We start from the raw sequence: 141,747 nt of genomic DNA on the forward strand, positions 1-141,747 counted from the left end.
CAAGAAGTGTTTGTGTTCAAGTGTCTTAACCATTTTAAAGGTGAATGGAAGTTTTGTATTAGTGTTTAAGAAACAAATTTATGCATCTTCATTTATTGTTAATTAATTTTGAGTTAGATGTTAACATATGTGCTCTTAATATTCGTTGAACATATTTAGGCTCAAGAGACACCTCACGTGAGGGGCGCGTTTGAAATGCAAGTCTTGCATAGCACATGTTAGGAGGCATATTAAGAGGAGATCCTGATACTAAGTATGATTTCAATAATTGATTGCTCACTTCCTAACACCTACTTTCATATAACATGGACCACATTAAAAATTTAAAAAAACAAAAACTAAAAGAAGAAACTAAAATCTTAGACAAAGGTACGAAAAGCATATGATTAAAAAATTAAGAAGACCAAACAGATTGAGACTGAGTTGATTGACAGGGAATCAAGGACGATTGATAAAGATCATATATAATTCATAAGGATATCCCAAAAGGTCCATCTGGACCCACAAGCCCAGCAACTGGTACATCGAACTTTTTGTACGTAGTTGGCTGAAAATTAAGAACTCTAGGTGAATTTTGTTTGTTATAAATAGGGGGCCCCGAGTCCCAACCCAAGCATCCTGGAGGAGAGCAGAAACAAAGCAAAATATAATTAGTAATTAAGAAGAGAATGGAAGGTGCACATGAGCTTGAGAAAGAGCTGACTGAAACAGATGTAAGGCATAAGCTGGTGGTTCCAGTGCGATGGCTTGGTGAAATGCCTCCATTTGAAGGGGGCTGTCATGAGGTCCAGTTCGGGGTCCTGGACGACAAGGGCTTCCATTTTCCGTTGTGCTGCTCCATCCGAAATGGTGGTTACCGGAAGCCGGTGCTTCAGGCCGAGGGTTGGCTCAGGTTTGTCAATTACAAGGGGCTCAAAATTGGTGACAAGATTATTTTTCGTCCTCAGGTAGATCATTTCAGAGAAAGCATATTTCAAGTTATAGCACAAAGGCAGAACATCCACGGTCACTGGGCCGATATTTGATCATATGAATAATTTATTATGAATGATTGGTATATATATATATGCCAATCTTGTTATGTAGTTGTATGTTTATGGTTTGGATGAATAAGTTAATCTATGTTGTATGGAGTTTGTATTATGTTTAATCTCTGTTTCTTTTGGATCAGGTCATCATAATATAAATAAAAGCTTTTATTTCCATATATAGCATCATGAGTTCATCATATAATGTTATTTCGTTTTATTTAAGCTTGGAGCTTGGCAATTAACAAGTCTAAATAATTGTAAGAAATTCTGTGCCCGTCACTGTTATATCAAACACTTTGACTACCCGCAACACTTTCACAAACAAACTTAGAGAAAGCCTTCATTCAATTATACTGGTTTGGCAGACAAGAAGGTGAAATTAAGTTGTACAGCTATTAAACCTCATGTTAAAATCTACCAGAAAGATTTAACAACTTTGGTTGTGAAGAATGAATTATTGGAGAAAGATTGAGAAGGAAAAGGAACCATTATGCAATGTTAAGTCAAACTCCAACATAAAGCAACCCCCTCTTTGTTAATACTTGCATTCGTTCAGAAATTCTAGATTAAAAATGAAATACAAGAATGGGACCTATGTTGAATTTCTAAAATCAAAACCTTTCAAGATGCTCTAACTTACCTGAGAAAATTGAGCAAGAAAAATAAAAATAAAAGGATATTGAGCAAATAGCTAAAGTAAGGAGTGAGGTAGTGAGAGGTGGGTGCACTGCTGCCACCTCACTCCTCATCATTTTCAGCATGACCTATATAAACTCCGGCCACCTGTTGCTTTCTTCCTAGCTTCAATTCAAGCCTTGCATACCACATGTTAGGAGGCATATTAAGAGGAGACCCCCATACTAGAGATTGGAAGTCGCTTCAAAGATTTTGGATACATTTCCAAACATTGTCAATTGACACTATCTAAAGCAGGGGCTAAGGCCACAGTTTGCCAAGCCACGACGAACCAACAGTGGCCATTGATGTATTTGTGGCTCAAAGGCAGGGGAAGAAAGAGGCCCTTTCATTGAGAAATTGCCCTTATGAAGGAACGTTCGTATATTCAGGCTTTCTAGTAGTATGATTTCATTCATTGAATGCTCGCATCCTTCAAGTTTTCTTGTAGTATGATTTCAATAATTGGCTTGACATTAATTTATTAATTCCCTTGCGTCCAAAATGTGTATGCTGCTGCTTAATACCACGAATATTTGGCAAAAAGACAATGTTGTAATGGAATTCAAAAGTAAGAAAGGTCATAAATGTAACCAAGCCCACCTTAAAGATCAATGATCGGCATATATTAATATGTTATGCTCACTGCAGTTTTTTAACATAGTGAGTTCGTCTCTTTACTTTTAAGTTCGAGTCATTTTCCTTTATAATTTAGATTAATTTAAAATAAATTAAATCGCTTATTTTTTTTAAACATTAATTAATTTATAGTTTAATTACAATCATCCAGTTGGATAATTGATGTTATCAACTTAACATCGACCGACTAATTAAAGTGGATGATATGCTCGTAGATGTTATATGACAAACACCTCTAAGTGGAGTAATTAAAATGGTCAACGCTTAGGCCCACGTCACATGTTGATGGTCTTTTTTGTTTTGTTTTTTTTGTTTATTATTCTACTTTCTGCCTAACACCTCTAAATAATCCCTAAACAGTTAAGTAAGCAGCTTGAAATTGAAATAATTAAGAGCAATTATTCATGCACCCGAGGTCTTAAGTTTGATTTCTCCTTCTGTACTTTTTTCTGTGTTATCAATAGAATTACTATCGCTTTTACTAAAAAAATATCTCAAAATTTTAAATTTAAAAAAAAAGTGATAAATAGTAATCTCTCTCGGAATATATCTTTAATGCTGAGCTCAGTTTTGCAACCAACCACATTTCTCTTCAACTATCTTAATTGGATTTGTGAAGAATGTTATTATATCATTAAACATAAGTTTCATGGATCGTGTGGTGTCCCTCTCAAGTATTAAATTAATATGGGACCAAGGTTGTGATAGAAACATTTGAAAAGAGGGCATATCATTGTCATCCACCACCACCACGTTTTACGAGGAGGAGGAGCATTTTGGGAATCGAAGCTTCGAAAAAGACTGAAAAGGATGTTGGATTATTAAAAGGCTTTTTTCTATTTTAGATTTTAATATGCAATAAATCAAATATTTGTCGGGTCCAAAGTTTGGTGACATTGACAATCAAAATTTAAAATTGTTTATTGTCACACTCAATCTATGCGGGTTTTTTTTGGAGAACTTAATATGTGAACGTTATAGAATTTGCAAATGTTAGAATCTATGAAAAGAACTTAATCTTTTTTTTTTATATATATAATAGAAGCGATGCTAGAAAAGGAGAAAAACCTACAACTTCAAATGTAAGGGTAAACATTCTTAATTATTTGAGCTATATAAATAGTTGCAAGGATAAATATTCTTATGATAAGAACAAAAAGCGCTAAGATGACCACCACAAAAATGTAACACATGAAAAAGGAAAAGGAAAAATTGTGTACAAGTCAAAGAAAGATGAAGAAGGGCAAGTGGTCAAATAGATAAACTAATCTGGTCATCATACTCGTTAGGTCATTGTCATTAATTAATAATAAGCACTCAAATAATCTGAACTGGAAGAAGATAAAAATATAATATAATAAACTAATTACACCACCATAGCTAGCCAGCAGCACTAGCACTAATTCAAACCTGAGGGCCCACATGTGACATATACATTTTTGTGGTTGAACTTTCTTTGGGTCGGAATTTAGAGGAAATTAAGCTTCTAATAAGGGCTTAATTTCAAAATGAAAGATACCATAAAGAACACTCGAGATCATAATTAAGTAATTAATTAAAACTGAAAACTCATCATTAATTCACTCATACATCATATTCTGAGTGTAGAAAAACTTTACATGAACTCATACAAGTAGCTAAACATCAAGCCACTGATCACACCCTTTGTTAAACTTTTGTGCTCTAATTCTGATTTGGGTTCCTCTGAAATCGTTGGCCTCTGAATCAAGAACGATCTTGTCGCCAGCTTTGAGCCCTTTGAAGTTGACAAACTTGAGCCATCCCTCCGACTGAAGAACCGGCTTCCGGTACCGTCCCACCCTTCGAATGGAGCAGCAAAATTCCCAAAAAAACCCGAACCCGTCTGTAACCTGAAAATGGACCTCATGGCTTCCTTGTTCAATTGGAGGCAGCACCCCAAGCCAGGAAATCGGAAGGGCAAATCTGCTCCCTACATCTGTTTCTGTAAGGTATTTCTCAAAGGGGGCCGCCATTGCTTTATTGAATATGAATCTGCTTACTGTAATTCTAGTGCATTTATATAGGAGGACGACAGGCCCAGGGGTATGTAAGGAAATATATGTTTAAAATATATAATCTATCACTGAACGTGGATCTATCCGCATGTCAACATCTGAATGATAGAATTATAAGCTATCAATGAGAATCTTCTTTCATGATAATGATTTATGGTTTGGTTTTCTCTATCATTTTAGTTTTGCTTTATGCTTTTAGTTTTAGTTTGTCTATCACTTGTCCAAGTTGACCTGGGAGATACCAAGGGAGAAGTGCTTCGCCACAACACAAATTTTAATCCCTTGCATATCATCTTTCACATTTTAAGAAATAATAATTACGTTTAGTAGAAAATTAGGACAGACGTAATTCGTATACGTGTTATAATATGGATGGACATACAACTATGATGTCGTGGGGATTCGAATTTGAGACCTCTAATTTGCAAGTCAATATCTTATTCCGCTGAACTATACTCCGTTAGCAAATTGGGTTATGGATTTAAGAGCAAACAATAGGAGTCCATTTTGGTAAAGTTAAGGTACCGGTATATAGAAAGAAAGTATGCAAATGTTATGAGATTGACAGTTTTGGTTAAAGAAACTCTTCTTGGGCATACCATATAACAACAAAAACTCTTTAGAAAATTTTGCAGACAAACATTATATATTCTATATGAGTTGACAAAAGAGGTTGAAAGTCATGGTTTGATTATTGCAGCGCTTTGTCCCCACATCACATGAACATGATATCTTTCCCTCAATAATTTGTTTCACCTGATTGGCTAAGTTATATATAATCAACTTTTCTTAACCGGAAACTGAAAGAAAAGGGAAGGAAAAGTGAAAGTTGTTGAGCTTTTAAAATGGAAAAATAATCCACCACCGACGACGTATCTGAGCTTCCAAGATTTTGGTTGTGAAAGAAGCACTGGGCAAAGTGAAGCACATCTGAGGACGTTGGATTAGTAAGAAGATTTGCATGATTTTTTCTTTTTCTTTTTTAAACTTTAGCCACTGTCAGAAATTTGAGTGATGTCAAATTTAAAAGCGTAATGGCTTTTCTTTTTCTTTTTATAATCCAACATCACTGGCCCTTAGGTTGCACTTGCAGACAGAGGGAATCTCAATCAATTAGGTGCTGCTATAGTTTCAAACCCAAGGGGCCTACTTCTGATCTCATCATGTGTTGCTTCTATATATGGTTCAACATATATTAAGCTTTTCAAGTTGTAAATTTGCAATTGCCTACCTCTATTCTATACATATAATTGACTCCCCTCTCTCTCTCTCTCTCTCTCTCTCTCTCTCTCTCTCATATACATATATATATATATATATGCTACATACATGAAAAAAATGACAAAAATATGATAGAGAAAAAAAAAAGAAAAAAAGAAAAGAAAAAGAAGAGAGAATTAAGGATAATATATACCATAAGTTTGAGGCTACAATTTAACAATAAAATAATAAAATGGTTAAGAAATATTTGAAAAAGTGCATATCCCACTCCAATTTTCTCTTTGGTTAAAGATAACAAGAAGAAAGAAAACAACAAATGAATGGAAGTTTATTAGTCAAACTCGATTTTCCTTAATGCTTGCATTATAGTGTAAGAATCTCTTTCTAGTTTTTAGAACTCTACTCATTTTGAAATACGACTAGTGATTTTTTATATTTTTTTCCATTGTCATTAATTTTTGAGTAACATGACTCTCTTCGTTCAATGTACCAAAATAACATAACTTTTAGAGATTTCTAAATTTATCTTGTGGCGGGAGAATTTGACTCATAAAATAGAAAATGTAGTTCAAGTTGACATTTTTTAAACACTTCATAAAAGAACTTTGTATTTTTTTATTTAAATTAAATTTAAAATAGAGCATGACTGAAGATCCTCTAAGCTTATATAAGAAAATTCAGAGAGAAAAAGAAAGAAAAAAGAAAAAAAAGAGCGAAAAGGTAAGTAAGAAGTGAAGTAGTAAGGTGGGTGCTGCTGACACCTCACTCCTCCATTATCGTGACCTTTTTTAGTGCTTAAACATTTGACGGCGATGCAAACTGCTATGAAGATTCTATGGGTCCCATATAACCACTGGTCACCTGCTGCTTTCTTTCTCCCAAACGTGCAATGTTTAATAAATTAAAATAACTTTTTTTAGGTAAATTAAAATAATAAAGTTGAACAATAACATAAAATTGACAAGGATATAATTTTCGGTTATTGGCATCTGGTCATAATGATGGCTAGATTCAATTCAAACGGTTGCTGGAATTCTAGAAACTTTGAAGGAGAATTGACCAAAACTTGAGTGATTAGGTAGCTTTTCTCCCAAGCAGAAAGATAATGTGTGTCTCGTTTGACTACTAATATTTTTGTGATGCAATATCAATGGAGGACTAATTAGTTCATTGGTTAAACAAGACAAGTGGTTCAATGTGTCTAACGATCTCGGTTTTATTTGCATGAGTTAGGCCTCGTTTGGTGACTGCATAATTAACAATCAATTAAGATAGATTACGCCTTTTTTTCTTTTTGTGAACATAAAAATGATGAGATTGGACAAACATATAATTAAGAAATTTCACAACTCAAAGTGAAAGAAAGTACTTCACCACTTATAACATTAATTTCACAAATTAAAAGAGCACACTTAGATAATTCGACAGAAACAACACTTGCAATAACTCAAGACAGAAAACTGAAGAGCACACTGACAATAACTCAAGACAGAAAACTCTAAAGTGGGAGCACAATCTTATCTATAGAACACAGCTAAACATCAACCCAGTGGCCATTTCTGTTGAGGTCCTTTTGTGCTCGGATTCTGATCTTGGTTCCTCTGAAATCGTCAGCCTTGGTGTCGAGAACAACCTTGTCCCCAACTTGGAGGTCTTTGGCATTGACAAACTTGAGCCAACCCGCGGATTGAAGAACAGGCTTTGGGTAACCTTCCTTGCGAATGGCGCAGCAGAATTGCCAGTAAAACCCTACCCCATCTTTGGCCTCCAACTGAACCTCAAAGCTTCCCTTTCCGAATGAAGGCAATTTTTCGAGCCATTCAGAAGGAACCGCCAGCCTTCCCTCTATATCTGTCTCAGTTAGGTATTTTTCAAGCTCAAGGTGTGCCATTTTTCTACTTGTAGATGTATATGAAATCCATGGCATTGGAAGCCTAGCTATATATAGAAATTTTCTGTGGTTCCCCTCCCTCCTCCGTACAACATCACTATCTTCAATTATCCATCATCCAATTCTCTTCTTCGTCTTCTTTTGCTATAATTATTTGTTTCTTTTGACTTTTAAGACTTTTAACTAACTTACAAGGTTGATTAAGAAAACTCAATTCAAAACAAAACTCACTGGTTTTTATAGTTGTCGTTTTCACTGGTTGTAAGCTCATTTTAGTAGCTAGCATGTGGGCCACCCTAGTGATGACTACCAAAAAAAAAATTTGCAACACAAGAAAGAAAAACTAGTCAAATGGATCAAATAATCTGGCCATCATACTCATTAGGTCATTGTCATTAATTTATAATTTTCAAAGGATTATTGCATAATTAGTTTCAAAGGATTATTTTCAGGAATACAATTACCATACTACTACTAGTGAGTAATTTTGAACGGTAAATCTGAAGTAAATCAGGAAAGTACATAAATCGTCTCATTTTAGTAGCTAGCAAGTGGGCCACCAAACTTTCTTTGCCGATTCTCTTTTGAGACATTGCTCTGCTAAAATATCTTGGTTTTGCTAAAGAGCCAGTGTCGGCAAGAGATGGCAATCGTGAGTGCTTAAAGGAGCAAATGGAGACGGTGTTGGTTTCAAGTCCACCTGGGTGTGCTAACAGGTGCATGGGTTGCACACCTTGCACCGCTACTCTTGTTGTTTCTCCACACCCTAACAATAATCTCAAGGCACCAAATACAAATCGCAGAGATACGGGCTATTATTCCCTTGCGTGGAAATGTCAATGTGGGGACAAGTTGTTCCAACCTTGAATATTTGTTTTAGCTTAACCTAATTATGTTCCGTCCTTTATTTTGTTTTAGCTAGCCTATAATACAGTTCTTCTGCGAATAATTTATGGTACACTAAGAGCATCCACAGTGGGGGGTTGTATGTTAAATATACACCTCGAGTCACCGGAATCGTCTCCAATGGGGAGATGTAAATGGATGTAAATATACATCACCACCATGGGGATGTAAAATAAAATGTATATTTACATATATTTTTACATCCCTTGCAGGTGGGACCCACTTGAGAAAAGAGAAGACATGCCTTTTACTTCTTCAATCAAAATACCTGCCCAGTCAAAAACCCAACTCATAAAAATTTCAGTTTCTTTCCACTTCTGGTGTTGAATTTACTTTTCTTTAGGTTCCTGAAGGACTTGAATCAAGTTGTTCTTCGAGTTTAATCACAGAAATGTTGTGGGTTTGGAGTTTGGATTTATCCAATCTGCCAAACCAGAAAAGTTTTGCTATGTGTTGACAACTTCTGTTTAGATGTGAAATCACTAACTACAGTTATTTGAGCTGCATAATTAGCTGGATAGAATTATGCTAATGTTATCTCCTCTCTTTTTTGGCAGAAGCATTCGACAAAGATATTATTGGACTGGAGAGGCCACCTTAAGATGGTTGGTTGTTAGCATAACCATTGGACCATGACAAAAGAAGGGTTTGCCAAAAAGGGATCCAAAGAAAGGATTTTTGACCTGAAATTTCTGCAATGACGTGTCCTTTGCAGAGAGGAGCAGAGAGCTTTGCACTAAATGGGTTGGGTGAATGGCAAGCTGAGTTTCAGAAAGTGTGGGGGTCAACAACAGCCTTGTAAAGACCTCGAGCATAAAAAGCTTTAGAGCTGGAGGAGCACTTCTAACTGTTTCTATCTCATCCACTTTTATTTGGTTCTGGTTTTTGTGTCCTTCGAAAAAGTGGAGCCCCCACATCACCATGCAGATGTGTAAAGGGGATGTAAAGTGGCTTTACACCAATTTACACCCTCAAAACTGTGGATGCTCTAAATACAATGTGACATCTTTCTATGGAAATTAACTTTATTTATTTATTTATTGTTGTTGTAAAAACAATTTTTATATGTCAAAGAAATTGTTTTTTTTGCTTTTGGAACAACAAACATCTGACTAATAGAACACTTCCTTCAAGAAAACAATTAATTCTTCTAATATGATGATTTTTTTTATGGTTTTATATTTTAGGATACTTTTTATTATTTTAGTTTAATATAATGAAACTACTATATTTAAGCTAAAAAGAAAAATATATATCAAGGCCATTGATTTTGCTATGTTGTTCTTCTAGTCTTGTAAAACTATGATTAAATAAAGGATGAGGACTCTCATTTTAATTTTATTTGGGTTAGAAGTTAGAGTTAATATGCTTATTGTCGTCAACGGGGTCCTAACTTAGTAGAAAAAGAGCTTTAACGCGCAAATCAGTGATCTCAAGTTCGAACCCTAATGGCATATTAATAGTATGTGTGTATGAGATAAATCTCTATCTCCTATGTAGTTTAGACTATCTTTTCTTGTATTGAAGATAAGCTTATTGCGACGTCATCACTCAAATTTATTTAAAGAATATAGTTAATCATTGTACTATTTAATAATGTTATTGTAAAGTCTAAACCTTAAAAATGTATTAATAATGAATACAGCCGAAAGTTTGGAAGAAAATAAAGCGCAGTGAATGGCAGTTGGGCCCATCAAATCTCAATCTTGAATCAGGAAGGCCGTGTGTTCTTTTACATGCGCTGACAAAAACACAAAAGGGTCATGCTGCTGATGGAGGAGTGAGTTATGAAAATCCACGTCACTACCTCTGTCAGCTTTAGAAGATCCGTTTTGATCAACAGCATGTGGCTCGCATGCACTTTGTCGTCTAATTTCTACCGTTGTAAAATTTCTATTTACGGGAGGCTTTTTTGTTTTTTTTTTCCTTGTCTTCTAGTAATTGTATCTATTTGTTAAAAGCACCAAGCCAAAACATGGGGTCTCATGTTTCAAATGGTACTTGAATTAAGACCTAAGCATAATACATCCACCCAAATGTCAAATCACAAACTCCAGTCCTTAATTAGTCCAAATCAAAGTAGTGTTTGTGTGTGACTGCTTCTGAATCTTTACAATGATCTTGTCCATTTTGAACGTGAATGAAAGCTTTGTATTCGTGCATCTTCATTAATTTTGAGTTAAATGTTCACATTTGAATACGATATGAAAATTAAGTTATTCATTTATAAGGCTCAATGGTGATACATGCTCGGATACTCCCAATATAAATTGAACACGTTTAGGCTCAAGAGACCTCACTTGAAGGGCACATTTAAAAATGTAAATCTTGCGCATGGCACACATTAGGAGGCATATTGAGAGGAGTGAAGATTGGAAGTAGCTTCAAAGATTTTGGACATTTCCAAACATTGTCAATTCATTCCAATAATTGAATGCTCAAGAACACCAAAAAGATTGACAATGACAGGGAATCAAGGACGATTCATACAGATTATAATTCATATGGATATCCAAAAAAGTCAATCTGGACCGACAAGCCAAGCAGCTGGTACAGTGTAGTGTAGCTGCGTAGGTAGTTAGCTGAAAATTTAGAACTCTAGGTGAATTTGGCTATAAATACGCTCCCATGCATTCAGGAGTAGAAGCAAAGCAAATACAATTAGTAGATAATTAATTAACAAGAGAATGGCAGGTGCACATGAGCTTGAGAAAGAGCTGACTGAAACAGATGTAGGGAATAAGCTGGTGGTTCCAGTGCGGTGGCTTAATGAAATGCCTCCATTTGAAGGGGGCTCCCGTGAGGTCCAATTCGGGGTCCTAGACGACAAGGGGTTTAATTTCCCATTCTGCTGCTCCATCCGAAACGGAGGTTACCGGAAGCCGGTGCTTCAGGCCGAGGGTTGGCTCAGGTTTGTCAATTACAAGGGGCTCAAAGCTGGTGACAAGATTATTTTTCGTCCTCAGGTAGATCATTTTAGAGAAACCATATTTCAAGTTAGGGCGCAAAGGCAGAACATCCACGGTCACTGGGTCGATATTTGATTATATGAATAATTTATTATGAGTGATTGGTGTATATATATATATATATATATATAATCTTATTATGTAGTTGTATGTTCATGTTTTGGATTAATAAGTTAATCTATGTTGTATGGGGTTTGTATTACGATTAATCTATGTTTCTTTTGGATCAGGTCATCATAATATAAATGTAAACGCTTTTATTTCCATATATAGCATCATGAGTTCATCATATAATGTTATTTCCTTTTATTTAAGCTTGGTTTTATAGACAACAAACCTGGATAGGAATTTTTTGTTTAACTATATATCGGTTGAATTTTTTTATGCCCCAACATGTAAGAAATTATGCGTCCATCACTATTATATCAAACACTTTGACTACCCGCAACACTTTTACAAACAAACTTAGAGAAAGCCTTCACTCAATTACGCTGGTTTGGCAGACAAGAAGTGAAATTAAGTTGTACAGCTTTTAAACCTCATGTTGAAATCTACTAGAAAGATTTAACATCTTTGGTTGTGAAGAATGAATTATTGGAGAAAGATTGAGAAAGAAAAGGAACCATTAGGCAAAGTGAAGTCAAACTCCGACATAAAGCAACCCTCCTCTCTGTGATTACTTGCATTCGTTTAGGAATTCCATATTGAAAATGAAAGGCAAGAATGAATATGAATGAATATGAAACATTATAATTGTACAAGTCTTATAATATGAATGAATATGAAACATCATAATGACATGTGACGTAATGTATGCCTACTATCTTTTCTCTGTCTTTTTAAAGGAATTGAAGTTTTAAGAGAGACTCCAATATAAGCCTATACAACTGATATCCCCTAGACACAAACCCATCTATCTATATAACTACGTTGAAAACCCAAATTCAAATTTAAATGACCAGTAGGATATAAGAGGTCGTAGTATTTCTATGTTTTTACATCGTTGCCACTAAACTTCATATTTTATTTATAATTTATTTCAAGCATTTCATTAACTGCCATTAATTGTAATTAATATACTCCCTATTAATAGCATATCAATCACCCCATTTCTTTTAGTTGTCATTCCCTCTCACATCTCGCCCCCTAAAATTGCAAACAAAAAAAAAAATCTGTAAATTACATATCCAATAATGTACCTATGAAAAATATAATATAAATATACATATAAAATATAGATATATTATTTACCCAAAAAAAAGAAGTCAGTTACTTTGTAATTGCGTATATTTTTCATAATTAAAAATAGGTACACAATAATTTATATAAAATATAGGTACATTATTTGAAGAGGAAAGATAGGTACATTATTAGAGGAAAAAAATTGGTAAGTTATTTGGAGAGAGAAAATAGGTTCATTTAAAAAAATTACGTTTGATAAAACAAATAATAGGTACTTTATTCAGAGAAAAAAGGCTATATTATTTATAGTAGAAAATAGGTACATTATTTAGATAAATAATAGGTACTTTATTCGTAGTAGGTATATTATTCAAATGGTAGGTACATTAGATGACATATAATAATACCTAAATCCTAATTGTAAGTACATTAAAATTAATGTAGGTATATTGGAATAGATAATTATGTACACTTTTCATACTAGGTAAATTATATTTTTCATAAAACAAATAGGTACATTATTTTTTCAACATAATTAGTATGTACAGTTTTATTCATAAACAATTATAAAGTGGATTATTAGTCATGTATAATTCATAAAAAGAAAATAACATAAACATTTTATTAAACAAACCAATTACCCAAATTTGAATTTATTGTTAATTTTTTTAAAATGTTCCAAAATTAATTCCTACATCTATTACAACCATTTGGAGATATTTCCAAATTCAACATCTATCATTATATACAATCCAATTAAAAACTGTTTCCATATTGATTCCTACATTAATATACAAAATGCAATAATGGCTTAGTTGGGGGTATTTTTGGAATCTGAAAAGTACAATAAATCAGATTTTATGCTTAATTAGGTAACTTGCTGAATTGGATCATAGTCATGGGTTTTTACTTATACAAATTGGGTATTATTTATAGGAACAAAAAGTGAAGGGTTTTAGGTATGGCAAATTGAATTTAAAGGGTGTAAGCCAAATTTACTAAAGTTTTAATTATAATCAATTAACAATATGAAGTAAGTCTATGTTATGTTTCTTAACTTTACGTTGTGAAACATTTTTTCATATCTTCACATGTCCCATGTATATGTGGCGAAATTTCAACTTAACACATGAACAACACATATTGTATAACATAGAACATGTGTAGCCGTTAGAATTCACACGTAGATAAACCTACATTAACTTTTAAAAAACACTAAATAATTATTCTTTTTGTTGGGATATGGAGTACTATTCACACTTCACACCAAAACAAAATAAAAAAGTATTTATGGGAGACTTTTTTTTTTTCTTGTCTTCTAGTAATTGTACTTATTTTTAGAAGCACCAAGCCAAAACCTATGCATAATACATCCACCCAAATGTCAAATCACAAACTCCAGTCCTTAATTAGTCCAAATCAAAGAAGTGTTTGTGTTCATGAGTGTGAGTGCTTCCGAATCTTTACAATTCTTATCCATTTTGAACGTGAATGAAAGCTTTGTATTAGTGCATCTTCATTAATTTTGAGTTAGCTTTTTCTCCCAAACAGAAGGATAGGTTGATGATGGTCGGCAGGGCAAACCATTTAGATCTAAAGAAAGATAGTAAAGAAAACAGCTGAAAGAAGACAAACACAAATATGTTCATTTTCTAGCGCTAATTAATTCAAGATGATGTGATGTCGTATTTTAATTATTTATGATCAATGCTTATTCATACATATGACAACGTATATAGCTGCCGTACTTTACTTTACTAACTTGACTTGGACCACTATATACACTCATCGGTTAGTTTTACCTTCATCTTAGACAGATGATGATTGGATTGTGGGGGCTAATGCATACTTTGGAAGCATCCTAAAGTGAGGCTTTAGACATGCAGTGTGAAACGGGTATAGTACTGTTTCGCTATTTCCTACAATAATATTCCGTGATTGTTGCTTCTTCTACAAATAGTCTAAAATGTAGTAAAAAAAAGGCTCAATTGACACCATTTCTGCTGGTGGTGTTCACACACACTGGACACCAAAAATCAAAAAGCTCATAGGGGGGAGGTTAAGGTTATCTCTTTCTTTATATCTCCAGGGAGATATTTTGCGGGGACATATTGTATACGTAGGGCATGAGAAAAAGACCTAACAATACTTCTTCTCTTCAAGTGAACATGCACACACACTTGACAGCCGGCGGCCTCAAAAGCGCACCAAACTTATATAGATGACAAAATAGATTCCAAACGAACCACTTCAAATATCATTTCAACAGTTTAATCATCGTAAGTTAATTCTAAAATATTGTTTCACTTGGTTCCAGAGTTAAGTAGTTGATCCATCACCATCATTATGTTTCTAACAATAGAACAAAACTAGTGCTTCTCAAATAGTTGGACCACTATGCTTTTTTAACAGGACAAGATTGTCTAAATGGTACAAATCATGGTCTTATATGTCAGACGCCATTTATGATTTAATTATTCAAACTAAGTTAGTAAGCAAGATAGTTAAGGCAGCTATCTTCATGCTTTGTTTCATTTGGATAAGCTAGGTTGTTGGTTAGAGCACTACAATACAAACAAAAAAATCAACAATAGTCACCTTTTCTTTAGTGACTTTTAAAAGTATCAGTCACTTTTTTTTGGTGATTATAGGCAATAATAACGGTGCAGTTATAAATTATGAATTGATGAGATTTATGGACGTGACTATTGGCTTTTGTCACTAATAGCGGAGTCAGGAATTGAGGTTAGAGGGGGCATCAATTATGTTTCTAACAATATAACAAAACTAGTGCTTCATTTAAAAATAGTTGGACCAGTGACCACTATGCTTTTTTTAATAATAAAACAAAATTGCTTCAACACCGGAGGACAAGATTTTCTAAATGGTACAAATCAAAATCACTAATTCCGGTCTTAATCCAAATCAACAAGTGTTTGTGTTCAAGTGTGAGTACTTCCGAATCTTTACTAGTCTTAACCATTTTAGTGCTTAAGACACAAATTTGTGGGTCTTTCATCATTAATGGATGCAAAATAGATTTTGTGGGTCCCAAAACTTTTGGCTGCCTTCCAGAACCAAAAAAAAAAAAAACCCCCTTTTTAACTACCAACTGAAACTGTATTTTAAAGCTTACAAAGATTAAACAATTGAAATGATGATATCTTAAAAGTTGGTTTGATAATCATTTTGTTTTAGTTTTTAGTTTTTATTTTATGTGCTAGAATATAAAGGAAAATAAAAGTGAGAATGAGAGTGAAGATGAGATTGAAAGAGGCATAAAGCCAAAACGTGGGGCCTCAAATGGCACTTGAATTAAGACCTATACATCCACCCAGATCACTTGGATGAGTACATAGTCCACCCAAATAATGTCAAATAACCAACTCCATCCAGTCCTAAATTATAGTCCAAATCGAGAAGTTTGTGTTCAAGTGTGAATGCCTCCGAATCATTACAATTCTTAACCATTTTGAATGTGAAATTTAGCTTTCTATTACTTGTTTTCACACTTTGTGCATCTTCACTCACTGTTAATTAATTTTGAGTTAACATTTGAATACAATATGAAAACTACGTTATTCACTTATAAGGCTCAATGGTTATACATGCTCGCAATATAAATTGAACGTGAAGGGCACGCAAGCCTTGCACGCCACACATTAGGATGCATATTTGAAGAAGATCTCATATTAGAGATTGGAAGTCGCTTTAAAGTTTTTGGACATTTCTACACATTGTCAATTGATTTCAATAATTGAATGCTCATATCCTAACATCTACTTCCATATAACATGGACCATATGTGAAAAAAACAAAAAGAAGAAATAAAAATCTTAGACAAAGGTACAAAAAGCATATGATTAAAAATTGAAGAAGACCAAACTGTTGAGAATGAATTGATTGGGAGGGAATCAAGGACGATTCGTACAGATCATAATTCATATGGATATCCAAAAAAATCAATCTGGACCGACAAACCAAGCAGCTGGTACATCAAACTTTTTATGTGTAGTGTAGCTGCCTAGGTAGTTAGCTGAAAATTTAGAACTCTAGATGAACTTGGCTATAAATACGTACGCTGCCATGCATTCAGGAGCAGAAGAAAAGCAAATACAAATAGTAGATAATTAATTAAGAAGAGAATGGCAGGTGCACATGAGCTTGAGAAAAGCTGACTGAAACAGATGTAGGGCATAAGCTGGTGGTTCCAGGGCGGTGGCTTAATGAAATGCCTCCATTTGAAGGGAGCTCCCGTGAGGTCCAGTTTGGGGTCCTGGACGACAAGGGCTTCCATTTTCTGTTGTGCTGCTCCATCCGAAATGGCGGTTATCGGAAGCCGGTGCTTCAGGCGGAGGGTTGGCTCAAGTTTGTCAAATACAAGGGGCTCAGAGTTGGTGACAAGATTATTTTTCATCCTCAGGTAGATCATTTCAGAGAAACCATATTTCAAGTTAGAGCACAAAGGCAGAATATCCACGGTCACTGGGTCGATATTTGATGTGATATGAACAATTATTAAGCGGGATTTGACATATATATTTATATGTTACAATCCTCTTATATATTGTTGTACGTGTTCCTATTTTGATTAATAACGTTAATCTATGTTTTGTACGTGGTTTGCAGTATGTTTAATCTATGCTTTAATTAGTGGTTGGTCCTCGACTATCAGGTCATAATGTAAAAGCTTTTTTTTCTTCCATATACAGCTTGTACTGAATTTGATTTTGGATCATGAGTTGATCATAAGGCTTCGTCTTGTTATTAAGGGGGGCATGCGCTTGGATTTGATACTTGTTGGGGGTTCGGGTGTTGTTTGTTATATGATTAAACAAACAAAAGATTATATTAATTTGATACTTAAACTGTGATATCTGCCTTTTGATCAAAAGTCAAATTCGTGATCAGTCAGGATGGCGTTAGTGCGAAACTAAAGATTATATTATAGATGCTAATTAATTTAATTTAATTTAATGGGCAGGCTTAATTTTTTCAACTTGGATAATAGATGTTATCAACTTAACATCGACCACCGACCAATTCAAAAGTCATAGGCCCACGTCACGTGTTGATGGTTGTTTTTGGTGTTTTCTTCCTGTTGATCCTTCTACTTTCTGCCCTTCACCTCTAATTAATCTCTCAAAAGTTAAATTAATTTCTAACTTAAAAGCATTTTTTCATGCATCCGAGATTTCAATATCACTTGCTTGTATGTATTAAAAAAACCATCATCAACACTAGTGCTGAGCTGAGTGATCAGTTTTGCAAAATGTTCAAATCTACCATAAGAATTATGTCTAGATATACCAGCCACATTTCTCTGCAACTATCTCAATTTGATCGTGTGGTGTCCATCTCAAGTATCAAATTTATATACTTTGTCGATGTGGGTTTCTTGTGCTTCTTTCATTTGGGTTTTCCGTGCACTTATATGCCATATGTTGTTCTTCAATCCGAGGGTTGGCTCAAGTTTGTCAATGCCAAAGGCCTCCAAGTTGGGGACAAGTTGGTGAATTATCACCAACCGGAAAAGGTAGGTTAGAGAGGTGAATTCTAAAATGGGAGTTTCACTAAAACACCCAAAATGAGGGTTGAAATTATAAAAAAATCCAAGCACTATTTAAACATATAAACACACCCAAAACCTATCATTACACACACTCAAAACCCATTTATAAACACACCCAAAAAGTCGACTTTAGGGTTGATTTTGGGTGTGTTTCTATGTTTAAATAGTGCTTGAGTTTTTTTTATAAATACATGTCTAGGATTGAGTTTATTTATAAATTTTTATTCTAAAATTGTCCTTTTCACAGGTTGCAAGTGGGCAACCCTAGTGGTGACTACCCAAAAAAAAAAAACTTGCAACACAAAAAAGAAAAACTAGTCAAATGGATCAAATAATTTGGCCATAATACTCATTAATTAGGTCATTGTCATTAATTTATAATTTTCAAAGGATTATTGCATAATTAGTTTCAAATGATTATTTGAAGCTTCAAAAAAAGCCGAAAGGATTATTTGCAGGAATACAGTTCCTTTTTATATTTTGTTTTAGCTTAACCTGATGATGTTCCTTTCTAATTGTTGCCGTTTTGGGTTTACTTGAGAAAAACGTATCATGAAGGGGTGACCTAGTTCTTATTTTGATCTCTCCTTGGAAGACATTAGTATTTTGGGTTGTATGTCCAGCTGCAAAATCAATGCATGGTAATTACTTTCAGGAAAAAAGGCCTACAGAAAACAAAGAAACAAGAATTAGCTTTGCCGTTGTTGAGATGTTTATGAACTTGGAATTAAAAAAACTTAATAGAAGAGAGACTTACTTCTGGAAATCATAAAGAAACCGCTATATTGAATATTGATGGATTAAATGAACAACCTTTGTGATTCTATCTTCTGAGAATTACTTCTGTACACCAAATACAATGTGACATCTTTCTATGGAAATTAAATTTTATTTATTTATTGTTGTTGTAAAAACAATTTTATACGTCAAAGAAATTGTTTTTTTTGCTTTTGGAACAACAAACATCTGACTAATAGAACACTTCCTTCAAGAAAACATTTAATTCTCCTAATATGATGAATTTTTTGTTTTGTTATGGTTTTATTATTTTAGTTTAACATAATGAAACTACTATGTTTAAGCTAAAAAGAAAAATATATATCGAGGCCACTGATTTTGATATGTTGTTCTTCTAGTCTTGTATAACTATGATTAAATAAAGGATGATGAGTCTCATTTTAATTTTATTTGGGTTAGAAGTTAGAGTTAATAAGCTTATTGCTGTCAACGGGGCCCTAGCTCAATAGAGAAAGACCTCTGACTTGCAAATCAGATTATCTTAAGTTCGAATTCTAATAACACTTTGATAGTGCGTATACATGAGAGAAAATCCCATCTCCGGTGTAGTTTAGGCTATCTCTTTTTGTATTGAAGATAAAGTTTATTACCACGTCATCACTCCAAATTATTTAATGAATATAGTTAATCATTGTACTATTTAATAATGTTATTCTAAAGTCTAAACATTAAAAATGTATTAATGAATACAGCCGAAAGTTGGGAAGAATACAAAGCGCAGTGAATGGCAGTTTGGGCCCATCACATCTCAATCATGACTGCCGTGTTTCCCTTTACATGCGCTGACAAAAATACAAAACGGTCATGCTGCTGATGGAGGAGTGAGGTGTGAAAACCCACGTCACTATCTCAGTCGTCAGCTTTTTTCCCAACTTTACTTTTTTCATTGGTTCAAAAAAATTGATGAAATAAATAAACATTAATAGTCATATCATATGTCGTGAATCGTGATCATCAATTGTTTTATAGGATATTTGACATCTTTTACAAGGTTTTAATCGATTTTCTATATAGTATTTCTACATAAAAACTAATCAAACTAACAAACATTTTGTCAAAAAAAGCTCATTCTTTGTTAAATACTTGTATTTGGTTTGATAGTTTTCGCTCAGGACATTGGGTGTGTCTTGACATGTTACAAAGGCAAAAGTCTTAAAAAAAAACGAGTCGTTAAATATCATTGTTAGAAAGAGACTCAATGCCAACTTTTATAAAAAAGCTTTTTATGTTAAACATTTGTACTATTATGACAGTGGAACTCCGTTGGTTGGGTTCTTCTAACTTCAATTTTAAATTTACAACTTTAAAAGATCCGTTTTGATATGATAAAGATCTTCTTTATTATTATTTTTGTTTCTTTTGAAGGAAACAAAAAAAACAAAAAACTTTAGAAGTTTCATTTGATATCTGAATCGTAGAAGTCATGCATCAAAAGTAGGCCCTCAGGTTTGGAAAAAGACCAAAAATAGAATTTGATATGTGAGCAATTTGGGCTCCTGAGATCGTGCAAAGCTTACTAATAATGCAATATATATTTTTCAGCCGTTTTCGAAACTTCAGTTTGTAAAGGAGAACAGCATGATGCACTTTGTCGTCTAATTTCTATATCTACCGCTGCCTTGTAGGTTAAGCCAGAAACTTATATAATATAATTTTTTTTGTGCGTACATAATTCATCCACACATCCATTGAAAAAAGAAGAAAAAACCCAACAAAAGAAAAGAGTTATTAGCACGTGTCGTGGGCCAAAGGTTTGAAATAATAAGACCATGGACGACCTTTTAGTCAATGCATGCAGGATATAAGCTGTTGCCTGCAAAGAGTTTGTTTGGACCGACTTTGAATCTCATAACATTTCTTTTTTGTAAGCAAAAAGCATTATCATCAAATAAGATACTTGATTGATACTTCTTTAAATACCCCTTGCAAGTTGCATGGCACTGTCCTCCTATAAATATGCATAGAGGGCAGCATTGCTTCATCTCACCATATCAATAAGCAATGGCAGCTCACTTTGAAAAATGCCTTACAGAAGCGGACACAGTGGGCAGATTGTCCCTTCCGATTGATTGGCTTGGGATACTGCCTCCGTTCGAACTAGGAAGCCGTGAGGTGGAGATTTGTGTTTCGGATGGGTTCGGGTCTTATTGGGAGTTTCGATGTTCCACTATCAAGATGGGCTTTTACCGGAAGCCCGTTCTTCAACCCGAGGGCTGGCTCAAATTTGTCGATCACAAAGGGCTCAAAGTTGGCGACAAGATCATTCTTGATTCCGAGCCCAACGACTTTATTGGACGCCATTTCAGAATTCGAGCACAAAAGTTGAACCATGAAGATGATAAATGGGTTGATGTTTAGCTCCTCCTTCTATATGAAATGATGTTAGGGTCCAATAAAGTCGTTGACGGCGTCCAATAAAAGGACCCAACGTCAACCCTTTTTTATTTTGTGTCACTCTTGTTTAGCTCCTTCTACATTTGTAGTATTCTTAATAAACATTCGGGTCATTCTGAAATCTTCCTTTTCACTCTTAATCCCACAACAAATTGCAAAAGTAGTTTACTTTTAAATTTTTATTAGTCCATTAACTTTTAATTAATTAATACTTTATGATCATGACTAGGTGTGGGCACGATACAGTATGATACGGTATTGAACCCGTACCTCTATCGATACCGAAAATTTAAATCGGTATGACGATATGAGATTATCATTTGTCAAAATTAGTACTACCGTACCGTGCCAAATCGGTATCAATATGGTATCAGTACCAAAATGACACAACTAAAAAATGAACCAATTCAATATTCAACATATTCATTTACCAAAATAAGTGATGCCTAAGTTACAAATTCAAAGATTCAACATATTCAATATCCAAATCCTAATCAACATATTCAATATCCAAATCAACCAAATCAATATTTATCCATCAACATATTCATCATATCCAAATGGTTAAAATTATGCCTTATGACTTACAAAAATACAAACACAATAAGAGAATGAATTTTTTTTTTACATTTTAGTACTATTCGGTATGGTACGGTATTTATCGGTACCAAAATCTTGATACTGTTACCATACCATACTATATTGATACGATGCATCTTGTCACCGAATATCTCCCTATACAAAATGAAACGGTATGAAATTGGTATCGTACGGTACGGTTTCGGTATTTCGGTTTAAAATGCCCACCCCTAATCATGGCGGCCAGTTAATCAACTAGTACGTGACCAAATTAGTTCATCCATAATAAGAGCTTAATTTCAAACTGAAAGATACCATAAAGAAAAGGCCAGAAAGAACACTTGATGAGATCATAATTAAGTAATTAATTACAACAGAAAACTCATCATTAATTCACTCATACATCATATTCTGAGTGTAGAAAAACTTTACATGAACTCATACAAGTAGCTAAACATCAAGCCACCGATCACACTCTTTGTTCAACTTTTGTGCTCTAATTCTGAATTGGGTTCCTCTGAAATCGTTGGCCTCTGAATAAAGAACGATCTTGTCGCCAACTTTGAGCCCTTTGAAGTTGACAAACTTGAGCCATCCCTCCGACTGAAGAATCGGCTTCCGGTACCGTCCCATGGAGCGGCAAAATTCCCAAAAAAACCCGAACCCGTCTGTAACCTGAAAATGGACCTCATGGCTTCCTTCTTCAATTCGAGGCAGCACCGTAAGCAAGGAAATAGGAAGGGCAAATCTGCTCACTACATCTGTTTCTGTAAGGCATTTCTCAAAGCGGGCCGCCATTGCTTTATTGAATATGAATCTGCTTACTGTAATTCTAATGCATTTATGAGGACGACAGGGCCAGGGGTATATAAGTAAATATATAAAGTTGCTGACGACAGGGCCAGGGGTATATAAGTAAATATATAAAGTTTGACAATGAGTAATTTCCCCAGCAAACCCTTTACTAGCTAGCTAGCTACTCTTGTCAGCTTATAAGCTTCACATCAGTAACAACGTAGAAACAGAGAAGAAACAAAGAAGAAACAGAGGAGGAAGCAGAGGAATGCATGACAAGATGCCATATGATTTGCTAGTTCATATATTTCCTTATATACCCCTGGCCCTGTCCTCCTATATAAACGTACTAGAATTACAGTGCGCAGATTCATCAATAAAGCAATGGGCTTTGAGAAATGCCTTACGGAAACAGATATAGTGAGCAGATTGTCCCTTCCGATTGATTGGCTTGGGACACTGCCTCCGTTCGAACTAGGAAGCCATGAGGTCAAGATTTATGTTTCGGACGGGTTCGGGTTTTATTGGGAGTTTCGATGTTCCACTATCAAGATGGGGCGTTGCCGGAGGCCCGTTCTTCAACCCGAGGACTGGCTCAAATTTGTCGATCACAAAGGGCTCAAAGTTGGCGACAAAATCATTCTTGATTCCGAGGCCAACGACTTTACCTGACGCCATTTCCGAATTAGAGCACGAAAGTTGAACCATGAAGATGATAAATGGGTTGATGCTTAGCTCCTTCTATATGAAATGATGTTAGGGTCTAATGAAGTCGTTGATGGCGTCCAATAAAAGGACCGAAACATCAACCCTAATTTCTTTTGGGTCATTCTTGTTTAAGCTCCTTCTACATTTGTGTTATTCTGAAATCTTCCTTTTAACTCTTAATCCCACATAATAAATTCTCAATTCGAAGTCGTACTCTCCATATCTATTTCACTTTTTCAGTTCACTTATCATAGTCGAAAAAAATCTCCAACTCAATGAGGCCATTCTAATATGGCCAAGACATACTTAAAGAATTGTGTATTGTGCTTGTTTGACTCAATCTCTAATTAAGTGACTGTTTTAAGAAGCCCCTTTGCTCATTTCACACAGAACCCTTAAAATCTCATAGCCCCGTCCCTACATCTACATTTAACAAGTACGCATTTTGGTGCATTTAATAAAACCTCAAGGATTAAAATCATCTAATGGTTCTCAGTAGGCCACATCGTACCATTGTTATGAATAACGTACACCGAGGTAAAAACTACATATTGTACGTTTCAATCTCAAATGATTTCATTCTGATGGCGATAGCGATTTTGTATATGCACATAAGGTCACTGTTCCAAAATAGTCTGCAGGTGAAGTATTAAGAAGACAAATGGTTTAAGAACCAGCGGGATCTTTAGACACATTGGTTTCTTTCTAGTACATTTCCTGGGATTATTGTCGTTATTTTTGGGTAATTGAACTACCAAGTAGTTCAATGTGCTACATTTAATTTCTAGGTGAAAAGAATATACTTCACTAGGAACCAATAGCCATTTCCAAAACTAAAATATAACATCATTGGCACGCATTACATTTGTATACTTCATTAGGAGCAAAATTCAAGTTCAAGCTCGTAAAACAAACAAGGAAAGCTAAAAGTTCTGATTTCACTAGGAAAAAAAAATGATGCGCACAAGAAAATTTGACAGATTATGTACCATGGAAAGAGTTCAGAAGGTCAAGCAATCTCCCTTCAAATCAGATCAAACAAGAGGGGCAAATGATTGATAAAACTCCTTCCTACATCCCATCTCGCATTGTCATGATTGGCATGTCATCAATACCTCCCCTGCAAAAACCAACCACCATGAGCCATCTAAAATTTCCCAGCAAAATCCTCTCATTTTTTCGTGTCGCCTTCAAATTATACTGATACTACCAAATAAGTCCAAGTTTCATCTTTATGACAAAAAAAAAGTCAGATTCATCTCAATTACTAAACAGTGAATCTCTTACTTGCTCAATTCCTGTCTGTCCTGTGGGTGCATAGTTGCTTTGTTCACCTTGCACATTCCTCTGCTCCCCTTGTGAAAACCTCTGATCTCCTCCGTACCCAGGGTAGCTCTGCCCATTACCAGAAGCTGTTACTGCTGTTTCTTGCCCAAAGGCTCCAGAGCTCGGTCCTTGGCCAAAGGCTCCAGAGCTCGGTCCTTGGCCAAAGGCTCCAGAGCTCGGTCCTTGGCTAAAGGCTCCAGGGTTCGGTCCTTGACCGAAGGTTCCGGGGCTCAGTCCTTGCCCATAAGCTCCGGAGCTCAGTCCTTCTTGCCCATAAGCTCCAGAGTTCGGTCCTTGCCCATAAGCTCCAGAGTTCGGTCCTTGGCTATAAGATCCAGAGCTCGGTCCTTGCCCATAAGCTCCAGAGTTCGGTCCTTGCCCATAAGCTCCAGCTGTTCCCTGGCCCTGAAATCCACCCAAACCTTGCCCATGAGTTTCAGTTTGTGGGGGAACATAATTCCTATCATCTTGCCTAAATCCCACCGGACCAGGAGGGGCATAATTCCTCTGATCTCCTTCTGGGAAGTTCCTTTGTTCTTGGGGATGATAATTTTGCTGCCCCGCTTGGTTATAATTGCCCTGATATGAAGGTACTGGATCTCTCCCTGGCTGATACGCATCCCTCCCTCCAGGGGTATTCACTGGTAAAGGGCCTCTGTTATCTCCTTGTCTTTGTGAGCCATAAGTTTGTGAAGGTCCATAGTTCCCTCTATCTTGCATAGGCCCCTTTATATTATAGGAGGGATTCCCTTGCTGATTAGGCGTCGGTCCTTGCCTATTGTATCTTGGTGGGTCAGGATTTCTGTTACGATCATTGTATCTCCCCTGCTGTCTTCCATAATGAACTGGGGGTGGTCTTGGATAGATTGTACCATTAACGTATTTGTCTCCTGATATATATAGAAAGCAATTTTAAATTGACAAAACTGCAAGATATAGATGGACCAGCTCATTGTTTTACAAGTCTTAAGGCAGTCCAAATACCATAACTGGTTGAATCTGCTGATAAATTGCAGCTCAGCATTCTCAAAAAGAACAAGCATTCATGTGGACGAAAACCTTACCTCCATATTCCTTGTTTTGTGGGTCAATGTAAGAATCTGGCAACACAAAAACAACTCCAGGTAAACCTGTTCCAGATAAAATGGAAATGTTAGAAACAGGACTCAGTACTATCATTCTCAATGGTAACAATGCTATCAACATTTACCTTCGAACTTCTGTGACTCTTCCTCGGACATTACGACCTGAAAGCCTGTGTACGTTGTAGTGCTACAAGCATACATCTTCTGTTTCGCCTCTTCCACACTGAATCATAAAATATATAAAAACTTATGATGAGCCAAAATCAATGTATATAAGACTGCAGCAAACATAATGCTAGCCTGAAAAAAAAGTTCAAGAAACTAGTAGCATCGACAAAATTGCACCCAGCAAACAGTTGATGATCAATACATAAATAGCCAATAATACATGCACCATAAAAGCAATTAGAATTATATTGTACAATTGGTAAAAGAGCTACAACAGAATGAACCACCAAGTATATTGTGAGAGGTTCGGAAACAAAATAAACAAAAAAGAAAGCTTCAAGTATCCTTAGGTGACCACTACGTTATAATGGGTCCCCCAGAAAATGTAGTCTATCTAATAGAGCAACTCTATTTGACAGTCATGGAGCACTATTTAACATGTACATATCCCTTTCCTCATTCTGTATCATGCAACTGTCCAACACTTACGAAACCAACAAGCTCTGTTTGCTTACATCCCAAAACCGCCCATCTAAACAAATCAAGAAAAAAAGAAGCAAAAATATATGCTTTAAAAAAATTCATACCCAAACCGATCGAAGGACAATTCATTCTGAATATCCAAAAAGTAGCAAAAGCTGACACAGGCATAGTTTCGATTTGAACACATTCTCTCTACATAAAAGGTACAATTCCCTATTATTCTTAGATACTGAAACGCACTGGGAGAGAGGGAGGCAAAAACACCACCTCATGTTATGATACTGCCAGTTCTTCTCCACTCTTCTATTCTCAGTAAACAATCACAAGGCACAAGGATCCACAACTCAATTAACACTTCAACTCAAAATCTTCCCTTTCCCCCAAATTTTCTTAGCCACCAAACAAATTACCACAGAAAAAACATACATCATAAACATACGCGCACACGCGCGCACACACACACACACACACACACACACACATATAGAGAGAGAGAGGGAGAGAGAGAGAGAGAGAGAAGGGCCAGGAAAGGAGTGTGACCTGATGTTCAAGCCTTTAGCACAGGTTTCCTCATAAGTTCTGACCATCTCCTCAGCCGGAGGCCGGTTGGTTTGCGGGTAATCCATGACAATGAGCCAGTGGTTGTAATCGCACCCTTCGAACAGTACCGTATTGGGGTCCATCTTCTCGTTTTGGTTGTTGTCGTATGGCGCCGATCGAGCAGAAGAGAGCGAGGACGACCTGAACGTCCGAGAATGGAGGAGGAGGGTCCAGGATTTCGGGTGCGATGCAGGCGATTGTGCTGAGGTGGGGCCATTGAGCATAGGAGAGGAAGAAGAGTGTGAAAATGACAGTGCAGAGGTTGCAGAGAGAGAGCGATGGAGGTTTGAGAGGGCGCAGAGGGTTCGGCGGAGTCGAAGAGAGCTCAGCGCCATGGCTGGTTCTGCTGGTGTAGGTGGACCACAAATGAGAGACTATGCTAGGGTTTTGAGAGGTTTGGTCTCGTCGGGGTTTTGGAGAAAGAGAACTCAACTCACTCCTGTATATTCTAGAAGGGGCCTTCTCCCCAAAAATAAAAAATAAAGGCTTAATTGCATTTACCCCTGAACTAACCCATAATTCTCAATTTACATTCTTGATTATTTTTTCGGTAAATTGAGGATACGAATTTGTTAAAAATAGCCAATTAGGTGTCTATTGTAGGGCTGGGCACGGTATGAGACGACACAGGATGGAGGTCATCCCGTTGTCAATCTCGAATAGGGAAATCGGAATGGGATGACACGGGATATAAGTTTTTGAAAACACATTCAAACCATACTGGACTCAAACGAGATCGGTATGATTCGGTATTAATGTTGATACTGTAAAAAATCTGCAAAAGTTCATAAATCAAGTGTAATACAATAAAACCCTCAATCAAGATTCAAGAGTCTTGATTTAAGACCAACTAATAAATGGAAATCTCATACAAAGTTCAAGTGAAATGGAAATCAAATCTCATACAAATAGCTTCTTGTGGGATACCTCATACATGTAACGCTCTTTCTTAGTCAACTTAACAAATGTAAGTCGCTTCGCTTCTCATTCTTCAATCAGTCTTTTATATTGTCCTAGGAGAATCATATTTTAAATATAATTGAGGCTACCTGGACTTATGAAGTAATTTGTGTTGTTAGGTTGCATGTTGTAATTTGAACTATATCTACTTACATTTCCTTCATTTTGCTTATGGACAAATTTTGGTGGGCGGCATGACCGTTGGGAAGAGTATTTGCTTGCAGTTTTGCTATGTTTCTACATGTAATTCGAGTAATTTTCCTGTGAGGTTTAATAGCTGCTTTGGAGAAGAATGGAGGTTTGATTTCCAAATTAAGTACCCCCTGATTTTTCTACATAGAAACTCAGAGAGACTTTGGGTTGGGGCTTTCCTTTTCAATTGGTTTGGAGAAGAACGGAGAAAGGGGGAGAGAAAGAGGAGAAGGAGGAAGAGGAGGAAGAGGAAGAAAAGAAGATGAGATCGATTGATGATGGAGGATTTGGGAATTATGGCTTCAAATCGTGACTAGAGAAAGGAGAATAGAAGAATTAGACAGACACAGAGAAACAAAGAGAAATATGAGTCGACGAAATATCTGTGCAGGAGAGTAGGGGTGGAACTAATCAAGGCTTGGAACACAAATGTGGGACTGATGTCGTAAACAAGAATGAGGATGACACAGTATCATTCATTTACACTTCAACACCAAACGGGAAAGCACGAGATTGGCATGGTTTCAGTATTCCGGTTTTGATGCCCACCCCTAGTCTACTGTTAGATTTTGAATGATTTTATCCACTTCTCCATTACTTTTCCCATGTAATTCGCACATAACCCACTTATGAAACTTCCCTCCTTATATTCCTTCCTAATTAGCCCCAGGCCCTAAAAGAGAACAACACTAGAATGTATGTTAGAGATAGTGATATTAGAAGAATCAAAATAACAACGAACTATCTTTGGTGAGCTAATCATTAGAGAGCAAATTTTTATAAAGAAAAGGAACATGAAGAACGTTAGAGTGACGAAAAGAATGAGAGTCTAAGGTAAGAGATATGGTACTAGTTTTAGAGATAGAAATAGTATCACTATTATTAAGAGCATCATTTAAGGAACTAAACTCAGAAGTGTGATACTATGACTAGTCATATGGTAGGTGGTGCCAATATCAGGATATCGGACATCAAGGCTAGTAGATGGATATAAGGTAGAGGAGTAAGAGATATACATCCAAGCAAAATGAGAATATGAAGCAATGAATCGATTATGACACATAGAAACATTATGACAAGTAGCGTGACAAATGGACCACCAAACAGATCCAAGAAGTCCATGAGAAAATGAAGCATAAGGAGCATCATAATAAGGCATTCGATACGAGAATGGAAACTGCCAAGGCTGCAATTGAAAGTAACCAACACCACGTCTAGGGTTGCGAGTAAGACCATAACCATGATAAGATGGAGGGAGTTGGGGCAGAAAGAGAAAGAGGAACCAACAACAACAACAAAAAAAGTTGTTGAGTGACGGTGAATGCATAAGCAATAGATGGGGAAGGTCGAATGGTTTTAGACTCAAAAGAGATGAGGTAAGCATGAAGATCCTTCAAAAAAGGCATATGAGGAAATTTAAGAATAACTATAATGAGCTTGGCATAATCAGAGCCAAGCCTAAGGAACACTGTCGTAACAAGATCATTATTGGTGACAGGTTGACCAATAGCTGCCAAAGAATCAACTCAAGACTTAACATATTGAAGGTATTCATGTATAGACTTCATTCCATTAAAGATATCCATAAGTTGAAATCAAATATTAGTTGCATTAACAACGTAAACTTCAGAAAAATGTTGACAAAGACAGTCCTAGCTAGCATGAGAGGAAAGGGGACCAACAATGATCAATAGATAGATTCAGATAAGATGGAGGTGAGATGACTCATAACGAGTTGGTCCGCCTTAAACCATGCAGTATAAACCAGTATAAACCAGAATAAACCAGATTGGCAGAGGCAGGCTGATCATTAGAACCATGAAGGGTTTGAGAAGAAGCCACATAACTCTCATCGACATATCTACATACATAATGACTAATAAGTAAGGGACGCATATGACTCTCTCATAGAAGGTAGTTAGCCTTAGAAACTTGAGAAATTAAGCAACATTGGAGCTAGAAAGAGATAAAGTAGGAGTCGGTGGAGCATCCATGAAAGAAGAAAATAGGTTGTAAAAAATAAATATGAGTTACGACAGAAGAAAATTGGTTAAGAGAAGTTTGTGAGAACCTTTGATACCATGTATGATAGTGAAACTCGATAATTTATCCATAGAGAGAAATCATGTATTTATACACCACAAGCCCATAGGTAAAAACGATGGAAACAGTAATCTACAAGAACTCTAAGAGAGCAGTTACATCCCATATGAAATAAGTAGTGCTAAAAAGGTAAGACATCTAACAAATCTTGAGTTCTACTAGTTTGGGTAGTGTAAGGTTTTTTTCCTTTCTATATTTTTGGACTTATATTTGAAGCTCCCAAAAATCTGTCCACTTGACTCCATCCTCACACCTCCACGGACAACTTCTATCATTGTCGAAGCACGTGTTGTGTGGCTGTTAGGCAGAAGACGTTAATAACGTGGCTCTGATACCATAAAGGTTGAAGTTCAATCCTAAATATAGTTAGCAATGGGGGAGTGACCCAATTCCTTATAAGCACATGCTAAACTCTTTAATTTTTCTATGGAAAGAAAGAGAGAGGAAGGGATCGTCGGCACATGAGGCCGGTGTCAAGGTAGGGTGGGTGGTTGTGATGGGTTGGTTAAGCTATTGTGATTTCTTTTTAAATTTCATTAAGGGTGAAATTGTAATTTTAGGAGAAAAATTTGCTAAGTATATTTAGTATATTAGGGTCCCGATTTAATTGGAGATGTGCAGTTCAGTTCAGCCCACCAAACAGAGCCTAGGGATGTGAATAAAATTTCATATAAATTTGGGATTATGAGGAGGATTTTATCCTCAAAAGACCAATATTACTTATTGTTTGAATCAATAGCTTGCTTCGCAACTTCGTAATGTACAAGAATAAATTCTTCTTTCAATTTCATATAAATGCTTAGCAAGACCTTTTGTTGTTAACCAAGGGACTATGTTGTTAAAGTAAGCTTTGGAGTAGTTCAAGCCCACAATATTTGGGCCAACATAAAATTTTCTAAGTTCGGCTTGTTGGGCCTTGGTTCAGAGCCGTGCCTATTCCGACTTATGAAATTTATAAATAAATGCACGAGATTGGATTCTTTTCCGAAACTGTTATCATTATAATCAAAGTAATTTAATTGGACCGAATTATGATTTCATTTCTACCCGTTTTGTAAATAATAAAGGACCGTTGGATCTTTAAAATTCGCAAAGAGGGAGTTGTGGAGGGATGTGCTGCTTCTTCATGTGAGTAGGTTTTGAAGGGGACCTGCAGCACCATGCGACGCCATCACAGCCACACAGAGAAAGAGAAAGAGAGAGAGAGAGAGAGAGAGAGAGAGAGAGAGAGAGCGAGAGAGCAGCAATTCCAAAGCAATGGAAGGAGGGTTTGGTTAAAAAATCACACCTCTGACAAAAAACCAATCGATAAAAATAATAGAAATAAACTAAGCTCCTATGTTAAAAGAAGAAGATCCTACTATCATATTAAATTATTGAATTATTGAATTATTCAATTCAAACCCCCACATCCAACTTCACTTAACATTAATATATTACAGAACAACGTGGTCTAGCTTCATCTTACTATTTCCCACTTCCCCATTTCCTGGATCTTTCCTTTTTTCTTTACTTTTTTCCACTCGGGTTCCATTTTCTTGAGAAAGTTTCCAGCTTTCCAAGTAAGAAAGTTCAAAACTTTGAGAGTGTGACAGTTGATGGTTTCTTTTAGTTGATACGAAGAATGGAGGTGGTGATACAGCAACAAAGGTCAAAATATTTTTTCTTGGTGTCTAAAAATTCTCTTATGCTCTTCTTCTCTCCACTCAATAGACTCAGCCCATTCATCACGGATCAAGAAGGAGGTTGTTGGTTTTGGTTCTCTCAGTCAATTTTGAATTTTCTTTCTTCCTCAGTTTATGTAGTTGTTGAGTTTTTAATATATATGTGTGAGAGAGATATACTATTTTGGGGTGAGAAGACTGAAATAAAGTTAGGGTTGGGGTTTGGGGGAAAAAAGACAGGAAGGTTAGAGAAGCTGTGATAGTTTGGTTTATTCTTAACGGGTGGGTCGTGTCGGATATTCGCGAATTGTAACGGGTCGTGTTTGGGTCTAGTATTTGGTTAACTTAACGGGTCGTCGTGTTAACCGTTAGGGTTGACACGAACACGACCCGAAACCCGTTAATACGACCCGTTTGCCAGGTCTAGTTTCTTTTGTTGATACGAAGAATGGAGGTGGTGATACAGCAACAAAGGTCCTTGGCCGAGACACCAACTTATTCAGTGGCTTCGGTTGTTACGGTTATGGTGTTTGTGTGCCTTCTGGTTGAAAGGTCAATCTACAGATTTGGAAGGGTAAGCAGGTTGAGTTCTGATGTTGTTTCCTGTTTGTTTCCTGTTTGGTTCCTGCTTTTGCGTTTTAGCTTATATATTTGCTGATGTCTAGATTGTTCATCTAAGTTTGGAGATGTTTGAGAGGAAACAAAAAGTTATTTGTAGTGCTGCATTTGGTTGCTGAGAAAATGTCAGAACTGAATAGAAAAGATTCAAAGAACAGAAAAAGAATTTCTGTTTTCCAGCTATGGTTTTTATTTGTCAGGGGCCCATGTAGCTATCTGGCATAGTTTAATTTGGTTTGGAGAGGATTGAAAATAGTTATGCAATAAATGATGATGCTCTGTTTGGTTACAGAGAGTGTTTAAGACAAATGCTGATTTATAGATTCTTTAGCCAGCTAGCTACATTCTTGAGGAAGACGTCAGCTGTGTTCATGAACTCTATTTGGCCTATGAGAATTTCTGTAAAAATGAATTTTTTTTTTCTTAATTAAAACTGCATATCTACCTGCTTAGTCAGTTCACAACTTTCCTCTGGTTGGTTGCTAAGAGTAAAGGAAACAAAATAAATCAAATTCAATGTTACTGTTCTAATGGAACACAATTTGGCTTATTTTAGTGAGCTTATATCAAGTTCTGGAAGGCATTTATGAATTTTTGGATTTAAGATTTTTAATTTTCTTATATTTGTTTGTTTGTTTTTTATTGTGCGCAGTGGTTAAAGAAGACTAGGAGGAAAGCTCTATTTGCTTCTCTGGAGAAAATTAAGGAAGGTGAGTTGAGGGTGGGGTTTAACAATAGAAGTTCGTAAAATGTTGACGGAATCTGACTGCTGATATTGTTTCAGAGATGGGTTTCGGCTTTGAGTTTTGATTTGTTTGTTAGTCATATCTCTCTTTTAATTTTGGAGTGGTGGACTTCTAAGAGCCCTAGTTATGTGACAATGTGGGTTAATTTTGCTATATTTTTTCTGTTTTAAATTCACATTTTGGTCTTCCTGGCAGAGCTGATGCTGCTCGGGCTAATATCTTTGTTGTTGGCGCAATCAGCAAGGTGGATCTCTGAGATTTGTGTAAATTCTTCTCTTTTCACCAGTCAATTTTATATCTGTTCTGAGAGAGATTACAGCAACAAGGAGAATGCCATGCTAGAAAGTTCTTCTCCTAACAAGACTGAAATTCCAAGAGGATTAAATAACTTTTCTCATCAATGTGGTGAGGTAAACTGATGTCCAAGGTTGAATTTTGAAAAGATTTGTCGATGCATTTGCCTTACCAATTCTCATGGTTAACTGCAGGGCCATGAACCGTTTGTTTCATATGAGGGACTGGAGCAGCTGCATCGTTTCTTGTTTGTACTTGGGATCACCCATGTGTTGTATAGTTGTTTGGCTGTTGCCTTGGCTATGAGCAAGGTGTGGTCTTCATATACCTGATTGATTCTGATTGACCCAATCTTTATATCCCTGATTTTATATCTCTAGTTCCTGATATTTCAAACTAGTTCAAGTATTTCATTTCCTTGTGATGTTCACTGCCTTCTGAATTAGTGCACATGTTTACAGATTTACAGTTGGAGGAAATGGGAAAATCTAGATGGTCCAGTGGCTGATGCCAATTTGCAAGGTACACAATGGAAACTAAAAATAAAATACTGCCTCTTTGTTCTGCACTGACTTAGCAACTTCTGAATTTCAAAATAAAGTCTTGTTATGCTGGTAAAAATTTTCTCACTTGGTGATGGTATAATGTAATAGCCTAATTGATGTCAATCTCAAGGCCATATGACACCACTTTATATCCATTAATTCTGTTCCACGTAGTACATGATGTGTTTCTAATTGGAGGAATTGGTCACTGAAGGTAGATAACCTGATGCCTGCCAACCTGCAACATTTTCAGACTAAGCAAATCAATATTGCAAATGTCTCGTACTTGTTAAACCAAATAAATTACATTTGTGATGTAGTACAGCCCGTAGGTATTAGATGAAGCACTCAAACAATAGAACATAGAAGAATATAAGGGACCGAGGAGAAGAAATAGAGATTGAAAAGACGAGATAAATGACAGAAACAGTAGAACAAAGAAGAATATCAGAGATCGAGGAGAAGAAATATAGATCGAAGGGACGAAATCAGAGAGTTCTAGGAAAAGGTTTACTCAACATTCAAATCTGAATTTTAAAGAACTACATGGGGTTATTTATAGCAAACTAAAACCTAGACATAATAGGATAAAAATCTCTTGCTTAAACAGAAATCCTAACCCAAATAAAATAGGAAACTTAAAACTAGAAATCTGGACATCTGGAAAAGTAGAAATCCTATTAGAATTTGGAAAACTAGAGAATCTAGGAAACTAACAAATATATTAGGAAACTAATAAATTTAGGCCCTATGCGTCCTACATCAATTTGTCAATTAATTTAAACAATAAAGGCTATTCTTCATAAACAAACCGGGTTTGCTGTATTAAGCACTTAACTTCTGTTTGTAGAGGGCTATAGTACAACAGGCCTGGGTTTCTTTTTGTTAAGTCTAAACCGAAAAATGGTGATACAGGGTTAATTGGGCCAATACAAGTTATCATGAACAAAAGAAATGTACTCCTCAAGTTTGGATGAATTTTTTAGGTTGGAAACTAGAAATGCATTAGTGCCTTTAAGCAAAGACCCCTACTTGAGACTATTTCGTTGGGAGTTTGATATGGGAAATATCTTTTAGTTCATTGTCAGGGGGTTCTAATAACAAGCAAATTACGAAAACCGTTTTGGAAGATGATGTGCACTTGGCTGATGCAAGTTCATACAGACACTAGTATCTGCTTCTGTATTTGAGTCCTAGAAGATGAGTATTATTCAGAGATTTTATTTTATGCATTTTTTGTTTCTTTTCAACTGATAACAACTTCTAGTGCATTTTTTAAGCTTTCTTAATTATCCTATTTCTGCATGTCTTTGAAGTACTTATATCATCTATCATCTATCATCTTGCCTATATTAGCCTTCTCATCTTGGTTTTTCCTATAGCAAAGAAAAACAAAGTCATGACACGGCAATCCACCTTTATTTTTCATCACACATCTCATCCATGGAGCAGGAATCGGCTTCTGATTTGGATGGTAACTTTTCATCCTTTTCATAAAAGATTTGAATTAATTGCACCCCCTCCCTTCTAGTCACCATTTTAAAACTAATGCCTTACATAAATTGTGCTCTTATGACAGTCATTATCACAATTTTATTTTGAACAAGACAACTGTTACAACACCTTATCAGTCAAAACTTCTTACTGTAAACAATAGATGTATCAGATACCTTACTGCTTTTGATCTTAGTGTTTCCCTTATCTCCAATTTTTTGCTATATCTTTGACATGTTGAGTTTTCAAATGACTGTAAGTTAATGTTGATTTGTGTCCTGATACTGCAGCTCTGCTTTCTACGACAATTTAAGAGTTCCATACAGAGATCTGATTACTTGGCTCTGCGTTTGGGCTTCATCAGTGTGGGTATTTTATTATTGATGCCCTTAGTTGTACATGTTTCCTACTGGGCTTATTTTCATTTTGACTTTCTTTCTTTCATATTGCAATAGAAACCTCAAAATATTTGAACAAAGTGCTGCATAGTTGCAGATTTTGCAGTATTTTTAGATTTGTAACACCAGTGCATTTCTGTTGACTCTCTTGTTCACTGGAACATCATTTTCTCATTGCTTTATCATGTTATTATTGTACTGATTTGTGTTAATAATATGCAGAAGCACAAACTTCCACTTTCTTATAATTTTCATAAATATATGGTCCGGAGTATGGAAGATGAATTTCAGGGCATTCTGGGTATTAGGTAGGCACTTTTCTGGATTACATAATTTATATCTATGTAGCTTGATATAATAGTGTCTTATTTGATCTCTTGGGTTACCTTAATTCTATTATTGTTGTTTTATGTACTTGAGTTGTCATGCTTTGCCCATGCCCCTAGGAATTAATTAGAATGCTTTTAATTATGGTTGCAAATTAAGCCTTCTCCTTGAACGTCAATAATAAACCCTAAGTCCAAAAATTAACTGACTGGCCTTTTCTCTGTAGACCAAATTCAGATACTCTAAGATACTTGATCTATATTATGGTTCGGATAGTCATTACAACCTATATTTATACCCAAACTATAAGATATCTTCCTAGTGGTTACAATGAAACGGAAAACCCTTAAGTATCCTAATAAAGGCTAATAACAACATAACAGCTAAAACACTAATGTATTGTCATTGAAGACCCTTAACTATGGTAACTCCCGTAACCCCCTAACATTCTCCACATCAGAAAATGTAATACTTGACTGGAAGAGGGTTTTTTCAACACTTTAAGTATCCCATACCAGAAATATGTTCCAAAATTGCTTTGTTTATACATCACAAGTGCCACATTCTTTCGATACTGTTAAGATGCGTTGTCAAAAAAAAAAAAAATAATAAAAAAGGTTAAAACAGCTTACAGTAATCTAATATTGAACATTAATTTCTTCTATATTTCATCATCCTATAACTCTTAAACATATTTGATTTCTTAAGCATATCTTAATTATCTTATGGGGAAGAAGCAAGGTTGTATCTGAATTAACTTCTGATTTTGCAGCTGGCCACTTTGGGGATATGCCATAGTGTGCATTTTCGTAAATATTCATGGTAAATTCTTGTATGTTCAGATGCAAATAAATATACTGAACTTATATATATTTGGAGCCTTATTTCCTAACCTTTATTTTTATTTTTATTTTTTTTCCAATTTCTGCAGGTTTGAATATTTACTTTTGGCTTTCTTTCATCCCTGCCATTGTAAGTATACATACTTGTTATCATTGAATTAAACTAAAATACCCTTAAATCAATTTTCCTTCTTCTTTTTTTTTTTTTTTTTTTCATTCTGATGGAACATTTTCAATCTTCTTGCATTTCAAAGCTTGTCATGCTGGTTGGAACAAAGCTCCAGCATGTTGTCTCTTCCTTAGCACTTGAAATTGTGGAACAAACAGGGCCAGCTACTGGGACTCAAGTAAAGCCACGTGATGATTTGTTTTGGTTTGGGAAACCAGTGATACTACTGAGGTTGATACAGTTCATCATATTTCAGGTTATGAATATTTGCAATTTACATCTTATGTGTATATATTATTTATGAATATTTGCAATAAATCTTCATGAGAAAAATCCTCACTCATTTTCTTGTGCATCCCTGCAGAATGCATTTGAGATGGCAACCTTTCTCTGGTCCTTGGTAAGACATTAGTCGCATGAAACAATATATAAATTGGCTGGATGCAATTTCAGAGATTTTTCCTTACATTGTAAGCTTGTAATGGGATGGGAAATACTTTGTTGATTAACATGCTTTTGAAAGCAAGGAAAACTTTCAAGGAGAGTTTACAGAAAATAAAGAAGTAAAAGTCAGATAATATACATCACATATGGGCTTTTCTTAACTAAAACCTTTTTTTTTTAATCTCAATTCACCAGAAATATTACTTTAAGATAATTCATAGTACAAAAAAGAAAAAACATTATACATTTCTGTTTTATTTTTCCTGTCAAATATTAAATGGAAATTGGTAGGCGAAGTTGTTATACGGTGCATATAATTCACACTAATAGCAGAATTGACTGATTTCTGCATATAATTTTCGTATTCACACTAGTAGCAGAATTAACAGATCTGTTCTCCTTGCTTACAGTTATTGAAATTTTTTTTTAGTTGTGTGCTTGCTTTTTCATTCATGGGAATTGTATTGAGTTTTTCTCTTTGTAGTGGGGACTTAAGGAGAGATCATGCTTCATGAAAAACCACTTAATGATAGTTATCCGGTTGACCTCTGGGTAAGTTGCTTTCTCTGTTATGTACTTTATCAAACAACAAATTCCAGTCATGCCACTTCTGTTGCTAATACATATGAACAGTATCCTAATTATGCCAATCAGCCCTAGAGACTATGGATTTGTTGGATCAGTAATATGCATCTTAAAATATTTTTGCAGTGTTCTTGTTCAGTTCTGGTGTAGCTACAGCACAGTGCCTCTGAACGTAATTGTCACACAGGTTTGCTTAAAACTCTTCAACAATTCTGAAATATAAATCTTTTGGTTTATTGGAACAAGGCAGAAAGTAAATGTAGCATTCTGCAGAATGACCGATCACTATGCACAATGTACATGGACACACAAATTTCAGTAATTGTTTCCTTTGTCAAACAAACTAGGGGTTTCTCATTTATAGGAACATAGAGAAGTTAGAGAAGATTGAAATTTGTTCAAGTTGTACAAACGAGGTATTTTGATGTTCATTCTTTGTATTTGATGACAACAGATGGGATCACGGTGCAAGAAAGCTCTGGTTGCCGAGAGTGTCAGAGATTCACTCCATAGCTGGTGCAAGAGAGTAAAGGAGAGGTCTAGACGCGATTCTGTGCATTCGCATGCTACAAGGTCAGTTTGTTCACTTGATACGACAATTGATGAGAGAGATGAAATAACAGTTGCATCTGGCACTTTGTCTCGGAGCTCTTCCTTGGACTCACTCCATCAAGTAACTGTAGCGTCAGCGGAACAGCCTGAAGCTGTTCTTGAGCCGTCTGAACCACCTCAACATGAATACTCATTCCGAGTGGAAGAGTATTTATCTGAATCGGTAAGAATTAGTGCATCTCAACCTCCAACCATCAGTGATGAAGATGATGAAGGCAATGGAATGGAAGAAAAGGTGGATACTCTTTTAGAGTTGTTTCAGAAAACATGAGTTCTTGGCTTCTCAAGCAAGAATTCAAAGTATTGATCAACAACTTAGCCAGTTGAGGCTTCTTTTTTGGCATGGTTAAATAGAAGTTATCTCAGATAATTAGGTAGATTATAATGTATCCGAGTTCAATGTACCACTTAAAGTTCATGTTTGGAATAGTGGCTGAACACTGGATGTATATCCTGTTAAGCAATGCTCAAACTCATTTCCTTCCGCTATCAGTCTCCCTTGCAAGGCCTACCCTTCACTTTTAAACTCAGAAACCTGAGAGAGAGGATTTAAGAGAAAATTCATGTAAGGGTTTACAAGCTACAATGATTTCATACTACAAATGAGAGTACAAAAACATTAAGCAACTCATTTAATTAGAAATACCTTATCCTCAAATAAACTAAGCCAATACAAGCAACCACGGTGAAATATAGAGATCACACTTAACCAGTGAGCTCCTCTTCCCTGTGGGTTTCAAGTACAACATCAGATGAGGGATAAGCCGCACAACCAAGGACAAATCCACACTTCAATCTGGTCATCATCAAGGAAGCTCTAATCTTACTGGTCCACACTCCCTTCCACAACTTTGCAAGCACATGAAGAGCAAGAACCAGCCCTGCAAGAGCAGGGAAGGTCAAGACTGGGCTCCACAGAGACAGAGCTTGTCATGCTGGTTGGAACAAAGCTCCAGCATGTTGTCTCTACCTTAGCACTTGAAATTGTGGAACAAACAGGGCCAGCTACCGGGACTCAAGTAAAGCCACGTGATGATTTGTTTTGGTTTGGAAAACTGGTCTTCAATTTGGCATTGCTAAGGTCTTCAATTTCTCCATAACAAAGAACTCAGTGCTTCACAGCATCTATGGAGTTACCTATAAAGAATTGTTGGATGCGCAGCCCAAAAGCTTGGCTCAATTATATTACAATGTTCTACAATAACTCTTTTCAAAGAATTTCCACCAGGTTTTTCTTTCTCCTGCATCATTGTGATGTCTTCCTGCATGCAGAATAAATATAAAAGCTTAAGAATGAAACCTGCATATCAAGGGAAAATAAAGAACTAGCATGTAAAAAACCATTTGGATAGAAATTCCTTTGAAGTGTCTAAAGTGGATCTCAAATTTCATAGATGGTGTGTATGTATGTGTGTTTCTTAATGGCCAAAGGAAAAAATAGATCTCAGATTAATTGGGAGTGTTGTGTGCGTTATCCACTCAAGGCTCCACTAGACCTCCAGGCCATTCCTTTTGTAGCATCCTGGGTGGGTGTTTCACAGATGTGTACTAAACAGAAAAAGGGGAAACCAAGAGAATGAAAAAAACTGCAGAAGAGGATCCGCTAATGGCCAACCCCACGTTAGTCAGAATGCTGTGTGTATCTACTCATTAGGACTCCAAAAGAGGTCAACAAACGCATAAACAATCACTTATCCTTATTTTCTCACCACTTCTAATCTCATAAAATATAGAAACCTGTTGAAGTTGCCATAGAGAATAAAAGATCAATGAACTACACTTGTTCCGAGAAGTCAGTGGATATAAAGGGTATGCTCCAAAAGATTTCAGTCATGGAAACCTACTGAAAGAATGACCCGCAGATGAGTTTGGTTACTAATTCCATCTCTACTCAACCAAATCAACTTGGGAATATCCTAAGTCCCAACTGAAATATTAGTTACGAGTCATGATGAAGCAAGGACAGAATTATGCATATTCCACTAATCCACATTTTCCACATGAAAGTATAAGATGTATCTACTGACACTGGTACTCTGGTCAAAATACTAGCTTAAACTTGGGAAAAAAGGGTTGGTTGCCAAACTAGCATCAATGAGATCGGCTATTAAGCAAGTTGGCCATCTGGCCCATGTGATCTATAATTCAGCAGCCCAGTAAACATTATTTTCCTCAAAGGCCAATCCGAACTAATTAGTCCAAGCTTTCCACATATAAACTAACCGATGTATTCCTGTCATTTTGTTATTTGAGTGAAGTTAAAGATGAACAGGTGGTAGGAGTTGCCGACATCTTATAATAAAAAAATATTGCACTGTGAAATTTTCACATCCCATAGAGATAGAAAGACAACCTTGTCCCAGAAAATGGAGGAACCTTGGCGAAACATGGCTGGTAATTTGTGGTAGTCAATACCAAATTGCTTCAGCAATTTCTCTTTGTCTCCAGTCTGAGTACCCTGTCAATTTATTTATTTATTTTAATAAAGAGGGCTACCACAAGAATATGAAAATCATGCAAAAATAATATTCAAGGAACACTAAAAAAAATTGGAATGACATACCTACATACAAAAGAAAATTTTATTAAAATTGATAAAGGTGGAGGGTAGACTCCTAGAGAAGAAAGATTGTGTCCAAAATATACTGCACGGACCAAATACCTTTAGAAAATTCTGAGCTTCACTTTTGCTTTTTCCAGACTTAACAAGCTCCCAGAAACAAGTATTGTATTGATTGTTGATATGACCTGCAAACCCATTTGAAATTTGACGCCACTGAATTTACAACATTATCCACATGAAGTACATAGTTTTGAATGCAACCTTAAACAAACTGAAAAAATTATTGCTTCTAGCTTTTAGTAATGTCAAAGAGTTAAATCCCATTTTCTCTTTTTTGAAAATTTATAGCTGAAATACTCACAATCAACTTGTCTCCAGGCTAGATAGTCTCGAAGAATTTCAACTGACGGGTAGCACACAGCACGTCCATCAAAATAAGGAGGGTACTTTAACTCTTTTTGATGGAAGAAATCTTTCCATTTCGTTATGTATATGGAAGTGAATAATGACACAATGGCAGATACTATCTCACTGCAGAGGTGAAGTTGTTAGTAATTCTAATACCGGTCAAAAGGACCAATTTGATTTATGGGGAAAAAGTGCATCAAGTATAAACAATATGAAAGACCTAGCAGAGAAATATAGGAATTTGAGGCCCAAAAACTCATTTCTTCAAACAAAAGGTACTTCAAACAGTGTTATAAAAGAGCTTCATTGAGAAGCACCTTCCTGGGTTGAGAGCAAGCATGACAAAAAATAACCTTAGTTTTGTAATTCACTACAGAACAATTAGTTAATCTATGCACATAGAATAAGAATGCATTGTCAACGATTGTAACTATAAATCTAACATGATCTAAAATCTAACAATAATCTTATTGAATGAATAAATAAATAAAATCCAACAATCACCTAAAGTCTGAAATACAAAGTAATTCCTGACCAAGAAAATTCATTATTAATAGTTGACCTTCTCAATCAGCTTAATCTTCTGGTTGTTGTACCATTTATTGACTGCTCATCAAAAGTTGTTACATTATAAATTTCCTGGTTAAGTGAATTTTCTTAGGTGTTTGGTTGCTTGCATTTCGTCTCCAAAGACAAATTTAACTATATTCCATATAGGATATCCATTAACAGCATCTAAAATATAGAAACCATAAGAAAGATGATGGAAGAAAAACCTTGCTTGCCTTTGATAGAAATGAGAATCCTTCTTCAGAACAAAGCTGCAAAATAATAGGAACAATTAAACTAATGTTATAGATCACAACATTCTGATATAAAATCTATTTTATACCTGTATTCATCACTGACTCCATAGGAGAAAACTATGTCTGGAAACTCTTTTACAACAGCCACTGCACATGCATTCATAAGGTTGAGGGCTTGCTTATCATTCGGCTTCACAAATTCATGAACATCTGAAAACCTTCGAAAAGCCAAACAGCTAAACACTAAGTATCATTTCTAGAATTTTAGCATGATATCTAACAACAAAATTACATGCATCCACGTAGAAATTAAATAGTCCATGTTGTATACTGTTTGTAGTGTAACAATGACTTAGCACTTTAGTTGTACCCACTTAATGGTCCAACATGGAAAATTCTCAATAAGTGATCTAAACAGAAGAAGTAAATTTTATAACCCATTAAAATTTTAGGATTGGAACCATATGTAGGACACCTCCCCTTAATAATTAGCAACCCACGAGAAAAAATTTAGACCAACAACAACCACAATAAGCTATGTTGTCACGTGAGGAATAGTTTACCTGTGAAAATGGCAACCATCAATTCTAATAACAATCCAAGTTGAGGGCATCAGTATTTTTTTAAACTGGAAGGACCTAACATAATCTGGTTCAACTTTTCCAATGTCATTTGTAAAGCTACCGAGCTCCTTCAGAAGACCAGTGTGATTGTTCCAAAAACATTTTCCAGCTATATTCTTTGAATGGACTATGCTCGACTTTTTTCTAAGTCTCCTGACAGGAGAGCCATTTTCTCTGTGCTTTACAATGTCAATCACCTGAATAATGTACAATGAAGATTTCAGCATGAGAAGTCAGGATGCATCTATAATGTCACGTGAACTAGAACACATTAGTAAAGGCATCTATAACTCCTAATAAAACAGAAATGTTAAAATATGCATATGCAAGTGCAGGTTTATTTCTTTCAGCATTTTACATCATACAGATAAAATAAAGTATGCAAAAAGCTCCAGAATTCTACCTTTCCAATAGATTGAAATAAAAACTTCCTAGAAACAAAAATGGAAAGTTTGATTTCCAAGATCAGTACGATAGAGTTCACTACAGAATTGAAAGATAACCTCAGTTTTCAAAATGCAGGATCCTTGTCGGAACATCGGATTCAATTTCTGGTAGTTAATCTCAAAATTTCTGAAAAGAAGATCATTTTTTTCTTCCTTACTAGTGCCCTGCATATTACATAGATAATCATAGGTGAAAAATAGAATTATAAATATCAACATTCAACAACATTCTGTATTTGAAAATTAAAATTTATTTTTAATGGGTGAAAAACTAGACCATTTTCAATAATAGAAAAGAAAAGATTGAAGCACAAGTATCTCACAACATAACGTTAAAAAGGAAAGGACACAAACAATAAATATAGACGAACGCATGGTACAGTTTAACATAACCTCTTCCTCAAATAAGCATGCATCTAAAAAAAGTCAATTAATGCATAAAGTACAATTAAATCTTCTCACCCTTAGTAACTCCAATGCTTCACTTTCGGTCTTTCCACATTTAATTAGCTCCCATTGGCAAGTCTTATGTAGGTTATTTGTATGACCTGCAAACACAACATGTAAATAGAAAATTCACTTGAAAGTTTTTCTTGAATCAGAGACTTGTCATTTGAAAATGACTATATAGTAACTTCCAGACTCGAAACAGCATTATGAGACTACTTACAATTAGTTTGTCTCCATAGAAGATATGATTGAAGGACTTCTATTGAAGCACAGCTTATAACCTGTGCATGAAATGAAGGGGAGTATCTTAACTCCTTATGAGGAAAGAATTCTCTCCATTTCATCACATATACCGATGTGAAGAAAGATACAATAATGGACTCTACTTTGCTGCACATACAATTTGCATATAAATTATTTCATCAAAATTGAAATTGAATACAACCTGAGAATCACATGCAAATAAGCACAGTTACAACAATCTTAGATGCATCACAAACAAAGAAAGCTGAATTTAAGGTTCAGAATAAAAACCTGGCACGTCTCTGGTAGAACTTGGATGTCTTCTTGAAAACAAAGCTGTAGACAACACAATGAAGCTCTCATACAACTAATTTAATATAAATGGAACATAAACAGATTACATTGCAGTTGCAGTACCTGTACTCGTCACTGAATCCGTACAAAAACACAACATCAGGAAACTCCTCTGACACACAAATAGCGCATGAGTTCATCAAATTCAAAGCTACTTCGTCATTTGGCTTCTCAAATTCATGAACTTGAGAAAACCTGAAGGAAAATTAAAGGAGAAAATCATTGTCTTGTCGTCTCAGGCTCTCACAAGCAACGAGAGGGAAAGACTAAAAACCTCTTAAAACCACGGCCGTTGATTTGAACAACAATGAAATTGGGCAGAAAAACCTCATCTTCGAATTCATACAACTTGACATACTCGTATTTACTATTTGCCATCTCGACCAGCTCTGCTTATCAGAACAATTATCAAACAGTTGTTAAAAACAGAACTAATGATGACATTAGTCATGAAATTATCATACAACACTTCTTAAAAACAGAAAAAATGAGGAGCATTACAGCAAGCCAACATGTAATGAAAAAGAAAAATGTGAATTTCATATAATCTCCAAATGAATAAAGAGATAGTATCGCTAAGTTCAAATGCATGACAGTTTGTATGATTACCCAGAAGGCTATCATCAGTCTGTAGCACACTACAAGTTTGAGCAAACTGTGATTACACTACAAACTAAAACCACCAGAATATTACAAACAACACGAAAGGACACATAGCTAAAATTGAACCCTGCAGTATTCAATTACAAATTAGAGCTGTAAAACTAATCAAAGGATATGTAACAGAGCAATATAGGAAAACCAAGATTTAATCATCAATGCAATCCAACGCCCCACCCAAAAAATGAAGAAGCAGTAGCAGCAATTACTACCAAACATCCAAATCCAAGAGTGATACCCAGGATTCTATTTTATCATCAATCCAATCACCGTTCACGTTTTTTCTTTATTATTTGACCCGTATCCTGACATAAGAAGTCTAATTGGAGCAATACTAGAAATGGCAATCCATAAAAAAAAACTAGTGACTGGAGTGAAGTCGTAACAAGGTAGCTGTATTGGAAGGTGCGGCTGCATCTGTATCCCATCCAACCCATTCTGGAACTCTCTAACTCAAAAAACATTAAACCATTCTCACCCATAAGGATTTACCAAATTATTAATCACATTTAAAGTACCGGTATTGCTGGAGCTATCTATTACGTACACTTTAAGTGGTCTAATCCTACTTAGTCCAGTTGCTAAGTAAGCCCTTGTTTAGTTCAATGCAGGATTGGTGCCAAATAGCCCAATCCCTGTCCTAGTCCGGTCTAACAAACATTTCCTTAAAGTGTTGTCGCCTACATGATTCTTGACTACTAATTTCTCTGAAGAAAAAGTTGAGAATTAATTTTAGAAGAGGCCAGGAGAGGGGATGTGTGATAAGTCTGATTAGGTGAGGGCAGAGAGAGAGAGAGCAGCAAGCAGCAACACAGTGCAGGTAAGCATCAGATAAAAGCATCTAATGATGCAAATTGAATGCGTGGGATATATAAACCAAAATCGATTACACCACTGTAATTGACTATGAAAACTCAGGGCCACAAGATATCACTTTTTTTGTTTATAGTGAAGAGCTCTTGGTTGGCCTGCTCATACAAGTACCTAAAAGAAGAAGAAAAATATTGCCCAGATTCATAGAAGAGCAGGATTGTGAAAATACAAAAGCCAAAACTTCTAGTCATTGCCACATTGTTCAAACAAAAATAACACATATCTACCAACCAACAGCAGCCAGAAATCAAAAGAAGCATACCTCAAGCACAAGAGAAAAATACCAAGATCAACCCAACTGAAGAGGCAGAGCACTGCAACACCCAGAAGAAATTTATCAGCTTTCCAACTCTATTTTATCGTTGGGGGAATAGGATTGAGAAGAGAATTTGTTGGTGTTTGAATGTGGAAAGGGAGAGAGAAGCGAGAGAGCGAGAGAGGGGAGATAGAGCGGGAGAGAGAAGCAATGGACTTGTCCACGTTTTTGGTCGTTTGGTTTCCTCTTCTCAACCAAAAAACACTCCTAAGTTTTTTCTTACTTTTGGGCCAAAACCTAGAAAGAAATTAATTTGGAAATTGTACTAGTATTTTACTTTACTGTCATGAGTCGGAAAACTTAAAATAACACGGAATTAAGGAATTGGAATCGTATCAACTATTTTCTTTTTTTTAATTGACCTAATTCCTAATTTTGAGGATATCTGATTACAAATTAATTTCTTAATGTGACAAGTGAATTTGTGATATTAACTTAATGACAAAATAGGGTTACAACTAGTCAGCTATTTGGTAATTTAAAGCTTCCACCGGGACAAGGCATCAAGTAATCACATAATGAGTTCTATGTTAAGGGGTGAACAAAAAATTTTGGTGTTGCCTGAGATTTTCATGTTACGTGAATCATTGTGATATTTTTGTTTTTCTAGTATTTGGTGTTAATTTTACATATTTTTCCTTGTAATTAGTTTTCTTAACATTTCAATGACATGTTTTCTGACTAAATCATCTTTTTACCCAAACAGGCTGATAATCTTCGGCGGGGGACCTTACAGCAGATGTCATGCATCCCTAACATTCCTTTACTCTTGAAAACGGACAGTCTTGTTCTGGAAAAGTTAAATAAGGCATTTTGGTATGTATGCGAGCTCCGACTGCAGACTTCATCAAAGATAGTTTTTATTTATTACAATCAGAGCTGTGAGCTGAGCTCTGTTATAGATTCACTGCGGTATTTTACCAGAAGTGGCATGGAAGCTCCGACTGCCGGAGCTTGCTATATGCATGTTTTCGGCTGCAAGGCTGTCTTTGACCTAATGAACACAATCTTTGCTGCCAGCCAACTCCAACTGTTCCGTTGCTAAATTTATCAGATTGAGCTTACTTTTGATAGGACATCAGGCTTACCTTTTGATGCTGCATTTTTAATATGAGATAAAAGAAGTTGGAAGTTGTAAAATGACATCCTTTTACATCCATCTAGAGTATCTAGAGGCCCCTTAAGTTATAATCGTAGGGATTACTTATAATTATTTATAACTTGAGCTGTAAGAATTGAAAAGCTACTTGGAATGTAATTTTAACAACCCTCTTTGGATCTTGAGGTTTGTGAGTGCTGAAAATAATCCACGCAGCACTGACAATTTTTATTTCTTATTTACAGAATGTTGGTTGGCTCTCTAGTCAACATTCCTCCACTTTGAGGTGACATTTTAAAGGAAGAAAAACCAGACCTCAAAAAGGGTTTAGTAAATTAGCAACTTCCATCCTTAACAATGAAAAACATACAGCTTATCTCACTCTCTTAATGGCCTCTGATGATAAGCTAGAGGAATCCATTTTGGTGCATAGATTGGCGTCCTCACTCCTCGTACATGGATCGATTTCATCCAACGGTTGCTAGACACCTTTGGGGAGATGACCAAGCTGCTATTTCTCATGTAAAATGAGCACAAACTCTAGGAATTTAACTATACATTATTGAAAGTTCTTTACAAACCACAATATCATTTGGTTCTTCATGTATTAGCCCTCACAACTTTGACATGGAGTAGTCCAAAGCATCAACAAGAAAATCTGCAGACATAAAAGTTTAACCTAAGTATGTACCTCAACCGAAAAAAACACAACCCTAAAACAATTATTTCCTCTGTTATACGTCACCACACGCGCACGCCCAAATGCACGCTCACAGTAAGTATGCATATGAACCATTCATGTACAATATGTAACAGTTGAAAAACATGTCTTCATTGAAGGACCTTCTTCGGGACAGAGTTATGGACCTTATTAGAAAATAATTATTATATTTCTTTCTTCTTTTTTGTCATTCGCTAGGGAGGGGGAAGGGGAGGTATTATATTGGGTTGCCTCAAGATCGTCTTATACGTGAACCCTTGGGGGGGGGGGGGAACGGAGAAAATAATTATTATATTCACATGTATACATAATATGTGTGTGTGTGTGTGTTATGTTGATTAGGCTGTTGTCTCTCATCTCATATAATGCTTTCCAGTTACCATTTGGGCTAATTCATACCAAGCGTAAGACATAAAAAGTACCTGCATCATCTTTGGTAAAACACATTGGTGGCTTTATCCTAAAAACATTTCCATGTAGTCCCCCTTTGCCAACAAGAACTCCGAGCTCTTCAATCAATAACCAAATTATGATTAGTGTGTAGAAAGGAATTCATGGAGATAAATGTAATTTAATTTAGGAATCATTGAAAGAATTTATACTATGAGCTGGGAGGGTGTCTTGATACCTCTGAGTTTCTCAAACAAAACTGTGGTTTCTGCCTTCGCAGGCGTCTTCTCTTTCCTGTCAGTGACAAGCTCTATCCCCACCATCAAGCCTCGGCCTCTGACATCTCCAATGACTGACATAGAATATAAATATAAACACTTGAAGTAATATTTAACAGATTCAGAGACCAAAATATGGCATCAGAAAGAGGAGGGCCAAATTGCAAACAATCAGTTAGGACTCAACTGATTCTACAAGGCAAAGTATAGAGCGAGGCAATAGAATCAAGTCTAAGCACAATAAACCTCTAATGAGGTTAGCTAACTATATGTAGGGAAATTAAAGGAAAAGAGTAACTCCATCTTTTGGAATATAATGTTGGTGGAAGACCAACTTTCTGTCATTTTTAACATTTTTTAGTAGCGAATCATACCAAAACGAGTATAGGTATCATGAGACAAACCTTAGAGTAGTTCAGTGTACTACTACAGAGTAAGCTTTGCTTACATTCAAAAATATAAAACTGGCTCAGCTGATTTCCCCATTAACAAAGGGCCATGACATGGGCTATAGATAAATATTTAAATTCCAGAGATACATGCCTATAATAGAGAGAATTCTACAGAAATCGAGTTCAAAGGGTAGTTACTTTCATATCTTTGCTGAAGATCTCTCAAACGCCCAAGCAAGTGAGAGCCAACATCAGCGCAATGAACTTGACGCTTCTCCTTATCAATAACTCTGAGCACTGCAAGCCCTCCAGCAGAGCATACAGGGTTTCCACCAAAAGTGTTGAATTGAATCTTCTGGGCTAGTACACTTGCTATTTCTGGTGTTGTCACCACTGCTCCCAATGGCAACCCGTTTCCAATGCCCTGAAATTTTTTAACAAGGGAATAAAGTGGTAAATAGTTCAGTAAATAAGTTATTGTGTTTCACTAAAATCAAAGTCATCTATAGGAAAAGGCTGATAGTGAAAACATACAACACAACCATACACTACTGTTGTAACACCAAACTGCATAAGTCAACTTTTCAAAGATAAAATACAAACTATCAATTGATATTTAAAGACCTTAGCCATGGTAACTATATCAGGAATGACACCCTGCGTTTCAAAGCCCCAATAATGGCTTCCTGTGCGCCCAAACCCAGTTTGTACTTCATCAGCAATGCAGACACCACCAGCCTTGCGAACAATGTCATAAACCAGTTTTAAATATCCAGGTGCCAATTCAACTGCTCCTCCAACTCCCTACAGTTAGATAATGTGAAGAAAAAAAATTTGAATAAATTATCAGATTCCTAAGCACAGGGCATTATATGTATAAATTTAAAGCCACATCTGAAACAACATTCAGTACCAACCTGAATTGTTTCAGATATAAATCCAGCAACTTTTCCTGAAGTTCCATAATCAATGTGATCTTGTACATCTTTCGCATAACTTTTGGCATCGGAGCCAAAGATTCCATGGTATGGATCTGGATTTACAACGTGATGAATTTCACCCTGCAATGATAAAGCAAGTAGTAAGTAGATAATACAGAGAAGTTGGTGTCTCAATAGTGTTCGTGTATGATTATTGCATAACTTTATATTGGTGACACTGAAAAAAAAGGTAATAAGCCAAAGACTGAAGACTCGGCAAGAGTATGAATTGATCAATGTGCATTGCATAGGCATGCTTTGCTATGTTAGAATGAGTTACAAACAATCTCAACATGGAGTAGAAAGTTTGTGATGATAGGACATTATCTATAGTGAACTTCCTACCATGCGTATTTATAACTACTATTAATCATAATGGACAAAAAATAACTTAATTAAATGTAGTCTTATTAACATTTTTTAGAACTTTTATTTTGAGAATATTGTGCCTGCAAAACCATAAATTGTGTCAGAAGATAAGAAACAATTCTTCCATAACCTTGGTTTACATCAAGAGACCAAATTGAACAGCATAGACGCATATCACAGGTAACATATGTTGGAACACTAATAATTTACTTGTTATTGTAATTAAAATGTGATAAACTGGTTAACGGATCACCTTGCCTACCTCTCTGGAAATGGAACTCTGGTTCTCCCCAGTTTCTCTATAAAAGTAATGACATATCAAATTTGGATGTATTCTAAACATAGCATGCCAGAAGATGGATCCAGTACAAACCTGTGGAATTGGATACTTCCATGTGTTCAAAGCGGTCAAACCAATTGTATTAGAACTTCCCCCATGATATGCATTTCTCAATGAAATCATATCAAGACTGCCACTATATAGACGAGCCATCAACATTGCTAATTCATTTGCTTCTGTCCCAGAATTCACAAAGTAAACAACCTGCAGTTTATAACTGTCTATTCAGTAGTTGGCAATAAAAAAAAGGTGATAAATGAAGCACATAAAATGGATTACACAACAGTCCCAGAAGTCTTCTGTCCTTGCAGTAATTGAGAAGTATATCAAGTTTTGAAACCAGATAAAGCATAACACTGTTGCTCTATTCAGTACTATTTCAAAGGGAAGGCTAAAATATAATAGCTTATGCAGCCTGTAATTAAACAAATATATAATTTTCTACCATTAAGAGAAAATAAAATTTAGTGTCAGAAATTGTCTGGAAATCTAGTTTGAAGAACTTGAACCTTTAAATTTCCAGGCATTTTTGAAGCTAATGCTTCGGCAAAATCAGCTATTGCATGGTGCAGGTAAATGGTTGTGGCATGCTGCAGAAGCTTGCTCTGCTCCATGATAGCATTTAAAACTTCTGGATGGCAATGTCCACAAGAAACAGTTACTATCCCAGCAAAAGCATCAAGGTAGCGCCTGCCATTCTCATCAAACAAATATTGCATCTTCCCTTCAACAATATTGAGCTGTTTACACAACGATAAATAAAACAAAGAAATCAGTTTTTGCATAAACTGTGTTAATATAGAAGTGGACATCCGGTAGCACAAAAGCAAATGCAACATCATACAGGCGGGGAGACAATAATTTCCATTCACTAGCAAATGAACTGGTGGTGTTGAGCAAAGGCAATAAATCATATAGGAACACCCTTATGCCTTGGAACCAGAATTTTTCGACTATGATACATGCAACATAAGACTCTACCACAAAACTTGACTGAATAATTGCTCGGCAAGCAGTTTTACCAATAATACGAGATTGAAAGAGTTTAGCTAAATGTCAAAAGTCACTCAAATTTCACTTCTTATTGATTGGTGCATGGCAAGAGAAGCAACATGATTTTATTTTTTTCAACCAGACAGAGCCATTGTAAAGCTTTTTTCAAACGATAAAACGAACCAGCCACAGAGAAAGTGCATAATTAATTCAAATGAACATACATGTAACAAAATATAAATGGGTCCTGAAATCCATGGTCCAATTGAAAGGTCCCAAGTCTTGATTAAAAAAATAAAAAAAAAGATTGATACTATGTTTTATATTATAGTCGGTTCCTTTTAAAATTTTCTCATGAAAATACCGTTTGATTAAATTTTCCTCTAGTTTCTCAGCAGCCAAACGGCCGGAGGGATTGAAGTCCAAGAACAGAGAAACAAACCAGTTATCCAAATGGTAAATGATTTCAACCAAAACAGAAACAGTCCGCATTTAATCCAAATGGTAAAAGAAAGTGTAAAGATAAACAAACATACAGGGTTCTGATAATAATGGAAAAGAGAAGGACCCAGAAACTTCTTTCGCTTCTGGAAGACCTCATCGCCCCGAGGTCCATTGTAAGGCTTTGGCTCGTAACCAAACGGCGGCAGCAAAGGCAGAGCAGCCTCATGATCAGCACCAGAAGAAGGAAGCGTAGAGAAAGAACAGCAAAGAGATGGCCTGTGACAAAAACGGGAGCCACCAATCTTGGTCTTGGCTTCCCCTAGAGCTTTCTTCAAGAGCTGCCTCTGCAATGCCATTGCTGATTCTCAAAGAGACCCAAAAGACAGAGAAAATGTTGCTGAAGAAGATGAAATGTGAAAACTGGTTTTCTGAGTTTCAGTGTTAAATTGAATCCATGTGTGATTTTGTATTCAGGCAGTGTGTGCGATGACGTGGAGTTTCATTATTTTTAGATTATCTGCATTTGTTCTGTTGTTGGCGTTTGTATTAAAATAAATAAATAAAAGTTAAAACAAAATAATTTCAATATGAGATAATAAATACATAAACAGAAATTAGAACATATTTCTGATAAGCAAATATGCTAACCTATATGGTAACCGTTGCTAATTGATTGGATTAAACTCAACACTAAAAATTTCATGGTGATCAAGATCATGCTTTTTTCTTTTTTGTTCCATTCCATCGTGATAATTATGATATAATAATATAATGCTTTAAAGCTGTCACTCACTATATTATTGATAGACAATGGATTAGGTGAATATTCTGTAGGCCCTACTTACCTTACCAGTCCTCAGTGATCAAGTCTTCTTGCATTTTAAGAAGAAAAAATTGTATCTCAATGATCAATTTAAGTAGAAATTTGAGTAACGTCAAAAAAATGTTAAGAATAAATAGGTAGAATTTGGCGCTCTTAAACCACTCTATAATACACTATTTTTTAATGTGTGATCTTGAGTCCTAACATTCCACCACGCTTTAGTACTCAACGTCCTTATTGACTCAACTACCAATATTCAATAACTCGACATCATTTTAATCGAGTCTATAGATCGCCCCATTCGTGTATCATCTTAATCTAGCTAGCCTATAGGTTGCCCCCTTCGTGGAATTGAGTCCATTTGTGTGGTGAAACTAGGATATGATACCGAATGTGAACTCATGGGTAGAACTTGCCAATAAAAATTGGGTTATAAGGATAGGTGCCCATGAGCTCTTAAACCACTCTATGATATGCTAATTTTCCAATGTGGAATCTTGTCCTAACAAAAGAAAAATGGGAATTTTGAGTTATTACTAAATCTCATTTCATGCTCAACATTGCTTTCAATATTTACCTTATTACAAATTGGAAAAGGTTTGGTTCCTTAAAATTGAGGAGGAGTTCCTTCTCACAATAAATAGAGTTTTGACACTAGTCAAATTTCTTGAACTTGATTTTCTTTTGAATTCCTTGAACTATTTTTTCTTTTGTTGAGAGGAGCTCCTTCTCAATTTTAAGAAACCAAACCATGCTCTTAAAAATGTATCACTCTAAAGATAAGACAAATGGTTAAGCAAATGCCTAGAAAACTTCAACTTTTCTACAAGGCAAAATTTACTTTGTCGAACCCATCAAAGGGAAAGTTGCCTCAAAAGCATTTACCATTTTTTCTGAGTGGAATCCAATTAAGCAAATGTTCTTAGGTAGTTGATGACTCATGCATAAAAAATTTCGTCCTAAAATGTCTCTCATTATGATTAAGCTAGTTATTTGTGCATGATGACCATACTATTTACTTTTCTTTACAATTTGGCGGGTTATGTTTGACGCATAGAGCATATTGTGGAATTTATAGCAAATTTTTTTATTTTTCTTTTACTACTTGATCATTAGTTGTTTTAAATTTCTAATTAATTGTGTAATATCCGTTGGGATTGAGGTGCCAGTTTTCCTATTTTTCTATCAAACTTTTAGATTTTACAACTGTTCTTGTTTGGAATTAATCTGGTAAAAGGGGTACGAATTCTTGCTCCCTATAATTTGTTATACTGTGTTCTTAATCCCTAAGAAAAGGCATGAAGGTTAATTTCTCATCAATTCCTTTCCGCAAACAAAAACAGGTCAAGAAGGGTATTTTGTCTGTGACCGACTCCCAATTCCATGTATTACTTTTGGGTAAGGCAGTATATTACAAGAGATTTAAGCGTGATTTAGTCTACAGGCTGAAAAAGATTAGTCCCCTCAATATACCTTTCAATATTCAGTTACATATTTTTCCCGACAAAATTGCACGAGGCTAAACAAGAGAGAGACAAATCCCTCTTGAATTTGAAACCTAAAGTTACTATAGAATGAACAAAACATAGTCCCTCAAAGCCACCATAGATACGGCACGTGCACGATGAGGATAGGTGATTGGGAAATCACTTGAACTGTAAAGGCGCTGGTGTGCAGCTCACGAACATTGCATATGAAAGATCCATTCTAACATGGATATGCAGGAGCCGACTACAAACTACCCACATTTATCACTCAACTTTGATGATTTTTCTTTTCCGTAATGGCTCCTCAATGACGCTTCCAGGGGCGCTATGCGCCTTCCTCTTCTCATGTTTCTTTCTCCGAGATTCGGTCATCTCACGCAATGTTGCAGCTGCCTTGTATACTGGTTTTGGTAGGTGCCTATGCCTGCAGAATCACCATTCACAACGATTAACCATTTTGTATGTCATATGCTACTCATTATTTGTTTCCACCCAAAAGAAAAAACAATTCATTATTTTTTGAAGATACTCTGAAGTTGGCCATACAATCTTTGTAGGGTTCTGCAGAAACTGCATGCTATCACTTAAATACGTAAGGTAATGCTTAGTTTAGGAACATCCAATGAATCAGGTTCGCATGTTAAGATATAGGAACTGCTAATCTGCAAGCCCGACCTAAAATTATAACAAGTTGCAACCAGCTCATATATTATAGAGATTAATCTGGGAAGAGTCCTAAATACATTAAAAATTTGCTACTTAAAACAAATGGACAATGGTGGTTTTATACATGGAAGTTTATCAAAAGGGCATCTTTCTATGCTTATTACATCTGCCCACAAAATCATCAAATACTCCCAGAATCTTTCATAGGAAACATGCATAGATGATGGATCTTGTAATATCTCAATAGGAAATATATTGACAATAATTACTTGCTTTTTTCCAAAACAAAAGACCAAATTTAAGAGCCTAATTGCTGGAATCCTTTTATCATACCTCACAATACGCTTGACTTCCGGAAGGTGCTTGTAGCGATTCTTGACAGCCTCATTATACTCATGCTTTTTCTGTTCCCTTGGAAGAAGCTGCAGGTAACAAGTAGTTAAAAGTTTATATTAGGATGTCTAAAAGAAGGGATGTCAAAAAAGTATAGATATTGAAAAAGTCAATAGAAACCATTCAACTCGCAGTTACTAGTCTGTGTGTTTCAAGCCTACATTGGTTATAGTGTGCATGGTACCAATAAAATTCTATGGTCAAACCATTTATGTATTTATTTCATCCATCCAAAAAAAAAACCCCTTAAAAAATACTACACACAAAGAAGCAGTTCAACATTTGCAATGTAATATACAAGAAGTAAATGAGTGAATTCAGCAAATAGGTAATGGAAGAAGAAGAAAGCCATATTGCAACCCAAGGTCAACAACAGAAACATGAGGAAAGGAGGAGATATCTTACAACTCCCAATTGTTCTGATGCTTTAGCCTTCCAAAGCCTAAGATTAGTGTCATCACTCCCAGAAATAACATAACTAGCATCACAGCTGAACTTGACACAAAACACCCTACATAAAAAGCAGGAAGAGGGAAACAAAAGAGTCAGAATAATGAAATAGGTCAACAAAAAGCTAATGTTTCCATTTCGTTATGTGAAACATTACACTCTGGAATCCAATGGCCGCATAGTTCAAGAAATGGAGCAAGAAGTGATTGGCATATAAAAGCTAATTACATATGTTCAACAAATCCGAGAACCCAAATAAGAGGAATGCATGAAGACCAAACCTTTGCATTCTCTTTGTATGATAAATTTCCCGGCTGTGACCACCATTATACTGGAAAATTCTCACCTGCAAATGGCAAATTTTTGATAAAGAACTACAGCCATATTTACACATTGACAACATTGTCAAAATCATATTAGAAATGAACTCACTGTTCTGTCATAAGATCCAGTGACAAATTCTCGACCAGTTGGAGAATAATCAATATCCATCCTGGAAATGGAAAAAAGAAGTTTGGCGTATAAAACTTTCATATTAAATATACTAAAGGAAAAATGGATTTCAGAAGTGGAGAAAAAGACCAAATATTTCAATTGAAAAATTATCAACTCACACAGCAGATACATGATCCTTGTGCACACACTTAGCTTCATTAAGCTTTCTAGAATCAAAGCTATAGCAATTGGAGTCCTCATTTGCCTGTCATTGAGGAATTAGATTAGCACTTTCATGGAATAGGATGAGAAAATGCTACACAAGGAAGAAAGTCCACGTATTCTAGCATTGGTGTACTACTGGAAGTCATTAGATTACACGGTTTATGACATCATAGGGATGTGATGTAGGATATGGGTGAATTGAGTGTTTGGGTAATTTAGCGGAAGAGAAAACAATGACAAAACAGAAAGTAGATGGTAAAGATGACTTGGCTTCACACCAAGGAGTCTCCAATCTCTGGAAAGGAAATTAAACTTATTCTAGGAAAGAAATCCTAAACCAAAAAGAAAAGGTAATTAAATCTAAATCTAATAAAATAAGTAAACCAAATCCTAGTCAAACAAGAAATGCTGAAAGTATAGAAAGCTTAGAAATCAAGTTAAAAACGCATAAATCATGTATTGCTCCAAAATTGCAGGATTTGAAGACCGAATTAAATAATTTCCTCTTCCATCTTTTTCGTTTGTAAACCCTAAAGGGTTTGACAAAGATGTCCTCATCAGGATGTTTCCTAAAAACCAATAATAAGTGTGTAACCATGATATTCCAATATTTTACATATGGTTAGAAGGTTTTTGCACAGAGGAAGTTGCTCCAAATGATATTACCAAATTACAGTTGGTAGACAGATCTAAAGTTCCATTCCAAACTCAACTCAGAAACATATGTAATGATCAAAAATCCTAAAACCATGAAAAGGATGCACTAAGATAATCTGAAGCAAATGCCTTACGTAATGCAAATATCAGAAATACAAAACTATGACAAATCCAAATCCTTAAGTAACTTTAGGTTACATGCTTACAGCAGTGAAGTTGATTGGCTCCATTGGATTCCAAGAAATGGAATTGGTTCTTGTCTGTCCAAAGAAAATGTAAGTCAGAAAGGCCAATACATGCAAAAATTTAAGAGACAGCACGAATGTTGCTAAGAATCCTTAAGTTAACATTAACAACAGTAAAATAGAGGACTGAATCAGAAAGTGGTGATTTGGCATAAATACCCTCATAATAAACTTCGCTGCTGGTTTCCCCATGCGCAAGTCATATATTGCTATGCTGCGATCACTGCCAAAAAAAATCATATATTATTCTCTCCTAAATACAATAATATCATAACTTAATTTTAGAAATGAAAGCAAACAAACAAGGAAAGATAAAATAAAATCATTACAGAAAGCATGGATTGAAAACAATCATGCCACTGTAACAATAGAACCACCAACTTCCTCAAATGGATAAACTAATTGTCAGTTTGGCACTTTACCATATGTTCATAACAATTTTCAAAGAGAGATTCAGATATTTGGTAATGTTTACTACAATGTGGAAGAGAGTACAAGGGGGAAGAGGAAGATATTTTCATAAGAAAAAATGGATGCTGACCAGCAGACAAGCTGCCCTTTGCAGCTGAACCTTCTTTTACAAGAAACCATTTGTTTTCCAAGATGCTAAATACAAAGTCTTTTATCAGTACCATTCCTTATTAAGCAAAACAAATATAACTCAAAACTCAAATTAGAAACCAATGTATTCAGACCAAAAACCATTATAAACAAGCACATGGTATCTAATGTGCTTAACATACAAGTTTTTAGAACTAGATGAGTATCTTATCTACAAGCAATAATGCAGACCTTGCGGATGTTGCCAAGATATCTGGCTGTCCAGGATTAAATTTTATAGATACAACTGTGTCTGTTCCCCATTCAAAACTCTGCTCTGGTGCAGACCTATGCATCACAAAGTATATTATCATGGTAAGAGGGATAAACAGTTTTTTTTGCAACTTAATAGAAGAATGACCAGGCCAGATCAAAACCTGTTGTGGTTCCAAATATCTACTCCAGCTCCACCCGTAGCAAAACGATCAAAATTCCACTGGTGATCAACAGCCCTGAAAATGAGAAAGTAAACCTTAATAGTAAAACCCATAAAAATCATAGCACATGTCAATTAATTTGTAAAACTAACTAATTAAGTAACATCTCCTCCGAGATATCAATAAGAAACTTACCGAAATGCATTCTTCCAAACATAAGTTTCCAGTGGCTGCAAATATAATTTATAATTAGTTAGGTACATATAATATAGAAAAATCATTCATTGGAGCGACATATCACACTATTAGGAAGGCAATACCACAGCAGATTTATCAGATGAGACATCTTCCTCCAGAAGAGTAGAAACAGGTACACCCCAAAGCCTGACACTGAAAATGGAAGATAGTGATTTCAACATGAACAATCTTCATAACCGGATAGATACAATTAAATGTATAGAGACAGGCGTAACACAGGAGGTTATGCCTTACGTGCTGTCAGTTCCACAAGAAACAAGAACACGCCCATCTGTAGATACTGCTAAACCTTGCACAGCACCTTGGTGACCAGGAAATTGACAAACTGTTCGCCTTTTTTGGGTCCAATGAATATAACAAATACAATAAATTTCAATGCCTTATGCATGAAGTATTGAAATGACTATTAGAGGATTTGAACTATAGATTAAAAAACAAATCCAGGGACAGTGGTCCGAATCTCAATTAAATCATATAACACTCCACATGAGAAAAGCATACGTGGATTCTCTCCAGAAGAGTGCCTAATACTGAGATTCTAACCCATCTGTATGAAATTAAGCAACTCGATTCAGCAGTGTGTGGTTACCTGGAAGCTATATCCCAGAGCCGAATATCTGCCAAAGAAAAGAAATATCAAACACTATAATGGGTTGAGAAATTAAAACAAATTCAAACTCGATAGCTTAATAAAGTAGTATATTAAAAGTTCTATAATCTAAAAGTATTAATTAGAAATCGCCACGGTTCTTTTTCTTAAGATGAATTATTGGTACTTGCTTTTCTTAGATTTAGAAGCAGTATAGGATACCAACTAGAGAGAAAAGACATTAGAAATTTTAAGAGAGAACAAAGTACCTCCATCCATTGAACCAGAAAATATTCTGGTCAAATGGTTTGGATTCTTTGCCATACAGGAAATTGAATCTATATGTCCATCCATTGCTCCAACAAATGGCCTCGCAAAAATCTAAATTACCAACAACAGCAAAAACAAACATAAATCAATCAAATTTAGCATCCATATGCCCAAATATTTAATGCAATCAAAAATTCAGAAAAAAAAAATACAATCCAAATCCCAAAACATGCCTTCTCCAATTTTGCGGCATTACATGCCCGGACATATTCCACTGCTTTCTCTTGCGTTCGGATGCTGGGGTCGAAATTACGGAATACCCTCTACGGAGATTGAACCAAAAATCGTATTTATATAGAGAAAAAAAACGAAGAAATTTGAGTTAAGAGTAAGAGAGAAGTGAAAACGCACCTGGAGGTCTTGGCTTCGTTCTTTAGTGTATTCATCTGTGGACCGAGATATTACATTCACCTTCATTGTGATTAAGCTCTGCTTTTACAGATAACCTAAGACTTATAAATTCTATTATCAGAGAGAAAAAATTGTAGCCGTATTATAACCTAAAACCCCAACCGCAGAGGGAGGGAAAGCGACGGCGAGGAAGACCAATCTCAGAGGGAAACAGACTGCGAGGAAGAGAGAAAGAGATGGTGAATGTGAATGTGAATGTGAGTCGAGTGAGGACGGAGGAGGAAGAAGAAACGACGCGATGGAGGAGACAAATCAAAGAGGATTTAGCACCCTATGGTATTTTCGAGTCCGTTAATGACTCGGCTGCTAGTATCGGTTCGGTTTCGGATAATTGCCGGTTCAGGAATAATTGAACCAATTGTCGAACTGTTACAAGCTATGTTATACCGATACGCCGGCGAGGGGTATGCTCGTATCGGATACTCCTCCGATACGTATACGGAAAACGACGTATCGTGGACTTTTCTGTTATGTTGACCATCCGATACGTCTTCGATACGCCATGGACACACGAGCGATACGGTCAAGGATATTGTGGGGGGTTATTTCGCAATATACTTAGCCTCTTCTTCTGGATTCGACAGAGGCTAGTTTTTACTGGTTTCGGCGGTGGAGAAGAAAGAAGAAGAAGGAAGAAGAAAATAACTTACTTGCGCTTGCAGCTATTGCGAATCTCCAGTTGCAGTTGCTCTGTGAAGAAGACGCGGCTAACACGTGAAGAAGATGACGGAAGGTGCCCTAATTACAATACGCATCGTTTTACTTACATGCTTTGAGTGAAAGAAACAGTAGGCCCAACCCAGATGCCCAAACTTTTTTAAAATAATTTTAAATGTATTTTTTTAACGAAAATTTAACAGAATTTTGACGGAAAGGACCACATTTGTTAACATATACAAACACAAGGATCAAATTCAAGGATGGAACCAGAAATTTTTCAACGAATGGACTAGCTAAAGTTATTAACTTAAAATCTAATAAACATTTTTGTTTTGTACTTTCATTTTCTATGATCTTTCTACAAATAAAAATGCACATTAAATCATATAAACTACACTATATTTATTTGGTTTGTGGTATTTCTCTTTCGTCAATCAGAGAGGTATTGTACAGACCAAAGGATACAAAGACAATTGTAGTTATGGTTGATTCATGAGTTATTTAGAAAAAAAAAACATAGAAAGAAAAAATCTTGAGTTTTCTAAAGAACATCGCACCTACTCCTTTATGAAAAAAGATAGGGCTACTATGTGCGATGACTGCCAGAGGAATGCGATGGCCGTGATATTGGGCAGCAATGGACGGCCCTGGTGGTGGTGACTGGGTTTAAGGATGAGCCACGGTGGGGTAAGGAAGACAAAAACATATTAAAGTTAAATGAATTAAAATAGTTTATAAATAAAAGTTCAATTATAATCCATTGTCAAAAACAAATATATAAAAAAAAAGAATGATGTGCCACATGACACGGGTTGTTATGTCACTTGCCACATTAGTTGGTATCCAAAGTTGGTAAAAGAGTTGGTGGCTCTAGCATAACTGTTAAATTTTAGCATGAAACCCGCATAATTTTTTGGGAATAAAATTGGAATAAAATAAACATGTTATGAAGATCATTCATATTGCCAATAGTAAAAAAAAATATTAAAGATAAAATATTTGTGTTTAATAGTAAATGGAAATTGGTAGCTTATGAGTCGATTTTATATTATATATTTAACCATATTCTTAATATATTTTGGTTAATATTTTGGAAAAACTTTGATACTTTGAATTATATTTCCAATATAGGGCTTTCCACTTCCTCTGGAGCAAAACATAATCAAATGGACGAATTTTGGAGTAATTCCAGTTGGAGGACGTTCGTGAGTCACTTAGCTTGATCATGTCAGAATTTCAGATTTTTCTACCAAGTGGTTATTTTCTGGCGATAAAATAAAGGAGCAGTGCGCGGTCTTTGAAGTAGTGACGTTTTGGGCTTTTATTGCGTTTTTGGAGCCCAAGATGACCTCGGATGGGTTCGTGACCTTCTGGAGAAGTGTTCATAATATTTTTATCTTTAAAACAAGCTATCTTGGGCTAGATTTGGAGAAGATTTGAAGCCAAAACGTGGCTGGGAAGATTTTGAGCAGATTCTCCTAATCCAATTTAGACTTTATTTCCTAGTATTATTTTATTTTAACTTAGTTTCATTATGGGGATTGGGCAGCTGGGTTTCAGGAGATATTTAAGCTCATTTTCACATAAATTTGGGGACTTTCTTTGGACTTCTTTTTTTGGCTTTTGGGGCAATTGCTAGGGTTTTGGATTTTCGCAACTTTAATGCGTTTTCATTCTTTTCTTCTTAATGATATTTTCTTGAATTTCAATTATGAATATGCGTAACTAATTTTCTTTTGTTAGGGTGAAGCCTTGAACCTTAGCATGAATATGTGATTTCTATTTAATTGCTTATGATTGAGAGCATGCATACTTTGAATTATTAATCACTATTTTAAACTATCTACATGTCTTAATGCCTGATCACCATTAGGATCTTTAGAAAAGTAATTTGATGCAATTTTGGTCGGAAGGTTCCCTGAAATTGATGCTAGCTTCTTGTGATTAATAATTGTAATTTCACTTAAGATGAACACCACGTCTTAAGAGTTACATGGTTTTTCAAAGGGTTTTCACAAAACTTAATGAGTCTTTCATGTTCAGATTTAATCCGAACGTCCGGACGGGTTGCATGTTGGATATACATTCTATGTTGGAGGTTTCAAGTAGAATATAAATTAGGAAAACTTAACCTTCAAAGTGACATGTGCAAATCATAAGTAATTGGTAAAAATTCATAGGATTGCTAGGTGATGGTGAAACCCTAATGCTTTTATAAATTGATTTTTAAAACTCTTTCCTTCAATCGTATTTGTTTTTAGCGTCAACCAATTTCATAAACATCTTTCTCGACTTTTAAATTTAGGTGGTTGATTAGAAATTATTTTTACATAAATTGCTAAATAATCCTTGAGGAGAACGACCTTACATGAGCATCTATAATTCAATAGCCTTGTATTTTTGTAAGTATTTTACGTGATTTTAACCTTGTTTGCACAAGTACTAAAAATCCTAAGTAGTATGAGAGAGAGAGAGAGAGAGAGAGAGAGAGAGAGAGAGAGAGATTCATATAAGGGTTTACAAGGAAGAATGATTTCATACTACAAAGGAGAGTACAAACTCATTTAATTAGAAACAGGGGCAAACCTTATCCTGAAATAAACTAAGCCAACCAGCAGCTATCAAAACATGATAATACAGAAAATTCAGGGGGAGACAGCAACAACCACAGTGAAACATAGAGATCACACTTAACCAGTGAGCTCCTCTTCCTTGTGGGTCTCAAGCACAACATCAGATGAAGGATAAGCCACACAAGTAAGGACAAATCCACCATCAATCTGTTCATCATCAAGGAAGCTCTGATCTGACTGGTCCACACCCCCTTCTACAACTTTGCCAGCACATGAAGAGCAAGAACCAGCCCTGCAAGAGTAGGGTAGGTCGATACCGGCCTCCTCCGCGGCGTCAAGAATGTAAACATCATCCGGGCACTCAAACTCTAGGGGCCCTTCTGGTGTCAGCAGCTTCACCTTGAAAGCAGCCATTGTCACACGCCCTCCACGGTTGGCCTTCAACCCGAAAAGAGCCTGGCCCATGTTGGGGGCTAACCGTAGGCTGGTCATCGGCTGGACGCGGATGAAGGAGGTGCTCACCATGGTGCCAGAGAGAGCTGCCATGTTTGGTTACTGGTTTAGCTAAGCTAGCTAGCTACCACTTCAAAGGTTGAGATTGTGCTTTGAAGCTGAAGAAAGTGGGAAAGGCTTATAGTAGTGTAGATAATCGTTTGTGGACACAGTGTGGCCACGAATGAGAGAAGGATGAAATGGCATAAACCCTTATCTGCCACGTGGCAGCATCTTGTGGCTAGCTCTATCTTTTCATTATCACCACAGGAGGACCATTTCTGGAGAGTTTCAACAGTTCAGTGGTTACTGGTAAGCGAACGTGTGGTGGGCACAATCCTCTTAACCAGGTTTTTGGTCTTCTTTCACTCTCCTCTCCTTATTTCAACTAGTAGGCCAAAGAAACAAAATACCCAAAATAAATAAATAATGAAAAAAAATAGAGGTGGAGATTATCCTGAGGGTTTAATGGTGGTTAGTGGTCAATATTACTGGTTGTAAGATCATCTTCAATCATGTTATGGCTAAACTCAAATTTTCACTCCAAAATACAACTATTTATGTATTTTTGTGACTCAAACTGTTTTTTCCTCCAACTCATGACTCATAATTTGAGTCTGCAACTTTATTAAATTATTAAAGAATAATATAATCCTATTTTGTTTTTGTGGTTAATTTTTTTAAAATTAATTTTTGCATATTACTTCATGATTTATTTTTTTGAACATTTTGACATAAATTTTTTGAGATTTCACAAACATAATTTTATTAACAAATTGATGGGTATTTATAGAGTTTAGGATATGTTTTGAGGTTGCATCCAACTTATAATAATATATTTACTTATTTTGACCTTTGGATTTAAATTTCAGCTGTTGGATTAATTTTTTTCCCTTTGATCCAGCCAAAATTTAATATCAGCCGTTGATTTCTAGCCTTTAAGTTTTAAAAAAATTTGAAAGGAGCCCATTTTATATGCAGCCATAGAAGTCCAATTTTTAAGTTGCCTAGGCTTTGACAAGTGGCCAGCAACTTGGGGTAGTGGGCAACAGCCCATCATTTGCTTCAAATGTGGCCTCATGTGTCTCTTGTCTTTTGCGAAATGGGCCCCACAAAAATTCTGCCTGGACTGGAATCTGAGGTGAAATTCCACCCCATTTTTCAGTCCACTCAAATTACCCCCCCTCCAAATACATGGGTTGGAGAAGGTTTTGGGCTAAAAATCTCAAATTTTAGGTTTGACCTCCCATGGTTGGAGATGTTCTAAGATAACTATAATACCAGAGGTTAAGAAATTCTTTTGGTTTCTGAAGATGGCTAGAGATTATGGGCACATGAAATTACCGGCCTCATCTTAAGATTAACCTCAATTTGTGATTCATATCCAGAAGATAAAAAAATATATGAAATAAATCAGCATGTAAGAGATTTGACCATGACAGAGACTTACAGGCACCAAGAATTAAGAATTTTAGAAAAGAAAATGAACAAACACAAAATTATCACCTCACAATGTGTGGTTTGAGATATTGATACTTATATATGCAGGGTACAGATGGAATCAAAATTCACAAGTCGTTACATAACCGAGAAGCAAAAGTTCATTTCAGAAAGTCTTTCCCCTCTTTTCATCCATCCCAAAGCCGTACAGATTGAAAGAGTAATGGGGCACCTATTTGTAAAAGGTCGAAAAAGAAAATAATAAAGTAACAGGAGAGTTCAACATCTGCTAACTTTCTTAGATTATAAAACAATCTCTGCAATCTAAAATTAAGGCTTTCACTTACAGCCGGGGAAAACAAAAAAAATCTCAGGGCTTTCCCAAGTCCAGAGAAAGAATACATCCCTATCCTCAAACCCTGTGATTTTAATCTGTAGAGGTTACTGGATCCCCATCCCTGACCATATGTAGCTTCCAAACAGAATCTATCGCCTCAACAACGACCAATGTATTCACGGAAGCTCCATCAGGACCATTTCCTCTCTGAGAAACACTAGTCGCACTTGATGTTTCTGTAGATCCTCCTCACAAACAAATTAGAGCCCAGATATCCAACAGCTCCTACACATTCAAAAGGAGAAAAATGAAACACAAGTGAAATTTTTTTTTTTACTAATATCTTTTTTATATTTATCATCAGGTGGGAGAACATGGCACTTGAATTTCTTCTTAGTAACTTGTCATAGTGCAGGTTCATCAAGTTACAGTAAACTTTTCAGATATGCACCAAGAAAAAGGAAAACAGAAAAATCCAAACAAAGCCCAAAAAAATAACATGTCAAAAAGTAACTGCAGAAATATAAAAAGCTGCACCATTTATATACTTCGGTCACAAAGTGAGTACCCATATCCTTGAAGTGGAAATAAAAATCAACAGGGATTTTACATTATACCAGAAGTTAAAGTAAAAGAGAAAACTCACCACAGAGAATTCCTAAGCCGAGGCAAAACATCAAAGTGTACCCAAAATAGAAGCTGGTCTGGAAGAAACCTGACATCTTAGTCTTCGCATGGTAGTAATATATTGAATACAAGTACACGTAGACGGCTGTTGATGCAGCAGAAAAGAATGAAGTCCATTGCCAGTGGTAGTTCTCAGCATTCAGCAAGAAGTATGTCCCCACAATCGTCACGCATACAGTCACAATGATGAGAATCAGAAAAACAAGAAGCATAAAGCCATAGACATAGTACACCTGTTAAGCCGCAAAAATCAAGAAAACCGTTATTATTCATGCTCATAATGTGTAACAAAGTATCAGCCACTTTTACCACAATAGACTAAAAGCTTTCTAAACGATATAGAATCCTCTCAGATATGCTATTACAGAACTTCACCCGGTGTTTGGTAAACAAATGATTCCCAAGACACATCATGAATCATTGCTTTCAAGATATATAATTCAGCTATCAAAACCCATGTCCACATCCTTACATTCATTTTCATAATTTCCATGACTTATGCAATTTTAAAAGATGGGTGCCATAATGACTCCTCCAACTTTTGTAACTTTGCTCTACAGATTGGCACTGCCATATCATAATCATTAATTTTTTGCCCAGATCTATTCTATCAGGGAGTCTATTATATTAATTTTAACAGTACACAGTTATTGAAATTTCACCTTGTAATTCCAGAAGGATGTGAAGACAAAATACATTTCGATAAATATGCTTCCAAAGGGCAGAAGTCCTCCCATCATTGAGACAACAGATGGGGTTAAATACCATTTCTTCTCAGGAATAGGACGAGGAATGGTTTTCACACGACAGGGATTATTAGGAGCACCACTCCAGTTTCTTCCAACAACTGTGCCAAGAAGTGCTAGAGGAAAAGAGATGAAAGCCCAAATGACAAAAACAACCACCATTGTGCCAAAAGGAATAGCAGCTAGAGACCCATAGAATATAGCAATGGTGTTCAAGACGAACCCAATTCCAAAGCACATAAATGGAAATAGTGATGCTGTGAGAATCATTGACTTTATCCAGTTTTTACCTGACAAGAAAAATAAATAATAGTTCAGAAATGTGTGCCTATGCATAAGCTCAAAAATGAATGATTTGTTATAAAGCTTAGACAGAATTACTAGCTTATCAGTCATATTCTTTTAAAGAAATACGTACCCCCATTCCTTGAATACATCCCACCACTTACATAACCAGAAATGAATGAGGTAAGGGCATAACACACTATGAAAGTTGTAACAATTGCACCTCTCCTGAGCAACCAGATAAAAAAATGATGTAAGACAGCATACTATGAAATCTATCAATTCCTCCCATGAACACAAATAGTAATGAACTAATTAACATGACAAAAATTGGGATGATAAGACAAGAACTATTAATGTGTGACAATGCATGGTTGGACTAACACTAATTACAGAAGCATAAACATATGCACAGCTTGAATTTCATGATTAAAACATAAAAAATCATAAAATCATAACACAAAACAATGAAGGCAGAAAGCAATAAATAGCACCCCAAGTATTTTTGAGCAAGCTGTCAACATACCCAACATACAACATTCCAACAATTGCCAGTAAGATGACGAGGAGAACAAGCAAAGCTAGCTGAGCTCCCGTGCCAACAACAGCTGAAAGAATAACCAAACTCCGAGGAGGCCGAAAAACATCCCCATGCACAAGTTTCCAGCCAGATTCTTCACTGACATCCCTTTCCTATAAAAGACATTGTAAAAAGAGTCACCACATAAGGATAGTTAGTATCTATTATATTTCTATTTATGCAAAATAAGAAAAAACTGACAAATCATCCAAAAGAATGAAATGAATATACACAAAAGTCAAAACACCATACCAGAGTCTCCAGATCATCGTCTTCCCGAGCATATTTTGCATAGTCATTCCTAAGAGTCCGCATCAATATCATTGACACCAAACCAGTAAGGAATATAACCATCATGAATGAATTGAAAATCGAGAACCAATGTATCTGCATATAGCACGATGCATATACAACTCATTAAGAGAGCACCCAAAAAATAGAACTAATTGCATTTCCTTACACACATAATTCTACTGAAATTAGGCTAACCGATATTTGACATCACAAAGAATGATAGGTAAACAAATAAACACATAATCAGTTCTTACTTGGTGCTCAAAGAAAGGGTAGTCCAAATAGACATCAAAACGACGTGCAAAGGTGACAGTGGTTGGAATCCATTTGACAGAGTATGTCAGGTCCAACTTTTTCCCTGCTTCCAGCGGCCTTGGACTATCTTGAGTGAGATTCACATGAATTATCTACAAGATTATAAACTACATAAAAAAAAAATGATAGACACCAAAGCCCACTATAAAATCCACATCGGATATGGAGGACCGCAAACCTGATCTTTATTGTATTTAACAATAATATTCTTATGCGTGAAAAGGACATGCTTGCCATTTTCACTGTTCTTGTCCTGATGCAACTCACCAACAAAGCCTAAAACATCATGAAAATATGAAGATCAATTTACTAAGAGGATATCATATACACAAACTCAAAATCTGAAGGAATAAGTATAATGCATACTCCATAAAGGCAGATCATCTGAATTTATATCCAGCGCAGCAACATCCAGGGGAGATAGCATGTTTAAAAAAAAAATTACTGGATCAGTGAATGCCCCAAATACAGACAAAATTACCACAAAACAGAGAGAAAATAAACCTTTTCACACAATACTTGATTATCTTCTATTACTACAGAAAAATCTAATTAAATACAATTATTGCATGAGTTATACTGCAATCCAAACACATGAAGGAGAATGTTCATAATATCGACTCAAGGATCTACTTTTCCTCTGGACTGATTCATCTTTTCCACAGCATTGTATATTAAAAAATACAATGAAGTCATATCAATGAGAAACGAACCAGTAACTATTTTAAATTGCTGCCCTAAATCCCCACCACAACCATTCCCCCCAACCGGGTAAGAATGCATGCTATTAATAAGACTGCCAATTTTGTTATAAGGAATACCATCAATGATTTGGAATGTAAATTCTGGGCTTTCAATAGAAATTTCATATTCTTATAGAAACACTATCCGTTGATTTAATCTAAACCAAAATATAATGACTTTCTACACTTATCACATCCAAGATATTATGCCAAACATACCCATGAAGAATTCAAACCAGTAACTATTCTCAATTGCATCCTTGAATTGTTTAACCTTTTGATCATCAAGTTCAAGTTGACAAATGGTGGCCCTATCCACATTTTCTGCACCGAAAAAAAAAACAAATAAGTCCATTATAATTAATTATCAAAAACCCAACAACATAAATTAAGATACAAATATAACAACCAGTCCACATACTTTGAAACTTTATGTCAATCTGGCTATCAATAAGTTCATTTCCACCCAAGACTTCACCAAGACCACCCCATTTGTGAGCAGCATTTTCAGATGGATGACAGAAAGGAAGACTGTAGTAATTGTATGTTTCTTGTGGATTATTATATGGCCCAACTTTATTCACCCAAAGAGTAACTGGTTCTTCTGTTTGATACTGCAGAAGAAAACAAGGGAGCATTAGGGAATCTACAACTGAAAGGTACACATTTGGGAAAAGAAAAATAAATAAATCAAAGCATGCGTCAATCCACTGCAGCTCATGCACAGCTTAAATAGCCATTACAATGATCAATTTCTTAGACATACTTTATTATTTAATAAAGTATTGGTCAATGGAGACCAAACATCAAGGAATTGTAGGAAACAGTGTGAACTTCTATGTGAAATTATGGTTGACAAGTGAAGGGGGTAAAAAAAATTCAGCCTGGTATCTTTGCATCTACAATGCAAGGGCAACCAGGTTGCTCTCCACCTTAGTACTACTAAGCCGGTTAATTTACCATCCAGCATGAGGCTATGCACTCTCAACATCTTCTTAATCTTTCTTTGAATCTTGAACTTGTATCATTGAACATCAAAGGGAAGGTGTTGCCATCATTCAGGAGTGAGACTTAGAGTCCAAAGTATAAACAGGGTTAAAATATCTATTAATAGTGAAACTTTTAGGGTGGCTGAATCTATTTAGCATAAAAAAAAAGCCACCAAGCTTTTCAAAGGTCAGATCTTGGAACGCTAACAGTACAATATATAGGTTTCTAATATCACTACATATCCATAACCCTGAAAGTCACATTAGAATCGGATACAGCTCCATTAAAAAACAAATTTGAAGTCAACCACGACATCACAACACAAGAAGCTAGCCTTGCCTTACGAAAAACCCTTGGTGAGTGCTAATGTACTGTACGTCTATCCATAAAACTGAACCTACACGAATGCCATCATCGATTCCTTAAGGCCACTGAAACCATTATCATAATAACACAACCCTCTAGTCAACTCACCATTGGAAGTCCCAATTCACCACTATAAGCGCTCTAGTTCGCACGCATGAGACAGAAACAGCAACAAGATGACTAATGAACCAAACCCAGTTAAGATCTAACCCTAACAAAAACCATCCCTTCAGTTCATAACACATACATCTTACAAACATACAAACATGCAAAAGGAGAAAGTACAATGCTACAGAAAGAGGAAAAGAAGCATCCCATATTAAAACAATCCGTACAAATCACAGATCTGAATCGGAATTCAGAGATGAAAACCACAAACAAAGAGATCTACTAGGGGTCAGTGAGAGAGCCAATTTCCGGGCCTGGACAACACAATGGAAGAGACATAAAGAGAGAGATTTGGAGGGTCTGGTTTTACCTTGTGATCTGCCTCGGAGGCGAACGCGGGGGATAGGAGAAGGAGAGCAAAGACGAGGAGTGGGGAGAGAGATCGGACGGTGGAGAACATGGCGATCGCCGGCGAGGGTGGGATCTGGAAGGTCAGTGAGAAGACGTGATGTTCTGTTCTGTTCTGATCTCTCTCTCGGAGGCAGAGGCAGAGGCAGAGGCTGAGGCTGAGGCTGAGGCCACTCAATTACTCAAAGTCTTCAGAAAGAGAGAGTTGCGACTTCGGAACGCATCTCCATTTTTTTTTATTTTTTTCTCTCACCAAATGGGGCGAATGGCAGATTGCTGCTTTTCTTTTAATGATTTAATTCATTTTAGCTTTTGGGTTGGGTTTTATCGTTGGGCTTACTGTTTCTTTCTGTTTTCTTTGGGGACTGGACATTTTGGGCTTATGTTATGAATCATTGGGAAGATATAACAAGACAAAAGGGGCAAATCAAACCAATTCTAATGTTTTGGTTCAGTTTTTACACTAAAAAAATGTAATTTTATAGTAAACCGAACTGACTACAGAGTGATTCAAAGATGATCTAACTACTCCTTAAATGGCGAACACGATGAGTCTTGGATGGCAACAAGAGAGTATGACAATGAAGCTTAGCAAGAAAGCTTGTGGTGGTGTGAGAGCTAAAAATCATTGTATGAAATATCGATATTTTTAACAAAATATTGCCGAAAATATTGTTTTTTGGGCCGAAATATTTTCAAAATAATCACGATAAATGTGTTTTCGAATTTTTCGCGATCTATGTATTATCATTTAATCTGAGGCTTTATTTGGTCAATATATTACGATATAAGCGAATCAAAAATTATCTAGTGTTATTTATCTTAAAAATATTTTCAAGTACTTAAGTTAAAAACATGTGATCTCGGATACAACACTCAATTTAACATCCTTAGTCTTTTATTTATTTTTATGGACTAATTACTTAATAAATATTAACTTATGTAATTTACAATGCAATATATAAAGTGTAAAATATTGTACGAAATCATTATATTTAGAGGAAGATTGGTTACTCTCACCATCAGCACTAAGGCAGATCCACAACCTCGAGCCGGAAGGACTTACACTTGGTACCTAACTGCCAATTGTTAGATGTCACCGCTATAGATTTATGTCGGTAATTACATATCGTGCACTAACGAGGACTGCTGGCAACAAAACTCGAACACTGGTGGGGCTACACACAGTGCATGAATCCGTAATTTTCAAAACTAACATGATTGGATCTGATGATGGATTTGCTCATGAGAATCCGATCAAATCCAATCCAATCTAATTTTTTTTATGCTTATTTTGCTCTAATAAGTATATGTAGTTGAAAATATTATGAATATTTTAAGACATTTAATGGAGTTTTGTTTAATCTATTATATAAGCAAAAAAAATTTCTCTAGTATTTCATTTATATTTTCCATTTACGTCTATTACTATGTTTGCTTATATTAAACCTAAGAACAAATGTTTAATATTTCATTACCATGATCAAAACCGATCATCCAATCCAATATGATCGGATTAGATTGGATTGAATTTAAACATCTAACATGGTTGGATCATATGCAAATTGACTAAATTGTATTGGTTTTGAACCAACATACACTCTTACCTATCACAAATGCATATAGTTTTTGCTATTTAGCTTTAGTGATGTAAAAAAATATTATCTCAATTGTTGCCCTCTCAAGCGTGATGCATATAATAACTTTTATGTCCGAAGCATGACGTTTTTTTCTTCTTCTCTGGAATATGGTATTTCTGATATATCTTGGATCTTTAATTTCAAGAAATGGATGCACGAGGTCAACTTGGTGTAGAGCGAGTCCTTGATATTTACGATAAACAATTTGCCTCTAGGATGGTCTCCAAGTTTAAATCATCTTGAGCCTAATACTATCCATTTTCCCAAGTATCTTTCTAGCTCTAACCTCATTTATACACTAAAGTAAAAGGGAGGAAATTATGAGACTTTCTTACCCTTAAAGCTCTTGAATGGTCTCCAAGTTTTCACCTTTATAAATGTCTTTTTCCTTGTTGCTTGTTCCTTATTGCTTGCTTCATAGATTCTTCACAAAGATACCAAAATAGGTACCATCTAGTTCATACACACCAAATGTAGTGTAGGTGAAGCAAATGACTAAGATGAGTTCAGGTGCTATCCCTCTCCTCTTAAGACCGATTTTAAAGTGTGGCTTATGTAGCATACACATAGGTGAGGAAATCTCCCCACCAATATGGTCGTCCAAGGGGTTTCTTGGGCTCATTTAACATGTGTTGTCATACAACACTTTTTATTAGACCCAATAGCTCCTTGACCTATTTTGCCCTTTGGTTCAAAATGCTTTTAAAAGTCCAAATTGACTTTAAAACCCAACTGTTTCCAACTGTCAAACTAAATTAATAATTGACAATTTAATTATGATTTGTGACTTAACCATTAAGTTCTGAGCATAGTCCGAATAATTTGACTTGGTAAACCATTTTGGTCAACTAAGTTGACTTTGCTGTTGACCATTAACTCTGACTGTTGACTTTCAACGTCTTATCTTCTTCATTTGTTTCTATAATTACATTTATCGTTGCGCAATCCGTAGATTCCTTTTAGTAAGGCGGTGGATTGTCTCAATTACTATGAATTGATTATGAATTAAATCTCATCATTTAATTTTTCATATTAGTTAGACACTTAACAAATTGGCGAACTAGAAAGGCATCAAATTGAGAGGTTTCTCCATAAGCTGAGTAAAAGTGAGTCAGATGCCCTTGGGGAGAACCATTTACGCCATCCCTTAGGGAAAGGAAATGCATTGCAACGATGTGTATGGCTTTCAGTATCCCAAACTAAGGTTTAGAAGTAAAAAATACACTTCCATGTAATTTATGTTGAAAAATTGTCATTGCGTATGGAAGAAAAAAGTACAAGGAAGCCAAGTAATAACTTCATTACAAACTATTATTACCAAGGGTTTAGGGCTTAGAAGGGCATAAGTGGCAATTATGTTATTAATATTTAAAATGTGGATCAGAATATCACCAATTTCTTTCTGTCTAGGCCGAAAAATCACAACTTGAATTGATCTAGGCAGAAAGAAATTGGTAATAAGGATTAGACCCCCAAACAAAATGATCATTAGAAGGTTGCAAGGGGAGATTGATACTTTGAATTGTTTGGGCTACATCAAAGTGTACTACTCTTACTAATTTATCAAAATTCCAAACACCATTGCAAATGTTGATTACAGTTTCATCCAAATCTTGATCCGTAAAGGGTGGTACCAATTGAGTAAGAGGAAATTGATAAACCAAATTAAAGCTTTAAAATTTAATGTTCATGTCATTCCAAACAATCCAACAAATACCCTTAAGTAAAATTGGATAGGTTTTAAGGCTCCGTTTGGTTCGCGGATAAGATTGTCTTTCCCACCCAAAAGATGGGAAATGGAAGATTCCTATCAATGCATATTATATTTCCATCCAAACAAATTTTTTTAATTTTTTTATGAACTTTAGTAAGGAGATATTTAGCATTAGACGGATAAGACCATTTAATTATATTTTTAATAGTATATTTATGTGGAATATCTAAAATATCAGAAAAAGAGTAGTTGAAAATTTACCCTCTGAATTGTTTGGTTAGCAATTGCCGTAACTTTACTAAACAGCAAACATAAGGTTAGAAATTCTTAGACCATGTGGGGAAGATAATAATCCAAGGTTTGAATAATAATGCATCATTAAATAACTAATGTGGCGAATAAGAGGCTTCATAGAGAGAATAAAATAAATTAATAAGGTGAAAGAGGATCACTTTGTAAAGTGATACTGGAATACGACCATGTGGTATAGTTTGTTAGGTACTCAGATAACTCGTATATAATAAGAAAGAAAAATTAACAGAATTTTTTGTTCGTTTTCCTTCCAATGGTTTTGTTTGGATGTGAACAAGCCTCCAAATCCAATAGAGAGATGAGGTGACAAGAAGTCCTCATCTATTCCCCGTATTTTGAAAGAGGCACTAAGAGCATCTCCAGCGGTGAGATAATTCCCCACAACACTCATGTACCATGTAGGCATTTTTTGTTTTTGGATCTGAGGCATGTTCATCTCCACTCACATTTTTCACTTCCACACCAATTCTCCATACAAACTCTTCTCCTTCAAATATTTTTTACTCTCTTTCTACTACTTTCCATTTGTATAAAAAAACATGGCAGGCCAATCTTGGGTGAACATTAGTCATGACCCTATCACGGGTAATGAGATGAAGTTTCATCACATAGCAAAATTCATGGAGAATTTTGTCAAAGATCGGGTTCTAACCGAAATGGCTTGTCTAGTAGATGGAAACTTCTTAATAAAGAGTTAGAAATGGAGAAATGCCTTGACAAAAGCAAAGGAACATTCAAAGCGGTCAAAATTTAACCGATGAGGTAAAATATTTATAATTGCCATTTTAATCAATTCAATGTCACTTTTTTCCATATTCTATTTGTTTTTCTTGCATAATTTCTTTTCTTGGTGCACCTTTAATTTGTCTATATTTTCTTGCATAATCAATTTTATTTTTGCATTTCAAAATAGTTTATATTTTCTTGCATAATAATTTTTGTTTCTTGCACTTCCAATTATTTATTTTTAATAGATGGTACAAGCACAAATATCGATGCTTAATCATTCTGAAACCTGCCTCGCTTTTTGTAGAAGCTGCAACACAAATTTTCACTGCATCACAAAATCTCACCAAGCACTCTAGGACCCCATAAGCATTATAAGACTTCATTTTTGAATGAAGTATGTGTCGAATTACAAATATCATGCATGATTTTTTGGAACAAATGTGGTTGCATTCTATATCTTTCAAACTTAGGAGTTTTACCCGAGACTCCTATGTCACATTCGTTTTGCCTTGATTGATCCATGAGTTCCTCTTCTTCATCGATTTTAACACCCTCAACAAGTTTGACATTGAGAGTAGAATGTGTTTTCTACAATCGAGAAATGAAGGAATAGATAAGAGATGGTGTGAGGTTTGAAAATCAGTTTATAGACGGATTTAGAAGATTGAGATGACACGTGCACAATTTGAGAGGATGAAAATCTTATCAAAAATCTGAGATTAAATTTTTAAAAAATATCTGAAAATGTTATCGACATTTGACACGTAGAGGTAAATCTTATCAAAAATCCGACATTGAGATTAAAATTTTTAAAAATATCTGAAAATGTTATCTAACATTTGACACATGGCACAATTTTAAAAGGAATTTTCTTTGAATAATTTTATTAAAATCTAAAATACAAAATTAGAAACTTTAAATGAAAAACGACCTCAAAATGCCAAAATCCATCATACATCACAGCAAAGCTGTGAGTTTGACTCGTGGCGTCGTTCCCTTTCCGAATGATATTTTGCGTCCTAATCGGAGAAAAAGCCCTTTTCTAAAAATCTGACATTTGTTCTACATCAGACGTGGCACAATTTTAGAGGTGAAAATCTTATCCGAAAATTTAATTACAAAAGATTATCAAAATTAATGGTTTAAACTATAAAAAAATTGAAAATAAAGTACAGAATAGTAATTGCCTTAGACTCTAAACTGTCCTCTTAGAGATGCATAAACTTCCCTTTCTAAGGGAAAAGAAAAATACAAATTTATAAATAAACTCAATTTTAGACATGTATTTATAAAAAAATCAAGACTATTTAAACATAAAAACACATCCAAAATCAACCCCAAAATTAATTTTTTGGGTGTGTTTATAAATGGGTTTTGAGTGTGTGTAATGATGGATTTTGGGTGTGTTTATATGTTTAAATAGTGTTTGAATTTTTTTATAATTTTAACATTTTGGGTGTTTTAGTGAAACTCCCAAAGAAAAAAGGAGAGAAAAGAAAAAGAAAAATAGCTACAATTAAGAAGATTCTCTGTCCTCTTATAAATTAAGAAAAACAGAAAAGAAAAAAGAAAGCACCACCAGTGTTTTGTTTTAAAAACTTTCTGATTCTTTGCTTTCCCTTGAAAACTCTTCATCTTGGATCCCTCACTTAGCTGAGTTCAAGCCCCAAATCAAATCTCTCTCTACAAATAGAAAAATATTTCTTTCAATCTTCACCACATGCAGCCCAACTCCTAATTAATTCTCAAATCAAATCCAGCAAGGGATCCCATAATCCCCTTCCTTTACAATCCTTCTCTCTCTCCCTCTCCCTTCCTCCCTTCCTCCCTCTTTAGAACTCTGATCTTGATTCTAGGCTTTTGGGTTTTTCCAATTCGATTTAATTGCTCTGTTTGTGTGTTCTCTGAGCTTGGAGATCCATGAATTGAAAGCTCAAATCTTTCAAGCTTCCGAGGGGTGTAGCTCAATCGGAGTTTTATACAGGACATCAAGAGCAAAATTAGAAAATAAAATAAATAAAACATAGAAAATGGAAAAGTACGAGCTTGTGAAGGATATTGGATCTGGGAATTTTGGGGTGGCGAGGCTGATGAGGAACAAAGAAACCAAAGAGCTCGTCGCCATGAAATACATCGACCGTGGTCTCAAGGTCCTTACCTTTCCTTCCATTTTATTTTCATTCTAATTTCATTCCTACATCCTTTTTCTTTTTTCATCTTTTCATTCATTTATGGATTTTTGCATGGATGGTGAATTTTTTTAAATAATAAACCTTATATAGGAAGACCCACCAGTTAAATTCTGGAGTTGGTACTTGGGAAAGCTAGAACCTTTCCATTTCATTGTATGAAATCATATTTTTATTGTTCTCACAGGGTTGTACGTATGTGTGTGTGTATATTATGATTAAATTTATATTTTATTGTTTGCTTGCAGATTGATGAGAATGTGGCAAGAGAAATCATAAACCACAGGTCGCTTCGCCATCCAAACATCATTCGGTTCAAGGAGGTGTGTTTTTGTTATTTTATGTTCTGCTTCATTGTGAAGGATGAGAAAAGAAAATTTAATCAGTTTCAGTGGCCTGATATGATGTTTTGAATTTCAGGTAGTTTTGACTCCTACACATCTCGCTATCGTGATGGAGTACGCTGCAGGTGGAGAACTTTTTGAGCGAATTTGCAATGCTGGACGGTTCAGTGAGGATGAGGTTTGATCACCGTTCTTGCGATGATTGTATACTGATAAGATGTTGGAAATTATGAAGACAATAATAGCTTATACTTTTAGTATACCGATCTTTATGATTTCAAAGTCCTACACTCTGAGTGAATTCCGATCTGGCTAATTGGTTAAGTTTCTAAGTAACGAAGTCAGCTTATGTTGTTGTTGATTTTGCAGGCTAGATATTTTTTCCAGCAGCTTATCTCGGGAGTTAGCTACTGTCATTCTCTGGTAAATAAAATGAGTTGTGAGTGTTCCTGATCTCCAGTTGATTGCTTCCTTTACCTGTGATTCTTATTTGTCCCTTGTCTGGTCCTGCAGCAAATATGCCACCGAGATTTGAAGCTGGAGAATACCTTGCTGGATGGCAGCCCGGCTCCACGCCTGAAAATTTGTGATTTCGGTTATTCTAAGGTTTAATTCTACAATGAACATACTGTCAGATGTTTCAAGGTAGATGTCAAAGTTCTATACTCTGATGAGCTTTATTTGTGTAGTCATCATTGCTGCATTCAAGGCCTAAATCGACTGTGGGTACTCCAGCATATATTGCTCCTGAGGTTCTTTCTCGAAGAGAGTATGATGGCAAGGTAGCTTAAGTAATTTTTGTACTGTTGTCGTTTTCACTTCTGTGATAATTGATGTACTACACTTTTAACGATTTTGTCCTAAGGGCCAGTTGATTAGAGTTCATTGCATTGCAATAAGTGGAAATTTCCAATTGCATCTTAATCTTTCTTTATGTTATTCCTTGCTGGGCCAAGGAGGTGGTTTAAGATGATGGTTTAGATAAGTTGAAACTTGGAAGAGTAAATTAGAAGTCTTGAGGTATTTGCATTTACCAGTCTTCAGTTTAAGAGATATCCAATATACCACCTTCAAACTTGTTCAAGGATTTATATAAGCAAAGCAGTTAATATTGATGCACTTTTTTCATGTCTGTACCATATTAATCCTCTTATTCTAAGTCTCTCGTGTACGTGCACTAATCTGTTTTACAACCATTGTCACACCATCAATTTCTCAATTTGAATCATACCTCTTCAAGACTTTATTCTTGTTGGCCTATGATCTCCACTGTGAATACTTAGGATGCCCCCTTGTGCTTATTCATCTTCCTTTTTCTCTTCTGCAGGTCATATTTTTGTTTGTGGTCTAATTTTATCCACGAACCACATTAATTACTAGGTTGATAGAAAGAATCTATGATGTGCAATATTGATGCTGCCATTAGAAATTTAATTTACAATTTGCAACAATGTAACCTACCTGTATGAAATCATTCTTCTGATATTCTTAAATGTGAGTTCTTCATTTTGTACTCCCTTCTTTTTCTCTTAAAAATAGTATTAGTTTATTTTTTCTTTCTATGACCATTCTATATCTCATACAATCATTTATTGTGCTCAAGTATTTACTTCCATGATAGTAATGCTCACTTACGTGACACTTAGGAATTTAGGCAGTTAAACCGTTCTCCTGCCTGGGAAGAGCAGGAAATGAAATGATGTTTTAGACTCTTGTTAATTAAGTTTTTTGTGCCCAGAATTCAAATAGTAATTTACAGGATTTACTTCTAGCGTCTGATTTTGGTTTATGTTTATCCAGCTGGCAGATGTATGGTCATGTGGGGTGACCCTATATGTTATGCTGGTGGGAGCATATCCTTTTGAAGACCAAGAAGATCCAAAGAATTTCAGGAAAACCATTAATGTAATTTTACCTTGTATTCAACCTCTCTCAAAGTTGAATAATTCACCTTTTTCTTATTTTTAACCGTATTTCCTTTTCATTCTTATAATGCAGCGAATAATGGCCGTTCAGTACAAGATCCCTGACTATGTTCACATATCTCAAGATTGTAGGCATCTGCTCTCTCGCATCTTTGTTGCAAATCCAGCAAGGGTATATATTATACTATGTTTCTGCTTACGCAATAAATTTATCACTTAAACAAACAGAAAAACTTTAGGCTTCTGAACTTTGTAGAAGAACAGATTTGTGCTTAGACTGGGTGTATAATGGAAACTTTGAGGTTTTAAGTAGATTCTTTCGCAAAGAAAAAGTTTAAGTCTCATTTTCTTAGATTGCTTTGGCATAAATGTACATATTGCTTACAAACTTTGCCTTGCTAGGCTTTGGAATAATTACCTGCCTATAATGTTAACTTAGATAATTGATCTTTGGAAGGATTGGGGTGTGCATATAATGCATCGTATAATGTGCCAAGAAAGGCTCATCCTGGACTTGTCTCCTGTCTAGGTTTGCTTTCCTGAAGGTCCCCTTAAAATGAAGAGAAATGAATATAAAAGTAGGGAAATATCACTTCTGTGTAAGATGAAAGTCCATGGTGGAACGGGAGAGACCCTAAATAGGCCATGACTTCATTTTATGCTAGTGTTGGGCGTTAGTTAGCTCAGGTCTTATGAGTTTGAAGTTTGTTCTTATCAGTTAACATTTCTTTTTTCTGTTTAATGCTCTTTCATCGTGTCCTAAACTGGCTTCAATTCTTGTTTCAGAGGATCACCATTAAAGAAATCAAGAACCATCCATGGTTTTTGAAGAACTTGCCTAGAGAGCTTACGGAAGCAGCTCAAACCATCTACTACAGAAAAGAAAACCCAACCTTTTCCCTCCAAAGTATCGAAGACATCATGAAGATAGTGGAAGAAGCCAAAATTCCTCCTCCTGTTTCCCGATCGATTGGAGGCTTTGGGTGGGGAGAAGAAGATGGTGATACAAAGGAAGAGGTAGAAGGCGAGGAGGAGGAAGACGAGTATGAAAAGACAGTCAAAGAAATACATGCAAGTGGAGAAGTACGTGTTAGCTGAGGACCAATTTCTTCCTCAAAATCGGAGAACTGAAGAAGTTTGGTTTCTCAGTATCTGCGTAGTTGAGAATGTTGTCGTGCTTGTATAAACAGTCAGTTCTTTTCGTAGGCGATGGTGTTTCAATAAACAAACTTTTGTAAATTATAGTGTGGCGCTGAGGAGCATTAGTTTGTCTGGAGACTGTGACCTTGGATGTATCACTACTAGAATTTGTAGTTAAAGGTTGTGGAATTGAGTTGTTTGTCTTTGTTTTCCAGTTTAAGGGAGGGCGGGAGGTTTGGAGGGGAAAAGGAGGGGAAAAGGTGTAAAAGGTTTGTTTGTATTGTTTCATCAGAGAACAAGAGATTCTCTTTAAGGAGACTTTACCCCTAATGGGGTATGGTATGTATGGAGGTTTGTTCAGTTAGAACATAATAACATTTTGTTATATATTTGGGTTTACCCTATATCTTAATTACTACTTTGCTTCACTTTTTATGGTCTGTCTGGTAGTGCAATGCTTTTATTTTTCTTCTTCCTGCAGGTTTAATTCTTGATGGAATAAGCAATTCCAATTTGATTTAATTTAGTAGATGCTTCTGTTCTGTGAAGTCTATTGATATTTTTTTTTTTCACAAGCTGGGGAATGAAACATAGGAACTCGGGAAGTAAATGTCATTAACCACTTGAGCTACAAGTCTCTTGCTCTGACTTATTACTTGTTGGGTTGATCTAATATCATGCATAATTTTGCTTGGGATGAGTCAATGACATCTACTATTAATATTTGACTGAGAAACTTGTAATTTCATTGTTCCTTTCTTTCCGGTGACGTAACAAATCAGAGAGAGAAATTGAACGGCTGACATTTTTGTTGTCTTTGCCATAAGCTTTTTTTGTTTTTTGTTTTTTGTTTTAATGGAACAAAGAAAACTTGCAAAGAGGATGCCCTAGAGACTTCATTATCCGTATATCTTAACAAACTGCCATGCTAACATAACCAAGGATGTGAAAAATTATGTTCTATATTTGCTAAGAAATTCGACCCAAAAAAAAATATATATTTGCTAAGAAATCTGCAACTATGTTAGCTTCTCGAAAAATATGGTGTAAATCTAAATCATAATGCTCAAAGGTGAAGAAGAAGACACCGACATCCTTAACCTGTCTTTGTCATAGCTTTTCACGGCCCTCACGTGTCATGTTGTCTGCACCGTTGCTTCCCAGCAATCAACTGAGAGTGGACTTCTCTAGTCTTGGCTGATTGTGGCCCTCTTTATCCTTGAGACCTTAGTTCTATACATTTGTTTTTATACGAGCAATATTAAGAAAGGGGGAATCAAACTTAGGAACTCGGGTGCACAATAAATATCCTTAACCACTTGAATAAGTCGCTTGCTAGTTATATACATTTTAACCACAAGAATGAACAAATTTAACAATTCGAGGTTTCCAAACTTCCAGTATACATATAATTTCTTCCTCCCAAATGAGATTTGAATTTCTCCTGCAACATTTTTAGCACTAAACTTGTTCTAAACTTCCATAGTATCCATATAATTTCTTGGCTGAAGTTGTTTTGAAGTTGAGTGCTCTCTCCCTCCTTAAAAGGAGTCCACGTCAGGATAAAGTTTGACTTATGGAGTAAAAACAAAGATGAAATTATGGTAGATCTAATCTAAATTTAAAAATACAGTTGAGGGCTCAAGAAAGAAAGGGAACTTTTTATATTCTTCAAATCTACTCAAATCTGCACCCAAGAAAAATACAATAATTGTTGTCAACCAACTCAAGTCAGAAGCGAAGCACATGGCGGGCTGTCATCAATTAATTAAGAGCAGTATATCACATTGCATCATTACAGAACGACCTTGTGTAAATATTACAAAAGGCAAATGTCCATACTGAGCAAGCAAACGCCCATGCTGACTAAGCAAAACATATATAAATTTAGGTGCAGAGAACTCAAAAAATAGTGAGTATGGGTTGCCTTCTGTAACCACTGACAAGAAAAGTGAACATCATAATCATGCTAGTGCCGCAATCTCCAAAGCCATTATGATACTCAAACTTTAGAGAAATTTGTGACAAAGCCTTATCCGGGTATGTTTCACTTCACTGCTGCTGTCGCCTCTGTTAGCACTGCATGCAACTTCCTAGTTTCTGTCAACACACATTCGCTATCAAATATAGCAGATACAACTGCAACACCTTTCAGGTTTGGTACACCAATTTCCATCACCGGACGTGCATTTGAAACTTTGATCCCGCCAATTGCAACCACAGGTAACTTAGAAGCCAAACAAACAGTTTTCAGACCGTCCAAGCCAACAGTGAGATTGTTTGCCTTTGTATTAGTTGGATATACACCGCCACAACCAATGTAATCAGCGCCAGCAATCCATGCTTGCTCTGCTTGCTCTGGTGTCTTGCAAGAGACACCAATTATCTTTTCAGGTCCAAGGAGAGCACGTGCAGTATGTGCTGGCATGTCAGACTGGCCAATATGCACACCGTCAGCATCACAAGCAAGTGCAACATCAATACGATCATTTATTAGTAATGGAACTCCATGGGCACGGCAAATTTGGAGACATGACTTGGCTGCTTCGACAAAATCCCGTGTATCAATATCCTTTTCTCTGCAAAGTAAGTCAAAATCACCAAATGCAAAACTAAAAGCCACAAAATTTTTATGTCTCATAATCATAGTTTTGGACATGAACCCAAACAAAGGCTCATTGAGAAGGGTACGTTTCAATTTAGGTAGAGTAGGCGACCTAAGTGAGTTAGAATGAATCCGAAAAAAATATTTTGAAAAGAATATACAAAAATAACAGACATGAGAGGAACTGGATAACAGTTGATCACAGTTCCAAGTAGGCAATCCCAATGTGAAACAATAAACATACGATGCATATAGATTATATCTTTATAAAAAATACATACAAAGTCCTTTAAGTTATCAAGTTTTTTTATTAGACATTTCTTGATAAAAGCTGAACCAGCATCTGACTCTACAAAAGAACTACAAGGGTAGTAATACGTTCATCAGCTTCCAGAAATATAAAGGGCCCTGGGAGTTTAATTCATTATCTTTAATCTTAAAGCAACTTGAAATAAAAAAACATAATTAGCACTCCACAAGAGAAAGGCAATGATCACTTCAAATACATGAAAAATCAACATCATCTTTCTCTAGGACTAGTTATAGATGTACTAACACATACAAATGAAGCACCAATCACTAGCATGTAAGTCATCAGAGAGATAAAAGTCTACAGTGTATAAAAATTCTGATGAGTAACCAACCTCAGTTGGACAATGGTGGCGCCTCCTTGTACAGCAGCTTTAACAGCATCTGAGATAGAATGACCCCACCTTCTATTCATACCTGAATCTGTAACAGCATACAAGAATAGGTCGCTAGGATTGAATCTGACTTGTCTACCAGAATTGTGAGCGTTACTCTTAAGCTTCATTAGGTGATCGAAGGGGCCCTGGGGACCATTTCCAATGAAAATCTCTTTGCTGTAATCCAAGGCAGTCTCAACAAAGCATTTAGCTACCTACCAAAATTAAGATAAAAAAGATAAAAGATTCTGGTGTTCCAACTGTTTTTGTATGTGTGTGTGTGTGATAGAGAGAGAGAGAGAGAGCATTAAGAACATGGCATTTTTTTAATAAGAAACACAAGAACATGATATGAGATCATGGGAAACATAAATTGCAACTCAACTAGCATCAAAACTTATGGCAATATCCTAAAGACCAACACGAAAAGAAAGCCTTGTGGAATGAAAGAGGAAGGAGGAGGGAAGAGAGATGGGACTCATAATTTGTAACTGACTACCTTGAGCGATCAAGAAAAATCCTCAGGGTCTGACAATGTATAATCTTCAGTCGAGTGAATTATGGTATTGGAGTGGACAGCATGCCTTATTACTATTAGTCAATAGTCATTATCCTCTACTCTGTACAACCGTACACAGCAAAAGTGGAATTCAAACTTCTATCTCGTCTTTGAACAAATTTTCCCCTCGTACTTGGAATCAGGCAAACTCATCTCAAGCAATGCAACTCTAAATAGAAAAAAGTCAACAATATTTTTATCAATGCTATATATGTATTTTTAAATGCCATACAACAGGAAGGCACTGCTTTTGGGTCTCAAAAAGCCACACCTGGGTTTCGATCCAACAGAAAGGGGAACAAATTTTCGCCTGTACTAACATGCTAACCCCTTAATTATCTTCGGTTATTCTTGAGTATGACTATTTTGGGAATATGTACTACAAAGAAAGAAAGATAGTTTGTCGCAGACTCTCCCTGCATCCCTTAAAGTAAGGCACATATGTAGTACCTTAACAGCCTCGAGCATTGAAGCACCTTTAGCCAGCTCAGCTGCAATACATGAAGCCAAAGTGCAACCAGTACCATGTGTATTACGAGTTTTTATGCGTGAAGAACGCAGCTCATATAAGTGCTCACCTGCAATGATCATTCTAAGTATTGAGTATCCCATTTTCACTCATACATCAAGTAGATGAAGCAATAGTATTATCATTTCTGAAGTTTAGAGGCTTACCATCAAAGAAGATATCAACAGCATCCAATGAATCAGGCAGGTCTCCACCTTTGACAAGAACATTTCTGACAAGTAAAGAAGCAATTTGTTTTAACAAACTACTGTTTCAACACAAAGCAACTTAATGTTTATTTCAAATTTTTCCTACATTCAAACTGCATTAATTCTGTCCTAATGAAACTACACTAAGTAAAATAAGCCAAAAGAAAACAATGTAACTACACAATTCACAATAAAATAAATGTTCATAAACCCCATAATGGTAACTTGCAATAGATATGCCAATATTATCTTGCTGTAACCCTTCCTAAACCTAAATGAGAGAGCTTATGATATTGGGCTTCCTACCCCATTAACAGTCACTGTCTCCTCACTTTGTTCCACCCTACTGGAAAGACTAATTTCAATACTCTGATAAAAATTTACTGATTTAGTTAAGAAAAGATTTTAGAATAAGGTGACCGATAGGGTTTACCTCAGTGGTGAGGTCCCTCCCCCTTCCACCCCTTGGTCACCAGTTCAAATCCCAGGAAAAGTGCCCCCCCTCCCCAATGCAATGTATTGCTAATTCTATAAATAAAAAAAGATTTTAGAATAAGGCTGTTTTAATAAATCTCTGTGGGTACATGTCTTCTTACATGTCTGCTTCAATAGATTCATTTGCTTATGAGTTCAATTTGATTTAGATTAATGTATTATTTAGGTTTGTTTAAATTCATATCACCACTATTAAAAAAGCACAAGCCAGAAAACACAGTATATGCCCTGGGCAACCCTTCTAACCCTGAAAATATCATTGTCTATGATATCCCCCATCAAACAGATAATTGTGAACAAGATAACAGTAATACAGTACCCCCACATGATTCAAGAATGAGGTCAAAGGGATTAAAGATGACTAAACTGTAGAGCCATTGAACTAACCCAACCAAGAAGCATACCTATAATATATACCCAGAAATCCAAACAAAACGCAAAGGACCACAATCATTAAATACAAATGTATGACTACAATATCAAGGAAACTCCCTTTTACAATAGTGTCACGCACTTGAAATAGTGAAATCCTATACCATGACCCTTACTGTTTTAGTGAATTATCTAGGTGAAATGACATACGATTGCCTTATAACTAGGAAAGCATTTAGTAATCGAAGAATTTTGTTTGTGAGAAGAAACAAGAGCCATTCACCTTGGTGAATGCTTATTATACACTATGCAACTGTAGAGAGTTACCAGGAAGTGGAGTGCCTTCTCTATAATTCCAAAAGTACTCACAATGCATTAAAAATTTACTACTAATGAAACATTTTACTTAACTTAAAACATGTCCAAAAATTGACTGACGTTGACAGGACTATGATAAATGAAACAGATACAAAAAACAAGAGCTTTACAAATCATTGGGTTAAAAGCAAGAGCTGAAGATGTCAAGCATGTTCCAATAACTAACCGTACGCCCATATCATGTAACAATTTTGCAGCAGAACGCATGTCAGAAACTGTTTTTATTTTCACGCCATCAAGTAAAGCAGACGCCTCTTTTAAATTTGGAGTTATGATGTCGGCCATAGGAAGAAGGTCCTCTCTGCAAGCAGGAACCCAAAAATAAAAATTATTAAAAAGTACACCGTTCCATAAGGGACTTTCTCTCTAGTTTAAGGAAAAAGAATCCAGTGACAGCAGCAAATTGGCCAAGAAATAAAAACATGGCAAAACGGTGAAGGAGCAGTTTAAGCACATAAGAACTATGCAAATATTTATGCTTATTAACACTGCACAGGTGAAGGAAATAAATTTCCAACAGACTGGTAGACAACTGAATAGGATATTATACTGAATGCTTGTTCAGATGAGTTAATGTTAATAATAGAGCCGTTATCGCAGAGTCTCATAAAAAAGCTGCTGTTGTGACCATAACTGAACAAACTATCAAATTGCTGTGGGTAGCAGCTACATATGAAAAACAAAATTGCAGAATAGTTTTATTTTTTCAAATGTCCATATGTAAAATTTTATCTTTCCCCTAATCATTTGATATATTATTTATTTAGTTAGAGTTCAGCGAAATAAAAAAATATTTTTTGCATTTACTATTTAATATATTAAATGCATGTTTTTTAGTAATTGAATATCTGGATTCTACATTTTCATTGTGTTTGTGAACTAATCATAATAATAACCCAATCAAATTTTATATAGCAAATGAATGTAGACATTGTTTCTAGGAGCAATGAGAAACTAACATTTGTGTAAAACTAAGAAAATGCTTTGTTGATTAAAATTTAAAGAGGAAAAAACTAGTGGTATGCATATGGATTAGCTTGGTTGTTTGATATGTTCTTATATCATGGCAAAGATCCTTTAACTTACTTGTGCAAAGCCATAAAATATTTATGAGCCTAATCTCTTAGTAGAAACAGGATCATATCAATGTTACTTACAAATAAGAAAGACAAAAAATTATCCACAAAAACAAAAAAGACCAAAAGGTTTATGGGTGAAAGAAACCAACTGTATGATGATGGACCACCAAAGCTTAGCTAGCTCAAGTGCTCAACGTGTAATAAACAAAACATACTGTCCATTCAAACTACTTAACATGCTCTCTGCATTTCAGAAAAAGTTGCCCTGTCAAGCTTATGCAAAATATTAGTTGCACAGCCCACCTATACTTTTATTTTTTCTGACAAATAAAAGATGGTTACAACCTAGTACTCTGCCAAATAGGCCCCATGAGGTTTGCATAAAGCAAGAACAACCACATGACAGGACTATGAATTTACACAATGTTATGCACAAAAGACTGTCATACCTGAACCCAGCAAGAACAGAAGGACCAGCCAATACATCTCCACTTGTAGACACCATAACAGGATCAACCACTAAAGCTGCCTTCAATGATTACACCAATTCATTTAAAATGCTAATTAAGCAACAATAGAAAAAGACATGTTCAATTTTTAATACGACAACATACCTCGAACAGGATACTCCCTAAGATGTTGATGAAGAATCTTGACTATACCAATCGAAGGTAACATACCAGTTTTCACCTAGGGATGGCATATCAGGAGCATGTCAAAACCATTTTAGTAGCAATACAATTTCTTGATATAAACAAGTTTGCAAAAGAGCCATGCCTCAAGTACAGAGCTAGTGAAAGCTCAAAAAAGTTTAATAGAGCTTTCAAAAGAACATTTTAATTAAATTTGCCAAATACAGACAATTAGTCTTCCTACAACATCAGCAATCCATTAAGTAAAAGTAATGTAAGAAACCGCAATTTCATTCACGAAAAGTTCTAATCAATTCACCCAAAACATATTGATGCTATGACTATGACCAAACCTTCAAATGTTATTCGACAAAGAAAATATCAACAACATTTGATGAAATATATTGCACTCATTAACACAAAACTCCAAAATTAACAACATATGCTTCTTTCCATCAAACATGTAGTTATTTGCTTCCATTAAAATTAAGCTTAGCTTTTCCCACCAGAATTAAAATGCTTTTTAATCTAATTTCATATTTTGGATGTCTCCATACTACATAAACAAGCACAGACACATCCACATACATCTTTGTTATCAGGCCACTTCTCTTTCATACCAAAACAAGTGAATAGAGAAAGATGACATGGAAGCTCAAACCCCTATGCTTTAGTGAATCTTTTGACAAGTAAATATGCATTGAGTTACAAGTACAAAATGTATGTCAAATCAACTCTGAAAACAAAGAAGTAATAAGTTCCGTTTATAAGGTTCTATTAGCTACCTCTGACATATAGATTTTTCACTAACTATATAACTAATCTACAACCTATTATTATTAATCATTTAATTAAAATTAAGATACACCTGGGGCCTCTTATTTTAAAAGTTGAAATGGTTCATGTTTTCAATTGCTTATAGATGGTACTTCTGTGATGCCAAAGAATTTTGGACAAGAATCACAAAAGCAGACCATCTTGTAAAATTAGTTGAAGGTGGAAATTAAAGCAGTCCCCAACTTTGACTTACCACATCAACATGCATATCAGATAGCACAGACTTCATCTGCTCTGCAACAAAATCCTCAGGCACAACGTTTACACCCTAGCAAATAAAGAGAACAAAGGAAAATTAACAAACGTCAGTGGAATTGTTATATTTTCTATCTTCTTCTATGCTTCAGAAACCAAAATGGAGCATAAGTCATGGAAAACAACATCAAATAGCAACCTGAACCCCAACAGTGTTCTGTGCAGTAACAGCAGTTATGACAGTAGAGCAGTACACTCCACGAGCAGCACAAGCCTTAAGGTCTGCTTGGATTCCAGCGCCAGCACCCGAATCAGAGCCAGCAACAGTCAGTACATGTGGAATGTTAATTGTAGACTGATTACTTGTCGTTGGACTTCCATTTCCCTGCATCTCCATGAAAATTCTTGTGTGCTTGTTTCTATTGATTCTCGAATTCACCAACAATAAGCTCAAACCCTTCGATTGCCTGAATCCTTGCGGCACAGACTGGTAATGATTTAACGATAAAGAGATTATGAAGAAGTTAGAGTGCAACTCAGGAATGGAAACCATAGCAGCATCGATAGTCGTATATGTGCGATAAAAGAATCAGAATGTGAATAGATTATTAGCTTTTGTTTGGTTTCTGAGAAAATGAAAGAAAACTGAGAGTGAATGAAATGCTTTCGTACCACACAGAGAGCAATGTTCAAACTAAAACCTTCGCCCCACATTTCTTGCAAGTGATTTTACTTGACTTATTTTAGGTCTTAAATAATTAAAATTTCAAATTGGGTTACAGGATATTCCTTCATTTTCTCAAGCAGCCATGACCGATTTGACTCAACTCAAAATCCTAATGGGATAAAATTCTTCCAATAAAAAAATAATCCAGGGATAGTTTAAATAAAAATAATTAATTAATAAAACACATCAAATTAAATCAACAAATATATATATATATATATATTACTTTTGAGTCAACATTTGACTTTTAGGTCACTTTCTAACGTTTTCTGGCCAAGAATTTTGGAATATAAAAGTATTGAACATAGTAAACGAGCTGAAGAGGAAAGCTTAGCAAAAGCAGCATTTGGGTTTTTGATGGGGAGAAGGATTTTGACATTGATTTCTTCTGATTACATTTTGAATATCACTGGTTTTCTTTTCTCGGCAATCAAACAGTAAAATAGAAAAGTGCGGCGGTGAGAGCTTACCTTGTACAAGGAATGGAAGGAGAGAGAGGTGGAGAGACATTGAGCCTCGTATGCCATAAAATTATGATTTTGTGAATGAATTAGGTTCTCTACGTATGTTTAGACAAGCCTCGGAAATCGTAAGCCGGGTGGCTTAATTAAAAAACAATTAAAACAAAATACTAATTTTTAAAATTAAAAAAATCCGGTATAGCCGGTATACTATTTTAGGTCAAAAATACGTATAGCCGCGCGGCTATCCTTTTTAACCGAGTATTGCCGACCGGCTGAAAACCAGGTATGGCCGCGCGGCTATATGATTAAACAAAATTAGGTCCTATGTGTAAAAAGGGTATAGCCGGTCGGCTTTACTATTTATATGTGTTTTTAAAAAAATAGCCTAGCGCTATTGCGCCACGTGTAAACCAGTCTAGCCGCTCGGCTATAAGATTTATTTTAAAAAATTAAAACATAAAATCCTAGTAAGGCCGGACGGCTATACTATTTTTTTTTTAAACAAACGAGGACGCAACAGCAATGAGCGCCCACGTGTGAAAATAAGTATAGCCGGCCGGCTATACGATTTTTATGAAACGTTGTTAAAACCGAATATAGCCATCTGGCTATACAATTTTTAAAATAAAAATTAAAAAGGTTATAGCCGCGCGGCTATACTATTTATTTAAAAAGAATTAAAACAAAACCACAGTAAAGCTTCGGCTATTCATTTTTTCAAAAAAATCTGTTATAGCCGCGCGGCTATACTATGCGGCCAGCTATTTGGTGCCCACAGGTCGAATAGGTGTAGCCGCCCGGCTATACGATTTTATAGTATAGCCGCTACGATTTTTACCTTGTATAGCCGCACGGCTATAAAACCTCCGATCTACTCTCAATCTTATCTTCTCTCTGTTTGTCTTGAATCGGCTTGTTTGAAAAAGGGGAAAAAAAACCATAAGTTATGGTATACGTCTTTCTTAACTTTACGGTCTTGTTTGTTTTTTTTAAGGTCAATCTGGTGTTCTTTTGGCAATTGCTGGTTTTTGGGCGTTTGTGGATTGAAAAAATGTTTACTTGTGAAGCAGAAAGAATCGCTGGGTTATGGATGAGGGAGAGTGAAGCTTGAAAAGTTCATTATATTTTTTATTTTTGTTCCAGGCTGATCTGCAGATGGTGGCATAGACAGACTCACATGTGGAGAGAGAGAGAGAGAGAGAGAGAGAGAGAGAGAGAGAAGAGAAGAGAAGAAGGTGCAGAAAGAGGAAGAGGAAGAAGATGTTATGACTTGTGCGAGGATGGGTCTCTGTTTTGTTTGGGATGGGCATGGATGTATGGGTTTTGTTTTACCCGATTCTACGCGAAACCTTTATTAAAAGCCGTGTTTTAATCCAGCCGTCCAATTTGATCCAACGGCTAAGATCTGTCCTCAATTAAGGTTCCTCGAGAGAGACTCACTCAAAATATAACTTGAGAATCCAAATGACATGAAAGGCCTATAGGAAAACATAAACTCAGCCCAGCAAAGTCTGCAAGTCCCAGCTTCTGCTCAAGGTTTTAGCAATACTCTGCCTCTCTCGCAGTCGCCAGTTGCCAGCAGCAGAACAAGAAAAGCAAAATAGAAAAGAAGCGAATTCGAAGAAGCAATGGCACTATTGATGGAAAAGGGGTCTGAACCCCAAACCGAAAGTGAAAGAGCTGACCTTGATGCCATAGCCGCTCTCAAAGAAAATACTGCTATTGAACTCAAGGTTTTCTTTCTCTCTCACACAATAAAAGCACTTGATAGGATTATATTGTCTTTGTTTTTTCATATATATTTTTTTGTTGGGTTTGGCAGGACAAGGGTAACGAGTATGTGAAGATGGGCAAAAAGCACTTCGCTGATGCCATAGATTGCTACACGAGAGCAATAAATCAGCAAGCTTTGAGTGACTCTGACACCTCTATTCTCTTTTCAAATAGGGCCCATGTCAATCTTTTACTTGGTAACTACAGACGTGCTCTTACTGATGCTGAGGACGCAATTAAGCTCTGTTCCACTAATGTCAAGGTGCACAATTTTTTTACCATGTTATTGTTCTCAGATGGGCTTTGTTTGAATACTTAGTTTTTTTTTGTGATTTTAGCAATATGGGTTTTGATAATAGGCTTTGTACCGAGCTGCCAAAGCGTCTTTTGCATTGAACTTGTTGCCTGAATCAACTTTGCATTGCCAAAATGGGATTAAGCATGACCCAAGTAACGAAGAGCTAAAGAAGCTGTTAAGGCAGATTGAGTCAAAGAAGATGGAAAACCAACAGCGTGAGGCTCAAGTTTCCACGGCTATATCAGGGGCTAAGGTTTGATTATATTACTAATGGAATGATACAATTATGAATGAACTGTTTGTGATTGTTCTCAGGCTCATGTTTATTTCTTTGTTGAAACTATGCAGGACCTTGTTTCCACGATCGAAAGTAGAGGACTGAAAATTGGGAAGGCAATGTATCAAGAACTTACAGGATTAAGAAAGCCTGTATTAGATAAGAATAATATTCTACATTGGCCAGTTCTTCTGCTGTATGCAGAGGTTATGTCCAGTGACTTCATTGAGGATTTCTGTGAGACTGAAATGTTGTCAGCGCATCTGGACATGATATCCTTCTTTTAAAGTGTTATGTTATATTTTAAAGTTGAATTGCCTATGAGTTTTCTATGTAGCATCCAATGCTTTTGGATATATGTGCATTTTGTGGTTTCCTGAACTTTCAAACATGTTTTCAGAAAGCTGCAAGCCTTTGTCATGGGATCAGGAACACAATTACACTCGTGAAGCTGTTGAATTATACTATGAAGTAAGTCGTTTTATTTTGTTGTAATTTGGTTTACATATACTCAATATTAAAAGGAAGTTGCTTTCTGAAGAATCTTCTTAACATTCTGTAGTATTGAACTTCTCTAGCAAAGGAAAATGAGCAAGTTCATCTATATTTTGGATTGCTTGCATCATATTTGACTTCTGAGAGTAATTGGCTAAGTCTCAGGAGTTTGACCAGATCAGCTACATGAAGCGATGATAATTATTGAATCTGTAGAACTGGATGTTGTGGCATGAGCCATAACTGTTGGGTTGACATAAACATATTATCCAATTCTAGGGTGCTGCTATCCACTCTTTTGAGGTTATGTTTCTTGGACTTTAGTTTGCATGCTGCAGGATTGTGATTAGATATTTGGTTCACTTAGTTTCCAATTGTTAGGACATGAGATCACCACTGGCTTGTTGAAATGCCAAACTTTTCCTTTGTATTGCAATGTAGTTAATTGAGGTGAAAGTGTAACTAATAGAACCTACTGGGGATTCCTGTGAATGCCCGTGCATCAAAGAGTAGGAAAAGAGGTGTATGAATGAACTTGTATAAATCTAGTTATCTCCATATCTTCGTGGGTATGTCACAAGGAATAATTTTCTGTATCTTTAAAGATGAAATTAATTGTGCATTTTCTAATTTCTATGTCCTTGATTTATTAGGCAGGTTCAGGAGTTTCTCTATCAACAACAAAGATTCTTCGTTATCTCTTAGAGGGCACTGAAGCTTCTCATGTGGAAAACATCGGTGTTGAGGAAAATGATGCAAATGAGAATTCTAATGGTGGCAGCTCAGCAGGTAGGGTGAAAAATTGTTCCATTTTTTTTTAAAAACTATTCTACTCATTAATTGCAAAGAAACATTATTTGAGTCCCATTTTCCTAGGATTTCATTTTCTTGACAAGTTTATCTGAACTTTCTTTATCTGATGTTTGTCAGGCAAAGGTTCCTGTAAATGGATGAAAGTAAATGAGAAAAGAACACTTCATGATGTTCTGAAAGAACCTAACTTTGTTATTCCAGGGATCCCAGGTCTGTCTTTAGCACACAGTTACTATTGTATCAGTTTCATTCCTTTCATTTTTTCTTATGACAATTGTTTGGTTTTTCCTGGACAGTGTTTTTTGTTGTTTCTAAACGTTCCAGCTTCTATAAAGAGTTCAAAGCTGGGAAATGGGCTCCTCCACCTTGAGTTACTGGTTGGTTGTCTCTTGAAGATAAGCGATGTCTATTACGATACAAGTCAAAGCTAGTGATACCTGGGTATATGACTAGGCGTCGTAGTTTTCGTTCCACAAGAATGCCTGTGGTGAAGGCAAAACCCTGGGATGTCACAAGGTTGTACAATTGAGATAGCTTTCCAAATGTTTGTATTATTATTAGTTGAGCTAGTGCATGTACCAAAAACATGAAGACCCAAATATAGACAAATTTTTAAAAAATCAAGTATGTTTCCTGATTGTTTTATCATCTTATGGTTGAGACTTTTCCTTGTCTTTTATTTTACACTTTAATGCAATTGACCAATCAGGCATGGAATATTCACAGATTGGAGCCAGGTAATGATACATTGCATAATTATTCATGCACAAAAGGAAAGAATTTTACAGCAGGCGCATTAAAATGTCCTTTTTATTTTCTTTGGCCATTTATTAAAATTTGAAACGTTCATTTAGCTTGGTTAAATTTCTCACGTGGTGATATATAGTACACAATGTAACAGCTTTACAGTTTCTAATCTCCAAAAGAGGAGGAAAATCAGTTACGGAATTACGGACCTAAGCGTATTTGGTCTCCACTGGTCTTCTATTTCACCATGGAATCTATTAGATTCTCCTAATTCTTGGCCATCCACCTCTGGAATTTCTTGGGATCTTTTTGTCACAATAAATAGCCTTCAGATTCTCCACCTCTCCACATTCCCATCTTCCTCTAGTCTCTCCCATGGCTGCTATCTCTTGCTCAGCCTCTGACCTCCAACCCCTTTTGGGTGCAGCTGCCAATGCCACCGCAGCCGCCCAATACATCTGCGGCCGCTTTGATGCTGTTTCGAACAAGTTTGTTGACATAGCCTATGCTGTTGACAACACCTACCTTCTCTTCTCTGCCTACCTTGTTTTCGCGATGCAGCTTGGCTTTGCCATGCTCTGTGCCGGCTCTGTTCGTGCCAAGAACACCATGAACATAATGCTCACCAATGTCCTTGACGCTGCCACAGGCGGCCTCTTCTACTACCTTTTTGGTTTTGCCTTGGCCTTTGGCACCCCCTCCAATGGCTTCATAGGCCAACACTTCTTTGGCCTTAACAAGTTTCCTTCTCAGTCTTTCGATTACAGTTACTTTCTTTATCAATGGGCTTTTGCCATTGCAGCTGCCGGAATCACAAGTGGTTCCATTGCTGAACGAACCCAATTCGTTGCATACTTGATCTATTCATCTTTCTTGACTGGCTTCGTCTACCCCATTGTTTCTCATTGGTTTTGGTCTGCTGATGGATGGGCAAGCCCTGCTCGTGCTGACAATCTTTTATTTGGTTCTGGGGTCATTGATTTTGCAGGCTCTGGTGTTGTTCACCTGGTTGGAGGCATAGCAGGCTTGTGGGGTGCTCTTATTGAAGGCCCCCGCATAGGCCGGTTCGATCATGAAGGTAGGTCTGTGGGTCTGCGTGGACATAGCGGCACATTGGTTGTTTTGGGCACATTTCTGCTTTGGTTTGGTTGGTATGGCTTCAATGCAGGCTCATTCCTCAACATTCTCAAGGCCTATGGAGAGAGTGGATCCTATTATGGACAATGGAGTGCAATAGGAAGAACTGCAGTGACAACCACAATGGCTGGATGCTCAGCAGCACTGACTACTCTCTTTGGGAAGCGCTTGCTCTCCGGTCATTGGAACCTCACCGACGTGTGCAATGGCCTGCTTGGCGGGTTTGCAGCAATCACCTCTGGTTGCTCAGTTGTTGATCCTTGGGCTGCAATCATTTGTGGGTTTGTGGCAGCTTGGGTTTTGATGGGATGCAACAAGCTTGCTGAGAAGTTGAAGTATGATGATCCATTAGAAGCAGCACAGCTTCATGGAGGGTGTGGCTCATGGGGAATTATATTCACTGCATTGTTCGCCAAAAAGTCTTATGTGGATGAAGTCTATTCAGGGCAACCAAACAGGCCATATGGGCTTTTGATGGGAGGAGGTGGAAAGCTCTTGGCTGCACATTTGGTTCAGATTGTGGTGATTGTAGGGTTTGTGAGCTTGACAATGGGAACATTGTTTTTCTTGCTGCACAAGTTGAAGCTCTTGAGGATTTCATCAGAGGAGGAGATGGCAGGAATGGATGTGACCAGTCATGGTGGATTGGCTTATGTATATAACGAAGAATGCAACAATCAGGCAATGCTCAAACCTGGATTCATGGTCTCAAGGACAGCTCCTCCATCATCAGCTGTTTGATTTGAGTTTTGATGTTCCTGCCCCCATAAAAAGAAAACCTTAACTTTTGAAATTAGAACACATAATGAGTGAAAATTAAGTTCTAACCCAAATCAAATTATTCAACATGTTGTTGCTTTTAGTATGTAAATACATTAGGCTGGTCAAGCAAGACAACGTTCTGTGTTAAATCATCCATGACCGCATAACACCCGTATTGTCCTTCAATTCCAAGTTTCTTAGGGTTCACAGACCGATATTCACCGTTGTCAGCCATCATTCTGATTCTGAGCGCAACTTCTTCACCACTTTTTCTACAACCAATCAGTGTAGAAACGCCTAGATCCAGTTCCAGGCATATTGCAAATAGGTTAGCCCATGATTTGGCCACACCATACTCTTCCATCACCCACATGTGAACGTGAACAAGGCAACCACAACCAACACTCTCTCTCCACTCCCGAGAGCTTTCATAATATGCAAGGGACTCTCTGTACCTTGAAACCATGAAATGTCCTTGAGCAAGATGGGAAATTGTTTGTGCTGAAGCTTCTGGTGGTATGGCTATCTTGCCGAATACTTCATCGGACATATCAAATGACAGAAAGGAAACGTTCCAGGTGTGCACTCTGGTTTGAATCCAATGCAGAGATTTTCATTATGCTACATGGAAGCAAAACAGCAATTAGAATGCCAAAAGTGCTTTAGGGCTTGTTTGGGAGTGCTTCTGGAAAGGTCAGCGTTTTCGATAATTAAAAGCGCTTTAACGAAAAAGTTTAGAAGTCTTACGGGTCATAAAAGCGCTTGGAGAAGCACTTGCTGTGTGCTTCTTCAGAAGCACTCCCAAGTGTTTTTCCACGAAGCACTTTGATTTTTATGAAAATTCAAGATTTTTATAATAAAAGCACTTTTGTTAGACGTCTTTATGAGCGTAAGATCTTAAAAAAGCAGCCCTTAGCATAGACTATATATGTTATTGGTAGAGCTTTGGGCCAAATGTTTGGACTAAGAAGAGAATTGGGCCTGCGATTAGATCAAGTCACAAAACCTTAGAAGACGAAATCACGAGGAAATCAAAAAAATTTACGAACCTTAAATATCTTGGCAAGATCAAGCCCTAACGGAAGTGAGGAGAATTTAATAGAAATTAAGAAGTGTCTTTGAATTGTTTGAAATTGAATATCACACAGTGATAAAAGTAACGAAATTAAAACCACATGGATCTCAATGATAAAAGTTGGAAACCATAGAAACTATAAGTGAGTCATGATTTTTTGCCAAGAAAGAAACTTGGAAGGTGTAAAGAGAATATTAAACTTTTTACTTGGCCAACTATTTTTACAAAAACGAATTAATACGAAAGGAAAAATGGCTTCGCTTCACTAATACCCCATATTTGTTTCTTTTGTAATTTGAATCCCGAAACTATTTAACATCTTTTTTTTTTCTCCCATTCCTTCTATTCTAACCAAATTATCATGGATCCAATCCAAAGGCTATTAAAGCAAACCCCCGCAAATAAGCCCCGAACCTTACCTTCATATATAATCGTTTTTTCAGAAGTAGTTGTCTTAGCCAAAAGAAAAGGCCGCGAAGAAAGATGAAATCTTACAATCATTTCCATCTTCAAATTGCCTCGCATAACTGGGTTGATGACTGCCAGTCATTCATACCCATATAAACTTCAAGGGGTAAGTTCACTTCTTTCTATTTTACCTACACAATACTTTCTTTTCCCAATCAACCATATTTTGTTTTCCATTGTAATTGAATAAGTCCCATGCTTTGTTTTCTTGTCTCTGAATGGGAATGCGGAGATGATTTGAGTGGAAGAACTCTTACATTGGGGATTTTCTACAGTCCCACTGAGCCCTCTGTTCCTTTCTTTACAAGCTCAAGAATAAATTTCGTCTCTCTGCTCATTTTTCCTGATAGTAAGAACACCCAATTCCTCTATCTATTCAATGAAACACAACAAATATAATGGCAAGCAATTAAGCAGATTGTGTTTGAAAATGTATGTTGAATGGTGTAATGTTTTTTATGGAATGCTCCTCTCAATTTTGTTCGTTGTTTCCAAGCGTTCCTGTTTGGGTTTCATCCTACAAAACATAAGAAAGGGTGTTTTAGGGTTCTCCGGTTTTTGCTTTTGCATTTTTGTTCTTTTTTTTTTCCCCACTTTTTCTGCAAAATCAACAGAAAGTTAACAACTTTTCAGTTCTTCATTTTTTAAGATGTCAGTAATTTTGATTCTCTGAATATTTTTTTGCTTATTTTACTTTAAAAGTACCATGTAAAGGCTTTGGTTCTTAATTTTCTTGTAATCTGTACTTCTGGGCTTTGGTTCATATGAGTTTTGGGTGGAATTTGTTCAATTGGCTACTCATTTTAACGTTACTGTAAATGTTAATCCCTTTACAACTTACAAATCTCATAGATATCTCATGCAGTACAATTTCAAGAATAAATGGGCTTCCTTTTAGTTGTAATGTCTTTGAATCCTTTCAATAACAGTGCTTTGGAAGATTTGAAGTAGCGCTAACTGATAATTGGAAAAGCACAGAGATATAGCAATGACTAAAACGTTTCTTCACCTTTGGTAATTGAAAGAGCTTATTATTATCGCAAGTAAGTGATGTTCTATGCCAGATTTTGTTAGAAGTTTTTAATTGGCAAGATCTTCTGCTATACGACTATTAAGTATGGACTGCACGGTTATCTGGCATTTCATTCTCTTGGGTTTCATATGTCACACCCAATACTTTATTAATTTTGTTGGGCCAATCAGTGGCCTAATTGTGTTTGTCCTTATATCACAGAAATTATGATTTTGCTTCAAGTTTGAATGTAACTTAGATTACTAGAAGGGCTAAATTGTACAATGTTTCTGGTATACAAGTCATTGTAGAATTAGAGTAATTATCTTTCTTTAGATTGGCACTATAGTGAAAACTGAATTGCTACAAACCCAAAGCACAGTTTCTATGAAAGCCCACAATGAAAATAATCACGAAAAATATCCAAATTAAGAACACTCCAAATCTTGATAACTTTATTTTTCGTTTAGTTTCTGAGTGTTACTGTCGAATGATTCAATTGTTTTCTTATCTGTGGATCTCATTTCAATACGGTGGAAATTAATAATCGGATTATCTGACTTCTGCTTTGAGTGCATTGGAGCTTTGATAATGTTTTGAATATTTGTCTTTGGCCGCAGTTAATGCTGTTATTTGTGAAATAGGGCATGTAAGAATGCTAAAGCGCAATGTCCAAGACTATTTCTCAATGAGTCAATGAGTACCTATAATGTGGTCCTTCCTCCACAGAATCAGCCCCACAACAAAAAAACCCAAAATCCCTCATTTTGTATCTGGTTTCTTATCTTTTCTTCACACACATATTGCCCCCTTCCCCAAGTGGGATGAGATACATAGTATAAATTATATCATTTTGATCTTTAAAGTCTCCCTCAGCCCTAGAAATCCTATGCAGAGGAGGAAGATTAACTTTTTGGCATCATCATGTATTTTGTTTTTGGGTCTGGTTATTAGTTTGTATTTATTCCCTTATCTTAGTCTTACTGATTGACCAAAACAAATTAAAGAAATGTTATTGGTGCTGAAAATTTCTCTTTTTCTTGCAGGAAATTTTGTTCATTACTAGCCTAAGAATATGAGAATGGCAGCTGCGGCCACTTCAAGGGCTTTTCTCTTCTCCCATCACTACCATAGCCTCCCATTCTTCTTTCCTTCTTTCCTTACTGCATCTAGGTTACCCACCCTTCACCGTAATAACTTGAGGAACCCAATCCTTCTCTCTACCGTCAAGTGTTTGCAGTCCTCATCTGGGCGTCAAAATGTGGTTGAAATTCTTGAAGAGAGGGGGCTGCTTGAATCTCTAACCAGTGAGCATCTAAGGCAAGCCTGCTCAGACCCCAGTCTCCCTCCTCTCAAAGTCTATTGTGGGTTTGACCCAACTGCTGAATCCTTGCACTTAGGTAACCTTCTTGGAATTATTGTTCTCTCATGGTTCCAAAGATGTGGCCATCATCCCGTCGCTTTGATCGGTGGTGCCACAGCCCGTATCGGAGACCCTTCCGGAAAGAGCTTGGAGAGGCCTGAGCTTGACCTGGACACTCTGTCTCTAAACACTTCAGGAGTTTCTAATAACATTACAAGAATTTTGGGTGGGATTTCCATCGTGAACAATTATGAGTGGTGGAAAGAGGTTCGGTTGTTAGAATTTCTGAAAGATGTGGGTCGATATGCAAGAGTGGGAAGCATGATCGCGAAGGAGAGTGTGAAAAAGAGGTTGGAATCAGAACAAGGAATGAGCTACACTGAGTTCACGTATCAGTTGTTGCAGGGCTATGATTTTCTCTACCTTTTCCAGAACGAAGGCATTAATGTTCAGATTGGGGGTAGCGATCAATGGGGAAATATAACAGCAGGGACTGAACTCATACGCAAGATTCTTCATGCTGATGCTGCTGCTTATGGCTTGACATTCCCTCTTCTGTTAAAGAGTGATGGAACCAAATTTGGCAAGTCCGAAGATGGTGCCGTTTGGCTTTCTCCATCCATGTTGTCTCCTTACAAATTCTATCAGTATTTGTTCTCTGTTCCAGATGCTGATGTGGTCAGGTTCCTCAAGATTCTCACTTTCATGGACATGGATGAGATCAAACAGTTGGAGAATGAGATGAAGGGGCCTGGATACTTGCCCAACACAGCTCAGCGCAGGCTTGCTGAGGAGGTCACCCGTTTTGTACATGGTCAAGATGGTCTTGATGAGGCCCTCAAAGCAACTGAGGCATTAAGGCCTGGTGCGGACACTAAATTGGACTGGAAAACCATTCAAGCTATTTCTGAGGATGTGCCATCCTGTTCTTTCCCTTATAATCAGGTCCTGGATCTCTCTCTTGTTGATCTTTCAGTGTCGTCTGGTTTGCTTGACAGCAAATCTGCTGCCCGGCGTCTGTTGAAGCAAGGGGGGCTTTACTTGAACAACTCAAGAGTTGATAATGAAAATAAGAGAGTTGAACCTCAAGACATTGTGGATGGGAAACTTCTCCTTTTATCCGCGGGCAAGAAAAACAAGGTTCTTGTACAGATATTAAACAACACCTGAGGTGCCTGGCTGATGATGGTATGTCTCATGTCTCGTAGATGTTTTAACTTTCTACAGCTAATATCTTCACAGATACAAATGTTCAACATTTTTATTGTGCCATTGAGAACCACCTGATATCACGTAGTTACCTTAGCATTGACTTGCCTATGTTTTAAGCTTATAGATTTGATTTACTGTACTGTAGTTGATGAATTGCATAACTTTTGGAACCCAATCTATTCTAAATATAAATAGAAATTTGGAGTTGGAGTAGTGTTTAAAACTGCTCATGCATAAAGTATTATCAGGGCTTTTTTCCTTTTACCTCTTTTTTCACAAGTGTAGCAGTTAGAATAGATACGTGTAGTTAGTTAATTTCTGGGGCCTTCTATGTTTTATGGGTTTCCCTATCTATGTTTGAAGGGTAGTGGTGGCTGTCTTCTTGGTCTTGATATACTTGTTTTACCTTGTCCCTGGATAACCACCAATTGAGGTATCGAAGTTACTAAGTTTGTATATTAGATGTTGGTGCCAAGCGTTTTCTCTTCTATTATGCTATTTTGTTCTTGCTGTGACTAGTGATTCAACTTCTTAACGTTTTTCTGCTGTTTCAAAAATAAAAAAGTCATTAACTTTCAAATTGGGTCCATAACCTAATGATCTTTTAGACTAATCTTTTTCCACTGAATTTTCATTTCAATTTTGTTTTTGAAATAATCTGTTCCAAGTTAAATTTTTTGTACTGTTATTGTTCATATTTGAAGCATTTGTCATTCATTTGTTACTTGAATGACCATCTTAACGCTTTCACCATGTTGCTGGGAAGTTGCTTTCAAGCTCATAATGCATTTTTGAAAACAAGTTGTTTTCTAATAACTGTCTATAACTTACTTCGCGCTCTCTCTCTCTCTCTCTCTCATGCTTTTTAGTGGGACCATAGAACAAAATATTGGGGAAAAAAAAATCAGATTCCTTTACCTCTGTACTTGCATTCCTTCAGTGATTAATTTGGCATTACCTTTTGGGTTATCATTGTTGGTATAGTGTGATGTTGAATCATTTTGGTTTGGACAACCCGTGTTTATGTTGACTGTAAATTATTGACAATAGGTTTTAGTGCAATATCGATGTTAATATGAATGTTGGGGCTGAGGAATAACATTTCGAAGTCAGTGTATTTGTTATATTAGGAACTCTGCCTTGGTGTAAGTTGTTATTTACATCAAGTGACAACAGTGTTGAGCAACTTGGGATTGTTTTTGTCATCACATTTAAGTGAGCCTAACAAGTCCGTTTGATTAGTTCCACTGATATTGCCTTCACGTTGTATTGTGTGACCAAACTATGGTTAACTTTTCTGCATAAGAAAAAGTTGGAAAATATGTGAAGATTTTTCTTGGTCAAATTTGTCGGTGTCTCCTATCCTATACACCCTTTTTGCAGTCACCTCTTCATTCTGACTTGCTGTATTGCCATATAGCATGATGCGAGCTAGTCTCATGCTATTACATTTTCAATTTCCTTTGTATGTTGTTCTGTATGACCTTGTTTAGAATACTAAACATATACTGATGATGACTCTTATGTCTTTGAAATGCAGCCGATATTAGGTGTGATCTGTGCACTCTTCCAAGCGGACTGTATTCCAGTAGGTAACTAGCTTTTTATGATGTGAATCTGGTGGAAGTTAGAGTTTGAGAATTTGGACCTTAAAAGCATTCTCTTTAAAGATGCCATTTTTCATAGTGATTCTTGAAAGCTAGTGCTTCAGGTTTGAGGCTTAAATGCAAATGTTTCCCTCGGTTATATTGATAAGTTTTCGTTTGGTCATTGATTTGATTTGACGACAGATCCCTAGCTATTGTAACCCTCCTGTATATTGTTGGGCTTTACTGCTCTGCCGGCTTCCCTAGGCATAGAGATGGGGATTTTTTTTCCCCGGCTAAGCTATGGCAGAGATAAATCAGTTAGCAGCGGAGATCTTGTCTTTCCTAAATCTAAATTAGTCTGATGAGGATATGGATGTATGGTACTTAGACGGTCTGATTGGTCTCACGAGAAATTGACTTGAGGGCAGTAAAGAATTGATGGTCACCATATTTTTAGTTTTATTCTAAACTCAGCACTTGAATAATGTGTTTACAACCCGACAAGAATCAGTAACTTATCCCTTGAGTTTATTATTTTAATGGTCATTTTGACCTTAAAAATTAACGTGCATCATCAGATCTTCTCTCACTATCTGAACTTTAACAAGAATAAAAGAAAAGGAAAAACTTACAAACGTAGAGGTGCTTTAGATTGAAGTGCCTCCACTTCTCAGGTTGGTGTGCTCACCGTGCTGACAAAGCATATGAGAATTGAAATACGCTAGTTGCTGGGGGTTGGAGTCTCTTGGCTTCAAAGAATTAAAGACCTTGTGTGCTTGAATCTTGCTATTCTTTTTTTAATACAAGCGAGGGGGTTTCTCACACACGTACCAACTAAAGTGTTGTGAGAATTCAAATTGGCTCTTTTTCAAAAGGTTAGATCCAGCTGGCAGCCTAGTGGAAAAGGCCCCTGTTGTGAGCTTTTGGGCTCGTTTGTGACTGATTCTAGATAGGCCTGAATCACTTTTGGGGAGAAGCATTTTCCACGTGCTTCTCCGTATAATCACTTTTAAGTGATTTTAAGTGATTATAGGGAGAAGCACCTCTCGTCTTCTTTTTTCATAAAATCACTTAAAACCACCTAAAGTGATTATATGGAGAAGTGATTCTCTATAAAAGTGATTTTTGGCATATCTAGAATCACTCCCAAATGAGCCATTAATATGTTTGCAACGACAAAAACCGATCCTTGCAATTAAAACTTCAAAGGAAAAATTCCCTGTGCATTGGCGTTTTATCAAGGTTTTGGTTGAGTATGTTGGACGGTAGGAAAGAAAGGGTAGTGAAATGACCAGAAAAAAAATCTGGGAGTTTCTTCGTTCCCAAGACCTTCCACTACGCATGTCAACTTGTCAAGGAAGAAATCAGGAGCCCTATCTGGTAACGAGAGGTATCAATAGATGCAACTTTTGTTGCAAAGAAGCAGAGAGCATCACGCAATGGTTCCTTTTTTAATTGCAACTAAATCACATGCAAGATTGAAGCAATAGAAGATATGTGAGATTTTGGTTGGTATAGTCAAAATTGCCTCCAAAGTTACCGAGACGTCTTTACTGAAAACTATGAAGTCAAGATATTTACTTAATCCTACCCGGGTTTTTGATATTTTACTCTTTTTTTTATGGTCCAACTCATTCAATCATCACACAACCCTTTCCAAATACTATAAAAGAAATGCTGAATCAGAATAAACAGAGCACCTTAAATTCAGTCTAGAACATATTCACATCTCGTTTTATTACATAAAAGAATCAATATCCATACCTTACATCTGCACATCTACATACATCTACAACTAGCTTTTAACACTGCCTTTCCACACGACACACACTACTATATACATGTGTATTTTATTTTTTCTGTACGACCAAGTGATTTTTAACAAACCCACTTCATCACATGTTATCAGTCAGATGTATATACCAGGGACCATGAACACTAACTGATATGGTGGCTGCCACCACTAAAACTTCAGCAGCTTCCACTACGCTGTCAGTCAGTGCAGCAGCTCCAACTTGCCGGAGTGCTGTTTCTGCTAATTTTCTTCCAACTGGTCCACTACCCCCAAGAACCACTCCTCTTGCACCCATATAAACAGCACGGGAAACCCTTTCAAACACAGGATCTCCTGCTTGCAAGCTCTTAGCTAACATCCTGCCAATAACTGCCTTCCTTGACCGAAGCTTCTCAGTGTCCACAACTTCCTTGCTGTCATTCGCAAAATCACTAATTGATTCAACAATTTCTTCCATACCTGCATCTTCAACACTGTCCAAGACCCCCAAAAGTCGCTCAATGCATTTTGATACTATGCTCTCGATGTCTGAAGGGCTGGTTATAACCCTCTCACTTAACAGGGTTTGCCGGCAAATAAGAATGCTGCATTTTGAATGATTTACTAAGAATTAGAAAGCTGTGACATAGTCAAGCCAACCAATGTTTGGGAAAAAAAAGGACAATTAATTTGAATCATTTAGAAACATTACTTTTATGCACTCCACTAAATCCAAGGATACCATCAGTTATCATTGGCAGAAGAGTTACCACTGAATATAATGTCACTCCAGTAGTGATACTTTCATCCACTATTTCTCAGTAACATGAAAGATACCATCAGATACCTTGGCAGAACAGTTTTTCTGAAAATTATTCTATATTATTTTCTACTTTGCCCAACAGGGAATTCCAAGATTTTCATGAGAGAGAGAGAGAGAGAGAGAGAACTCTTAAGTTACTCACCTTACAGAAGTAACAATAATTTTCTGAATTTGAGCCTGAACAGCCCTCAGCCTAGACAGGTTAAGGTTGAAAGTCTCAGGCAAAGCCTCTTCTGTCAGACCAGACACACCACTTACCAACTTCAATAAACCAAGCCTCACCAACAAATCAACTCTCTCTCCCTTACATTCCGGTTGTTGATTACCTGATACGAGCAAAACACATGTTAAAATAAATTATTTGTAAATTGCAATTACAAACTTCTTGAAAGAAATAATTACTAAGAAATTCCAGCACTCGAACCTGTGATATCTGTAGCAGATGTAGAAATAGAATCCTGATTTGGTTTCACCAGAAAGCTTCCACCACTTCTCAGGGCGGTGGAAGGAACAAACCCCTGAGATGGGCCACCACTGCTCATCAAAGTTGAGCACAAGATTGTATGTTCTTGCCACTCCTGATCTTTGCAATTCCACACAGATGAAAGCCACTGCACCGTCAGCGGTAGAGAATTATTGGCATCAGAGGGAGACCCATGGTGATTGGCAAAAGCATTTCTAAGGTATTGCACACCAGTAGGCCCCTTTAACAAAGGTTCCATAATTCTTATACGTGCTTTGCTAATCTCCTGTTTAAGCACCTGTCACAAAAATCCAACATTACATGATATTTGGTGGAACTTTGGTACTTCAAATTACATTATGTATGGAAATCAAATCCACTGAACCATGTTGTCTATAGAAATATAATGGGAAATATTTAAAATAATATATTTTGTAATTTGAAAGATGAACCACCAAAATGTTTACTGTAGAATTGAATTATCTAATCTATTTTCAATTCTCATGCAATAATCCACAATTACTATTACAAACAAACAATACCAATAATTTGATTAAATAAAATATGTGAATCATCATGCCAGAAGGCATTGCGACTAACCCTCCTAAAACTCGTCGTCGGTTTCAGTAGGTTTGTTTCTATCAGAAAACGAACAAAAACATAAGTAATTTCAGATGTACAACAAAAACTAGAAAAGAGAGAAGGCATGAAAACACACCTGAATCTGCTCTAGGATAAAACGCAGACCCTTGATCATTGCCGTGACACTTGAGAAGTTGGACTCATCCCTGGTTTGACATATCTCATCCAGCTCTTTCCTTAAACTCTGGTGTATGGCCATCATTTCATCATCATTTGCTGGAGCAGAGAGCCTTCGCAAAGTGACCAATGAAAACTCCAGGATCTTTCCCAGGTAATCAATGTCCAGGTTACCAGATTTTAGCACCTAAGAAAAAAGAAATGAAAGTTAGTACTCCAGACATGCTTGCTAAGTTGCTGTTGGCAAAGACAATCGATGGTGCTGCTACCTCTGACAGAATATCCACATCAATAGCTTCAATAATCTCTTGTTTCCAGCTCTGTGGAGCCATCTCGCAGATTTCATCCCTCACCTCCCTCATGAGTTGAATAATCCTGTCATAGTTGGGCTCCTCCTGTTTTACAGATTCAATTATGCCATCCCAAAAAGCCTTCTCCATTGTCTGTCTTATTTTTGACTGGAAAATATAAAATAAACAAAAGAGACAAGTGGTTAAATTTCTAATTCATCATAAGCAAGTAGGTGTAAAGCAACAAACTAAATTTTCTTTTCAAAATCTCTAGTTTGGTCAAGAACTCATATTTGTGCATCAATAGCATAAATAGATGAAAAAAGCATTACTCATCAATTTGTCAACATCCAAAGCAATAAGATCTACGTCTATCACAAAGCCACCAATACTATTTACTAATATGAAAATGCACTGACCTGGACATCGTTTTTATCTTTGCCAGTAACATTGAAGATATCAGAAAAGCCTGCTTCTGCTCATGGAGAAACTCATTCACGATCAATTCATTCTCTGTCAACAAATTTTGGGAAGAAGATCCAAGCTGCAGACCCAAATTGGGTTTTGGAACAGAGGACAGAGCTCCCTCATGATGAGTGGTATCAGCTTCCCTAAATAAGGAACGAACTACACGACTTGGCTTCTTATCTGAGCTAGCAGCAGAAAGACCAAGTGTTTGACTAGGTGAGCTCGGAGAAATAATGTGTGTGGTCTTCAACACTGACGGGCTTCCAGTTTCCTTTGCTTGAAAGTAATGTACCCTTGTTTCAGATAAAGCAGAATTCATGCGCTCAAGCCCAGCATCACCACTTAGGTGGTGCACTTTTTCCCTCAGTAGCTTTTGGTCTTCTGTAACCTATGGCAAGAGAAGATTCAAAATGTCAGCCAATAAGTAAAATGAAAACACTGCTAAATTTTCAGAAGGAAAAAAAGTTGAACAATTCCCCCCATGCATAAAGCAAACAGTAGTAAAGAAATCTTTACTAATGGTGGACCAAACCTAGTCTTCAATAAATGTAAATTTTTTTTTTAAAGAAAAGAAAGAGAAAAAAATCGACATAGGACAAAAGTACTGTACCAAAATATAGAGTTAGCATAGTACCTGTTTCTGAATAGCCTTCATATCATGAGTAAGATTACCAGTCTCTCCTTCCGGGGTCATCTTGCAAGTTTGAATCATAGAGAGCTCTAAATGGCACGCTGCTCTCACCAAATCCTCCACCAACAACTGAGCATCCTTAACCTTCCACACCACAAAGCAATTCAAGTAGGAGCACCATGCTTTATCAAAAGCTCCAAGCTGAGATCTGAAGGTCAAATGTTTGGGCAATGCGGAGTCAGCCTCATCATCAGAACTGTGTATTGGACCCTCCAATATAACCTTCAGTAACAACTCAAACTCTCTAACAAATTCTTCTGCAGATTTGGCCAGAGAAATTTCACTCTCTCCTCTACCACTGAAAACTGCATCTGGATGACCCAGAATCATGTAAGCACAAAGAACCACTCTCACCGGATACCTTGATAATTTAACAGAAGTTCTAGCTTTGTCCCTGATGGAACCTACTTTCTTCGCTTCTCTACTTCTTAAAGATGTCCGTGGTGTAGTCCTCCTCTTTGGGGAAGCAACTCGTTTGAGTAGGTGATCTATGTTATCAAAACTGGATGGATAATTTATAGAGGCAACAGCCCTGGAAACTTTTAACCGGCTCTCCAGTCGGTCAAGTAGACCTTTCACCGTCTGAAGGGTATCAATTGATTCAATCAGAATTGCAAGCTGCTCAAATGGCATTGACTTGACACTCTTTACATTAATTTTCAAAGCATCATAATCTTTTGCCAAAGCAAAAGTAGTTCTCCTCAGCCTAAGGAAACGTCTCCAACACCTGTTAAAAATCAACAGTGTTTTAGACTGAAAGTTGTAGATTAATCAAGGGTCAAGAAAAGAATAAAAGCACTTCTATCTGCATTCACAAACTACAAAATTTTCAACAGAATATAAACATGTGATATTTAATCTACACCAAATATAGCACGCTAATCTCTGGTATATTTTACGAAAAAAAACATTTGCCAACCACAACAACGACAAACCATTGCCAGGGTCATGAGACATCTACTGGGAAAATTAACCACAAGGCTACTGACTTGGACCCAATGACGCTTTCAGAAAGCAGAGACAAATCTTTGAACTCAATATTTCAAAGGATACATACCTAGCTAACTTTCTGGAAAGGAGATCAGCCTGCTTGTGCATCCTATTCCAACTCAATTGAAAAGAACTCTGTAGCCTTCCTCTTTGCCTTAGATATTCTGCTCTTTGTCTCTTTGCCTAAATATAAAAAACATTATCAGGGAACATTGGAACAACCAGTAAAGGCAACCAGATATCTGACAAATAAGTGGTGATTATGTAATCTCAAATAAAAGGCATACCCTTTGCAACCGGTCTTCTAACTGATCTCTCTTTGCCCTCCTTTCAATCTCACGCTGGTGAGAAACAGACTTAGCCACACTTTGCACTTGCAACATCCTTGCACAGGCCCTCTTCTTCTCTGCTTCCAGAAGTCCCAATCGTTTTTTTTCAGCAGCTGCACGTTTTTGGTTAATTGCAGCACATACACGCTCTTTATACTTCTTCTCCCTCGCTGTCTTTCGCAATAATGACTGAGATGACCTCTCCTTCAGTGTGGCCCTTCTTTGTCTATAAGCCTTGAGCATAAGCATTCTATTTGCCTCTGCCTGCTGACAACGTGATTCCACTTTGGAGCCAAGCTTTTGACGTTCCTTCTCAAAACGCATTTCCACCCCACTTTTAGCTGCTTGCCGCAACTCATCTAACTTAGCTAAGCGCATTTGAGCGCTTTCCAGAATGCTCAACCTGTTGGTAAGCAACAGAATATTAGAGATTACACAAAATTGATCAAGACCAGTAGACTGGAGAATGCATGGTCAATTGACGGATAGTCTAATCTTGTCCAAGTCATAATATAGCGGGGATAAAATTCTTAAGCTATGTAAATTCAAGTTTTACCTTTTCTTTTCAGCAGCTTGGAGCTTGGCTTCTAGGCGTTGACCAAGGTCTTCCTCTTGAGATGAACATCGAGAGGGACTTCTTGGCTTTGCTCGTGCCTTGCTTGACAATTTTTCATAGTATTCCTGTACTCAAACGAATTCATGAAAGTTGGCAATGTCAGAATTTAGGCTAAAAGCTACATACAAGTGACACAACAAAGAGTTAGGCCACAAAACTCGTTGTTTGCGAAGAAAGTGAAAATTATCAGTAAACCAGAGATGAAAGCATCATTATTAATCCTTCGCCAAGAGAAAAAAAATACAGAGCATTTTTCAGACCAAAAAAAAAATGTTATTCGTCCAACACTTGAAAACAGAGACACCCATGTGAAAAGGAAGAAAACCCGGGTTTTCAAACAACCTCACCTAACACAAGCAAAAGCAAACACACTTTAAAATAAAGGTATAAACACTCAAACAATTTATGAAATATAAAATTAAAACAAAAACTGCAGCCCAAGGTGTTTTTGATCTACTTAAGTCTAGAGGGGAAAAAAAGTCGGACAAATTCACCCATAAAATTTTAGAATTTGGTGCTTTCTCAGTTCAATTCCGATCAAATAGATTGTAAAAGATAACAATAGGGACAAAAAAACTACTTGAATATTATCTCAAAATTCAGAGCCAGAAGTCAAGGAAAAAAAAAAGTACGAAAATTTTGATGAGAAGTCATGGATCCTTAACATTGAACTACATAACTCACAGCAACACGTACAAGAGTTCAAAGAAAAAACAGTTCTTGACTGAACTATTTGGGTCAGTTCAGTCGTTCGATCAACCAAACTATGATCAAATTTTCTCAGTGAGCAAACAGAAAATCACAAATTCAAGAAAAAGGAGAGAGAGAACAAAATCAAGGAGACACCTTTTCATGAGGGTTAAAAGACAAAAAAAAAAAAAGGAAAATTAAGAAATGAAAAATAAAGAATGAAAATAGAAGAGAGATAGAAAGAAAGACCTGTCGGCGAAGATCGGCGAGCCGGAGCTTGGTTTCGATTTGTTCGGCGGTGTTAGGAGTCTTGTTACAGTCGACAAGGCTCAGCCGCCGTCTGAGCCTCCTGGGAAGTCTTGGAGGCGAGGAGAACGACGCCGTTTCGTCGGCCGGGAAATCCATGGCTATACCCCCCACCATCTCTCTCGCCGAGTTGATGATCAACACGACGTCGTAGAGTGTGAATTGCGAGTATGTTTATGTACGAATCAACAATTTGAACGAATAAGAAGAAAATGGAAAACGCGGAGAGAGAAAGGTCGCGACCACTCAGCTTTTTCAATTTGAAATTCGAAGCTTTTGGGTTCGTGTTTTATGTTGTTGTTGGTCACAGATAAAGAGAGCGAGCGAGCGAGCGAGCGATAGAGAGAGAGAGAGAGAGAGAGAGAGAGTTTGGTATTTGGTTTGGTTTTTGGGTCTGGGTTCGGATTTTATATTATGTTTTTGCGAGAAATGAAAAAAAATGAACAAGAAAGAAGGTGTGTGTAGAATGTGTGTGTTGTTGTGTAATGTACATTCACTTATCCCGAACTATCCGGGTCTTTGACACGTCATCTCTGGCCCCAACGGTATTATTTTAATATTTTCTTTTGGCTTTTTATTGCGTAATCGAAACATACGAACCACGTAAGTCGGACCACAAAACAAAACAAAACGGACCACGTAAATGCAGTAGCTCTTTAAAATACATGCTTCAAAACAAGGGAAAATGCACCAGGAAAATAAAATAGTATCGCTTACAAAGCTTAATCCAAAATAAACTTTGGTTACGTTGTATTTTTAAAATACCCCTCACATAAACGACTACAATAGTAAACCGAACCTTCAATTTGATATGATCGATATTCAATTTTTTTTTTTTTTTGTGAAAGCATAAATCTTAGCAAAATAAAAAATTATCATTTTATAGTAACTTACAATGCTCTCGAGCAAAAACACTATAAAGGGGTTCTGGTGGGTAAAATAAGATCTACGTAATATGGATGATATTTTAGTAAATGCACGTGGATAGATTTCTAAATCTTATTATGATTTGTAATCGATCCTATTTTTTATTGAAAATTTTTAACCGAGTTTATTTTTTGTTACTACCTATAATAAAATTTTGATTACATAAAAACAAACATAATAGTTTTGCTACAGAATTTGCATTTCCAGTTAACTTATTAGCAAAGTAGTAAAAACTATATATGTACGCAAATAATACGTGAACGATACATTTGCATTCAAACAATGCATATTTTTTCCGTATCTTTGAGAAGTGTATGGAAGACAGAAGTAATTTTTAAAAATACATTTGTACTCGTATAATTATAGTTTACAATTTGACAAGTGGGGGAAAGAATTTTTATAGTTTTGTGGACTTGCGCTGCCTTTTCTTTATATCATTGTCCCCACATGTTTTGATTTGTTTGACAATTTAGGATCCTTTTAAAACACATTCACTTGGATTTGGTGGAGGCATATAATAAACCTAATTTGGGGCCCCTAACTAAATCGTGTTAAGTTATAACTCATCCAAGAAGAAATAGACAAATCAAAATTGGGTACTTCTCCTTTTCATTTATCAACAAGAAATAGCAAAAAACCAAAATGTATGATACTATATTCTAAAGAGAATTGCGGTGACTTTAGAATATGCGGTGAACTTATATTAAAATGTAAAATTATTTTTTTAATATATAGTATTATATATTTTAGAAAGATAGTGGGGTTTTCTTAGAAATATGAAAATTTGAATTAGAAGTTGGAGTAAACTTAGAATATAAGGTAAACAAAAAGAAGTGCGGGGTTTAAATAGAAAAACTCATTTCTTTCCCACAAACTAGAACGCACTTCAAATTTGTTGAATCGTGACTTTGACATGCATATATAAATATATGTGTAAAAAAACATACTTAATTGCATATTCATATTAATTTGCGGGTCAAACTCATTGATTTAGGGCAAATGAATGCTTGACATGCTACAAAATAGATCACCTTCTTTTCCGTTTGCTTTAACTGCAAATAATATTGCTCGGAATCTTCCGATTTGTTTGGGACTTTCTTTTCCATTTTTTTAATTTTTTATTTAAAAAACAAATTTATTGAAGTGTTCCATAAGAAAAACTTAAACAAATAAATGAAGTGTTCTTGTTAAAAGTAAAATGTTTATTGAATCCAGACATTTGTATTGATTCATGGAACCTAGTCACTGAAAGAGGGTGATAGTCATTCACATCACATTCCTAGTATGCACCACCCATTCAAAATTAGTATGCGCTATCTATGATTCTTTTTCCCGTTTTTAAATTACTCAACCCGAGAGGTACTAATCGCAAGGGGCATGTAACTTAAGAAAAAAGAAAGTGTGGAAGAAGAAAACTTGGTCAGCTAAAGACGAAAAAAGGAAAAAAGGTGTACAAATAATTCAATAGGAGGGACTTTCTGTCATGCCATAACTTGCAAGTTGCAAATGAGATTGACATATGGCGCTTGATGTGAAATGAATATAGCCATTAGATCGTTTTGAGTGGCAACGGACTAATGATAAGATTTTGATACGCAATCTCTCACGTTCATTGGAGATTTTCATTCACTTGAAATTAATTAGTCATAACATTAGGTAAGATCCAAACTTGTATATTAAGGGCTTGAAATTCTTCTTTGATTTTGAATTTATTGGGGGTCTAACATTTAAAGCATAACTCTTCTAAAATTAAAACATATCACGTATTAGAGCATCAACAAGTATTTAAAAATTATGAATACTAATCAATACCTGATATGAAATACCATGAAATGAAAAATCGAGTACACGGATGTACGAATAATATATATTTTTGAGTAAAAAGCGAAAATATATTTATGAGGAAAAATAATTAGTACATATAACATTTCAAACATCGGTCTTACCAAGTAACTTACATTCCTTGCACAAAGTGATTAGAAGGACCCTCACCTTGATACAGCACTCCCACATCCCCTTTATTCCTTGGTCTCACAAAAATTAAGAGTTACGATCCTCATAAAGAATATCAGTAATAAAATTTGGAGATTCCTCAAACCACGTTTTATTCTCTCCAATATGTAGAGTAACCCTTGCCAGGCAATGAGCTAGGGTTAAGACAATCGAACACAACATCTCAAGAGTACAAAAATAAAAATATTTCTTAACCATTTAAGCTACAAAACATTCTCAACCAAAACAATAATTGGTACTAAAGGAATTGCACATCAAAGCACATTATTAGGCACGTCTTTGATAAAGTAATTAATAAATGGCACCTTCAAACGCAATGATACTAAAGAAAATGGCTACCTGTCACACACATGGGAGATCAATGTGGTGCATATCATATGCTACCACATTTTACGAACGTCATGATAAGATAGAGTTGATAACTAATAATTGCTTGCTTTTGCTCCATATTCTTTTCATGCATATATATTATATAGGAATTAAAATACTAAAAGGAAGCTCTGTGGTCAATCTTGAATAGTTGGAATATTGTGGTTATTTTTATAATAATGAATTAATCAAGTAAAATATAATGAAAATAAGACTTGCCCTGATATTGGTAATGAGAGTAGTCAATCTTCCCATAAATTTTTTTCCATTAAAAAAAAGGCGAAAAGTCGTTCCTTAAACCTAAATTGATCCCTTTTCTTTTCTTGTAAATGCATGCTTGAACCAACCGGCATTTTTCTTTGATAGACGTGCATAGCACATGAATGCATAGCCTTTGCTTGATTAATCAATTAAATTTGAGCTCAAAACTTAGTAGGGACAAGATTCCCAAAACTTCGATTCCAAGTAATTCTTTTTAGGAATATATAAAGTGAAAGTCATGAGATTGTTAAATTATAAAACATATAATATATATAGCGTAAAATATAGAGGGAATAATTACATTTCTTAATGCTTTATAGTTTGGCTGTTTTCTTCATTGCTTAGTTTTGTTATCTCATATAAGAAATTTTAATACTTTTTTGTTTGTATGTGATGCATCTGAGGTGAATGGGTTGGTTCCTCACACAACCACCCAAGTACAAATTGGCGTAAGTTGAGGTTTCACCTCAAAATCGATTGATAATAGAAGAATAGCCCAACTCTTTATAAACTTTTCAAAACAATCTTGCATCCTTTATACTCAACTCAACTATATAATGCATGTCCAACATTATGCTTCAAAGAGCTGAAATGATTTAGAGAGAATCGCATCGCATTTGAGACGAAGATTAAAAAATCCTCATTGCACCACTAACGCTACACCCTCCAATTTCATTCTCGAGTAAAAGTAAGTTTTAAAGACACTTGGCGGTGAAGTTTACACGTGCTTTGGCGTTGCCCACGGCATCAATGACTCAATTGAGAGGTCTCTTTCCCTTGTTTTCCAAGTGGGCCGTAGACAAGCAATCTCTTTAGTACTGGTCTAATACCAAGTCTCGCGAGTAGCCATATTGGCATCGTACTCGCTTTCTCCAGCACTCTCACCTGCCCTATCAGTCTCATTCATTACCAAAACTGATAAGTAAGCGGGTTAGAATTTAATTTATAATTTTTAAAATACATAAATACTGGTTAGAGAGAGTTGGTATTTGGCATGTAAGATTCTTACGCTTTTAGAATCTGGGTTTCAGTATGTTAATGCGGCATGTCTGCTGATCACCACGTGTGATGCTGATTTTTGCATTTTCATATTGCTTGTAAGCCCCATTAGTAGAAATTTAATAGCCAAACCCCCTCCACTTATTAGGAAAATGGAGAGGTGTCCTTTTCTTTGTTTTGAAAAAAATGTCTTTATAGGCTAGTTGTGCAGCACAATGAGCTCCTCGCCTTGCAATTCAAGTCGAGTTATATTCCTCGTAATTTAGATTAATTTAGAATAGTTTAAGACTATTACTTGTATTGAAAAAAACTTTATAAATTATAAATATGTACACAAATATTATTGAAGATAGGAGATTAAAGACCCCGTAATAAATTCATTTAAGGTCAAAGATATAAATTTTTTTTCTCCCAAATTGATTGATTTTTTATTTTATTCTTATTTGCTATCAAAGGAATTCAACTACAAACACTTAAGAAAATAATAATAATAAATTGGAAGAGTTTGGTTGAAAAAACATGCCCGAACTATACAAGAAGGAATTGAGCTTTTGGACCAGTGGTCCGCAGTCGAGTAAATGGTGGTGGCCCAAAACAAAACGCGAACTCAGAAGACAGGTGGTGGCTGAACGGCGATGCTACGAAACTGATGTGTTATTTGACCACGTTTCAAAGCTGCAATTGCAATTGTGCCAATCCAAATCACGTGCAATCATACTATAAATAAACTATTTAGGCCGCTGGGAACCCACCCGTGGACCCAGTTTAGTTTTGATAAAGAATGCGAGGCTTGCCAATGGGTCAAACCAGTGAAAAATAATTTTAACATGCAAATCAACGATTTTCGGTTTAAATTTCTATAGCACTTTGATATTGTGTGTAATTGACCCAATTTTTTTTGTTGTAGTTACACTATCGTTATATTGAGGGAAAAAAAAACCAAGAGGCTTTGGGGTTAATGCGAAGGGATGATGGCCGTTAATTATTCAACAAAAATATGATATGTCCTTTGAGTCACATATCTTCTTCCTCAATTCCTTAAAAAAAGAAAAAAGTACTCATATCAATATTTTCAAAAACGAGACGTTGGTTTAATGACAAAGTCATTTCTTATTATAAGTAAAATCAATAAAAACACTTTTAACAAAAAATACGTATTAATTATGATATGTAGAGTCACATATCTTCTTCTCAATTCCTTACCCCAATACTCATATCAATATTTTGAAAAACGAGGCATTGAAACAAAGTAGTTTATATCTCGTCAATTATTACAAATAAATACATATTAGTATATTAATAATATGTAGAACATATGATCTATAAATATCGTGAGGTTATTGATTCATAAATTGAAACAATTCAAGCCTCTGTTTAGGCCCTAAATTGATTTAGATTGGATATGAATTCAAGTTTAAATAGATTGAAAGAGAGGCTCCCGTTAGAAATGGGTGGGCGGTTGGATGGCTGAATCAATTTAGGGATCGTTTGAATGTTATGTTGTTCTTAAAATTAACAAGATGAAACGCTGTCTTCTCCGCTCCGCAACGCCTCTGCAAAAAGTGATTGTGTGATGAGGTCCTATTCCCGGGTAACACACTGAGGCAAGCGGAATCTTGGTCTGTGGGGAAGTAACCCCCAATCAAATTCTCATATATTTCTGGTTTGGTTGCTACCCAACCTTTGTGGTTGGGAGACCCTACTAACCCCCGAGGGTAAGGGGTGTGCTTTGTGCGACTTCACCCACCAATGTCAAGGTGAACAGCCCAAGACCACTACGCCTCACCTAGGAAGGTTTCCATAGCAACCAATTACTTTAATGCCCTGCTTAGTTACAAACCCATGCTACTAGGCTCGGCAATGTGAAGTGATATGTAAGTCCTTATAAACATTTGTATGGTCACTTGTTTGACCAATGTGGGACTCTGTATCATCAGAAAACTAGAAATCTGCTCCAAACTCTGTTTAAAAAATTTGTCAATAACTCTATCTCATAACCGCTCCTTCTTGCTTTCCCTCTCTATTTCATCGTTTTAGGTTCCTAGCCCTAGGACAACAGCCATCGTCATCGCTACCAGCAGCCGCCATAGCCACCATCCAAAGTAAGTAGCAACAATGTCCCTTTACGTTGATTTTGAATGTATGCAATGTAAGTTCTGATGATGGGTTTCTGTAATGAAAATTAATAAATTTTACAAAACCACACAAAACAAAGGTATAAAGAGAATGGGCGGGGCCTGTACTTATTTTATAGTCGGAAATATATACACAAGCTATAAGTTGTTACTTAGCTTGTACAAAACAAATCATGTGCTTAAGTATTTGGCTTAAGTTTGGTAAACGACTGAAGGTAAATTAGGAGTTAGCACATGAATCTTGCAGTTTTGTGCTGCCCTGTAAAACACAAATGGTTAAGCTATAGTTTTCTGTTTTATGCTTCTTCAACAAAGATTGCACAAGTATTTCCTTTGAGGGTAGTATGTTTTATTAGGAGCAATGTAAAGCTTTCCTGCATATTGCCGCTTTTGTAATGGTGGTGATTACACAACATAGCATAGCTCCCACGACTTCTTTAGTTGTGAATGACCGTAGGTTTGCATGAATCTTAGTTTAAATGGTTCAGAGTATATAGATTTTCGTTTATGCTCAGTTTTGTCATGAAGCAATCATTTAATAAATGTCTCATCATTAGGTTTAAATCAAGAAAATATTTATTAATTAGGATTTGATATGATTTACAAAGTAAAAAAAAAAAAAAAAAAACCGGGAAAAAAGAGTATCGCGGCTATACTTTCTTAAATTATAGCCGGACGGCTGTCCGATTTAAAAAAATAAAAACCGAGTCTAGCCGTTCGGCTATACTAACTTATTTTTAAAAAATTAGCAAGCCAAGGCTATACTATTTATTTTTTAAAAAATTAGCAAAACCGGGTCGGCTATACTATTTCTATACAAAAATTTAAAAACCGTGTATAGCCGTGCGGCTATACTGCACTGTTTAAAAAATATAAAACCGTATATAGCCGTGTGGCAATATTATTAATAAAGTAAAAAAATATGAAAAAAGAGGACCCGTCTAATGGCTAGGCACCCACGTGTCAAAAACCATAGTATAGCCACATGACGATACTCTTTAAATATGTATTTAGAAGGTATAGACCCGCGGCTATATTAGTCAATTTAAAAAAATATATAATTAATGTAAATTGTTTAATATATATTATGTTTATTCAATAATATGTGAGAATTATATGTATAATACGTGAAGCTGTGTGTATTATTGAAAATTTTATAAAAAAAATACATGTATTAAACATGAAAAATATGTACGTACATCTATAATACGCATATTGCATGTTTGCCTTTTAAAAAAGTGAACTTTACCAAATCTTTAAGACATGTACAAAACACGGATGTATTATTGAATATCAAAGGGGGACAATAGAGACTCGGGTAATGGCCTTATACTATTAGTCCTCTAGATTAATCGGAACGTCATCCTCCAAATTCTGAGGTGAGGGTGTCTCGGAAAAGAATTCTTCATTTGGATACGACTTCTGGAAAAGCTGTCAAGTGCAAACATTGACACCAAATTTCATAAGGGTTAACATCAAGGGATATATATATATATACAAGAAGTTAAGCTTGATGAAACAACACAAGATGTCAGTAAAGAGATAATAATACCAGCACAGTTGCATCTAACAGATCATTGTAGCAAAGATTTCCATCTGGCATGGGAGTTGAAATAAGATAATCACGTTGATCCTGAAATTAATGTAAATCTGAAAAGATATCACAGCTCATATCTACATCACAATCCATGCCCGTATACAAAAACCACAGCAACATGGTTTCACCAAAGAAATCCTAATGTCTATCAAGAAAAGGTAACAGAGAGAGAGACAGATATATATATATATATATATATATATATACGTATAGCTGATTGGTTAAATAATATATTTAAAGAGTATAGTCGCTCAGTTACACTTTGCAACAACCACTACCGCACGTCGTCGACGGCATATACCAGTTCCGCCATGTGCAAATGGGAAACCTTATAGAGCCAAAACCTGGAACCGACTTCGACAATGCCCTCGCTGCAGAACAGGCAACCCGCACCCAGAATCATCCATCCTCTGATAAAAATACGCATATAATCCTTTAACCCAACTACCAAGACTAGAACCAAATATTTACACACAGAATGCATCTAACATAGTCCCTGAATATGGGCTATGTTAAACACCACAACTCCAACCATAAAGAAAATTTGAAAGCATAAGCACTTAAAAATTGATACGTAAGTACTTACAAATGCAGTTGCCTTCCCCTTGCTGTTTCGATAGCCTCTGGATCTGCAAAATGTAATCAAACCAGTGAACACTACCCGAAGTTTATTCCAAAGAAAGCTTAATCATTTTCACAAGGAAACTCACACTACATAGTAAACAAGACTGCAAAATATATGCATGGAAAGAATCTTCTAAACCTGTTCGAAGAGGACCTAAGAAGCTGCCACCGATACCAACAGCTATATTATCTTGCATCTCTGTGGGAGTTTTTGATTTACTCTTTTTGCCCATCTTATGGTACTGATAATTGACAAAATTACTTGCAGAGATGCTAGACCCTCCAGGAAAAAGAAATCTGAAAAAAACTCCATTCAAGTTTTTGACAAATCGGCCGCCTAGGCGGGCTAGGCGGTTCTTCAATAAATAAATAGGTATAGCCGCGCGGCTATACTATATTTAAGTTTCATAATTGCAATAGACCGGCCAGGAAAAAATAAATCTTAAAAAAAAGAATGCCATTCAAGTTTTCGAAAAATCAGCCGCCTAGGCGGGCTAGGCGGTTCCATTTAAAAAAATAATTAATTTAATTAATTTTTTATATATAAATAAAATAAATAGTATAGCCGCTCGGCTATACTATATTTAAGTTTCATAATTGCAATTCTGTCTGAAGGTACTCTATCTTTCAGAAAAAGAAAAATAAATAATTCAATATGAGGTCTCTCAATTCTGAGACTGATTTATAGTTTTTCTCTGCCTATGCACTGGGAGCATATAAGCATGGGAATATCTAATATTTAAGTTTCAGATTTCGCCATTAAAATGTTTTGGTAGCTTCTCATTATATCAACATCAAGGCTGTTATACACAAATGGAGGTGATGCCATTTTGGTGTTAGCATCAAATGGCATTCATTTTCTCCGGAAATGGCCACAGGATCGTTAATTCCAGTGGAGTGGTAAAGAATGACATGCTTTATAATTCTTTCCTATTAGATTTCTCCTCACTTTCCTTTCGAATTGAAACCGAACCGAAGAGCCCAGGTTCAAGTCTTGTTGTAAGCTAAGTAATTGATTTACGGATTGGGTTTAGGTACTTGTTATCTGATAACAAATTAGTGACTTCAATTGATTAATGAGAAAAGGAATTATGTGAATGATTTTCTTTCGTTTTTTCATGTCAGTAGGTTGTTGTCTGGGATATGGAAGCACTGCAAACTGAAAGCACACCAGAGGGGCACTCCTTGATAATTACTGATGTTCGATTTAGACCAAATTCAACTCAGTTGGCAACTTCTTCCTTTGACACAAGGACCTGACTCTTTTGACTTCTGCTTTCATTATTTTATAGTTTCTACTTCTGTAAAAATGCTCCCTGATTTGCTTCAATTATATTTAATATTTCTTAAGATGCCTAGAAATAGAAACATATCCCTGGCATGAGACTAGCTTTCTTTCTTTACTAATAGGACCCATAAATTGCCTTCAGCTGACAGGTGATCAACTTAAAAACGTAAATTTCTTTCTTTACTAATAGGACCCATAAATTACTAATTATTCACTAAATAAATAATAATTAAAATATCATTGCTAATTTCACTTATTAAATAAGGCAAATATGTTATTTAATTACTAACAATAAAATTTTAAAAAATTAATTAACCTAAAAATCCTGAGTTTATATATATATATATATATATATATTTTTTTTAAAGACCTCTCCCGACGAAATTTTGTTGGCATAGGTTTTTTCTTCGGGGAAAACCTAATCCGGCAAATTTTGTCGGCATCGACCTATGCCGACGAAAGTGTTTTTTAATTTTTAATTTTTAAAATTAGTTTCTTTACTTTTTCTTCTGGCCAACTTCCTTTATTTAATATATATATGTGATTAAGTAATATCATATCCTTTTTGAATTACTTTAATTAGTAATTATATTTTAATTATTATTTCTTTAGTGACTATTTGAATATGTTACTTATTTCATAAATTGCTCAATGAATAGTAATTAATTATTTTGAATTATTTTGTGCAATTTTCAAACCTAATTTCATTCAAATTTAAATTGAAAGGATATGTCAAAACGAAAAATAAATAAATTGCTTATTCTCGTTTGGGTGTCTTAATTAAATCTCTCCAAAGCCCAAGAGCCCCAAGGCCCAAGTCTTTGATTAATATAATATAATTATTATTAATCAGCGCCAAATCCGAAGCCGAGCCTGTAGCCAAGCCCATTACCCAAATTCTTTAATGTTAACCACACTTACCAAACCACCGTAGTGCTTTGTTTATAAAGACCGTTATAGGATTGTGGATTTTCAATGTGGGGTGTTCACAAAGGGCACCTCAAAAGAATAGCCGCGTGGCTGTACTCCGAATAATAGAATATTTTAAAAGTCCAGCCGCACGGCTATACCCTTCAAGTAGCTCTCCATTTAATTACTTTGATTAGTATTTATGTTTTACTTAGTGAATATTAAATGGAAAAATAAAAAGGGGAAAATTGAATTACTATTTATTAAGTAATATAATTCAAGAAGTTAATTAATAAATTTAATACTAATTATTCACTAAATAAATAATATTTAAAATATCATTGCTAATTTCACTTATTAAATAAGGCAAATATGTTATTTAATTACTAACAATAAAATTTTAAAAAATTAATTAACCTAAAAATCCTGAATTTATATATATATATATATATATATTTTTTAAAAGACCCCTCCTAACGAAATTTCGTCGGCATAGGTCACGTAGACCTCTCCCGATGAAATTTCGTCGGCATAGGTTTTTTCATCAACATGCCTATGGGAGGCTTGTCGAACAGGGTGCGCACATGTGCCGTGACAAAAGCATCAAAGTAAAATTAACAAGCGAAAACACTTAAAAATTAAAATTAAAATTAAAAGAAACCCAAGTGTGCCCTTTTAGTGACTTGAACCCTAGACCCTGAAGTTAATAATTAAAACGAAAATTAGCCCATCTAATATGAAACATTTCAATATTGTTGCTCGTTATATGTACTTGAACAACACTCTCCATTCTATATTGCTACTGTCTCCTATGTACTTGAACAATATGTCTGCCCATCACTTACTGTCTCCTATGTTCAAAATTGAAGTTTTGATTGCATGACATTAAGAAAATGTAAGGAAAAAATGTCTCTGCTGTTACATTGGGAAGATGTAATCCAGTTTTACAGCAGAAAACAGCGTTTTTTGGGGGTCTGGAGAACTCAAGCCGCTTCCAGTGACTTGGGACGTTCTAGATCTCGAAAAGTTACATGAAATCAAAAAAAAATTTAAAACCATGTATAGCCGTGCGGCTATACTTCACTGTTTTAAAAAATAATTATAAAACCATATATAGCCGCATGTTGAAATACTATTAATAAAGTAAAAAAATATGAAAAAAGAGGACCCGTCTAATGGCTAGGCGCCCACATGTCAAAAACAAAGCATAGCCGCACGGCGATACTCTTTAAATACGTATTTAGAAGGTATAGACTCGCGGCTATATTATTTAATTAAAATATATATAATTAATGTAAATTGTTTAATATATATTATGTTTATTCAATAATATGTGAGAATTATATGTATAATACGTGAAGCTGTGTGTATTATTGAAAATTTTATAAAAAAAATACATGTATTAAACATGAAAAATATTTACGTACATGTATAATACGCATATTGCATGTTTGCCTTTTAAAAAAAGTGAACTTTACCAAATCTTTAAGACGTGTACAAAACACGGATGTATTATTGAATATCAAAGGGGGACAATAGAGACTCGGGTAATGGCCTTATACTATTAGTCCTCTAGATTAATCGGAACGTCATCCTCCAAATTCTGAGGTGAGGGTGTCTCGGAAAAGAATTCTTCATTTGGATACGACTTCTGGAAAAGCTGTCAAGTGCAAACATTGACACCAAATTTCATAAGGGTTAACATCAAGGGATATATAATAACAAGAAGTTAAGCTTGATGAAACAACACAAGATGTCAGTAAAGAGATAATAATACCAGCACAGTTGCATCTAACAGATCATTGTAGCAAAGATTTCCATCTGGCATGGGAGTTGAAATAAGATAATCACGTTGATCCTGAAATTAATGTAAATCTGAAAAGATATCACAGCTCATATCTACATCACAATCCATGCCCCGTATACAAAAACCACAGCAACATGGTTTCACCAAAGAAATCCTAATGTCTATCAAGAAAAGGTAACAGAGAGAGAGAGAGATATATATATATATATATATATATAAACGTATAGCTGATTGGTTAAATAATATATTTAAAGAGTATAGTCGCTCAGTTACACTTTGCAACAACCACTATCGCACTTCGTCGACGGCATATACTAGTTCCGCCATGTGCAAATGGGAAACCTTATAGAGCCAAAACCTGGAACCGACTTCGACAATGCCCTCGCTGCAGAACAGGCAACCCCACCCAGAATCATCCATCCTCTGATAAAAATACGCATATAATCCTTTAACCCAACTACCAAGACTAGAACCAAATATTTACACACAGAATGCATCTAACATAGTCCCTGAATATGGGCTATGTTAAACACCACAACTCCAACATACGGATTGCTTTCAGAAAATTTGAAAGCATAAGCACTTAAAAATTGATACGTGAGTACTTACAAATGCAGTTGCCTTCCCCTTGCTGTTTCGATAGCCTCTGGATCTGCAAAATGTAATCAAACCAGTGAACACTACCCGAAGTTTATTCCAAAGAAAGCTTAATCATTTTCACAAGGAAACTCACACTACATAGTAAACAAGACTGCAAAATATATGCATGGAAAGAATCTTCTAAACGTGTTCGAAGAGGACCTAAGAAGCTGCCACCGATACCAACAGCTATATTATCTTGCATCTCTGTGGGAGTTTTTGATTTACTCTTTTTGCCCATCTTATGGTACTGATAATTGACAAAATGTACTTGCAGAGATGCTAGACCCTCCAGGAAAAAGAAATCTGAAAAAAAAAACTCCATTCAAGTTTTTGACAAATCGGCCGCCTAGGCGGGCTAGGCGGTTCTTCAATAAATAAATAAATGGTATAGCCGCGCGGCTATACTATATTTAAGTTTCATAATTGCAATAGACCGGCCAGGAAAAAATAAATCTTAAAAAAAAGAATGCCATTCAAGTTTTCGAAAAATCAGCCGCCTAGGCGGGCTAGGCGGTTCCATTTAAAAAAATAATAATTTAATTAATTTTTTATTTATCTGTTATAAATAAAATAAATAGTATAGCCGCTCGGCTATACTATATTTAAGTTTCATAATTGCAATTCTGTCTGAAGGTACTCTATCTTTCAGAAAAAGAAAAATAAATAATTCAATATGAGGTCTCTCAATTCTGAGACTGATTTATAGTTTTTCTCTGCCTATGCACTGGGAGCATATAAGCATGGGAATATCTAATATTTAAGTTTCAGATTTCGCCATTAAAATGTTTTGGTAGCTTCTCATTATATCAACATCAAGGCTGTTATACACAAATGGAGGTGATGCCATTTTGGTGTTAGCATCAAATGGCATTCATTTTCTCCGGAAATGGCCACAGGATCTTAATTCCAGTGGAGTGGTAAAGAATGACATGCTTTATAATTCTTTCCTATTAGATTTCTCCTCACTTTCCTTTCGAATTGAAACCGAACCGAAGAGCCCAGGTTCAAGTCTTGTTGTAAGCTAAGTAATTGATTTACGGATTGGGTTTAGGTACTTGTTATCTGATAACAAATTAGTGACTTCAATTGATTAATGAGAAAAGGAATTATGTGAATGATTTTCTTTCGTTTTTTCATGTCAGTAGGTTGTTGTCTGGGATATGGAAGCACTGCAAACTGAAAGCACACCAGAGGGGCACTCCTTGATAATTACTGATGTTCGATTTAGACCAAATTCAACTCAGTTGGCAACTTCTTCCTTTGACACAAGGACCTGACTCTTTTGACTTCTGCTTTCATTATTTTATAGTTTCTACTTCTGTAAAAATGCTCCCTGATTTGCTTCAATTATATTTAATATTTCTTAAGATGCCTAGAAATAGAAACATATCCCTGGCATGAGACTAGCTTTCTTTCTTTACTAATAGGACCCATAAATTGCCTTCAGCAGGAAAGCTGACAGGTGATCAACTTAAAAACACTTTCTTTACTAATAGGACCCATAAATTACTAATTATTCACTAAATAAATAATAATTAAAATATCATTGCTAATTTCACTTATTAAATAAGGCAAATATGTTATTTAATTACTAACAATAAAATTTTAAAAAATTAATTAACCTAAAAATCCTGAGTTTATATATATATATATATATATATATATTTTTAAAGACCTCTCCCGACGAAATTTTGTTGGCATAGGTTTTTTCTTCGGGGAAAACCTAATCCGGCAAATTTTGTCGGCATCGACCTATGCCGACGAGGGGAAGTGTTCAATTTTAATTTTTAATTTTTAAAATTAGTTTCTTTACTTTTTCTTCTGGCCAACTTCCTTTATTTAATATATATATATATATGTGATTAAGTAATATCATATCCTTTTTGAATTACTTTAATTAGTAATTATATTTTAATTATTATTTCTTTAGTGACTATTTGAATATGTTACTTATTTCATAAATTGCTCAATGAATAGTAATTAATTATTTTGAATTATTTTGTGCAATTTTCAAACCTAATTTCATTCAAATTTAAATTGAAAGGATATGTCAACAACGAAAAATAAATAAATTGCTTATTCTCGTTTGGGTGTCTTAATTAAATCTCTCCAAAGCCCAAGAGCCCCAAGGCCCAAGTCTTTGATTAATATAATATAATTATTATTAATCAGCGCCAAATCCGAAGCCGAGCCTGTAGCTGCCCATTACCCAAACTTCTTTAATGTTAACCACACTTACCAAACCACCGTAGTGCTTTGTTTATAAAGACCGTTATAGGATTGTGGATTTTCAATGTGGGGTGTTCACAAAGGGCACCTCAAAAGAATAGCCGCGTGGCTGTACTCCGAATAATAGAATATTTTAAAAGTCCAGCCGCACGGCTATACCCTTCAAGTAGCTCTCCATTTAATTACTTTGATTAGTATTTATGTTTTACTTAGTGAATATTAAATGGAAAAATAAAAAGGGGAAAATTGAATTACTATTTATTAAGTAATATAATTCAAGAAGTTAATTAATAAATTTAATACTAATTATTCACTAAATAAATAATATTTAAAATATCATTGCTAATTTCACTTATTAAATAAGGCAAATATGTTATTTAATTACTAACAATAAAATTTTAAAAAATTAATTAACCTAAAAATCCTGAATTTATATATATATATATATATATATTTTTTAAAAGACCCCTCCTAACGAAATTTCGTCGGCATAGGTCACGTAGACCTCTCCCGATGAAATTTCGTCGGCATAGGTTTTTTCATCAACATGCCTATGGGAGGCTTGTCGAACAGGGTGCGCACATGTGCCGTGACAAAAGCATCAAAGTAAAATTAACAAGCGAAAACACTTAAAAATTAAAATTAAAATTAAAAGAAACCCAAGTGTGCCCTTTTAGTGACTTGAACCCTAGACCCTGAAGTTAATAATTAAAACGAAAATTAGCCCATCTAATATGAAACATTTCAATATTGTTGCTCGTTATATGTACTTGAACAACACTCTCCATTCTATGTTGCTACTGTCTCCTATGTACTTGAACAATATGTCTGCCCATCACTTACTGTCTCCTATGTTCAAAATTGAAGTTTTGATTGCATGACATTAAGAAAATGTAAGGAAAAAATGTCTCTGCTGTTACATTGGGAAGATGTAATCCAGTTTTACAGCAGAAAACAGCGTTTTTTGGGGGTCTGAGAACTCAAGCCGCTTCCAGTGACTTGGGACGTTCTAGATCTCGAAAAGTTACATGAAATCAAAAAAAAATTTAAGAACCATGTATAGCCGTGCGGCTATACTTCACTGTTTTAAAAAAAATTATAAAACCATATATAGCCGCATGAAATACTATTAATAAAGTAAAAAATATGAAAAAAGAGGACCCGTCTAATGGCTAGGCGCCCACATGTCAAAAACAAAGCATAGCCGCACGGCGATACTCTTTAAATACGTATTTAGAAGGTATAGACTCGCGGCTATATTATTTAATTAAAATATATATAATTAATGTAAATTGTTTAATATATATTATGTTTATTCAATAATATGTGAGAATTATATGTATAATACGTGAAGCTGTGTGTATTATTGAAAATTTTATAAAAAAATACATGTATTAAACATGAAAAATATTTACGTACATGTATAATACGCATATTGCATGTTTGCCTTTTAAAAAAAGTGAACTTTACCAAATCTTTAAGACGTGTACAAAACACGGATGCATTATTGAATATCAAAGGGGGACAATAGAGACTCGGGTAATGGCCTTATACTATTAGTCCTCTAGATTAATCGGAACGTCATCCTCCAAATTCTGAGGTGAGGGTGTCTCGGAAAAGAATTCTTCATTTGGATACGACTTCTGGAAAAGCTGTCAAGTGCAAACATTGACACCAAATTTCATAAGGGTTAACATCAAGGGATATATAATAACAAGAAGTTAAGCTTGATGAAACAACACAAGATGTCAGTAAAGAGATAATAATACCAGCACAGTTGCATCTAACAGATCATTGTAGCAAAGATTTCCATCTGGCATGGGAGTTGAAATAAGATAATCACGTTGATCCTGAAATTAATGTAAATCTGAAAAGATATCACAGCTCATATCTACATCACAATCCATGCCCGTATACAAAAACCACAGCAACATGGTTTCACCAAAGAAATCCTAATGTCTATCAAGAAAAGGTAACAGAGAGAGAGAGAGATATATATATATATATATATATATAAACGTATAGCTGATTGGTTAAATAATATATTTAAAGAGTATAGTCGCTCAGTTACACTTTGCAACAACCACTATCGTACTCGTCGACGGCATATACTAGTTCCGCCATGTGCAAATGGGAAACCTTATAGAGCCAAAACCTGGAACCGACTTCGACAATGCCCTCGCTGCAGAACAGGCAACCCCACCCAGAATCATCCATCCTCTGATAAAAATACGCATATAATCCTTTAACCCAACTACCAAGACTAGAACCAAATATTTACACACAGAATGCATCTAACATAGTCCCTGAATATGGGCTATGTTAAACACCACAACTCCAACATAAAGAAAATTTGAAAGCATAAGCACTTAAAAATTGATACGTGAGTACTTATAAATGCAGTTGCCTTCCCCTTGCTGTTTCGATAGCCTCTGGATCTGCAAAATGTAATCAAACCAGTGAACACTACCCGAAGTTTATTCCAAAGAAAGCTTAATCATTTTCACAAGGAAACTCACACTACATAGTAAACAAGACTGCAAAATATATGCATGGAAAGAATCTTCTAAACGTGTTCGAAGAGGACCTAAGAAGCTGCCACCGATACCAACAGCTATATTATCTTGCATCTCTGTGGGAGTTTTTGATTTACTCTTTTTGCCCATCTTATGGTACTGAGAATTGACAAAATGTACTTGCAGAGATGCTAGACCCTCCAGGAAAAAGAAATCTGAAAAAAAAAAACTCCATTCAAGTTTTTGACAAATCGGCCGCCTAGGCGGGCTAGGCGGTTCTTCAATAAATAAATGGTATAGCCGCGCGGCTATACTATATTTAAGTTTCATAATTGCAATAGACCGGCCAGGAAAAAATAAATCTTAAAAAAGAATGCCATTCAAGTTTTGAAAAATCAGCCGCCTAGGCGGGCTAGGCGGTTCCATTTAAAAAAATAATAATTTAATTAATTTTTTATTTATCTGTTATAAATAAAATAAATAGTATAGCCGCTCGGCTATACTATATTTAAGTTTCATAATTGCAATTCTGTCTGAAGGTACTCTATCTTTCAGAAAAAGAAAAATAAATAATTCAATATGAGGTCTCTCAATTCTGAGACTGATTTATAGTTTTTCTCTGCCTATGCACTGGGAGCATATAAGCATGGGAATATCTAATATTTAAGTTTCAGATTTCGCCATTAAAATGTTTTGGTAGCTTCTCATTATATCAACATCAAGGCTGTTATACACAAATGGAGGTGATGCCATTTTGGTGTTAGCATCAAATGGCATTCATTTTCTCCGGAAATGGCCACAGGATCTTAATTCCAGTGGAGTGGTAAAGAATGACATGCTTTATAATTCTTTCCTATTAGATTTCTCCTCACTTTCCTTTCGAATTGAAACCGAACCGAAGAGCCCAGGTTCAAGTCTTGTTGTAAGCTAAGTAATTGATTTACGGATTGGGTTTAGGTACTTGTTATCTGATAACAAATTAGTGACTTCAATTGATTAATGAGAAAAGGAATTATGTGAATGATTTTCTTTCGTTTTTTCATGTCAGTAGGTTGTTGTCTGGGATATGGAAGCACTGCAAACTGAAAGCACACCAGAGGGGCACTCCTTGATAATTACTGATGTTCGATTTAGACCAAATTCAACTCAGTTGGCAACTTCTTCCTTTGACACAAGGACCTGACTCTTTTGACTTCTGCTTTCATTATTTTATAGTTTCTACTTCTGTAAAAATGCTCCCTGATTTGCTTCAATTATATTTAATATTTCTTAAGATGCCTAGAAATAGAAACATATCCCTGGCATGAGACTAGCTTTCTTTCTTTACTAATAGGACCCATAAATTGCCTTCAGCAGGAAAGCTGACAGGTGATCAACTTAAAAACGTAAATTTCTTTCTTTACTAATAGGACCCATAAATTACTAATTATTCACTAAATAAATAATAATTAAAATATCATTGCTAATTTCACTTATTAAATAAGGCAAATATGTTATTTAATTACTAACAATAAAATTTTAAAAAATTAATTAACCTAAAAATCCTGAGTTTATATATATATATATATATATATATATATTTTTAAAGACCTCTCCCGACGAAATTTTGTTGGCATAGGTTTTTTCTTCGGGGAAAACCTAATCCGGCAAATTTTGTCGGCATCGACCTATGCCGACGAGGGGAAGTGTTTTTTAATTTTTAATTTTTAAAATTAGTTTCTTTACTTTTTCTTCTGGCCAACTTCCTTTATTTAATATATATATGTGATTAAGTAATATCATATCCTTTTTGAATTACTTTAATTAGTAATTATATTTTAATTATTATTTCTTTAGTGACTATTTGAATATGTTACTTATTTCATAAATTGCTCAATGAATAGTAATTAATTATTTTGAATTATTTTGTGCAATTTTCAAACCTAATTTCATTCAAATTTAAATTGAAAGGATATGTCAAAACGAAAAATAAATAAATTGCTTATTCTCGTTTGGGTGTCTTAATTAAATCTCTCCAAAGCCCAAGAGCCCCAAGGCCCAAGTCTTTGATTAATATAATATAATTATTATTAATCAGCGCCAAATCCGAAGCCGAGCCTGTAGCCAAGCCCATTACCCAAACTCTTTAATGTTAACCACACTTACCAAACCACCGTAGTGCTTTGTTTATAAAGACCGTTATAGGATTGTGGATTTTCAATGTGGGGTGTTCACAAAGGGCACCTCAAAAGAATAGCCGCGTGGCTGTACTCGAATAATAGAATATTTTAAAAGTCCAGCCGCACGGCTATACCCTTCAAGTAGCTCTCCATTTAATTACTTTGATTAGTATTTATGTTTTACTTAGTGAATATTAAATGGAAAAATAAAAAGGGGAAAATTGAATTACTATTTATTAAGTAATATAATTCAAGAAGTTAATTAATAAATTTAATACTAATTATTCACTAAATAAATAATATTTAAAATATCATTGCTAATTTCACTTATTAAATAAGGCAAATATGTTATTTAATTACTAACAATAAAATTTTAAAAAATTAATTAACCTAAAAATCCTGAATTTATATATATATATATATATATATTTTTTAAAAGACCCCTCCTAACGAAATTTCGTCGGCATAGGTCACGTAGACCTCTCCCGATGAAATTTCGTCGGCATAGGTTTTTTCATCAACATGCCTATGGGAGGCTTGTCGAACAGGGTGCGCACATGTGCCGTGACAAAAGCATCAAAGTAAAATTAACAAGCGAAAACACTTAAAAATTAAAATTAAAATTAAAAGAAACCCAAGTGTGCCCTTTTAGTGACTTGAACCCTAGACCCTGAAGTTAATAATTAAAACGAAAATTAGCCCATCTAATATGAAACATTTCAATATTGTTGCTCGTTATATGTACTTGAACAACACTCTCCATTCTATGTTGCTACTGTCTCCTATGTACTTGAACAATATGTCTGCCCATCACTTACTGTCTCCTATGTTCAAAATTGAAGTTTTGATTGCATGACATTAAGAAAATGTAAGGAAAAAATGTCTCTGCTGTTACATTGGGAAGATGTAATCCAGTTTTACAGCAGAAAACAGCGTTTTTTGGGGGTCTGGAGAACTCAAGCCGCTTCCAGTGACTTGGGACGTTCTAGATCTCGAAAAGTTACATGAAATCAAAAAAAAATTTAAGAACCATGTATAGCCGTGCGGCTATACTTCACTGTTTTAAAAAATAATTATAAAACCATATATAGCCGCATTGGAAATACTATTAATAAAGTAAAAAAATATGAAAAAAGAGGACCCGTCTAATGGCTAGGCGCCCACATGTCAAAAACATAGCATAGCCGCACGGCGATACTCTTTAAATACGTATTTAGAAGGTATAGACTCGCGGCTATATTATTTAATTAAAATATATATAATTAATGTAAATTGTTTAATATATATTATGTTTATTCAATAATATGTGAGAATTATATGTATAATACGTGAAGCTGTGTGTATTATTGAAAATTTTATAAAAAAATACATGTATTAAACATGAAAAATATTTACGTACATGTATAATACGCATATTGCATGTTTGCCTTTTAAAAAAAGTGAACTTTACCAAATCTTTAAGACGTGTACAAAACACGGATGTATTATTGAATATCAAAGGGGGACAATAGAGACTCGGGTAATGGCCTTATACTATTAGTCCTCTAGATTAATCGGAACGTCATCCTCCAAATTCTGAGGTGAGGGTGTCTCGGAAAAGAATTCTTCATTTGGATACGACTTCTGGAAAAGCTGTCAAGTGCAAACATTGACACCAAATTTCATAAGGGTTAACATCAAGGGATATATATATATATATATATATATATAATAACAAGAAGTTAAGCTTGATGAAACAACACAAGATGTCAGTAAAGAGATAATAATACCAGCACAGTTGCATCTAACAGATCATTGTAGCAAAGATTTCCATCTGGCATGGGAGTTGAAATAAGATAATCACGTTGATCCTGAAATTAATGTAAATCTGAAAAGATATCACAGCTCATATCTACATCACAATCCATGCCCCGTATACAAAAACCACAGCAACATGGTTTCACCAAAGAAATCCTAATGTCTATCAAGAAAAGGTAACAGAGAGAGAGACAGAGAGATATATATATATATATATATATAAACGTATAGCTGATTGGTTAAATAATATATTTAAAGAGTATAGTCGCTCAGTTACACTTTGCAACAACCACTATCGCACTTCGTCGTCGACGGCATATACTAGTTCCGCCATGTGCAAATGGGAAACCTTATAGAGCCAAAACCTGGAACCGACTTCGACAATGCCCTCGCTGCAGAACAGGCAACCCCCACCCAGAATCATCCATCCTCTGATAAAAATACGCATATAATCCTTTAACCCAACTACCAAGACTAGAACCAAATATTTACACACAGAATGCATCTAACATAGTCCCTGAATATGGGCTATGTTAAACACCACAACTCCAACAACACACAGAATAAAAAAATAAACATAAAGAAAATTTGAAAGCATAAGCACTTAAAAATTGATACGTGAGTACTTATAAATGCAGTTGCCTTCCCCTTGCTGTTTCGATAGCCTCTGGATCTGCAAAATGTAATCAAACCAGTGAACACTACCCGAAGTTTATTCCAAAGAAAGCTTAATCATTTTCACAAGGAAACTCACACTACATAGTAAACAAGACTGCAAAATATATGCATGGAAAGAATCTTCTAAACCTGTTCGAAGAGGACCTAAGAAGCTGCCACCGATACCAACAGCTATATTATCTTGCATCTCTGTGGGAGTTTTTGATTTACTCTTTTTGCCCATCTTATGGTACTGATAATTGACAAAATGTTACTTGCAGAGATGCTAGACCCTCCAGGAAAGAAGAAATCTGAAAAAAACTCCATTCAAGTTTTTGACAAATCGGCCGCCTAGGCGGGCTAGGCGGTTCTTCAATAAATAAATGTATAGCCGCGCGGCTATACTATATTTAAGTTTCCTAATTGCAATAGACCGGCCAGGAAAAAATAAATCTTAAAAAAAAGAATGCCATTCAAGTTTTCGAAAAATCAGCCGCCTAGGCGGGCTAGGCGGTTCCATTTAAAAAAATAATAATTAATTAATTTTTTATTTATCTGTTATAAATAAAATAAATAGTATAGCCGCTCGGCTATACTATATTTAAGTTTCATAATTGCAATTCTGTCTGAAGGTACTCTATCTTTCAGAAAAAGAAAAATAAATAATTCAATATGAGGTCTCTCAATTCTGAGACTGATTTATAGTTTTTCTCTGCCTATGCACTGGGAGCATATAAGCATGGGAATATCTAATATTTAAGTTTCAGATTTCGCCATTAAAATGTTTTGGTAGCTTCTCATTATATCAACATCAAGGCTGTTATACACAAATGGAGGTGATGCCATTTTGGTGTTAGCATCAAATGGCATTCATTTTCTCCGGAAATGGCCACAGGATCTTAATTCCAGTGGAGTGGTAAAGAATGACATGCTTTATAATTCTTTCCTATTAGATTTCTCCTCACTTTCCTTTCGAATTGAAACCGAACCGAAGAGCCCAGGTTCAAGTCTTGTTGTAAGCTAAGTAATTGATTTACGGATTGGGTTTAGGTACTTGTTATCTGATAACAAATTAGTGACTTCAATTGATTAATGAGAAAAGGAATTATGTGAATGATTTTCTTTCGTTTTTTCATGTCAGTAGGTTGTTGTCTGGGATATGGAAGCACTGCAAACTGAAAGCACACCAGAGGGGCACTCCTTGATAATTACTGATGTTCGATTTAGACCAAATTCAACTCAGTTGGCAACTTCTTCCTTTGACACAAGGACCTGACTCTTTTGACTTCTGCTTTCATTATTTTATAGTTTCTACTTCTGTAAAAATGCTCCCTGATTTGCTTCAATTATATTTAATATTTCTTAAGATGCCTAGAAATAGAAACATATCCCTGGCATGAGACTAGCTTTCTTTCTTTACTAATAGGACCCATAAATTGCCTTCAGCAGGAAAGCTGACAGGTGATCAACTTAAAAACGTAAATTTCTTTCTTTACTAATAGGACCCATAAATTACTAATTATTCACTAAATAAATAATAATTAAAATATCATTGCTAATTTCACTTATTAAATAAGGCAAATATGTTATTTAATTACTAACAATAAAATTTTAAAAAATTAATTAACCTAAAAATCCTGAGTTTATATATATATATATATATATATATTTTTTTAAAGACCTCTCCCGACGAAATTTTGTTGGCATAGGTTTTTTCTTCGGGAAAACCTAATCCGGCAAATTTTGTCGGCATCGACTATGCCGACGGGAAGTGTTCAATTAATTTTTTTAATTTTTAATTTTTAAAATTAGTTTCTTTACTTTTTCTTCTGGCCAACTTCCTTTATTTAATATATATATGTGATTAAGTAATATCATATCCTTTTTGAATTACTTTAATTAGTAATTATATTTTAATTATTATTTCTTTAGTGACTATTTGAATATGTTACTTATTTCATAAATTGCTCAATGAATAGTAATTAATTATTTTGAATTATTTTGTGCAATTTTCAAACCTAATTTCATTCAAATTTAAATTGAAAGGATATGTCAAAAACGAAAAATAAATAAATTGCTTATTCTCGTTTGGGTGTCTTAATTAAATCTCTCCAAAGCCCAAGAGCCCCAAGGCCCAAGTCTTTGATTAATATAATATAATTATTATTAATCAGCAAATCCGAAGCCGAGCCTGTAGCCAAGCCCATTACCCAAATTCTTTAATGTTAACCACACTTACCAAACCACCGTAGTGCTTTGTTTATAAAGACCGTTATAGGATTGTGGATTTTCAATGTGGGGTGTTCACAAAGGGCACCTCAAAAGAATAGCCGCGTGGCTGTACTCCGAATAATAGAATATTTTAAAAGTCCAGCCGCACGGCTATACCCTTCAAGTAGCTCTCCATTTAATTACTTTGATTAGTATTTATGTTTTGCTTAGTGAATATTAAATGGAAAAATAAAAAGGGGAAAATTGAATTACTATTTATTAAGTAATATAATTCAAGAAGTTAATTAATAAATTTAATACTAATTATTCACTAAATAAATAATATTTAAAATATCATTGCTAATTTCACTTATTAAATAAGGCAAATATGTTATTTAATTACTAACAATAAAATTTTAAAAAATTAATTAACCTAAAAATCCTGAATTTATATATATATATATATATATTTTTTTTTAAAAGACCCCTCCTAACGAAATTTCGTCGGCATAGGTCACGTAGACCTCTCCCGATGAAATTTCGTCGGCATAGGTTTTTTCATCAACATGCCTATGGGAGGCTTGTCGAACAGGGTGCGCACATGTGCCGTGACAAAAGCATCAAAGTAAAATTAACAAGCGAAAACACTTAAAAATTAAAATTAAAATTAAAAGAAACCCAAGTGTGCCCTTTTAGTGACTTGAACCCTAGACCCTGAAGTTAATAATTAAAACGAAAATTAGCCCATCTAATATGAAACATTTCAATATTGTTGCTCGTTATATGTACTTGAACAACACTCTCCATTCTATGTTGCTACTGTCTCCTATGTACTTGAACAATATGTCTGCCCATCACTTACTGTCTCCTATGTTCAAAATTGAAGTTTTGATTGCATGACATTAAGAAAATGTAAGGAAAAAATGTCTCTGCTGTTACATTGGGAAGATGTAATCCAGTTTTACAGCAGAAAACAGCGTTTTTTGGGGGTCTGGAGAACTCAAGCCGCTTCCAGTGACTTGGGACGTTCTAGATCTCGAAAAGTTACATGAAATCAAAAAAAAATTTAAAACCATGTATAGCCGTGCGGCTATACTTCACTGTTTTAAAAAAAATTATAAAACCATATATAGCCGCGTGGAAATACTATTAATAAAGTAAAAAAATATGAAAAAAGAGGACCCGTCTAATGGCTAGGCGCCCACATGTCAAAAACAAAAGCATAGCCGCACGGCGATACTCTTTAAATACGTATTTAGAAGGTATAGACTCGCGGCTATATTATTTAATTAAAATATATATAATTAATGTAAATTGTTTAATATATATTATGTTTATTCAATAATATGTGAGAATTATATGTATAATACGTGAAGCTGTGTGTATTATTGAAAATTTTATAAAAAAATACATGTATTAAACATGAAAAATATTTACGTACATGTATAATACGCATATTGCATGTTTGCCTTTTAAAAAAAGTGAACTTTACCAAATCTTTAAGACGTGTACAAAACACGGATGTATTATTGAATATCAAAGGGGGACAATAGAGACTCGGGTAATGGCCTTATACTATTAGTCCTCTAGATTAATCGGAACGTCATCCTCCAAATTCTGAGGTGAGGGTGTCTCGGAAAAGAATTCTTCATTTGGATACGACTTCTGGAAAAGCTGTCAAGTGCAAACATTGACACCAAATTTCATAAGGGTTAACATCAAGGGATATATAATATACAATATATATATAATAACAAGAAGTTAAGCTTGATGAAACAACACAAGATGTCAGTAAAGAGATAATAATACCAGCACAGTTGCATCTAACAGATCATTGTAGCAAAGATTTCCATCTGGCATGGGAGTTGAAATAAGATAATCACGTTGATCCTGAAATTAATGTAAATCTGAAAAGATATCACAGCTCATATCTACATCACAATCCATGCCCCGTATACAAAAACCACAGCAACATGGTTTCACCAAAGAAATCCTAATGTCTATCAAGAAAAGGTAACAGAGAGAGAGAGAGAGATATATATATATATATATATATATATATAAACGTATAGCTGATTGGTTAAATAATATATTTAAAGAGTATAGTCGCTCAGTTACACTTTGCAACAACCACTATCGCACTTCGTCGACGGCATATACTAGTTCCGCCATGTGCAAATGGGAAACCTTATAGAGCCAAAACCTGGAACCGACTTCGACAATGCCCTCGCTGCAGAACAGGCAACCCCACCCAGAATCATCCATCCTCTGATAAAAATACGCATATAATCCTTTAACCCAACTACCAAGACTAGAACCAAATATTTACACACAGAATGCATCTAACATAGTCCCTGAATATGGGCTATGTTAAACACCACAACTCCAACATAAAAAAATAAACATAAAGAAAATTTGAAAGCATAAGCACTTAAAAATTGATACGTGAGTACTTATAAATGCAGTTGCCTTCCCCTTGCTGTTTCGATAGCCTCTGGATCTGCAAAATGTAATCAAACCAGTGAACACTACCCGAAGTTTATTCCAAAGAAAGCTTAATCATTTTCACAAGGAAACTCACACTACATAGTAAACAAGACTGCAAAATATATGCATGGAAAGAATCTTCTAAACCTGTTCGAAGAGGACCTAAGAAGCTGCCACCGATACCAACAGCTATATTATCTTGCATCTCTGTGGGAGTTTTTGATTTACTCTTTTTGCCCATCTTATGGTACTGATAATTGACAAAATGTTACTTGCAGAGATGCTAGACCCTCCAGGAAAAAAGAAATCTGAAAAAAACTCCATTCAAGTTTTTGACAAATCGGCCGCCTAGGCGGGCTAGGCGGTTCTTCAATAAATAAATGGTATAGCCGCGCGGCTATACTATATTTAAGTTTCATAATTGCAATAGACCGGCCAGGAAAAAATAAATCTTAAAAAAAAGAATGCCATTCAAGTTTTCGAAAAATCAGCCGCCTAGGCGGGCTAGGCGGTTCCATTTAAAAAAATAATAATTAATTAATTTTTTATTTATATAATAAAATAAATAGTATAGCCGCTCGGCTATACTATATTTAAGTTTCATAATTGCAATTCTGTCTGAAGGTACTCTATCTTTCAGAAAAAGAAAAATAAATAATTCAATATGAGGTCTCTCAATTCTGAGACTGATTTATAGTTTTTCTCTGCCTATGCACTGGGAGCATATAAGCATGGGAATATCTAATATTTAAGTTTCAGATTTCGCCATTAAAATGTTTTGGTAGCTTCTCATTATATCAAGGCTGTTATACACAAATGGAGGTGATGCCATTTTGGTGTTAGCATCAAATGGCATTCATTTTCTCCGGAAATGGCCACAGGATCTTAATTCCAGTGGAGTGGTAAAGAATGACATGCTTTATAATTCTTTCCTATTAGATTTCTCCTCACTTTCCTTTCGAATTGAAACCGAACCGAAGAGCCCAGGTTCAAGTCTTGTTGTAAGCTAAGTAATTGATTTACGGATTGGGTTTAGGTACTTGTTATCTGATAACAAATTAGTGACTTCAATTGATTAATGAGAAAAGGAATTATGTGAATGATTTTCTTTCGTTTTTCATGTCAGTAGGTTGTTGTCTGGGATATGGAAGCACTGCAAACTGAAAGCACACCAGAGGGGCACTCCTTGATAATTACTGATGTTCGATTTAGACCAAATTCAACTCAGTTGGCAACTTCTTCCTTTGACACAAGGACCTGACTCTTTTGACTTCTGCTTTCATTATTTTATAGTTTCTACTTCTGTAAAAATGCTCCCTGATTTGCTTCAATTATATTTAATATTTCTTAAGATGCCTAGAAATAGAAACATATCCCTGGCATGAGACTAGC

At 35.6% G+C, this 141,747-nt stretch overlaps 13 protein-coding genes and 1 long non-coding RNA gene across 32 annotated transcripts; 6 read left to right on the forward strand and 8 right to left on the reverse strand.

Moving 5' to 3' along the window:
- The first annotated feature begins 8,645 nt into the window (after positions 1–8,645).
- On the forward strand, positions 8,646–9,323 carry LOC148919391 (uncharacterized). Its single transcript, XR_016124374.1, has 2 exons — positions 8,646–8,872; positions 8,957–9,323. It is a non-coding gene; the product is annotated as an uncharacterized LOC148919391 (long non-coding RNA).
- Positions 9,324–24,196: 14,873 nt separating this feature from the next.
- On the reverse strand, positions 24,197–27,512 carry MORF1 (multiple organellar RNA editing factor). Of its 2 annotated transcripts, XM_008220347.2 has the most exons (5): positions 26,999–27,510; positions 25,933–26,030; positions 25,787–25,852; positions 24,684–25,612; positions 24,197–24,516 (listed from the first exon to the last, which is right to left on the reverse strand). In XM_008220347.2, the coding sequence occupies exons 1-5, from the start codon at positions 27,391–27,393 to the stop codon at positions 24,505–24,507; spliced, it is 1,500 nt and encodes a 499-aa protein (XP_008218569.2). In that variant the 5' UTR covers positions 27,394–27,510; the 3' UTR covers positions 24,197–24,504. The 2 variants fall into 2 exon arrangements, with proteins under 2 accessions (XP_008218569.2, XP_088903564.1); XM_089047438.1 differs by lacking the exon at positions 24,197–24,516 and having other exon boundaries at positions 24,523–25,612; positions 26,999–27,512.
- Positions 27,513–31,794: 4,282 nt separating this feature from the next.
- MLO4 (Seven transmembrane MLO family protein) lies at positions 31,795–39,538 on the forward strand. Of its 2 annotated transcripts, XM_089046384.1 has the most exons (17): positions 31,795–31,914; positions 32,404–32,551; positions 33,248–33,305; positions 33,537–33,585; positions 33,661–33,751; positions 33,830–33,946; positions 34,097–34,157; positions 35,563–35,654; positions 35,965–36,039; positions 36,295–36,380; positions 37,172–37,221; positions 37,331–37,371; positions 37,496–37,666; positions 37,775–37,810; positions 38,339–38,406; positions 38,566–38,626; positions 38,894–39,538. In XM_089046384.1, exons 2-17 carry the CDS (start codon positions 32,426–32,428, stop codon positions 39,320–39,322), a joined length of 1,611 nt encoding a protein of 536 aa, XP_088902510.1. In that variant the 5' UTR covers positions 31,795–31,914; positions 32,404–32,425; the 3' UTR covers positions 39,323–39,538. The 2 variants fall into 2 exon arrangements, with proteins under 2 accessions (XP_088902510.1, XP_008218567.1); XM_008220345.2 differs by having other exon boundaries at positions 33,537–33,751.
- LOC103318902 (tRNA(His) guanylyltransferase 1) lies at positions 38,753–46,943 on the reverse strand. 4 transcript variants are annotated; one of them, XM_089046386.1, is made up of 15 exons: positions 46,740–46,943; positions 45,219–45,333; positions 45,008–45,139; positions 44,882–44,926; positions 44,568–44,737; positions 44,360–44,445; positions 43,955–44,062; positions 43,392–43,648; positions 42,915–43,046; positions 42,808–42,843; positions 41,976–42,145; positions 41,714–41,799; positions 41,405–41,509; positions 39,698–40,313; positions 38,753–39,586 (listed from the first exon to the last, which is right to left on the reverse strand). In XM_089046386.1, exons 2-14 carry the CDS (start codon positions 45,320–45,322, stop codon positions 40,185–40,187), a joined length of 1,560 nt encoding a protein of 519 aa, XP_088902512.1. In that variant the 5' UTR covers positions 45,323–45,333; positions 46,740–46,943; the 3' UTR covers positions 38,753–39,586; positions 39,698–40,184. The 4 variants fall into 4 exon arrangements, with proteins under 4 accessions (XP_088902512.1, XP_016647417.1, XP_088902511.1 ...); XM_016791931.2 differs by having other exon boundaries at positions 42,799–42,843; XM_089046385.1 differs by having other exon boundaries at positions 42,799–42,843; positions 46,762–46,901.
- A 1,108-nt stretch (positions 46,944–48,051) lies between these two features.
- Positions 48,052–53,277, reverse strand: LOC103318900 (alanine--glyoxylate aminotransferase 2 homolog 1, mitochondrial-like). Of its 2 annotated transcripts, XR_016124732.1 has the most exons (10): positions 52,892–53,275; positions 51,872–52,102; positions 51,396–51,566; positions 50,591–50,734; positions 50,298–50,477; positions 49,872–50,097; positions 49,242–49,355; positions 49,036–49,122; positions 48,184–48,550; positions 48,052–48,151 (listed from the first exon to the last, which is right to left on the reverse strand). XR_016124732.1 is itself a non-coding variant. In XM_008220344.2 (9 exons), exons 1-9 carry the CDS (start codon positions 53,153–53,155, stop codon positions 48,507–48,509), a joined length of 1,461 nt encoding a protein of 486 aa, XP_008218566.1. In that variant the 5' UTR covers positions 53,156–53,277; the 3' UTR covers positions 48,052–48,506. The 2 variants fall into 2 exon arrangements, 1 of the variants encoding a protein (XP_008218566.1); XM_008220344.2 differs by having other exon boundaries at positions 48,052–48,550; positions 52,892–53,277.
- A 1,689-nt stretch (positions 53,278–54,966) lies between these two features.
- Positions 54,967–61,532, reverse strand: LOC103318899 (uncharacterized). Of its 4 annotated transcripts, none has more exons than XM_008220343.2 (18): positions 61,396–61,510; positions 60,686–60,780; positions 60,508–60,597; positions 60,274–60,385; positions 60,005–60,032; positions 59,650–59,748; positions 59,481–59,547; positions 59,353–59,387; positions 59,158–59,232; positions 58,973–59,068; positions 58,340–58,403; positions 58,142–58,195; positions 57,233–57,318; positions 57,051–57,111; positions 56,900–56,964; positions 56,574–56,679; positions 56,109–56,197; positions 54,967–55,533 (listed from the first exon to the last, which is right to left on the reverse strand). In XM_008220343.2, exons 2-18 carry the CDS (start codon positions 60,749–60,751, stop codon positions 55,374–55,376), a joined length of 1,353 nt encoding a protein of 450 aa, XP_008218565.1. In that variant the 5' UTR covers positions 60,752–60,780; positions 61,396–61,510; the 3' UTR covers positions 54,967–55,373. The 4 variants fall into 4 exon arrangements, with proteins under 4 accessions (XP_008218565.1, XP_008218560.1, XP_008218559.1 ...); XM_008220338.2 differs by having other exon boundaries at positions 59,478–59,547; positions 61,396–61,509; XM_008220337.2 differs by having other exon boundaries at positions 59,478–59,547; positions 60,686–61,532.
- Positions 61,533–63,915: 2,383 nt separating this feature from the next.
- Positions 63,916–64,609, reverse strand: LOC103318897 (ferredoxin). Its single transcript, XM_008220336.2, has one exon. It carries the CDS (start codon positions 64,522–64,524, stop codon positions 64,096–64,098), a length of 429 nt encoding a protein of 142 aa, XP_008218558.2. The 5' UTR covers positions 64,525–64,609; the 3' UTR covers positions 63,916–64,095.
- Positions 64,610–65,969: 1,360 nt separating this feature from the next.
- On the reverse strand, positions 65,970–72,045 carry TMN1 (transmembrane nine 1). The gene is made up of 12 exons (XM_008220335.2): positions 71,732–72,045; positions 70,319–70,511; positions 70,117–70,221; positions 69,521–69,538; positions 69,333–69,430; positions 69,094–69,246; positions 68,798–68,932; positions 68,492–68,658; positions 68,099–68,193; positions 67,597–67,970; positions 66,894–67,167; positions 65,970–66,532 (listed from the first exon to the last, which is right to left on the reverse strand). Exons 1-12 carry the CDS (start codon positions 71,819–71,821, stop codon positions 66,465–66,467), a joined length of 1,770 nt encoding a protein of 589 aa, XP_008218557.1. The 5' UTR covers positions 71,822–72,045; the 3' UTR covers positions 65,970–66,464.
- A 5,660-nt stretch (positions 72,046–77,705) lies between these two features.
- On the forward strand, positions 77,706–82,161 carry SNRK2.4 (Protein kinase superfamily protein). The gene is made up of 9 exons (XM_008220334.2): positions 77,706–78,314; positions 78,602–78,676; positions 78,774–78,875; positions 79,067–79,120; positions 79,211–79,303; positions 79,387–79,479; positions 80,498–80,602; positions 80,696–80,794; positions 81,409–82,161. Exons 1-9 carry the CDS (start codon positions 78,195–78,197, stop codon positions 81,718–81,720), a joined length of 1,053 nt encoding a protein of 350 aa, XP_008218556.1. The 5' UTR covers positions 77,706–78,194; the 3' UTR covers positions 81,721–82,161.
- Positions 82,162–83,403: 1,242 nt separating this feature from the next.
- TH1 (thiamine biosynthesis protein) lies at positions 83,404–91,628 on the reverse strand. 3 transcript variants are annotated; one of them, XM_008220332.3, is made up of 10 exons: positions 91,515–91,628; positions 90,517–90,804; positions 90,316–90,390; positions 89,268–89,343; positions 89,103–89,178; positions 87,741–87,875; positions 86,288–86,352; positions 86,063–86,190; positions 85,012–85,268; positions 83,404–84,341 (listed from the first exon to the last, which is right to left on the reverse strand). In XM_008220332.3, exons 1-10 carry the CDS (start codon positions 91,569–91,571, stop codon positions 83,810–83,812), a joined length of 1,689 nt encoding a protein of 562 aa, XP_008218554.2. In that variant the 5' UTR covers positions 91,572–91,628; the 3' UTR covers positions 83,404–83,809. The 3 variants fall into 3 exon arrangements, with proteins under 3 accessions (XP_008218554.2, XP_008218555.1, XP_008218553.1); XM_008220333.3 differs by lacking the exon at positions 91,515–91,628 and adding an exon at positions 90,990–91,148; XM_008220331.3 differs by lacking the exon at positions 91,515–91,628 and having other exon boundaries at positions 90,517–90,983.
- A 1,368-nt stretch (positions 91,629–92,996) lies between these two features.
- Positions 92,997–95,812, forward strand: LOC103318893 (Tetratricopeptide repeat (TPR)-like superfamily protein). Its single transcript, XM_008220330.3, has 8 exons — positions 92,997–93,241; positions 93,331–93,543; positions 93,641–93,832; positions 93,928–94,128; positions 94,247–94,327; positions 95,005–95,140; positions 95,282–95,374; positions 95,461–95,812. The coding sequence occupies exons 1-8, from the start codon at positions 93,137–93,139 to the stop codon at positions 95,532–95,534; spliced, it is 1,095 nt and encodes a 364-aa protein (XP_008218552.2). The 5' UTR covers positions 92,997–93,136; the 3' UTR covers positions 95,535–95,812.
- A 471-nt stretch (positions 95,813–96,283) lies between these two features.
- On the forward strand, positions 96,284–97,939 carry LOC103318911 (ammonium transporter 1 member 4-like). Its single transcript, XM_008220357.3, has one exon. The coding sequence runs from the start codon at positions 96,287–96,289 to the stop codon at positions 97,787–97,789; it is 1,503 nt and encodes a 500-aa protein (XP_008218579.2). The 5' UTR covers positions 96,284–96,286; the 3' UTR covers positions 97,790–97,939.
- A 1,313-nt stretch (positions 97,940–99,252) lies between these two features.
- On the forward strand, positions 99,253–105,028 carry EMB2768 (Tyrosyl-tRNA synthetase, class Ib, bacterial/mitochondrial). 8 transcript variants are annotated; one of them, XM_089047444.1, is made up of 5 exons: positions 99,253–99,459; positions 99,629–99,702; positions 100,283–100,396; positions 101,412–102,916; positions 104,481–105,028. In XM_089047444.1, the coding sequence occupies exon 4, from the start codon at positions 101,441–101,443 to the stop codon at positions 102,896–102,898; it is 1,458 nt and encodes a 485-aa protein (XP_088903570.1). In that variant the 5' UTR covers positions 99,253–99,459; positions 99,629–99,702; positions 100,283–100,396; positions 101,412–101,440; the 3' UTR covers positions 102,899–102,916; positions 104,481–105,028. The 8 variants fall into 8 exon arrangements, with proteins under 8 accessions (XP_088903570.1, XP_008218549.2, XP_008218550.2 ...); XM_008220327.3 differs by lacking the exon at positions 99,629–99,702; XM_089047442.1 differs by lacking the exon at positions 100,283–100,396 and having other exon boundaries at positions 99,254–99,459.
- Positions 105,029–106,207: 1,179 nt separating this feature from the next.
- LOC103318891 (T-complex protein 11) lies at positions 106,208–113,186 on the reverse strand. Its single transcript, XM_008220325.3, is given in 12 exon segments — positions 106,208–106,908; positions 107,269–107,452; positions 107,551–107,887; positions 108,308–108,535; positions 108,618–108,806; positions 109,058–109,101; positions 109,104–109,494; positions 109,741–110,524; positions 110,855–110,970; positions 111,075–111,519; positions 111,673–111,797; positions 112,672–113,186. Coding segments are annotated over 12 exon segments (3,501 nt in total). The 5' UTR covers positions 112,846–113,186; the 3' UTR covers positions 106,208–106,424.
- Positions 113,187–141,747: the final 28,561 nt, after the last annotated feature.

The sequence above is a fragment of the Prunus mume genome, linkage group LG2 (genome assembly GCF_029339155.1).
Source record: "Prunus mume cultivar Tortuosa linkage group LG2, ASM2933915v1, whole genome shotgun sequence".
Lineage (NCBI taxonomy): Eukaryota > Viridiplantae > Streptophyta > Magnoliopsida > Rosales > Rosaceae > Prunus > Prunus mume.

Bases quoted from the DNA above. Each gene is read 5' to 3' on its own strand.
- MORF1 (XM_089047438.1), bottom strand. From the start codon at position 27,393: ATGGCGCTGAGCTCTCTTCGACTCCGCCGAACCCTCTGCGCCCTCTCA. The intron at 26,031-26,998 runs GTCACACTCCTT...TTTATGATTCAG, and splicing joins GCTAAAGGCTTGAACATCAG to TGTGGAAGAGGCGAAACAGA. The intron at 25,613-25,786 runs GTAAGGTTTTCG...TATATATATCAG, and splicing joins ACAAAACAAGGAATATGGAG to GAGACAAATACGTTAATGGT.
- MLO4 (XM_008220345.2), top strand. From the start codon at position 32,426: ATGGAGGTGGTGATACAGCAACAAAGGTCCTTGGCCGAGACACCAACT. The intron at 36,040-36,294 runs GTGGGTATTTTA...AATAATATGCAG, and splicing joins TGCGTTTGGGCTTCATCAGT to AAGCACAAACTTCCACTTTC. The intron at 37,811-38,338 runs GTAAGACATTAG...TTCTCTTTGTAG, and splicing joins CAACCTTTCTCTGGTCCTTG to TGGGGACTTAAGGAGAGATC.
- LOC103318902 (XM_016791931.2), bottom strand. From the start codon at position 45,322: ATGGCAAATAGTAAATACGAGTATGTCAAGTTGTATGAATTCGAAGAT. The intron at 44,063-44,359 runs GTGAGAAGATTT...TGTAATATGCAG, and splicing joins AAGCATTGGAGTTACTAAGG to GGCACTAGTAAGGAAGAAAA. The intron at 43,649-43,954 runs GTTATCTTTCAA...TACATTATTCAG, and splicing joins CCTGCATTTTGAAAACTGAG to GTGATTGACATTGTAAAGCA.
- LOC103318900 (XM_008220344.2), bottom strand. From the start codon at position 53,155: ATGGCATTGCAGAGGCAGCTCTTGAAGAAAGCTCTAGGGGAAGCCAAG. The intron at 51,567-51,871 runs GTTCAAGTTCTT...TATAAACTGCAG, and splicing joins AAATGCCTGGAAATTTAAAG to GTTGTTTACTTTGTGAATTC. The intron at 49,123-49,241 runs GTATCAAGACAC...TATTGATTGAAG, and splicing joins TTTGTTTGAGAAACTCAGAG to AGCTCGGAGTTCTTGTTGGC.
- LOC103318899 (XM_008220337.2), bottom strand. From the start codon at position 60,751: ATGAAGGTGAATGTAATATCTCGGTCCACAGATGAATACACTAAAGAA. The intron at 59,388-59,477 runs GTATTGCCTTCC...TTATATTTGCAG, and splicing joins CATCTGATAAATCTGCTGTG to CCACTGGAAACTTATGTTTG. The intron at 58,404-58,972 runs GTCTGCATTATT...TTTTTTTGGCAG, and splicing joins ATCTTGGCAACATCCGCAAG to TGATCGCAGCATAGCAATAT.
- LOC103318897 (XM_008220336.2), bottom strand. From the start codon at position 64,524: ATGGCAGCTCTCTCTGGCACCATGGTGAGCACCTCCTTCATCCGCGTC.
- TMN1 (XM_008220335.2), bottom strand. From the start codon at position 71,821: ATGTTCTCCACCGTCCGATCTCTCTCCCCACTCCTCGTCTTTGCTCTC. The intron at 68,194-68,491 runs GTATGTTGACAG...CTGGTTGCTCAG, and splicing joins GTTGGAATGTTGTATGTTGG to GAGAGGTGCAATTGTTACAA. The intron at 66,533-66,893 runs GTGAGTTTTCTC...TTGAATGTGTAG, and splicing joins CGGCTTAGGAATTCTCTGTG to GAGCTGTTGGATATCTGGGC.
- SNRK2.4 (XM_008220334.2), top strand. From the start codon at position 78,195: ATGGAAAAGTACGAGCTTGTGAAGGATATTGGATCTGGGAATTTTGGG. The intron at 78,876-79,066 runs GTTTGATCACCG...TTGATTTTGCAG, and splicing joins GACGGTTCAGTGAGGATGAG to GCTAGATATTTTTTCCAGCA. The intron at 79,480-80,497 runs GTAGCTTAAGTA...ATGTTTATCCAG, and splicing joins GAAGAGAGTATGATGGCAAG to CTGGCAGATGTATGGTCATG.
- TH1 (XM_008220331.3), bottom strand. From the start codon at position 90,870: ATGGTTTCCATTCCTGAGTTGCACTCTAACTTCTTCATAATCTCTTTA. The intron at 90,391-90,516 runs GTTGCTATTTGA...TTTATTTGCTAG, and splicing joins AGAACACTGTTGGGGTTCAG to GGTGTAAACGTTGTGCCTGA. The intron at 86,353-87,740 runs GTTAGTTATTGG...TTTACTTGTCAG, and splicing joins TTACATGATATGGGCGTACG to AAATGTTCTTGTCAAAGGTG.
- LOC103318893 (XM_008220330.3), top strand. From the start codon at position 93,137: ATGGCACTATTGATGGAAAAGGGGTCTGAACCCCAAACCGAAAGTGAA. The intron at 94,328-95,004 runs GTAAGTCGTTTT...TTGATTTATTAG, and splicing joins CTGTTGAATTATACTATGAA to GCAGGTTCAGGAGTTTCTCT. The intron at 95,375-95,460 runs GTCTGTCTTTAG...TTTCCTGGACAG, and splicing joins TGTTATTCCAGGGATCCCAG to TGTTTTTTGTTGTTTCTAAA.
- LOC103318911 (XM_008220357.3), top strand. From the start codon at position 96,287: ATGGCTGCTATCTCTTGCTCAGCCTCTGACCTCCAACCCCTTTTGGGT.
- EMB2768 (XM_089047444.1), top strand. From the start codon at position 101,441: ATGAGAATGGCAGCTGCGGCCACTTCAAGGGCTTTTCTCTTCTCCCAT.